The 144,179-nt window shown below is 44.1% G+C and overlaps 1 protein-coding gene across 2 annotated transcripts; it reads left to right on the forward strand.

Annotated features, from left to right (window-relative positions):
* The first annotated feature begins 45,183 nt into the window (after window positions 1-45,183).
* SMYD1 (SET and MYND domain containing 1) lies at window positions 45,184-106,549 on the forward strand. 2 transcript variants are annotated; one of them, XM_089692324.1, is made up of 10 exons: window positions 45,184-45,539; window positions 67,041-67,217; window positions 71,939-72,152; window positions 73,303-73,433; window positions 90,574-90,612; window positions 95,827-96,019; window positions 97,196-97,288; window positions 98,496-98,659; window positions 102,738-102,906; window positions 106,132-106,549. In XM_089692324.1, the coding sequence occupies exons 1-10, from the start codon at window positions 45,418-45,420 to the stop codon at window positions 106,288-106,290; spliced, it is 1,461 nt and encodes a 486-aa protein (XP_089548450.1). In that variant the 5' UTR covers window positions 45,184-45,417; the 3' UTR covers window positions 106,291-106,549. The 2 variants fall into 2 exon arrangements, with proteins under 2 accessions (XP_089548450.1, XP_089548451.1); XM_089692325.1 differs by lacking the exon at window positions 90,574-90,612 and having other exon boundaries at window positions 45,186-45,539.
* Window positions 106,550-144,179: the final 37,630 nt, after the last annotated feature.

Genomic DNA, 144,179 nt, shown 5'->3' on the forward strand with positions numbered 1-144,179 from the left:
ACGGTGCGATTTGAGCCATACAACATATACAGCTCAAATCGTACTGTACGGAATTCACATATGATTTGCACAGGAATGCTCCTCTGTGAATCACATGCGATATGCCGCACCACACAAGCGTGAACCCAGGCTGATGGTGTCAGTGAGAGCTATAGTGCACCATCGGTGTCAGTGGAAGGAATGGTGCCTAAACATTGGTATCAGAGCAATGAATAGTACCCCATCAGTGGGAGGAATAGTGTCCCATCATTGGTATCAGTGGGAGGAATAGCGTCCCATCATTGTTGGTCAGTGGGAGGAATAGTGACTCATCATTGGTATCAGTGGGAGGAATAGTGCCCCATCATTGGTGTCAGTGGGAGGAATAGTGCCCCATCATTGTTGTCAGTGGGAAGAATAGTGCCCTACTGTTGGTGTCAGTGGGAAGAATAATGCCCTACTGTTTGTGTCAGTGGAAGGAATGGTGCCTAATATCAGTGGGAGAAAGAGTGCAACCAGCCCACGAGTCACAGTTAAGAGACCACTTTATAGTGATGTTTGATTTATTGATTTATCATCATAGGACAGTTGTGGAGGAAAGGTGGATTCTGCTCCAGAAGATGGACTGTCCCTTCAAAAGGAGGAAGTATTGGCACATGTGTACACTGGATAGTGTATGATTCTATCCCCAGGACCAGGGGCGGACTGACCATTTGGAAATTTGGGCACTGCTCAAGGGCCCAGGGTAAGTAGGGGGCCCCATGAGATGTCCCTGCTACCTTTTTCATTGGATTTTTTGAGTTTGGGCTAGGACACAGGGGCCCCATGATCCCCTATTGCCCGGGAGCCCCATGAGTTGTCAGTCCGCCCCTGCCCAGGACTCCTTTGTAGTGAAAGGCAAATTTACACCTACTTCTTCCAGCATCATTTATATGCATTTAAAAGATATCACATTTTTTAGCAACAAATTCTCTTCAATACCTCTTCCCCTTTTCCCCATGCACTGGTGACGTAGCTTGTGCTTCCCTGCTGCCTCCTGGGAGGGCTATGTAATTCTCGGAGCTTAACAGCGAGATATTGTGAAATCTTTTGAGATCTCAAAATAAATGTTAAAGTGATACTAAACCCAGGACCCTGCATTCACTATGTCTGGTCTCCCACAGTACACACAACATGGAAGCGCACTTATTTTAGTAAATATAAACTGCTAAATACCTTTTCTCATCAGCAGTATATAACAGTCTTGTGACTTCAGCTGAGCACTGGTAAAAACTTGTAGTAGGAGTTTGCTTTCTGCTGTAGGAGGATGTGAAACCCCTGACCTCTGTCTGGGCTGACTGGCCCTGTGCTGATCATATGCACTCTCCCAAGAAAAAAAACCCTCTCTAGCAATACACACTAAACTGAGCATGTGCATGTGACTACTGATTCAGTCTGTATCAGGTGGTCATTTCAGCAAGAGGAGGGACAGAGAAGACAGGATCAAACAACCTTTTTATACAATGTAGAGGATTTACCCCTTAGGTTCCACAGTGAGTATAACCAGCATGCTTTACTGCATATACAGACTGAATTTACTGTTGTTGGTTTAGAAACACTTTAATGAATTATTTTCTTCATAGAAGATGATGTTTAGCAATGGCTTGACAATCACTAGCTGCATCAGATCTCAGCCACATTAGAGAGATCTAACGCAGATGTCAACACTGGGCCGGCCTAGAGCAAAAAGAAGCAGAAGCTGCCCACCGATGAGGTAAGAATTTAAAATGGTTGAGAGCCGGGTGGACAAATCTATAGACTTCATATGACTATGAAGCTATATTTCCAGTAGAAAATGTATTAACATTGCCATTTAATAAAGCAGTGCAGTAATCCATAGTAGCCAATCAAAAAGGATCTGTCATTGATCTGGCTAATGTTGGCCATACACATACAGTGAAGGAAATAAGTATTTGATCCCCTGCTGATTTTGAATGTTTGCCCACTCACAAAGAAATGATCAGTCTAAAAATCAAATGGTAGGTGTATTGTAACACTGAGAGACAGAATAGCAACAACAAATTCAAAAGAAATGCATGTCTAACAAATTAAAGGGAGTGCTGCTAATCTAATTTTGTTACCTGTATAAAAGACACCTGTCCACAGGAGCAATCAAACAATCAGATTGCAAACTCTTTACCATGGCAAAGACCAAACAGTTATCCAAGGATGTCAGGGACAAGATTGTAGACCTACACAAGGTTGGACTGGGCTACCAATCTATCGCCAAGCAGCTTGGTGAGAAGGTGACAACAGTTGGTACAATCATTCGCAAATGGAAGAAACACAAAACAACTGTCAGTCTCCCTAGGTCTGGTGCACCATACAAGATCTCAGCTCGTGGAGTGTCAATGATCATGAGAACAGTAAGGAATCAACCAGGCAGCTGGGACCACAGTCACCAAGGAAACAATTGGTAACACACTACGCCAACAAGGATTGAAATCCTGCAGTGCCCGCAAGGTCCCTCTGCTCAAGAAAGCACATGTCCAGGCCCATCTGAAGTTTGCCACTGAACATCTGAATGATGCAGAGGAGGACTGGTTGAAAGCGTTCTGGTCAGATGAGACCAAAATCGAGCTCTTTGGCATCAACTCAACTCGCTATGTTTGGAGGAGGGGGAATGCTGCCACTAGGACCCGAAGACCACCATCCCAACTGTCAAACATGGTGGTGAAAACATTCTGCTTTGGGGATGTTTTTCTGCTAAGGGGACAGGACAACTGCACTGCATCAAAAGGACAATGGACTGGGCAATGTACCGTCAAATCTTTGGTGAGAACCTTCTTCCCTCAGCCAGGGTATTGAAAATGGGTCATGGATGGGTGTTCCAGCATGACAATGGCCCAAAACACATGGCCAAGGCAACAAAGGAGTGGCTCAAGAAGAAGCACATTAAGATCCTGGAGTGGCCTCGATTTTTAGACTGATCATTTCTTTGTGAGTGGGCAAACATTCAAAATCAGCAGGTAATCAAATACTTATTTCCTTCACTGTATCAATTGAATTGTTTTCCAATTGTTATCTTCTGATCTATAGTTGATAACCCATTCCATCGATATCATACACAAGGGGAAGTGGATTTCAATTGATAGTGATGATGATACTATTGTAACTTACAATTGTAAGGTATTGATCGCATCTCTGTTTCCACCATGTAACCTTATACTCTGATTAATATAAGTATAGCCGTGGCCAAAAGTTTTGAGAATGACGCAAATATTATTTTTTTTACAAAGTCTGCTGCTTCAGTGTTTTTGGATCTTTTTGTCAGATGTTACTATGGTATACTGAAGTATAATTACAAGCATTTCATAAGTGTCAAAGGCTTTTATTGACAACTACATTAAGTTTATGCAAAGAGTCAATATTTGCAGTGTTGACCTTTGGTTTTCAAGACCTCTTCAATTCACCCTGGCATGCTGTCAATCAACTTCTGGGCCACATCCTGACTGATGGCGGCCCATTCATTCATAATCAATGCTTGGAGTTTGTCAGAATTTGTGGGGGGTTTTTTTTGTTCACCTGCCTCCTGAGGATTGACCACAAATTCTCAATGGGATTAAGGACTGGGGAGTTTCCTGGCAATGGACCCAAAATTTCGATGTTTTGTTCTCCAAGTCACTTAGTTATTACTTTTGCCTTATGGCAAGGTGCTCCATCATGCTGGAAAAGGCATTGTTCATCACCAAACTGTTCTTGGATGGTTGGGAGAAGTTGCTCTCTGAGGATGTTTTTGTACTATTCTTTATTCATGACTGTGTTCTTAGGCAAAATTGTGATTAAGCCCACTCCCTTGGCTGAGAAGCAACCCCACACATGAATGGTCTCAGGATGCTTTACTGTTGGCATGATACAGGACTGATGGTAGCGCTCACCTTTTCTTCTCCAGACAAGGTTTTTACCTGGATGCCCCAAACAATCAGAAAATGGATTCATCAGGGAAAATTACCTTATGTGTGGGAACACAGGTGTAGTCAGGGCTGGAGAGGTGGAATGGTCAGGCAGGCCGTCTGGTACTGTTAAGCACCGCCTGGCGGCGTCTCTAGTAGCCCACAGCACGGGGTTCCTCAGGGCGCGGGGTCTAAGTCCCAATCTGCTTATTCACCAGGGACCCTGATGGTGGGGATGGACTTGGAGCAGACTGAGACCAAGTCGCGACCCCTGAGTACGTCCGGCAATGGTAGAGAGCGTCGTCAGAGGTGTGCGGGGAAAGGAGCCTGACGTGAAGAGGCTGGCAGACCTGGTAACAGAGACAGATCCGTGTGGGATGGATGGATGGATCGTCTGGGTAGCATAAGGCGTAGTCAGGCAGGCCAGGTCAGCAACGTGCGGGCAGCGAGGTACCGGAGGAGCAGGCAGAGAATGGTCAGGGTCAAAAGCCGGGTTCAGTAACTCACGGGCAGCGTGGTACAGAGGATCAGGCAGAAGGATGGTCAGGCAAGCCAGGGGTTAAACAGGAGATGGTCAGCCAGGTCAGGAACAATGCGGAGGTCAGCAACAGAAGATTCACAGGATACCAGGTACAGGGGCTCATGGGAAACAAACACCAAGGCACTGATTGCAGGCCTGGTCATGCTTAAATAAACCTCCTGCAATCAGCCTCAGGTGATGGCTTGATTGCAGGTTTGAGACCCTGGCTGCTGAAAGCACCCTCTGGTAGGAGCTGGTACTGCAGCCCACAGAGCAAGTGAGCCACAGCACCACCAGTGGTGAGTCCATTCCTGACACAATCTCTGTAACTTTTGCAGAATACCAGTCTGTCCCTAATGTTTTTCCTGGAGAGAAGTGGCTTCTTTGCTGCCCTTCCTGACACCAGGCCATCCCCAAAAGTCTTCTCCTTAATGTGCGTGTAGATGCACTCACTCCTGCCTCCTGCCATTCCTGAACAAGCTCTGCGCTGGTGGTGCCCTGATCCCGCAGCTGATCATCTTCAGGAGAAAATCAGCTTTAGGAGATCGTGCTGGTGCTTGCTGGACTTTCTCGGGCACCCTGAAGCCTTCTTCACAACAATTGAGCCTATGTTATGAAGTTCTTGATGATCTGATAAATGTCTGATTTAGGTGCAATCTTAGTAGCAACAATATCCTTATCTGTCAATCCTTTTTTGGGCAAAGCAATGATGACTTGACATGTTTCTTTGCAGGTAACCATGGTTAACAGAGGAAGAACAATGATTTAAAGCACAAGCTTCCAGTCTGTTATTCTAACTTAATCAGCATGACAGAGTGATGTCCAGCCTTCTTCTTGTCAACACTGACACATGTGTTAACAAGAGAATCACTGACATGATGTCAGCTGTCCTTTTGTGGCTGGGCTGATATGCAGTGGAAATATTTTTGGGGGGATTAAGTTCATTTTCATGGCAAAGAGGGGCTTTGCAATTAATTTCAATTCATCTGATCACTTTTCATAACATTCTGGAGTATATGCAAATTGCCATCAGAAAAACTGAGGCAGCAGACTTTGTGAAAAACAATATCTGTATCATTCTCAAAACATTTGGCCACGGCTTTAGTAAGCTGATTGGCTGCTGTGGGTTACTGCTGTTTCCCCATCATCATTGTATTGTGTTGCTGAATAGCAGATCTGCATATTTTGGTTTGTAGACCAGTCCAGAAGAGCATGTGAGCCGTCTCCATGATTTAATTTCTCTGTCTGCTTAATCTCTGCATCACTAAACATTGTTGCTTCAGAATAAACTTTGGAAAGAATGCATCAGCTCCAATAGTTTTCACCAACTCACAGCAGATATCAAGTGTTTATATTCTGAACAGAAGCCATTTAGCGATCGCTGTAATTTACAACTGTCTTTCCTGGCCACTAGCTGCTGAGACTGCAATTACAACACACTCAATGAACCGGAGGGAATTGCCTATCAAAACCCAATTTTTAATACTGAGGAAAAAAACTGGAGAAAAGTTCAAAATGAATCTCAGAAAGAATTATTTTACTGAAAGAGTAGTTGATGCTTGGAATGTGTGATGATAGAGACATGGATTCTGTACATGACAGCCATCTTGTTAGCCCTCAGCCATTTTGTCTCTCCTTTCCTTCCCCCCCCTCTTTAAATGGAATTTGTAGTTGTAAGTTGAACAGACTTCAAAAGGACCTCTTATCTTAAATAAAATACAGATAGATGAAGCTCCAGAGCTGAAAACCGCCAATTAGTCTGGTGCAGGAGGTCTGCTTTGAAAACCACTTTCCTCTGCCTGATCGTAAAACAATAACTCAGTCAGCCATGACCTGTTAGGCCATTAGGGCTCTAGGATGCAGAGTGCGCAATAAAATGCCCATTCCACATGTAACCATTTCATATACAATTCATAAAGTTCAGCAGGAACTGGGCACATTAATATTAGGTATATATTTGGATAGATCATTTTAATGCGAGTCAAACAAGGCCATACATGACTAAATTAGCACCTAGGAGAGAGAAGAAAGCAGTCTTTTCCCTCCTGGGTGACAAGGGTATGCTGTGTTTGGTATCCCTGGGTTTGAAATATAATTCTGAATATTAATGTGCCAGTTGCTAGAATACAACCTGCACATACTGGACTTTATTAATATTAGTATGAAACTGCAGTTGGGGCTTGGTCATTAACTTGGGGGCTGCCTAGCACCCATCCCCAAACTGGACTGATTGGTCATTTTTTTCTCAGGTGACACCCCTTTAATATCACAGAAAAAGACTGACAGGCCTGGAGAAGAGAGCTCTCATTTACCATCAATCAAGAAACATCTTTACGGACTTGAGAGCCAAGCCACATTTTTGCTCGCACAATTGGACTCTGCTAAAACCAAGGATTATGCAAGTATTCTGCCTTCTTAGCTCCTTTCTTTTATTTCTCTGTTGTTTTATTATTCTCTTTATGCCTTTGTTACATCTTTTTCTGTAAATATTTTAATTGCACCATTTTGACCTTTTTAGTAATAAACCCTATTTTGAAAAGTGTTGAACTGTCTCTAAAGCTTTTAATGCAAACTACAGAATCCCTGTCTCTTGAAGAGTGCTACTGTATGTAATAATCCTCTGAATATCTCTGTTTGTGGTGACAGTGTGTGTTACAGACGCTTATGCTAAAATCACAGTGTTATTGCTAGGATTTGTGAGTTTCTTCCTTCTCTGTAAAAAGGTGGTTGTCAGGAATGGACTCATCACTGGTGGTGGGACTCATCTGCCGTGTGGGCTGCAGTACCAGAGCTGACCAGCAGGTGCTCTCAGCAGCCAGAAGCTCACACGTGCAATCAGCCAAACCTGGGGCTGATTGCAGAAAGGTGTATTTAAGGCATGACCAGGCCTGTGATCTGGGCCTTGGTGTATGTTTTCCCATGAGCCTCTGTACCTGGTATCTTGTGTTCCTGCTTCGTTGCTGACCCGGCTTGATCCTGACCTCTGCTGACCGTCTCCTGTTGAACCCCTGGCTTGCCTGACCATCCTTCTGCCTGATCCCCTGTACCGCGCTGCCCGTGAGTTACTGAACCCGGCTTGTGACCTTGACCATTCTCTGCCTGCTCCTTTGGTACCTTGCTGCCCGCACGTTGCTGACTTGACCACGCTAACTACTCTGCCATCCATCCATCCTGCACGGATCCAGCCGTACCTGCACATACCTCTGGCGGATCCCTCTACCACTAGCAGGTGTACTCAGGGGCCGCGACCTGGTTCCTGTCTGCTCCAAGTCCATCCCCACCATCAGGGGCCCTGGTGAATAAGCAGACTGGGACTTAGACTCCGCGCCCTGGGGAATCCTGTCCTGGGGACCACTAGAGGTACCACCAAACGGTCATTACAGAACCCTACGGCCGGCCTGACCGTTCCACCTCTCCAGCCCTGACTACGCCTGTGTTCCTGCACCTACTAAGATTAGTGGAAGGTTGGTTGTTCACTGTGCGTTTATATATATATATATATATATATATATATATATATATCTGGGTGGCTAATAATAAACTGTATTATACTATACCTGAAACCTGCGTTTCCCTGTGTCAGTCCACACCTTTCTGGTCATTCCTAGATTCCTGACAGTGGTGGTGGCAGTGTGAAGGGTTAATTGTGTAATTAACCTAACCCAGTAACAATCGCTCTCAGGCAGCTGGCACATAGGTTATGGTCCCGCGAGCTGGAAAATCTTTGTGCAGGGCGCAGCTGAGAGTGGCATTGTTACGCAAGTGACAGCGCGGCGCGAGATTGGCTGGTCCTTCGGTCACGAGTTGGTGAGAAAGGCAGGGGTCGGGCGCAGCGTTCTGTCACATATTGGCTGGCAGTGTATATGGGATAATTCTGCATTAGAGCATTCAGTGCAGCGTTAGGAATTAGTTCTGCACAGAAGGATTGTAACCTTTGTGGAAACAGTCCTTAGAGACAAACAGTGCATATTTTTGTTTTTTTATAAAAGAGATGTACAGCAACAGCTCCTTCCTATTTCTGCTTTTCTTCTTGCAATTATGCCTGGTTTAGCTGAATACAAGAGAATGAGCAAAAATTATTTATGTGCGAAGTGTGAAGCAAGAGGAATTGACGTCGGTGGCAAGAATCGTGAAAGTTTGATTCATGCCCTACAGGAGTATGATATCCGAGCAGATCAGAACCCAGGGGAACCTGAAACTGAAGGGGTTTCAGCCATCTCCGACCCAGTAATTCAGATACGGCCTCGCAAGATGGGCAGACAAACACTGCCACTGGTGTACCTTAGAATGTCACTTCCACGCCACAGAATGAGCAGGCCAGCACCAGAGTGCCTGTAGCCAGCAGAGACTCTCCTCAAATGCAGGAAGCCCTGAAGCGCATCAGGGAGACAGATCCTCTGGCGTACCTGCAATTTCTGGAACGCCATGCTGAGAGAGAGGAGCGCCAGAATCAGAGGGAGGCTGATCACTGGCACAAACCGGAGATGGCTAGGCTCAGAACCTTGGGCCCCTAGAGCACAGGGACTCCTCTCTGCCCATGGGCACAGCAGCCAAATTCCCGGTATGGAAAAGGACAGTGACATTGACGTGTATCTACTGTCGTTTGAAAAAAATTGCCATCAGTACCATCTGCTCCAAGCACAATGGGCTCGGTACCTGACACCAGGGATATGAGGCAAGGCCCTGGATGCCTTTGTCAAATTGCCAGCGGAGCAGGACAACGATTATGAAGCTCTAAAGCACGCTATTGTCCAGAAGTATCAATTAACCCCGGAAGTGTACCGGAAGCAATTTAGGCGCTTGCAGAAGGGACCTGGGGACTCTTGTACGGATGTGGTAAGTCGCTAAAGCACCACATTCTGGCAGTGGAACAGAGGACTAAAAGCTGACTTCAAGTCCCTGGAGGATCTCATGATCCAAGATCAACTGCTGCATCTCTGTCCGGCAGACGTCAGACAGTTTGTGTTGGAGAGAGGACCAGCATGTCCACACGCGGGTACCTGACCACCGCAAGGCTCCTCCGAATGGCTGGAAAGGAGGGAAATCACCCATAGCAACCCCTCCTACATCGGTGAGTCAAGTTTCCCCTCACCCAACACCTGCAGTCCCGGGTGTCCCAGCAATCTCCACTGACACCTGCAAATGTTACACCTGTGGGAAACCTGGACATCTCAGGATGCAGTGCCCTGAGCAGAAGAAGATGACATCACCTGGATAGCCGGCCAGCAACTCTTCTTCCGTGCTGTTTGTCCACAGGAAAACTCGGGTAACCACTGCAAACTTGCAGCCAGTCACTGCGGGCAACCGGACCGTAACTGGTTTCCGTGACATGGGGTGGATGTCACCTTGATCAGACCAGAGGTGATTGAAAGAAAGAACATCATACGAGGAAAGTTCTTTACCCTCACTGGAGTTGTGGGGACCCGTTCAAGCATATCCGCGCTAAAGTGTTCATCGACTGGGGTGCAGGAAGGTGGGGGTCTCAGATGAAATTCCCACACCCGTTCAATTGGGTGCTGATTTAGGTACTCTTGTTTCCTATTGTGCCCCTGCTAAGAACACTCAGGAGGCCCCCATGGAACTCTCTGGACATACCAAGGTACTGTGTGCAGATGTTGGGTTACTATCTGGGCAACCTGTGGATGGACAGAGGGAGGGAGTGAATAGAGTGGGGGTACAGAGTTCTCCATCTCCTAAAGAAGCAGAGGAGACCCCTTTGCATGTGCAGGTATGAAACGCATGTGTAGTTGATGTTAATGTAATTACTGAATATAATGATGATGTTTTTTCATTGTTGGGGGTCACCCACAGTGCTGTGAAGTGGGCAAAGGTACAGTCTCTGGGTGCTGAGCAAAGGGATGGTCTGGATAGGCCCTTTCCTTGCTCCAGCCCAGAGGATTCTACCTTAATAACCCCCCAGCAGTTGTCTTTGTATGATACTGGACAGCTGGGTGGTACTTGTAGTCCCACAGCCCAGACAGCACTTGGAAGTGGCCAAAGTGTTAAAGCCATCAGCGGGCTAGCTGTGAGCTTCTTTACTGAGAAAGATAAACAACAGCTTGACTGAGACAGTGAGAAGCTAAGAATGAATAGTCTACCAGCCGGAGCTTGGGGACTGAAAAAGTTAACCAGCTGCTTATTGTGTCTAGCTAGCCTAGGGGACATGTATTAAGAGTGTCACCTGATATGGCCTGTCAAGGTCTTTGGTGAAAACCTAAAGCCAGGGAGGAAGTCACACCGAATTATTTCTGGCTTAGATTCACCCCCCCAAAACCAACCAGAACAACGCATGTCATAGGCAGCACACCTGGATTGGAAGTACGAGGGGCCCTATTGGAGTTGATAGCTGGCCCTCAGAGAGGGAGCTTAGGCCTTCAGCTCCAATCACCCTTCCTTTCCATCCAGGTACAGCAGCTGCTGGCAATGCTTAAGGTAAATGGTGTCTGGGTTCAGGGAAACCCTGGGAGGGCCCACCATGTTGTTCATGGGTTGGATGGCAGGGTGTAACCTTCCCTCATGCCTTTGGCCCACCTTGTCTCACAGGAGGTGCAGGCAGAATGGGCCAAAGAGACAGAGGGAATATCGCAGTCAGGGATCCAGAAGTCCTGCAGGGTCTGGGCTTCACCAGTAGTCCTGGTCCCCAAAAGGTATCAGATGACCAGGCTCTGTGAGGACCTTGGAAAACTGAACGCCAGCCCTGTGGTTGTGGCCAACCCCATGCCTAGGAACCATGAGGTAATGGAGCAGCTGGCAGGTGCCTGCTGTCTAACCATCATGGACCTGAACAGAGGGTATGGGCCAACATCTCTAATGACCTACAGTATGGAGTAGAACTGTGTGCAGTTGCCTACTTTAGGGGCCTTGCAGTGTTCGGCCGTGTTTGGGGAGAGCAATTTGGACTCCTGTCACAAGCAAACTGCCAGTGCCTAGTCTGACAGTCAAACATGGTAACTGTAAGAGAGGCATGTCAGCAGTTCAGCACTGGGAACCATAGGTAGGAAGAGAAATCCAGAGGTCTGGAACTGGGGAGGCTGAGGCAATTATGGCCTGGCCTACTCCCCAAGCCAAAAAGCAGGTTACATCAATTTTGGGTACAGCTGGCTATGGTAGGACACCTGGGTGCAACTATCATGGCTCAGCTGAACCTGTGACTGACCTAACAGACAGGAAACTGATGAAAATGGTGTCCTTGATGCCAGCATGTAAAGAGGACTGTTCAACCTGGATGAAGGTAGGCACACCTGTGAGGCGAGCTCCAGAATTCACCTGTCCGGTTCCAGTGCACACAGGTGCCACTACCTTCTAGTCAGATGTAGTCCTGAGCCTGAGGAATGAGACTGGTGAGGGAAATCTCATTCTCTACCTAGACAAGAAGCTACATCTCAGTATGTTAGCATATGACACCCCTGAACAGAAGTGTCTTGTGATCAGGTGGGCACCACAGAAGCTGTCGCGATATCCGGGTAGTCACAGCAGACTGGCACTCACCCCTCACAACTCACTTTGTTGGCACAACAGTGTTGCTAAGGAGAACAGCACCTTTCTCAAAAGGAACCGGGTTCTCCAGCAGTGCAGTTGTAACAGATCACACCAAGGTGAACGTCTAGGCATAACGGATCTACTAAAATCATAGTGTTATTGCTAGGATTTGTGAGTTTTCTCCTTCTCTGTAAAAAGGTGGTGGTGGCAGTGTGAAGGGTTAATAAAAAAAACAACAAAAAAGGCGGACTCGATGGACCACTTGGTCTTTTTCTGTCATCATTTTGCTATGCTTCTCTGTTAAAAAGATTCTGCATAAGCCATGCTTTAAATCTGAAAACCTGGTCTATAAATGATGGATAGATATGAAAATAAGAACACCTTGATTTTAAAGGAAATCTTTACTGGAAAAAACATGTATGCTACCAGCATTTCCAGAAATAGGACCTTGCTTTATGCACTGCTGCACAGTCATGTTGGAACAAAAAGGGGCCATCCCCAAACTGTTCCCACGAAGTTGGGAGTAGTGATGGGCCGAACACCCCCGTTTGGTTTGCGGTCGAATATTCAAACCTAACGAACATTCAACTGCAAACTTCGAACCTGGACAATTCACTAAGCGGTGTCTTACCACATCCGAGCATGCGGTAACATACCATACAGCTACTAAAATACCGCATGAGTTATATTATTAAGTCATGCGGTATTTTAGCAGTGAAAACATTCTTTAATGTTTCAGCTATCAGTGGGTTCCCCGTCAACCGGGTGACCCCGTCCCCTTGTGATGTCAGCATGCGCTGTTATTGGCCAAAGCATTGCTTTGGTCAGTCACAATGCATTGTCAGGGTGCAATGCATTGTGGGGCACGGCGGGCGAATAGCCCGCCAAACACTCTTACTGTTTGTGTGTTCGCCAAAACACACAAACAGCCAACTCTAGTTGGGAGCATGAAATTGTCCAAAATGTCTTGGTATTCCTTAAGAGTTCCCTTCATTGGAACTAAGAGGCCAAGCCCAACCCCTGAAAAACAGCCCCACACCATAATCCTTCATCCACTAAACTTTACACTTGGTACAATGCAGTCAGGCACATACCGTTCTCCTGGCAACCGTCAAACCAAGACATGTCCATCAGATTGCCAGACAGAGAAGCATGATTGGTCACTCCAGAGAACATATCTCCACTGCTCTAGAGTCCAGTGGTGGTGTGCTTTACAGCACAGCATTTGATGCTGATGTAAGGCTTGGGTGCAGTTACTCAGCCATGGAAACCCATTCCATGAAGCTCTCTATGCACTGTTGTAGTGCTAATCTGAAGGCCACACGAAGTTTGGAGGTCCTTAGCTATTGGCTCTGAAGATGATTGGCGACCTCTGCACACTGTGCGCTTCAGCATTCGCTGACCCCGCTCTGTCATTTTACGTGGCTGAGTTGCTGTTGTTCCCAGTTGCTTCCACTTTGGTATGATACCAATAAAAGCTGACCGTGGAATATTTAGTAGCAAGGAAATGTCACGGATGGACTTATTGCACAGGTGGGAACCTATCACGGTACTATGCAATATAGTATATACACTCACTGGCCACTTTACTAGGTACACCTCGCTAGTACCAGGTTGGACCCCCTTTTGCTTTCAGAACTGTCTTAATTCTTTGTGGTGTAGATTCAACAAGGTGTCAGGGCTCCCAGGTATGACCAGAGGTGTGTGACTGAAGCAGGGAAACGCAGACCTCAGATATGTTATAAACAATATAATTTATTAACACTAACAGTACAAACATAAACGCAGTGCAATACTAAAACATAATACAGTGCAAACAAACCAAACCACCCACAGATAACAATACATACAAGCAAGCGTCGTCAGGCAGGCCGGGTCAATATCAATAAGGCAGGTAGGTACAGGGGGAGCAAGCGGAGATTGGTCAGGGTCACAAGCCAGGGATCAGAACAGGTAGCAAGCAGCGTGGTACAGAGGGTCAGACAGAGGGTTGGTCAGGAGCGAGCCGGGATCAGAGCAGGAGAAGTCAGCAGCAGGACAGAAACAGGATGCAGGACAGAAACAGGATGCAGGACAGAAACAGGATGCAGGGCCCAGGACAAACACAACACCAAGGCAGAGTCTGTGGGTCTGGCCATCCCTTAAATACCCCAGCATCATCAGTTACAGGTGTTAGCTGGCTGCAAAGTTGAGTCTCTGATTGCAGGGAACACCCGCTGGCCAGCCCTGGTACTGCAGATCAAAAGGCAGGTGAGTCCCACCATTGCTGGCCAGTCCATTCCTAACAGTACCCCCCCCCTCAAGGAGCGGCCTCAGGACGCTCCAAACAGTCCTAGCTGGGCAAAATGTTCCACCGCCCGGGTCTGGCAACTGGCGGGATATCAAGGACTGGCACTCCGGGCAGCGGCACACCGGGCTGGACTCCGGGCAGAGGCACATCGAGCAGAGGCACACCGGGCAGAGGCACACCGGGCAGGACTCCGGGCAGAGGCACACCGGGCAGGACTCCGGGCAGAGGCACACCGGGCAGGACTCCGGGCAGAGGCACACCGGGCAGGACTCCGGGCAGAGGCACACCGGGCAGGACTCCGGGCAGAGGCACACCGGGCAGAGGCACATCGGATTACCAGGCGAAGCAGCAGGCAGCGGGCCCCCGGGCGGGGCTACAGGCACCGGGCCCCCGGGCGGAGCGGCAGGCACCGGGCCCCCGGGCGGAGCGGCAGGCACCGGGCCCCCGGGCGGAGCGGCAGGCACCGGGCCCCCGGGCGGAGCGGCAGGCACCGGGCCCCCGGGCGGAGCGGCAGGCACCGGGCCCCCGGGCGGAGCGGCAGGCACCGGGCCCCCGGGCGGAGCGGCAGGCACCGGGCGGAGCGGCAGGCACCGGGCCCCCGGGCGGAGCGGCAGGCACCGGGCCCCCGGGCGGGGCGGCAGGCACCGGGCCCCCAGGCGGGGCGACAGGCACCGGGCCCCCAGGCGGGGCGACAGGCACCGGGCCCCCAGGCGGGGCGACAGGCACCGGGCCCCCAGGCGGGGCGACAGGCATCGGGCCCCCAGGAGGGGCGACAGGCATCGGGCCCCCAGGAGGGGCGACAGGCATCGGGCCCCCAGGCGGGGCGACAGGCATCGTGCCCCCAGGCGGGGCGACAGGCATCGTGCCCCCAGGCGGAGCGGCGGGCGCCGGACCCCCAGGCGGAGCGACAGGTCTCGGGCCCTCAGGCGGAGCGGCGAGCGCCGGACCCCCAGGAGGAGCGACAGGTCTCGGGCCCTCAGGCGGAGCGGCGGGCGCCGGACCCCCAGATGGAGCGACAGGTCTCGGGCCCTCAGGCGGAGCGGCGGGCGCCGGACCCCCAGATGGAGCGACAGGTCTCGGGCCCTCAGGCGGAGCGGCGGGCGCCGGACCCCCAGGTGGAGCGACAGGTCTCGGGCCCTCAGGCGGAGCGGCGGGCGCCGGACCCCCAGGAGGAGCGACAGGTCTCGGGCCCCCAGGCGGAGCGGCGGGCACCGAGACACCAGGCACGACAGTGGGCTCCGAGTCAACTGGTATGACCGCAGGCACTGGGTCAGACATTGGATGGTCTGGCTGGACAGCGGGCATCGGGTCACCAGGCATCAGGTCATTTGGCTCGACAGCGGGCACCGCGTCATCTGGCAAGGCAGTGGGCTCCGAGTCAACTGGTATGACCGCGGGCACTGGGTCAGACATTGGATCGTCTGACCGGACAGCGGGCATCGGGTCACCAGGCATCAGGTCATTTGGCTCGACCGCGGGCACCGCGTCATCTGGCAAGGCCGTGGGCTCCGAGTCAACTGGCATGACCGCGGGCACCGGGGCAGACATTGAATCGTCTGGCTGGACAGCGGGCATCGGGTCACCAGGCATCAGGTCATTTGGCTCGACCGCGGGCACCGCGTCATCTGGCAAGGCAGTGGGCTCCGAGTCAACTGGCATGACCGCGGGCACCGGGGCAGACATTGAATCGTCTGGCTGGACAGCAGGCACCGCGTCATCTGGCAAGGCAGTGGTCTCCGAGTCAACAGGCACGACAGTGGGCACCGGGTCATCAGGTACCGGATTGTCTGGCTCGACAGCGGGCATCGGGTCATCAGGTATGACAGCGGACACTAGGTCACCAGGCATCAGGTCATTTGGCTTGCCAGCGGGCACCGCGTCATCTGGCAAGGCAGTGGGCACCGAGTCACCAGGTACGACAGCGGGCTCTGAGTCAATTGGCACGACAGCGGGCACCGGATCAGGTACCGGATCATCTGGATCAACCGCGGGCATCGAGTCAACTGGCCTAATAGGATCGTCAGGCTGGATCAGTTCATCATGCTGGGTAGAGGCATTAGGCCGAGTAGAGGCATCAGGCCGAGTAGAGGCTTCAGGCTGAAGAGAGGCATCAGGCCGAGTACAGGCATCAGGCCGCGTAGAGGCTTCAGGCAGAGGAGAGGCTTCAGGCAGAGGAGAGGCTTCAGGCAGAGGAGAGGCTTCAGGCAGAGGAGAGGCTTCAGGCAGAGGAGAGGCTTCAGGCCGAGGAGAGGCTTCAGGCCGAGGAGAGGCTTCAGGCCGAGGAGAGGCTTCAGGCCGAGGAGAGGCTTCAGGCCGAGGAGAGGCTTCAGGCCAAGTAGAGGCTTCAGTCTGAACCACGGAAGGCAGGCTCACCGGTTTGGATACTGGCAGGATGGTATTGGTTGGAAAGAATTTTCGCTTTTTTCTGGTTTTAACTACTGGAGCACTGCAAGTAAACGCAGGTCTGCAAACGAATGGAGCAGCTGGAGACAGAGAAGAACTGGAGGATGGAACAGGAGAGGGAGCAGTTGCTACAGAGGGCTTTTTTACAGGATTAAAGGCAGGATAGGTGCAGCGAGTGGGAACAGGGTACTGACATGCGGTAGATAGCCAAGTATACTGGGCTGTAACTGGAGGAGCTGGTGGGAATACAGGAGTAGAGTTAGAAGCAGGACTGGGTCTTTGTAAGCTGACTGAGGCTGGGTGCAACAAATCTGTCCATGTCTGCAGTAGGGGTTGAACAAAGCTGAGCTTACACAAAGCCTGTCTGGTCAATGACTGCACTGCGTTTATACAATCTCGCAGTGTCTGTGGTGAACATGTGGAATAACGCTCCAGAAAGTAACCCACATCATCCTCTAATAACCACACCAGGGACTCTACCTGGTCTGCACTAAATGGTGGCAAAAATTCATCCCTGCATTCGGGGGAACCAGATGAAACCAACTCTGCACAAACCTCAATCAATGGCTGCACCTCAGAGAACACTGTGCCCTGATCTACTAGAACATGAGCGAGCCGTATACATTCTAGCAATTCATCCCGGGGATACTCCTTCAGAGTTTGATAAGCATACTCCCTGTCATCAAACACTAGCAGATATAAATACTCAACCTCATCAAGATCCATCCTTCCCATCAACAAGCCAAGATGGCTTCCCTGTGCAGCCACTTCTGGTCAGGATTGGCCTTGGTGTAATGTCAGGGCTCCCAGGTATGACCAGAGGTGTGTGACTGAAGCAGGGAAACGCAGACCTCAGATATGTTATAAACAATATAATTTATTAACACTAACAGTACAAACATAAACGCAGTGCAATACTAAAACATAATACAGTGCAAACAAACCAAACCACCCACAGATAACAGTATATACAAGCAAGCGTCGTCAGGCAGGCCGGGTCAATATCAATAAGGCAGGTAGGTACAGGGGGAGCAAGCGGAGATTGGTCAGGGTCACAAGCCAGGGATCAGAACAGGTAGCAAGCAGCGTGGTACAGAGGGTCAGACAGAGGGTTGGTCAGGAGCGAGCCGGGATCAGAGCAGGAGAAGTCAGCAGCGGTTCAGAAACAGGGTGCAGGACAGAAACAGGATGCAGGGCCCAGGACAAACACAACACCAAGGCAGAGTCTGTGGGTCTGGCCATCCCTTAAATACCCCAGCATCATCAGTTACAGGTGTTAGCTGGCTGCAAAGTTGAGTCTCTGATTGCAGGGAACACCCGCTGGCCAGCCCTGGTACTGCAGATCAAAAGGCAGGTGAGTCCCACAATTGCTGGCCAAGTCCATTCCTAACACAAGGTGTTGGAAACATTCCTCAGAGATTTTGGTCCATGTTGACATGATAGCATCATGATTTATTGGCTGCACATCCATGAACCGTTGATACAAGGCAGGACTGATCCATACTTTCATGTTGTTTATACCAAATTCTGACCCTACCATCTGAATGTTGCAGCTGAAATCAAGACTCATCAGGCCAGGTAACATTTTTTCAGTCTTCTATTGTCCAATTTTGGTGAGCCTGTGCAAATTGTAGCCTCCATTTCCTATTCTTAGCTGACAGGAGTGGCACCCGGTGTGGTCTTCTGCTGCTGTAACCCATCTGCATCAAGGTTCAACGTGTTGTACATTCAGGGATGGTATTCTGCATACCTTGGTTGTAATGAGTGGTTATTTGAGTTGCTGTTGCTTTTCTATCATCTCGAACCAGTCTGCCCTTTCCCATCTGACCTCTGACATCAACAAGGCATTTTTGTCCACACAACTGTCACTCACTTGATATTTTCTCTTTTTTCGACCATTCTCTGTAAACCCTAGAGATGGTTGTGCGTGAAAATCCCAGTAGATCAGCAGTTTTTGAAATACTCAGACCAGCCTGTCTTGCACCAACAACCATGCCACGTTCAAAGCCACTTAAATCCCTTTTCTTTCCCATTCTGATGCTCAGTTTGAACTTCAGCAAATCATCTTTAGTACGTCTAGATACCTAGATGCCTAAATGCACTGAGCTGCTGCCATGTGATTGGCTGATTAGCAAGTTGTGTTACCAAGCAATTGAACAGGTGTACCTAAGTGTGTGTGTATGTATATATATATATATATATATATATATATATATATATTGTGACAGTGTGGCGATCTGTCACGATGCTGAAAGGTTATTTCACCCAGGAGTCTCAACAAGGCAAGTTGAGGGGCTCCAGGGTAAGTGTTTGATACAGAGGAAAGCAGCTTTTCACTTTCCTCATTTGTTTGTAAGGTCCATTTTGGGACCTGGAGCCTGGAGATTTCAAAGCGATTTGGGAGGGATGAAATCTCCAATCCTGGGACCTGGTTTTGGGAATGGCCAGGACAATGATTGCACAGCTGTGTGCAGGCCTTTTCATAGAGGCCTAACCATGATTCTGTGCTCCACCCTGGCAGATAGGAGGTCTCTTCCTTGGAGTCAGGAGGGCCTCACCAAGGAGAGGTGGAAGCCAGAGTTGCTGTGTGTGTTCGTTCAAATAGCTCTACCATTTGAAGTGAGTTTTCACTATATATAAAACATTTTTTTTCTGATTATAGATTAATATTTCACCCAAGCATGTTTGAATCTTCTTACTGTTGACTGACTCACTACTCTTGGAAGTATATTTGTTAGAAATTCTGTATATAGTCCTGCAGAACAGACAGTGCACAGTTCACACGTGCTTTTCTGCTTCACTGCAACAAGGAAACAGGAAAAGTTATTCAGAGAAAAGGCAGAGAGTATACCATAGGTGCACCTACAAACTTATAAACACTGCCATTTACTAGTTAAAGAACATATCTTTACTAAATACTGATGTAGTTGTTGCACACAATACCTAAACACTGTAATCCAGCAAATTTTAAAGCATCAACTGCTCTTTTTGGTAAAATAATACTTGCTAGTACCAAAATGATTAATTGAGAGGTAGTACAAGAGGAAATAACATACAAAAGCAGTTTACCACATGAGGGAATCAGAGCTCCAAGCCCACACAGGGAATAATACTTTCTAAGATTAGTCTTGAACGTCTCTCCTGCTAGTTTGAGGTCATGTTCCATGTTCTTGATCTTAAAGTGTTACTAAACCCACAACCGTAAAATCAGTCTGTATATGTAGTAAAGCAACATTGGTATAGTCACTGTGGAACCTAAGGGGTTAATCTGCATTGTGTAAAAAGGATGGTTGATCCCAACTTCTCTAATCCTCCCCTTTTTCCAGTGCCCCCCTCTTATCTCCTGATAAGACATATCATCTGGAGATACTGCACATGCTCAATTTGGTGTGTATTGCTAGAAAGGTTTTTTTTTTTTTTTTTATTCTTGGGAGGGTGTAAGTGATCAGCACAGTCCAGACATAGGTCAGGGGTTCTGAATCCTCCTAGAGAACTCCTTCCTACAAGCTTTAACTAGTGCTCAGCTGGACGCTGATAGAAGTCACCAGACTGCTCTAACTGCTGATGAGAAGAAAAGGTATTTAGCAGTTTATCTTTATTAAAATTATTGCATTTCCATGTTCTGTGTACTGTGGGAGACTAGATATACTGAATGCAGGGTCCTGGGTTTAGTAACGCCTTAAATATATTGCCCTCCTGGACCTTTTTCACCAACTTGATGTATTTAAAAGTTTGCCATGTCTCCCCTTTCTCTTTTTTTTTTTGCTGTTCAAACTGTACATATTAAGTTCTTGAAGTCTCCTCCCCGATATGTTTTATCCTTTAGACCTTTCACCATTTTTTTTGGACTCGTTCTATCTTATCAATATCTTTTTGTAAGTGAGGTCTCCAGAACTGGACACAATATTCTAAATGAGGTCTAAATAAAGATCTATATAGGGGACTCAGGGCCTCCTTCCTCCTGCTGGTGACCCATCTAGTGATATAAAGATCTATATAGGGGAATCGGGACCTCCCTCCTGCTGCTGGTGACACCTCCTAAAGATCTATTTAGGGCAGGCATGTCCAAAGTCCGGCCCGCGGGCCAATTGCGGCCCGTGTTCCGGACTGAAACGGCCCCACAGGTGAGCTACCCAAATATATAACTTACGGCCCCCGGTAGTGATTCCCTGAAAGCTACTGGGGACTCCAGCCAACTCTTGACATCATCAGCTGGCGCAGGAAGGAGAGCCCAAATCTCGCAACGTCCGAGATCTCGTGAGATTTGCGCTTTCCTTCTCTGTGTGCCGGCTGATGATGTCAATTCCCGCTCGACAGATCCCTGGAATCCCCAGTGGCGTTCGCAGAATCACTAGTGGAGGGCCGTAAGTTATATATTGGGCAGCTCATATGTGGGGTCCGGAACGTGGGCCTAGGGATCCCAGGTGGTGCGCAGGGAATTATTACTGGGGCTACCATTTACCATTATTTACTATGTCTGCAGTCTCTGGTCATGTCCGCAGTCTCTGGTCATGTCCGCAGTCTCTGGCCATCTCCCGTACTGTGTCCGCAGTCTCTGGCCATCTCCCGTACTGTGTCCGCAGTCTCTGGCCATCTCCCGTACTGTGTCCGCAGACTCTGGCCATCTCCCGTACTGTGTCCGCAGTCCATTGGTTCAGAATTTTTTTTCCTGTTTTTCGCCTCTAAAACCTAGGTGCATCTTATGGTCAGGTGCGTCTTATGGAGCGAAAAATACGGTATCAATTTGGGCTATAATGGATTGGTGCTCAGGATCGCTTGACGTCATCAGACAGTGCAAGGAGAAACAAAGCCCAAATCTCGCGACCTCCGAGATCTCGTGAGATTTGGGCTTTCCTTCTCCCTGTGCTGGCAGAGTGATTTAACACCTGTTTAGATTTGTCATCCAAGTCACAAAATGAAAAGTATGCCGTTTTTCAATAAACTTTTGCATAAAATAGTTCATTTGCATTTAATGTTAATGGTTCATTAGAATGTCGGGCAAAATGGTCGGCCCTCGCACATGTTCACTTCATCAAATCTGGCACTCTTCCAAAAAAGTTTGGACACCCCTGATTTAGGGGAACGGGACCTCCCTCCTCCTGCTGGTGACCCCTCTAATGATATAAAGATCTATATAATGGAAATCAGGACCTCCCTCCTCCTGCTGGTGACACCTCTAGTGATATAAAGATCTATATAGGGGAATCGGGACCTCCTTCCTCCTGCTGGTGACACCTCTAGTGATGCATCCTAGAATTCCATTCACTTTTCCCACTGCCTGGCCACACTGTTTGCTCATTTTGCAATCATCTGAGGTAAGTACCCCCAAATCTTTTTCCTCTGTAGTGCTAGCCAACACTGTACCCCCAATGTTGTAAAAGAATATGCCTAAGGAAAAAGAATCCCTTGAAAGATTACATTAAGGCCTCAGGCAAACAGGACACTTTTTTTTTTTTTCTCCCCTCATTGCCTTTGCTCCAGTGGAGGAAAAAGCAGCATAAAAAGTGCTTAAACCTGCATTTTGCAAATGCATTTAGGTGCGTTTAGACACAGTAAGTGGTTTTGTGTTCATTCTTTCTATATTCTATTCTGGTCATTGGAATGAATGCTGAACACACGTTTAGATACATCTAGTGATTTTTCTGCCAAAACGCTCCTCTCTTGACTGCACAAGTGATGTTTCTTCAGCCTCTAAAAGCATGTAAGGGCCTATGTGTGCAAGGACCCATAAGCTAACATACAAGGGCATTTAGACGCAATAAAAAAAAGTCAAACGCCTTTAAAAAAAAATGTGTTTAATGCTACTGGCACTTTCTTCACAGCTTTGACCATACTTCCAGCGATGCCAAATCATGTTCCAGATGCCTCCAGGGACATCAACCCTATTGTATAACTGTCATCAGCAACAAGACATACACTACTATCATCATCCTTTTTGTTTATCAGTCTACATATAGATTAAATAAAACATGATCTTTTTACTGAGCCTTGTGGTACACCAATAGTGACAGCTCTCCGTTCCAAATAAACCCCATTAACAATCACATTCCGGTATCTATTCTTTAGCCAACTGCATATCCAAAGAACCACTCAAGGGTTACCTTGAACAACTTCTTCATTAGATCATTATGTGGAACTGTATGCTGAAACCAAGATATGCTATGTCCACAGCACCACCCTGGTCAAAAAAATTGGTAATATATTCCAGAAATTCAATGAGATTAGTCCGACATGATCGGGTCCAGCTAGTTGTGTGTTTTTAGGTGATCAATGATCCTTCTTTTCAGGAGCGATTCCATTGACTTGACTTCAACCGCCATTAAACTCACTATCCTGTAATTGCCACTTTGCCGCCAGCTTCTTCCTATCCTGACCTTGGATAGGTACAATATTAGCTGTCCACCAGTCATGGGGAATTTCTCCTGTTAGAGATTGATTAAAACGATCTGTAATGTTCAGACAACTAGACCTCAAAGTTCTCTTGGATGAATACCATCAGGGCCCATTGTTTTATCAAGCTTTATCTGAGCCAATTCCTCTACTACGTCTGTCTCTAGAAATCCTGAAAATGAACCGTCATTACTTCTAGTGACTGTAGAAGTCCAGCACTTGTGTCCCATCCAGGGGCAGACTGACCATTTGGAAACTCTGGCACTGCCCCAGGGCCTGGGGTCAGTAGGGTGCCCCATGAGATGCCCCTGGTACCTTCTTCATAGGCTTTTTTGAGTTTGGGCAAGGACACAGGAGCCCCATGATCCCTTATTGCCTGGGGGCCCCATGTATTGTTAGTCCGCTCCTGGTCCCATCCTAGCTGTTCTTTAACCAGGTGCCGCCTGGCCTATGGCCGGGCAAACACTTCGTCCTTCCCAGATCGCACTATGCGCGTGCCCGCAGGGCTGTGCTGTGGTGAGACCTGTCACAGGCTGTGTACCTCGTACAGGGCCGATGACAGATCTGTGTACCAGCCCTGTTGCCAGTACCATGTGACCAATCACAGCAGGTCACATGACCATTATATACAATGGATGACTTCCTTTTATGCCATCCATTGTATACAAGTGTCTAGCTGTGAATGGTCACAGCGATCACATGCACAGGCCGTGACCAATCGATGCTATCCACAAGAAAAACCTGAATTAATCGATTTCATTCAGTTAAATACTTGCTTATATCAAAGAAATTCTTTGCTATAATCAAATTGTGTTTAAAAAAAAAAAAAAAAGAAAATACTGATCACTTCCCCAAAGTAGTACAATGTTACTATGGTAACATTATACTACTTTGGTCATAGTGCAATATGAAAAAAAATCTTAAAAGAGAACAAATATTTAAAAAAAATTATTTAAATTATAATTTTTTTTGTACTGTCATCAGTGTCCCGGATCACCACCACACCAGTTATATGCTGACACTGTACTGCACTGGTGACAGTATGTAAAAAGAAAAAAATATAAGCAAGCATTTACGTGAATGACATCGATTCATTCAGGGTTTTTTTTTTTTTTTTTGTGCTTAGCTGTGATTTGGCCACAGCTAATCGCATGACACAGCTGGGCTGTGATTAGCCCAGCTTGTGCATGTGATTGCTGTGACCAATCACAGCTACACACACTAGTATACAATGGATGGCATGAATGAAGCCATCCACTGTATACAACTGTCATGTGACCTGCTGTGATTGGTCACAGCAGGTCACATGGTATCGACAACGGGGCCGGTACTCAGATCTGTCATCGACCGTGTCCGAGGTACACGCCCGGTGACAGATTGTGCGGCTCTGCAGGCGCGCAAACTGCGCATGCCTGGGAGGACGCCATATGGCGTCCACCCGGAACGCTAATGGACTTTGCACGCCGCCATTCGGCCATTGGCCAGGCGGCTAATGGTTAAAAGTGTTACTAAACCAAGGATCCTGCATTCACTATATCTTGCCTTCCTGGATCCTGCATTCACTATGTCTGGTCTCCCACAGTGCACAGAACATGGAAATGCAATTATTTTAGTAAATCTATACTGCTAAATACCTTTTCTCATCAGCAGTATATAGCAGTCTTGTGACTTCTATCAGTGTCCAGCCGAGCATTGGTTAAAGCTTTTAGGAGTTTTCATTCTGCTCTAGGAGGATGCAGAACCCCTGACCTCTGTCTGGACAGTGCTGATTGGCCCTGTGCTGATCATATGCACCCTCCCAAGAAAAAAAAAAAACCTCTCTAGCTATACACACCAAACTGAGCATGTGCAGAGTGACTCCACACGATATGCCTTATCAGGAGATAAGAGGGGGACACTGGAAGAAGGGGAGGATCAGAGAAGTCAGGATCAAACAGTATTTTTACACAATGCAGAGGATTAACCCTTAGGTTCCACAGTGAGTATAACAAGGTTGCTTAACTGCATGTACAGACTGATTTTACTGCTGTGGGTTTAGTAACACTTTTTAGTAAAAGTGGATATGCCCTCATACTGTACATTATATGTATTACATATAGGTGACAATTGTTGCCTAGATTTTTTTTTTTTTTTTTTTTTTTTATACCTCCCCTTGTGTTTACTTTCCTTTCAGGTTATTGGACCTCTGCATTGAATCACAGCTGAGTTCTTAGCTACAGACAAAGGTACAAATGAAAAATGAGTTTATGTATACATTGAGAATTACTCCATTTGTTCCATCTGGTAGCAGTCTCATTGACTTTGTTCCCTGATGTGGTGCAGGTGTGTATATTGCTCTCCATGGCGATAAAAAGGGTTTGAAAACCTAAGCTATACTTCAGTTTATATAAAATTACGTTATGATCTCTCTTCTAAGGTAAAACAGTGCAAGCTCCTTGAAATATGTACACCCTATTCTCATCACATCATGGTCACATGACCATCCCCAGCACCATGACAATAACACAAATGGGTTCCAGTCACACACTGAAGCACACACAAGGGTGGCTCCTCATGACCCTTCAAGGCAGTGGAGCCACTCTCAAGACAAAAATGGAGATTAGAGAAACCTCCAAGACAGAATGCAAACAAGTGGCAGGCTACAGATAGAAAGCAAACAGCAAAACATGGTAGATTCTTCAGTATAGTTTTATATATCACATTTCATGTTGAGGGTTTAACACTTTAAAAGAGAAGTAGGGGCAAAGCTTTTTTGGCAATGCTTCACTTTTGGTTCACAGGAATACTCTCCTGTGCTCAGGGGTGAACTGACAACTCATGGGGCCCCCGGGCAATAGGGGATCATGGGCCCTCGTGTCTTTGCCCACACTCAAAAAAGCCTATAAAAAAGGTACCAGGGGCATTTCATGGGGCCCCCTACTGACCCTGGCCCTCTGGCAGTGCCCAAGTGCTCAAATGGTTAGTCCGCCCCTGCCTGTGACCCAGAATCAGCCAATAGTGGGCTAAAGTCTGCTGTCAGTTGACATCACAGATCAGCTCCAGGCTCTGGCAGGATCTCAACCTTCTTGTTGGGATCCACCCGGATTGACAGCTGGCTCCGGCTCTCAGTGCACTGCCCACCCCCTCTCCAGCTTGGTGCTGAAGTGGCAGAATGGAGAGCAGTGTCTAACAGTCACTCTGAGAAGATCGAGAACTGAGTGATCAGCGTGGTCACTCAGCTCTCAGTCTTAGAGTTGGTGGGGGACAGCTGAAGCATCACTTCAATGCTGCAGCATAGAAGTGAGTATGTGTGTTTGTTTTTTTTTTTAGTAACCCCACACTTCTCCTTTAAATGCCCCTATATACAGTCATGGCCAAAAATGTTGGCACCCCTGCATTTCTGTCAGATAATGCACCACTTTGCCCAGAAAATTGTTGCAATTACAAATGTTTAAGCTTTCCCGTGTTTATTTCTTTTGTTTGTATTGGTATGACACAAAAGTGAAGAAAGAAAAGAGAAACAAAAAGCCAAATCTGACACGTTCCATGCAAAACTCCAAAAATGGAGTGGACAAAATTATTGGCACCTTCTCACAATTGTAAGAAAAAATCGCATTCCAAGTTTGATCCTGTAATTTGTAATTAAACTGGCCTGTATCAACAGGTGCTGACTAGAGATGAGCGAATTATTAAAAAATTCGATTCGGCCGATTCGCCGAATTTCAGGAAGAAATTTGATTCGATGCGAATAAATTCGCTACGAAGTTAACTTATAAAAAGGGTTTCTAGGCTTCAGAGAGCCTTTAAATTAGTGCAGAACACTGTACCTTTAATTTAAATGCCCTTGGAGATGAGAAGGATGAGAAGGATGAGAAGGATGAGAAGGATGAGAAGGATGAGAAGGATGAGAATTCCAAGCCGGCAAAAAGTGTATCTGCAGAGCTCCGCTATTTCTGACAGTTCTGTGACATTCCCTCCATACAGCGGTTGAAACATTGTATCTATTTGTTTCCATAAATGGAACCATTTATGGAAACAAATAGATACAATGTTTTAACCGCTGTATGGAGGGAATGTCACAGAACTGTCAGAAATAGGCTATTTCTGACAGTTCTGTGACATTCACTCCATACAGCGGTTTCAACAACATTCACTCCATACAGCGGTTGAAACATTGTATCTATTTGTTTCCATGAATGGAAACAAATAGATACAATGTTTCAACCGCTGTATGGAGTGAATGTCACAGAACTGTCAGAAATAGCGGAGCTCTGCAGATACACTTAGCGGAGCTCTGCAGATACACTTTTTGCCGGCTTGGAATTATTCTTATTTTCATCCTACTTCTTCTTCTTCTTCTTCATCCTCATCCTCAGAAGAAGAAGAAGAGTATGAGGATGAAGAGGAAGAAGAAGTAGGATGAAAATAAGAATAATTCCAAGCCGGCAAAAAGTGTATCTGCAGAGCTCCTCTATTCTGCAGATACACTTAGAGGAGCTCTGCAGATACACTTTTTGCCGGCTTGGAATTATTCTTATTTCCATCCTACTTCTTCTTCTTCTTCCTCATCCTCTTCTTCTTCTGAGGATGAGGATGAAGAAGTAGGATGAAAATAAGATTAATTCCAAGCCGGCAAAAAGTGTATCTGCAGAGCTCCTCTAAGTGTATCTGCAGAATAGAGGAGCTCTGCAGATACACTTTTTGCCGGCTTGGAATTATTCTTATTTTCATCCTACTTCTTCTTCTTCTTCTTCCTCATCCTCATCCTCATCCTCAGAAGAGGATGAGGATGAGGATGAAGAGGAAGAAGAAGTAGGATGAAAATAAGAATAATTCCAAGCCGGCAAAAAGTGTATCTGCAGAGTTCCTCTATTTCTGACAGTTCTCTGACAGCTCCTTCACATGTACAGCGGTTGAAACATCTGTTTCCGAATAAAAACATCTGTATCCTAAATGGAAACAAATAGATACAATGTTTCAACCGCTGTACATGTGAAGGAACTGTCAGAACTGTCAGAAATAGCGGAGCTCTCTGCAGGGACAGTTTTGCCGGCTGATCGGGAAAAATCCGATTCGCGCACCCGAAGTAGGCAAATATTCGGATTCGACGCGAATCGAATTTTTCCTGAAATTCGTATCGAATTCCACTTCGCCTGGTTCGATTCGCTCATCTCTAGTGCTGACAATATAGAAATCACATCAACAACCAGTTAAAATGGTGAAAAATTGACTCAACCTTTCTGTTGTGTCTCTGTGTGTCACATGGAGCATAGAGAAGAGAAACAAGAGAAAAATTGTGGAAAAGCATGGACAATCTCAAGGTTACAAGTCCATCTCCAGAGATCTTCAGGAATGTTGAATTTATATTCCCCGACGCCCGGGACATGTAGTTTTGGGCACCAGGCAGGTAGGTTTTTTTTTTTTTTTTTTTTCGTCCTTCAGCCTTGCTGTGGGTAAGCAGCAGGGATCACCTGTCAGATGGAAGCAGCTCTGCTGCCGACTGCTTCCAAACAATGCCAGCCAACCCCCCTCGTGAACCACCCACTGTCTCCCGGGCTCCGCTTGTCCATCTGCGGGCCCGAGACCGGTGCACCACTGTCAGCTAGAGGGGAGGGAGGAGACGGACACATCTGCTCCCCTCCCATTCTTGTCCTAACCTGAAGGTGACGTTATGATGTCACTTCCGGGTCCCCGTTCAAAGATTTCCCGGCCTCGATGTGCACTGCATTACATTCAGGGGAGGCATCCAGGGTGTTTTAGACCCTGGATGTCTCAATAAAGAGAACATGTCACCAAAAATCATCACATGGGGGACTTTGTCCCCTATATGATAAAAAAAAGTTGATGTTTTACCAAATAGAAAAAACTTTTAAAGTTACACCCAAGCACATAACATCCTTCCCACCCCCCCCAAAAAAATTGAGGTCCCCCCCACATATATGCATGTGCAAACATAAAGCACACGCCGGGGTGGCTATGCATGAAAATGTCCTTTTTACACGTTACATATCGCCGCGCACAGCAGAGTGTGTGTGTGTGTGTGTGTGTGTACACACACACGTGTGTGATTTTGTGCACCTGTGCCGCCCTGTAGTAGTATTTCTGCTATAGGGTGGTCAGGAAGCGGTTTGTGTTATGTGTTACTCTGACAATTGTGCGGTCATGCAACGCTGCACCAAAATTAAATTTTCATTTTTTTCCCCCATGAATTGGGCTTTCTTTTGGTGGTATTTGATCGCCTGTGCGGTTTTTATTTTTTTGCGCTATAAAAAAAAAGGCCGACAATTTTGAGAAAAAAAACTATTTTGGACTTTTTGCTATAAAACATGTCCAGTAAAAAAATTTATTCTGCGACATGTCTTTGCTAAAAAAAAAAATCCCAATATGTGTAAATCAATTGGTTTACGTGAACGTTATAGCGTTTACAAATGGCAGTATACATACTGGATTTTTTATTTTTTATACTAATAGTGGCGATCAGTGACTTATGGCGGGACTGCGGCGGACATTCTGACACTGGGGGGAACTGACTTGGGGTCACTGAGATCCTCAGTGACACCAATACAGTGATCAGTGCAAAACAAAAAACACTGACACTGTACTAATGGCACTGGGGAGGAAGGAGTTAACTGAGGGGAGTGTTTTACTAGGGGGCAGGGGTGTGTGCTTCACTGTTACACACTGTTCCCTGAGGCTGTGACCAGTGATCCCGGAACAGTGAGCACAGTGAGCAGAAAGCTGACAGGGAGGAAAGCTCCATTGAAAACAATGCAGCCTTCCTCTGTCTGTGATTGCCGGCAATCGCCGGGCTCCGGGGGGTAATCACCGGCCGGGACCCAGTGATTGACACCCGCGGCCGCGATCAGTGCTGCGGGTATGGCGGTCACGCAATTCGCGTGTGCCCCCCTACCCCAGAAAACAAGATCACGTTTATATACACGTGATCCTACACACAGGGGCCACCTTGTAGCAGTATATGTACTGCGGGCAGTCCCCTAGTGGTTAAACTTGTGCAAAAAAAAAATGCAAAAACGGCTCTGGCAGTGAAAGGGATAAAGGATAAGCCAGATACTCCCCTTTCCTGATGAGCACCCAATCGGAGCTCATTACACTGCAAAGTATCTCCCCTCCCTGCTAGTCCCCGGGTGCGGTGCTGGAGAGAGGCAGGGAGGGGAGGAGGAGATAAACCGTGCAATGTTAAACTATTACTGTTTAAGTCGTCATAAAGTCTCTTTATTTTAAAAGCCCCAACATTCCTAAAAGCACCTCCGATTTTAAATACGGTTTTGGTTCAAATGTATTTATGTTTTATTAGGACAAGTAGATTGTCATGAGGGACAAGTAGACTGGGGCACCGATTTTAGTCCCTTGACAAGGAGTTTTTTTCAAAAATTTCCACAACCTTGTTAATGTTCCTGTGTCCACTGTGTGCAACATTGTCAAGACGTTTACAGCCCATGGCACTGTAGTTAATCTCCCTGGATGTGAACGAAAGAGAAAAATTGATTAAAGTTTGCAACATAGGATTGTTCAAATGGTGGCTAAAGAACCTCGTTCAACATCCAGACATATTTAAGCTGACCTTCAGGCTAGGGATGTCTTTGATGTTCAAATTGAATGTAAGTTTGGCAAACACACCAACGGTAAGGGCTGTTTGCCCGCCGCGCCCCACAATGCACTGCACTCTGACAGTGCATTGTGATTGGCCAAAGCAATGCACCTGACTACAGGTCAGGTGCAATGCTTTTTCCAATCACAGCACAATTGCTAGCGGTGATGCCACTGCTAGCTCTGCCCAATTGTTCACATCTGACCAGCAAACGTCCGATAATGGTGAGTGTTTGGACAGGTCGGTGGGCATTGTTTTAAAATTTATTTTGGTGAGTCAGCATTGTCATGATGACGCCAGACGCCGTCATTGATGGATTACAACGATGGAACCATTTTTTTGGCTTTTTTTTTTTTAACCACTTGCCTACCGGGCACTTATACCCCCTTCTTTACCAGGCCAATTTTCAGCTTTCAGCGCTGTCGCTCTTTGACAATTGCATGGTCATGCAACATTGTACTCGTATATGAAATTTTTATAATTTTTTTCTCACAAATAGAGCTTTCTTTTGGTGGTATTTAATCACCGCTGGGCACTTTACTTTTTGCGCTATAAACAAAAAAAGTGCAAAAAATTTGAAGAAAAAAAAAGTTTCTTTGTTTCTATTATAAAATTTTTCAAACAGGTAATTTTTCTCCTTCACTGATGTGCGTTGATGAGGCAGCACTGAAAGGCGGCACTGATGGAGCCTGATAGGCAGCACTAATGAGGTGTCACGGATAGGTGGCACTGATAGGCAGCACCAATGAGGCGGCACGGATAGGCGGCACTGATAGGTGTCACTAATGAGGTGTCACTGATAGGTGGCACAGGTGGGTGGCACTGACTGGGTGCACTGCTGGGCACAGGTGGGCGGAACTGGTGTGTAGCACTGCTGGGCACCGATCATCAGTGCCCTGATGATCGGTGCTGATCCCTGCTCTGACAACTGCCGGTTCTCGGCAGTACTTTCCTCACGCTCTGACAGCGTGAGGAAAGTGCAGCCGAGAACCGGCAATTGCATTTCCCGGTGATCAGCGTGTCATTGGACACGGCTGATCACGTGGTAAAAGGCTGCTGTGATTGGCCTTTTACCACATCACATGATCAGCTGTGTCTGTAGGACACAGCGATCACGGAGATCGCTGGGTGGGCACGCAGGAGAGCTCGTTCTGGGAGGACGTCATATGACGTCCTCCCAGAACTGGCCGGCCGCAGTGTAGCCGTCATTCGGTTATCTGCGGTCGGCAGGTGGTTAATAAAGGACTTGTCAAAAACTGTTGTGTTTTTATTCACATTTTACACCTATTTGGTAAATGGGTAGGGGTGCTATGTACCCCATACTCATTCACAAGGGGGAGGCCGGGATCTGGGGGCTCTGTTTTTAAAGGGGGCTTCCAGATCCTGATAAGTAACCCCCCCCCCCCCCCCGCAAACTCCCACAGCCCAGGGTTGTGTGGAAGAGGCACTTGTTCCCATCAATATGGGGACAAGGTGCTTTGGGGGGAGCCCTACCCTAAAGCACCCCCCCTATGTTGAGGGCATGTGGCCTGGTATGGTTCCCCCCCATGTTTTGGGGGTGGGGTTCCCCTTAAAAGTCCTACCAGGCTTAAAGGGCGCAGTTTGGGTTTTAGGGGGCATCCCATGCACTTTTCACCATCATTTTTGGGATGAGGGGTTCCCCTTAAAAGTCCTATTAGGCCTAAAGGGCCTGGTATGGCTTTTAGGGGTAAGCCCACACATTTTTTGAGAATTTTTTTTTTTACTGTGGAGTCTCTCCTAACCTTCCTACCAGACCTAACGGGTCTGGTAAGGATTAGGGGGAGGGTGACCCCACACTGTCTTTATAAAAAAAAAAAAAAATGGCATTTTTTTTTTAACTTCACAAATTTTTGTTACTTTAAGCAATGAAAAATGACTGCCCCTTTTAAAAACAGTACTTTTTTTTGAATAATTTTTTTTCACTGATTCATGTCCCTCAGGACAGTACCCAAGTTCCCATACCCCTTTTTTATGGACACTTTTGAATTCAAAAGTTCGAGTCCCATAGACTTGCATTATGTTCGAAGTTTGTGCTCGTTGAATGTTTGTCTGCAAACCGACCAGGGGGGTGTTCGACCCATCATCCCTTCAGGAACAGGGTACACCTGTGTCAGCTCGCACTATATGTCCCCATCTGAATGAGAAGGGACACTACGGTAGGAGACCCAGGAGGACCTCACTGCTGACACAGAAACGTAAAAAATCTAGACTGAAGTTTGCCAAAACGTACCTGAGGAAGCCAAAATCCTTTTGGGAGAATGTGTTGTGGACAGACAAAACAAAATTACAGCTTTTTGGTAAAGCCCATCATTCTACTGTTTTAGGAAAAAAAATGAGGTGTTTAAAGGAAAGAATACAGTCCCTCCAGTCATACATAGTGGAGGTTCACTGATGTTTTGGGGTTGCTTTGCTCTTTCAGGCATTGGATGTCTTGACCGTGTGCATTGCATTATTAGTATTATTATTATTATTATTATTATACAGGATATATATAGCGCCAACAGTTTGCTCAGCACTTTACAATATAATGGGAGACAATACAGCAACAATACAGTTCAATACAAGAGGGTTAGGAGGGCCTGATCCTTGGAGCTTACAATCTATTAAAACTGAAGACTACCCAAGAGTTCTGGGGTGCAATGTAGGGCCCAGTGTCAGAAAGTTGGGTCTTCATCAGAGGTCATGGGTCTTACAGCAGGACAATGACCCAAATCACACGTCAAAAAGCCCCCAGAAATGGTTTCAGACAAAGCGCTGGAGAGTACTGAATTGGCCAGCAACGAGTCCAGATCTCCATCTTATAGAGCACCTGTGGAGAGATCTGTGAACAGCAGTTGGGAAAAGGAACCCTTCCAATCTGAGTGACCTGGAGCAGCTGGCAAAAGAGTTGTCCAAAATTCCAGTAGAGAGGTGGAAGAAACTCATTGATGGTTACAGGAAGCGATTGATTTCAGTTTTTTTTTTTTTTTCCAAGGTGTGTGCTACCAAATATTACATTGAGGATGCCAATAATTTTGTCCAGTTAATTTTTGGAGTGTCAAATTTGGCTTTTTGTTTCTTCACTTTTTTGTGTCATACAAATGCCATATCCTCTTATCTATCTATCAGGGACAGGAAGTGAGCTGGGAGAATTGGAAGACAGGTATGAGAGGGCTGTGCGAAATGCTGGAGGACTGGACCAGGCCGCAGAGTGTGATAGTGGAGAAAAAGGGAGGAATAGCTGACATTGCTAACAAGAACTAACCTGTCGGCTGGTGATCCGGAGTGCTGTGTCAGGATTGCAGGAGGGACCAAAGGACTTCTGGAGGCCCCCATTTACAGAGAGACCTGAGTGATGTTGTGAGATGGGGAAACAGCTCTCATTGTTTGAAAACCGTTTGTGTGCAGTAAATTGTTTGGCGTAATTTGATATTTTGACTGACATTCTGCGGTTTAGCCACAAGATGTCACTGTTTTTCTAACAGTCTCAGACTGCATAGATATTTGTATATTTATGAAGAGGTGGGGTTTTCACATGGAGTTGAGGAAAACAGGAAGAGGAGACAGGAGCCATGTTTTGGACGATGCTGAATGCAGGGGCCGTGTGAGTTGAAAATCCGATGACATCCAGGTGTGAAAGCGTCCATCACTAACCAGAGATTGCTGCCAGGAAGGCTGATGAGAGCAGAGAAACTACGCAACATTTGTTCTGTTCAGAGTCACCAGCGGATGCAAAGCAGACCTGGGTCGGTAAGATTGTGTACGCACCTCATTTCAGTGTTTGCGCCCAGAGACTGAGTCCAGGCCGATAGTTAGGGTCTCTGTGTCAGGCCGCAAGTGTTACTGATTATTGGAAGGACTTCACCACTTAAAGTGACATTTCACATTGAAGAGCTGATAAAATCCTACAAACTTAAGCCAGACTGGCGTTTTGCTCGGAATACTCAGGCACGTGCTACAGGACCAGTTATGGGAGGGGGAATACTGTAGATTTGTGTAAGATTGTAAGCTGTTGTGCTGCACCGCAGGCTAGCCCATACCATACACCCATACACTGATTCCTGCTCTTTTAGGGTAATAACGGGTAAGGTGTGGCAGCTTAGTTGTGCCCGCCAGTAGGTAAATTACTACAACTTCTACCTTCATCCATCAGGAGGCACCGTGCTGTGCAGCACAAGGGTCTCAGCCTTTGGGCTGAGTGTAAATTTATTGTATGTTCCCAGCATTTGTGGTTGTGTTTATTTGCCATATCTAAGTAAAAATCTGTTGTGGCAAAAGCTGCTGTTGAGGTTGCTTTCCTCGTTCGTGACTTCACTGTATTCTGGGGAGCCCACCCCGGTACACGGCTTACAATGCCACAGATCAGGTGAGAGTTCCATTCTCCATCCAAATAAGTTGACACTGACATTTTCTCAAATCAACCATTCTTTTTTTTAGTTACTGACATTGTCCACAATTCACATGTTGAGGCCCAGTTCACCCGGCCTATTAGCAAACACATCTTCAGCATAATCCAGTCATCAGAGGCCACTGCAGTGTCTGCCTTCTGTGGGCCAAGCCACACCACTGTTTCTATTGCAACTGGCTCACATTCATCAAGGACACTTGTCATTGCTGCCATTTGCTACTGAATTAAACCTTACCAATGAGTGCTTCTGCATCTCATCTTGTGTATTAAAGAGGTACTGCCGAAGTTAAATACTGCTTAAAGGGAGGCTACCTGTCCTTGCATTAATCCTTTGAGGGACTTCCAGCTATTGCAGCCAAGGAGATCTGAATTCTTGTAGTGCACCAACTGGGCCCCAATGAGCACGCAGAAGATCTTTCACTGCAGTTAAAGTGACATTAACATTCCTAATTAAAGCGCTCTTTCCTTACATCAGACTTGAACCTTGTCATCAGCTTCTGAGAGCCCAAAGGGAGTTAGCCTTATCCTGTAGTGGTCTTCTCTTGCTCACTGGGGACAGAAACGTCACAATACTGAGGTTCTTGGATAAATCCTGAAATTGCAGGATGTCCAGAACTGATTGAGATTTTTGTTGTGTGTATTGACTTTTGCTTAAAGCTATTAGAGTGATAACTGTTATTATTTGCACACCTATTACTTTGTGCTGCTTTACTATGCTGATATTCAACTCCAACATAAACTAATATGAGTTCACTCTAGCTTGTGTGTTCGTCTATTCTCTGGTAATAGTGGGTTTACCCTGCCCAGAAATGTACTGTGGTGTCAGCGGGGGTTGGGCTTTTAGAGTGGAGTCAAGAGAACGACAGGGAGCCTGAAAATAACTCAGTGACTCCTAAGGGGGCAGTGCTAAAAAACAAATGAAATAAACATGAGAATGCCTAAACATTAGTAATGGAAACAATTTCTAGGCGAAGTGGTACATTATCAGAAATGTGGGGTGCCAATATTTTTGGCCATGACTGTATATGCCTATCCAGTTTTGCACACTGTCCAGTCACTCTGTGTCCCCCGCACAATATTCTTGAAACATGCCGTCACCTCTTTGCCATTTTTGCTTTCTTAAAACGGAGTTCCACCTGAAAAAGAAAAAAAAAATACAAGTCAGCAGCTACAAAAACTGTAGCTGCTGATTTTTGAAATACAGCCACATACCTGTCCCACGGTCCAGCGGTGTCTTCACCACGGCTGGTTTCTCCTCTCCCTGGTGCCAGCATCTTCAGTGTGGGCACCCGGCTGTGACAGCTTGCGGCTTCACAGCTAGGTGCCCACTGCGCATGCGCGAGAAGCACTGCGCTTTGTGAATGGCCTCGTAGTCTTCTGGGACCTGTCACGTGTCCCAGAAGACTATGGGGAGGGAAGGGGGGAACGACAACTTCCTCTTTCGATTGCCTAGGCGATCGAAGTGGAAGCGGGTACCTGTCAAATTCGGGTACCCGCTCCCCAAAGGTGCCAATCATTGAGGAGCGGGGGACAAAGGCTTAAAGCGTAAGTGGAACTTCCCCTTTTGGGTGGAGCTCCGCTTTAATAGTGTGACTGTTCTAGTCTAACCTATATATAGAAAAAAAGATAATCTTTTTACTATCAGTGCACAGATCTAAGTAACCAATCCTTGGGGCTCATGTAGATAGGCAGTTTGGCCTTTACACCTAGTTTTTGGGCACAAGGGAGGCTGGATGCTACTCCAAATGGAACTTGGACATTATGGGGGCAATTTGCTGAAGCTGGATCACTCAGAATCTGGTGCAGCTGTGCGTGGTAGCCAATCAGCTTTTAACTTCAGCTTGTTCAATTAAGCTTTGGCAATAAGACCTGGAAACTGATTGGTTTCTATGTAGAGGTGCACCAGATTTTGCACACTCCAGTAAATAACCCCCTATGTGTTTAGGGACATATGGTCCTAAATGTGAGTACCGCAACCGCAGGGATAAATATCCAGCCACCTTGTATTTCAGCCTATCATTGATGTTGGCAGGCTGCTGGCAATGGGCTGTAGGCTGCACCTGCTCCTCCCTTGTGCCCCACAATGCTGGGTTTTTGTGCTTTAAGGCGAAGCGTGCTGTGTGCGTGATCCCAACACATGATGATTCTCAGTCCTGTCCGGCCTCTCACAGGAAAGGTGAGTTTCATTCCTTCAGTGTTGCTGTTGTAGAGTCCAGTGCAGATGTCAGGGGTATGTTCACTTCAGCACTACAAATTATATTCCCTCCCTGACATTTAACACTTTCACTGGCTGGCTAAAATGCATAGGGAAGTCTTCTGTGGAAAGCTGAAGTTTAATGAACAATTTATATACAAACTGCTAGTTCCCGATGGGTATTCCCTTACACCACCAGCTATATTAAGCATTCTTACATCACAGGGACCTTCTGGACCTTTCCAGATGCCCACTGCATGTCAGTAATATTTATTACGTTCAGCTGTCTTATCCAATCCACTTCCAGAGCTGCTGGTTAAAGAGCTGGTAATATAACTTGTATTATGTTTTAATTAAGGATTAGTTTATGCTTCTGCTATGGAACCTCCGGCAGGTGTAGAGCAATTTTAGAACTGCTTGTAACTACCGTTTTATGCTTTTTAATAGCACCATGAATTGCATTTTAAATACTACATATTTACGTAAATTTTTTTTTTTTTTTTTTTTTTAACAAGAATACTGCATTTTAATTTGATGTTTTCAATGCATTACAATGTGCAGAAATACATGGTAAGTGTGTGTTCATTATTATATGGAATTGTGTATGACTCATTTTCATTCATGTGATTTGCAGCTGTATATAATAATCATGTATGGCAGCAGACTCTTGCACACGGGACGTTTTTACAGCTGCTGCTTTTGGCTTTTGAAGTTTTTTTTCTACAGCTAGTAATATGAAAACAATCTATTCAAAATGTGCTGCTCAAATTAATATGTATCCAATAACATATCCACCATCAGTGATCCTATGCGCTCACCTCCATGTTAGACCTCAGATGGTCCCTGCACGCCTTCCCCACCCGAATCCACTGGTATAGGATATCTTCTGCTTCAATAGGATGGATCCTCCAACAAACAAAGCTCAAATAGAATAAAAAAAAGGCCATCATCATGTTTTACTATATTAAAAGTTTTTATTAAAATCCAATATTGCACTCAAATAGAACAGTGCACTTTACCATACACATGGATATGGCTTGTAGGTATACAATATGCTGTTCCCTTAAGAAAAATCAGGAAAAGAAAAACCTTCTAATCATGCATTCCAACCTGGGTGGATGGATCAACAGGGACTTCCTCTGGTCCGATTGGCCCACTGTAGAGCCCAGTCTCGAGCAGTAGCAGTGGCGTCTGACTTCATCCAAGTGTGATGCGTTTCTGAGCATGCACAGGGCCCTGTGTAGACCCATGTGCAATGTGCACAATGCTTGAGAAAGGAGCATGCAGGTCTACTCTAGCCTCTGCTCATGCTCAGAAATGCGTCGCACTTGGATGGCATTAGATGCTGACGCTGCTGCTTAAGACTGCGCTCCACAGTGGGCCAGACCAGAGGAAGTCCCAGTTGATCCATCCACCCACGACTGACTCCTACCATCTTTCTTACTATCCCACAGCGGCACACCACCTTGGTGATGAGGCGGACTGAGCATCCATACCAGTGGTCTCCAAACTGTGGTCCAGGGGCCAGATGTGGCCCTTTGCTTGCTTTTATATGGCCCTTAAGGCATTATTCTCCCCATTAGCAACAGTGGGGCCTAGTTCCCGCCACTGACACCAACAATGGACACTATTCCTTCCACGAACACCAATAATGGGGCACTATTCCTCCGACTGACACCAATGATAGGGCACTATTCCTTCAACTGACAACAATAATGGGGCACTATTCCTCCCTCGGACACCAATGATGGGGCACTATTACTCCCACCAATGATGGGGCACTATTCCTCCCACTGACACCAATGATGGGGCACTATTCCTCCCACTGACACCAATGATGGGGCACTATTCCTCCCGCTGACACCAATGATGGGGCACTATTCCTCCCGCTGACACCAATGATGGGGCACTATTCCTCCCGCTGACACCAATGATGGGGCACTATTCCTCCCGCTGACACCAATGATGGGGCACTATTCCTCCCGCTGACACCAATGATGGGGCACTCCTCCCACTGACACCAACAATGTGAAACTATTCCGCCCATTGATACCAGTGACGGGGCACTATATTTCCTGTTAATAGCAATGAGGCATTGTTTACTCCCACTGATGCCAGGACATTTTCTTCTCCCACAGTTTGGCCCCCCTTAAGTCTGAAGGACAGTAAACTGGCCCTTCGTTTACAAAGTTTGGAGACCCCTGATCCACACTATTGATGAGCCTGTTTTTTAATCACTAACATGTAAGTTGCCTACCTACCTTTTTAACTATTAAAGGTGTACTACAGTCTACACTTAGAGGCACTGTGTTTCTCTCTTGGATCATTCTAAGCACCCCTGCTAGTAGTAAACTTGATCACTCCAAAAAAAAATAAAAATCTTTTCCCCTTCAAGGCAATGTCACAATGCAGTAGTATGCCTTACATAGTAGCTTATTATTATTATTATTATTATTATAACACAGGATTTATTTAGTGCCAACAGTTTGCTCAGCACTTTACAATATAACGGGGGACAATACAGTAACAATACAGTTCAATACAAGAGGGATTTGAGGGCCCTGCTCCTTTGGAGCTTACAATCTCTAGGAGGGAGGGGCTAGTGGTACAAAAGATAGTAACTGTGGGGGATGGACTGGTTGGAAGAGTAGAAGATTCCATTATTAGCTGAGGACAGGATAGGCTTCCCTGAAGAAAGAGAGGTTTTCAGAGATCACCTAAAAGTGAGCAGAGTAGGCGATTAGTCTAATAAATTGGGGTAGAGAGTTCCAGAGGATGGGGGAAGCTCTGGAGACGTCCTGGAGACAAGCATGGGAGGAGGAGACAAGGGAGCTAGAGAGTAGGTCTTACGAGGAGTGGAGAATACGGTTTGGGTGATATTTAGAGACAAGATTGGTGATGTAATTTGGGGCAGAGTTATAAATGGTTTTATACCTTATTGTTAATGTTTTGAATTTTATCCGTTGGGCAATTGGAAGCCAGTGGGGGGATTGGCAGGGAGGGATGGCTGATACAGAACGGTTAGTAAGGTGGATGAGTCTGGCAGCAGCATTCATGATAGAGGGGTAGCCTGCGATGAGGTAGGCCAATGAGGAGGGAGTTACAATATTCAAGGCGAGATATAACCAGGGAGTGAATGAGTTGCTTAGTGGTTTCCGAGGTTAGGAACAGGCGTATCTTGGAGATGTTGGGGAGGTGAAGTCTACAAGATTTGGACAGCGATTGGATTTGGGGCTGGAAGGACAGATGGGAGTCTAGGATTACACCTAGTACCCTGGCATGAGGGGAGGGACTGATGATTGTGTTATTGATCTTGATGGAGAAGGTAACACTGAAGGAGCGCTGCGATAGGAGGAAAACCAGGAGAGAGCAGAGTGTCTGAGGCCAAAAGAGAGTTTTTTTGAGGAGGAGGGGATGGTCAACCATATCAAAAGCCGCAGAGAGGTCAAGTAGTAAGAGTACGGAGTAGTGGCCATTGGTTTTAGCAGTTAGTAGATCATTATTGAGTTTTAGTAGGGCAGTTTCAGTGGAGTGTTGTGAGCGAAAGCCAGACTGTAAAGGGTCAAGAAGGTTGTTGTCGGTGAGGTGGGAGCTCAGGCGATTGTAGACTAAGCGTTCTAGGAGTTTAGAGGTAAATGGCAGCAGGGAGATGGGTCTTAAGTTGTTCAGGTTGGTGGGGTCCAGGGAGGGCTTTTTAAGTATGGGAGTGATGTGTGCATGCTTTAGAGGGGAGGGGAAGGCACCAGTCGAGAGGGAAAGATTGAAGATGTGAGGGAGCATAGGATGGAAGAAAAGGGTGACCGTAGTAGTTGTGAGGGGACAGGATCCAGGGGGCAGGTAGTGAGACAGGCTTCTGAGAAAACCTTAGTGACCTCTTTGGTAGTAGCAAGGTCAAAAGAGGAAAGTGTTGAGGGAGGTTTAGTATAAGGTATGCTAAGTGGGATGGATGTCTGCTCAGTGGCGATGCCCCTACGAATTGCGTCAATCTTGTTTTTTCAATGATTTGCAATCTTGTGAGCAGTGAGTGAGGTACTGGGTGGAGAAAGAGTGTTAAAAGTAGAGAAGAGATGACGAAGACTGGACGACAAGGTATTAATAAGAGTGACAGTTTATCATATTTGGTGGGAATGTCCAAAGATTCAAATATTCTGGAAAAAAAATTAATATATTTAATAGAGAACATCATTGAAATGAACATCGGGTTAGACCCTGGGATGTGCCTGTTACATAGTTCAGAAATATCAATTAGTAAATGTAAGAAATTAGGTTTAGGGTACTATTTGAACGCAGCAAAAAGCCTGATCCCCAAATATTGGAAGAAAAAAGAAATACCGAAAGAGGAGGAATGGATAGAGAGAGTAAACTGGACTAGGGAGATGGAGAGGATATATTATATACAGGAAGACAAGCTGGAGATATATCTCGCGAGATGGGGAAAAATGGGAAAATTTTGTAACAAGTAGGAGAAAGTGAAAAGTAGAACGTCGTAGAGAATAATCGTATAGGATATGCTTGCTTTGGATACAAGACAAGGAAATGCAGAGCGGGGGGGGGGAGGGGTCAAGGTTTTAAGAGGGGGGGTTATTGAAACTATAAGAAATAATCGTATATTTATGATGATAGAGATGAAAACGTCTTTTTGTTATCTTTTTTTCTATTATTTCTGTGCAAATTATCAAATATTTAAATATAAAAAAAAAAAAAAATAAGAGACAAAGTAGGCTTGTTTGGCAGCATGAAGGGAGGAATTGTATGTTAAGAAAGAAGATTTATATCGGGTGAATGTTTGCTGGGATTTGGTTTTATGCCAAAATCGCTCCAGTGCACGACTATGTCGTTTAAGATTTCTGGTGTGGTCAGTCTGCCAAGGTTGTAACAGTTGTGGCCTGATGCTTCGTGTTAGAGGAGCAAGTGAGTCTAATGCGGATGAAAGTGAACTGTTATAGACAGCAGTGGCCAGGACAGGGGAGAGATTCTGTCATAGAGTTGGTCAGTTGCAGAGTGGAAAGGAGCAGGGTTCAAGTTGTGAAGGTTTCTGCGGGTAATTGTTTTGCCGCTTGGAGGTATAGGTGTTTGAAGATGAGGACACTGTGAAGGTGATGAGATTGTGATCAGAGAGAGGAAAGGGGTTGTTTGTGAGGTTGTAGGGAGTGCAAAGATGGGAGAAAACAAGGTCTAATGTATTCCCATCAGAGTGAGTGGAGGACTGTATACATTGTGCTAATGCAAAAGATGAGGTTAGGTTGAAGAGTTGGGATGTAGCCAGGTTGTTGACATTAATAGGAATGTTAAAATCTCCAAGAATGATAGTGGGTAGTTCAGAGGAGAGAAAGTAGGGCAGCCAGGCAGAGAAATCATCAAGAAAGCGGGACACGGGTCCAGGAGGCCGATAGATCACTGCAATCCTCAGAGAAATGGGAGAAAACAGCCGGATGCAGTGAGTCTCGAAAGTAGAAAAGGATAGAGAGGGATGGATAGGGAGGACTTGAAAGGTGCTGAGTGGGGATAGAAGCAAACCAACCCCACCACCTTTCCGACCACTGGGTCTGGCTGAGTGGGTCCAGATGAGGTCTCCATGGGAAAGTGCTGCAGGGGAAGCAGAATCTGCTGCTTGAAGCCAGGTTTCTGTAATTGCTAGTAGGTTAAGGGAGCGGGTGACAAAAAGGTCATGGACAGAGGTGAGCTTATTACAGACAGAGCGGGCATTCCAGAGCGCACATGAAAAAGGGAGCGTGGTTTTTGGGAGCACAGGGACCGATATTAAATTGAGCGGGATTGCGGCTGTTCACGGAAGAAAGAAGGTGCCTGGTGTGGGGGTGAAATACTGGAGGACCAGGGTTTCGGAAGATATCCCCAGAAGTTAGGAGAAGGGTGAGGAAAGTAAGATGGGAGCAGGATGTACACGAGCGCACATGCCTTCCAGTCCTGGTGTTTGGGTCAGCAGGAGAGTGAAGTATCAGCAGGAGGTGATGAGAGCAGTAGTAGGGAGATGGTAGCAGTGAAGATGAGATGTGAAACTTACCTTAAAATGAAGCACTCTAGCGGTGTGCTGCCACCGCTGACAGGGCTTCCATCTTCACTTGGTCTTTCTGTCAGGTTTGTGGGCTCCAGCAGCTTGAATGGCCGAGCCGTGTAAACGTCACTCCCACGCATTACTTTTTTATAGCACACAGCTCTGAAGGAATGGCACGGGCATGCCATTCTTTCAGAGCGCATAAGCCGGTGCTGCTGCACAGGTAAATATTTCCTAAATGTTGCACATTTAGGGGATATTTACAGTATCTACAAGTATGCCTTATTATATGCTTTCCTATACAGTAGGTACAAGTATGCCTTATTATATGCTTTCCTATACAGTAGGTACAAGTAAAAGAACAGACTTTACTACCACTTTACATGGTAAACTGGTACATCTGGCAGCATAGCCACAGTGTTCGACAAGTAAGTTTGTGCAAATTTTACATCTGTTTCAGAAACATTCGGTGGAGAATGTCTCAGTTCAATGTCATGGTGAATCCAGCTAATACTATGTAATGAGATACAGCAAACTGTTTTTTTTTCTTATAGGTCAATGGTTTTCTATGAAAAAATAAAAGCAGATCATTTTAAGCACCCCTGCCAGCGTTAAATTGTTTGTCTTATCACTGTAAACTAATACACTTGAAGGAGAGCTTGTTCTTTTGAAAAACAGACTTACTGTCAGGATCACTAGATCAGTGTTTCTCAACCTTTTTTAAGTCAAGGCACCCTTTAAAATTATGGACAGTCCCGAGGCACCCTCTAAAATTATGGACAGTCCCAAGGCACCCCATTCTAAAATGGGGTGCCTCAAGACTGTCCATAATTTTAAAAGGACACCTCATTCTAAAATGTGAAAACTATTCTAATAGTTTTATATAATGCAGCAACATCCACACGCGAAGAACACCCAACATTAGAGGGGATTTATTCTTCCAAAGCAAATACACCTTTACACACTGGTACTGACTAGTATTCCAATGTTTCTCTTCTCCCTCAGTTTTTCTCTATCACTGAGCTAATGTGACTCCAGCACTGATGGAGAGGGGCAGGGGAGGGTCAAACTAGGATGCTGTGCAGGCAGCTGACATCCTCCTTAACTGGTGATGTAATTGGTTGTAGCAGTATGTAGGCGGCTAGAAGATTGTAATGGTGCACAATGAACTGATGATATCATTGGTTGTCAGGACGCCGGCAGCTAGAAGATTGTAATGGTGCACAATGAACTGATGATATCAACTGATGATGTCATTGGTTGTCAGGATGCTGGCGGCTAGAAGGTCGTAACGGTGCACAATGAAATCCTGTGGCTTCGTGTAACTAAAAGGCAGGCTTGTTCCTCCCGCTGGCTTTTATACAAATTTTGGGCAATTTTTAGAAATCTTGCCAAGGCTCCCCTGAAGAAACCTCAAGGTACCCCAGGATGCCTGGTCACCCTGGTTGAGAGAGGTTGCACTAGATGAATATAGAAGAAAGAGAGAGCCTAAAGAAAATGAATGCAGCCATCATATATAGTTACATAGTTAGTATGGCTGAAAAAAGACGTCCATCCAATATATGAATTGGTAAGCTGCAATGGAATAAATGTTTGCTTTTGGGTTTCATCTTTAATTCTACAATATATATCCAGAGGACATATAGAAAGCTTGGAAATTTATATCTCTGCATGTGGAAAATAGAAAAATTGGTTCACTCGTGAGGCTCAAAATAGGAGCAAAAAGTTAAGTTTAAAGTTAAAAATGGCTTTGATGTTACAAAATGAAGGCATTACAAAGTCCATCCAACTGTAGAGGGTCTATAAAGAGGCAGAGCAGCGTCTACCCTACACTTTCTCAGCTGTTGTGACTTGATGCCGGAGAGCAACTGCTTCCTAAAAATAGGGACAAGTTGTTTCGCAGAGCCTTAGGTTAAGTGGAAGATTGTACTAGATCATTGTGGGTGTGCATTGTGCAGCTTGGCAGAACATACATAACTCTAGACACTGCAGCAGCTCGGTAGCAGACCCAGCAGCCTGTTAGAGTGTTTGCATTAGCAGTCACCTCCAAGTGGTGGGACAGGCAAGAGGAGGGAGGGGATACTGAGGTTCCTTTTTATAGGACTGCTCTTCTGGAATGTGAAGGTGCTGAAATAGAGGCATTACTAAGAACTAAATTTGTGATTATCAGCCAGGCTCTCTTCAGTGTTTGTCTGATTTTTAGCTACGACGGTTGCAAAGCATGGAGAACGTGGAAGTTTTCAATTCCGAAGCTAAGGGTCGAGGACTAAAAGCCACCCAAGATTTTTGGGCTGGGGATGTGATCTTTGCAGAAACGGCCTACGCTGCAGTTGTGTTTGACAAGTAAGTTTATGCAATTTTTACATGTGTTTCAGAAACATTCATTGGGGAATGTCTCTGTTCAATGTCACAGTGCCACCAGCTATTCTAAGTGCAGGGTTTTCACTGATGGATATAGAAAATAGGGTCCCGAGACATTCCATAAATGCTTGCACTATTTCTACTCAACTTCAATTCTTTCTTTGTTACCTGCTCTATATAGGAAAGAAAGATTAAGGGACTTTCGAGGTACCAAAGAAAAGTCACTAAGTACATGCAATGTAATTAGTATTTGAACAGTTATAAGATTGTACACAATCAAGCGTAATACATCAAGACTCACACATAGTAAAACATCTTAAGGATGACACCACCATGCTCATGTTCGCTATGTTGCCTGTCTATTATTTTAAAAGATAACACCTGAAGAGGTTGGAAAGATTTATAGAAACCTGCTAAATCAATTGTTCATGTTTTTCCAGTAATGTTGCTATTTTACTGTAGACCAGCCACTCTCAACCAGGGTTCGATGGAACCCTTGGGTTCCTCCAGAGGTTGCTAGAAGTTCCTCGAGCTGTGGCTGATTGACCTCCCGGCTGATGGTGCCTGATACTTCCAATCCCACTTGGCAGAGCCACCAGAATGACACCAATGTTTTTAGCTGTCTGTAAGGATGGTATTCTGACCACCACTGTACTGGGAGCATTCTTCCACTGGCTACCAATGTAAGGAGGCATTAGTTCCGCTGACTCCTGATTAATTCCAGTAGGGGTTCCCTGAGACCTGAAATGTATTTCAAGGGGTCCTTTCCAGTAAAAGGGTTGAGAAAAGCTGTTGCAGACAATGTATATTTAGAACAGTGGTCTCCAAACTTTGGCTCTGGGGCCAGATGTGGCCCTTTGCTTGCCTTTATACAGCTCTTGAGGCAATATTCCTGCCACTGACACCAACAATGGGGAATTCCTTCCACTGGCACAACTATTTCACCCCCCCAATACCAAGGATTGGGCATTGTTTACACCCAGTGGGCCCTCCTAAAGTCTAAAGGACAGTAAACGTAATTTCTTTGGAAGATTTGGAGACCCCTGATTTAGAAGTTGGTGTTCTCATTGTTCACAATAAAACACAGGCAACATGGAGCTATGAGCATGGTGTTGTAGTCCTTATAGCGGAACTTCACCCAAAAGGTTGTTTGCATACTCCCTTCCCTCCTCTTTAACAATTCAAGCAGGTTTTGTTTTTTTTTTTGTGTGTGTGGGGGGGGGGGGGGGGGGACACCTGGTTTTGACAGGTACCCACTCCCATTTCTGGTTGGATCGCCACTGAGATCTGAGCAGAAGTGTGTACCCCCTCTCCCCGCACCTTTCTGGGACACATTGCAGGTCCCAGAAGACTGCAGGACCATTCACAAAACACAGCGAGGCTAGCACATGCACAGTGGGAGACCAGTTGTGAAGCTGCAAGGCTTTCCAGCCAGTTTCCCTTAGTTATGATGATAGTCCAATTTTAATACTTTTTATTATATTGTAGATACACTGTCTTTTCTGTGACATCTTGAAAGTCACTTAAACTTTCTCTCCTTCATATTGCTTATACTTGGGATGTTGGTACCATTTATAAACATAGGTTGAAAAATCCTAGGTCTATATATGCTCTTTATTGCAATTTCTTACCTGACCGGTGAAAATGATCTTTCTCTTTCATTGGCCAGTATTTGCTTTTCCAAACAGTGCATGCAATCAAAAATTCCTAGGATGCTGGGAAAAGATACTTGTAAGCAGGGGCGGACTGACCATTTGGAAACTCAGGCACTGCCTGAGGGCCCGGGGTCAGTAGGGGGCCCCATGAGATGCCCCTGGTACACTTTTTTTTTTTTTTTTTTTTTCTTCTCATAGGCTTTTTTGAGTTTGGGCAAGGACACAGGGGCCCCATGATCCCCCATTGCCCCCATAAGCTGTCAGTCCGCCCCTGCTTGTAAGCAGTGCTACAGATTTGCATTGCCCCAGAACATTCATGCACTATCTGGCATGGATTTTACCATTTATTTTAACATAATTCTAATGCTACTACAGTGTTTGCATGGGGGTACAATAATGATGTTCAAGGTTTTGCCGAAAATGTTTTTTTTTTTTTTTTTTGATTTTATAGTTTTGGATATTGTGGTGAGGGCTTTCAACCCCTGCCAAGTTTATATTGCCGCCAGTGTCCTTGTTGGGGAGATTCACCTCCTCCATTTGTCCTGGCTACCAATGTCAGCCGCAAAGAAAGTAATGAGAAATCCAGGCTTTACAGCTGTCACCAGAATAGAATGGAGGGAAAGCCTTTGAATGGGGACACCTGTTTTGGTGACAACTGTCTAAGAGGATTTCTCTTCATTTAAAAAAAGATGATATGACTTTCTGCTGTGTCAATGGGACAGAAAGTAAAGGGAAATCTTCTCATCAGGACTGAAAATAAAAAAGCAGACTGGGTTTGAAAAAGCCACTTCCCTCCCTGACTTCATCTTTTATTTTTACCCCGCTCTTACCTGTTTTGCAGCATTGTCCACAAATCACATATTAAAGCAGAGCGCCACCTCAAAAGGGAAGTTCCACTTTAAGTACTGGTCCTCCGCTCCCTGTGAGGAATTGGCACCTTTGGGGAGCAAGTACCCAATTTTGACGTGCTCCCACTTCCATTACGATCGCCTAGGCAATCAGAAGCAGAAGTTGCCCCCCCCCCCCCCACCGCCACCCGTAGACTTCTGGGACATGTGACAGGTCCCAGAAGACTACGGGACCATTCATAAGGCGCAGTGGGAACCCGGCTGTGAAGCTGCAAGCTGTCACAACCGGGTGCCCACACTTAGGATGCCAGTGCCGGGGAGCGAGGATGGCCGATGAAAGCGGCTGCGGTGAGGACACTGCTGGATCATGGGACAGTTGTCTGTTTTTTAAAAGTCAGCAGCTGCTGACTTTTATTTTTTGTAAGTTTGGCTGGAGCGCACTTTAAGTTGCTCAGGAGATCCAGCATTCTGCTTTTATCCACTGCTCAGGTGTCTCAGCCTGAGTCCTTCATCGCCTTCTTGGTCCTCCTCAGTCATCATGAGCTGGCTGCCACTTTCAGGTTCAGGCAGGCGGCCCACCATTACGCGAGCCAGCTCCACCCACCTGCCGCTGTGAGTTCCTACTTCTGCAGCCTCCTGGAATATGTGACAGGTTAATCCCAGAAGGATCTGGGGGCTTTTTTTTTTTTTTTTTTTTTCTCATAAAGTTTTATTTTTTTACATGGAACATGCCTGTGAATTGTTTGTCATTTTTCTCTAAGTACCACAACAGAGAATTGTACACTGGGTGTGTATGTAAAGTAATAGATATAACCGTATACAGTGTTTTTTTTTTTTTTTACAAATTACACTGTTTTTTTGTATCATTCCTTCCCAAAAGTCATGCGGGGGACATTTACTAAAACCGATGCACACAAAATCTGGTGCAGCTGTGCATAGTGACCAATCAGCTTCTAGGTTTTATTATCAAACAAGCTGAAGTTAGAAGCTGATTGGTTACCATGCACAGCTGCACCAGATTCTGTGTGCACCAATTTTAGTAAATCTCCCCCTCATAGGGTTTGAAGAGTGTAAAAGTGCAATAACCCATAGTTTGTATTTAGAAAGGAGTAACCAAAAGTAAACCTTTCTTTTAAAACCATTTTGGATAGAGTTTTTTTTTATTATTATAATACCAGATTTGCATAGCGGCAACAGTTTATGCAGCGCTTTACAACATGAGGGCAGACAGTACAATTACAATACATATACAGTAGGAAATAGAGGGCCCTGCTCAGTAGAGCTTACCATCGAAGGGGGTCAATAGGTACAAAAGGTCATAACTGTGGGGGATGAGCTGATGGAGAAAGTGGAAATACAGATGTTAGGTGGGGGCAGGGTAGACCTCTCTGAAGAGATGAGTTTTTAGGGATGAGTCTACAGGTGGACAAAAATAGGTGATAGTCGGACAGATTGGGGTAGGGAGTTCCAGAGGATCAGGCAGTCTCAGGAGAAATCCTGAAGGTGAGCACGGGAGGAGATGAGAAGAGAGTTAGAGAGCAGGAGGTCTTGGGAGGAACAAAGAAAATAATTAGGCTGGTATTTTGCGACAGTTAATGATGTAGCTGGGGGGCAGATTTATGGATGGTATTGGATGTTGTTGTTAGGATTCTGAATTTCTTTTGTTGGGTGAGTGGAAGCCAGTGGAAGGATGGCAGAGTTGGGTAGCAGACAGTGAGCAACTGGGAAGGTAGAAGGTTATAACCCTCGTCAATTTTTTTTTTTTTACTTCCTGTCCCATAGCCAAAACAGGAAGTGAGAGGAAATCCTTCCAAGTAATGGAATCCAGGTTTGTCAACAGAACTAGTGTCCCCCTTGGAAGGTTTTCCCTCTATTCCAGTTCTGAAATTAACCCAAAATTTGTGATTTTCTTTTACTTTCACTTTTAATGATAACGATCAACAGGACAAATAGAGAGGGTGAATGCCCCTAACGAGAGCACAGGCAGCAATAAAACCTGACAGGTGTTCTAATCCCTCTCCACTCCTTTTAGTTACAGTTTAAATTTAATTTGTTTCTCCAAGTAAAACAAAATTAACAGCATAAATTGTTCAAAAACATGGAATGAATACTTCTAGCAAGGCCACTGATTTCCTAAGTTTATATACCTTTTGAATTTATCTATTGATCCTGCCAGTTCACTAATGAGAAATTAATTTCCAATGTTTGTTGGCCACTACTGGAATTACTCCAGCAATGCTTTTCTCAGTGATCTTCGGACAACTGTCCCTGTGGCTATACTCCTCCTCCCACCTATGATGTAAGTGCGCTGATAGTCCACACCCCTTTGTCACAGGGTCTCGGGACCACATCTAAATGAAATAAAATGTGGTATTTATGTTTCTTTTTTTCTTTTAAATACCAATGGAGTATTACAGGGCAACATGTTTGGGGACTTTAATTTGATGTAAATATAAGTGAGTGACATTTAGATTTTTTTTTTTTTTTTATCCATTACATTTTATTTTTTTTCATTTTTTTTTTTTTTTTTTTTTCCCAAATCATCTGCAGCATTTTTAGCCACTTTCTGCTACATGCACTCACTCCATTGTCAGCATTCCTGATAGCAACAATAATGGACCATTACTGGACATGGCCGTTTTAGGTCTCCACCAGGGGCCCATATGACAGGGTGACAATGCAGGAACACAACTGGGAGACAGAAAGTACCTCCCTCACCAGCCACTGACATCTTCCACTGCTTATCCCTCCGGGTACCTTCTTCACCGTAGGCCACGATGATATCATTTCCACGCATGTGCAAAGCAGGGAGAAGAAACAGATTTTTAGTAAAAAGCAGGACACATTACACAAATTAACACTTGTTAGGCACACACTTAACCCCTTGATTACCCAAGATTTTAACAGCTTCCCAGCCAGTAACATTAGTGCAGTGACAGTGTATAGTATTATCACTGATCGCTGTATTAGTGTCACTGGTGATGTCAATGTCAGTTAGTTCCCGCCCAGATTCAGTTAGTATCAGACTGCCTGCCGCATTGCCCGCCACATCACAGTCCCAGTTTAAGTCGCTGATCACCACCAATAGTAGGATAAAAAAGAAAACAAAAAACTCCAGTGTGTGTGTGTATATGTATGTGTGTGTGTGTGTGTGTGTGTGTGTGTGTGTGTGTATATATATATATATATATATATATATATATATATATATATATATATATATATATATATATATATATATATATATACACACACACACACACACACACACACACACGTGTGTGTGTGTGTGTGTGTATATGTGTATATATATATATATATATATATATATATATATATGTATATGTGTGTATATATATATATACACGTATGTATATATATGTGTGTGTGTGTGTGTATATATATATATATATATATATATATATATATATATATATACAGTGGGGATCAAAAGTTTGGGCACCCCAGCTAAAAATTTGTATTAATGTGCATAAAGAAGCCAAGGAAAGATGGAAAAATATCCAAATGGCATCAAATTACAGATTAGACATTCTTATAATATGTCAACAAAAGTTAGATTTTATTTCCATCATTTACACTTTCAAAATAACAGAAAACAAAAAAATGGCGTCTGCAAAAGTTTGGGCACCCTGCAGAGTTTATAGTATGCACTGCCCCCTTTGCAAAGCTGAGACCTGCCAGTGTCATGGATTGTTCTCAATCATCGTCTGAGAAGACCAGGTGATGTCAATCTCAAAGGTTTTAAATGCCCAGACTCATCTGACCTTGCCCCAACAATCAGCACCATGGGTTCTTCTAAGCAGTTGTCTAGAAAACTGAAACTGAAAATAGTTGACGCTCACAAAGCTGGAGAAGGCTATAAGAAGATAGCAAAGCGTTTTCAAATGTCAATATCCTCTGTTCGGAATGGAATTAAGAAATGGCAGTCATTAGGAACAGTGGAAGTTAAAGCAAGATCTGGAAGACCAAGAAAAATATCAGACAGAACAGCTCGCAGGATTGTGAGAAAAACAATTCAAAACCCACGTTTGACTGCACAATCCCTCCAGAAAGATCTGGCAGACACTGGAGTTGTGGTACACTATTCCACTATAAAGAGATACTTGTACAAATATGGTCTTCATGGAAGAGTCATCAGAAGAAAACCTCTTCTACGTCCTCACCACAAAAATCATCGTTTGAACTTTGCAAATGAACATATAGACAAGCCTGATGCATTTTGGAAACAAGTTCTGTGGACCGATGAGGTTAAAATTTAACATTTTGGCCGGATTGAGCAAAGGTACGTTTGGAGAAGAAGAGGCACAGAATTTAATGAAAAGAACCTCGGTCCAACTGTTAAGTATGGGGTTGGATCAATCATGCTTTGGGGTTGTGTTGCAGCCAGTGGCACAGGAAACATCTCACGAGTAGAAGGAAAAATGGATTCAATAAAATTTCAGCAAATTTTGGATGGTAACTTGATGCCATCTGTGAAAAAGCTGAAGTTAAAGAGAGGATGGCTTCTACAAATGGATAATGATCCTAAACACACCTCGAAATCCACGGGGGATTACATCAAGAGGCGTAAACTGAAGGTTTTGCCATGGCCTTCACAATCTCCTGACCTCAACATAATTGAAAATCTATGGATAGACCTTAAAAGAGCAGTGCGTGACAGACAGCCCAGAAATCTCAAAGAACTGGAAGACTTTTGTAAGGAAGAATGGGCAAAGATACCTCAAACAAGAATTGAAAGACTCTTGGCTGGCTACAAAAAGCGTTTACAAGCTGTGATACCTGTCAAAGGGGGCAGTACAAGATATTAACTCTGCAGGGTGCCCAAACTTTTGCAGACGCCATTTTTTTGTTTTCTGTTATTTTGAAAGTGTAAATGATGGAAATAAAATCTAACTTTTGTTGACATATTATAAGAATGTCTAATCTGTAATTTGATGCCTTTTGGAGATTTTTCCATCTTTCCTTGGCTTCTTTATGCACATTAATACAAATTTTTAGCTGGGGTGCCCAAACTTTCGATCCCCACTGTATATATATATATATACATACCATAGTTTGTAGATGCTTTTAACTTTCACGCAAACCAATCAATATACCTTTATTAACATGGAGCAGTATAAATTTTTGGCCTAAATTTATGAAGAAAGTAGGTTTTTTTTTTTTGTTTTTTGTTTTTTTATTGGATATGTATTATAACAAAGTAAAAAAATATTGTTTCTTTCAAAGTATTCAATGTTTTTACTTTTATATAATATAAAATAAAAATCGCAGTGGTGATCAAATGCCAACAAAAGGAAACTATTTGTATGCATAACACTGTACCCAAACAATTTCTGTCAACACAGTGTGTGTGTGTGTGTATATATATATATAATATATATTTTATATTATTAGTGCTCAGCATAAATGAGTACACCCCTTTTGAAAAGTAAGATTTTCATCAATATCTCAATTAGTTGCAAGAAAGTATGTGAACCCCCTTGGGATTACGTGGAGTTTTGCATGAATTGGACATAAAATGTGCTCTGAACGTCATCTAAGGCACAACAATAGAAGAACACAGTCTGCTGAACATAATACTACACAAACATTAGATGTTGCCATTTTTTAATTGCACATAACATGTAAACATTCACAGTGCAGGGAGGAAAAAGTATGTGAACCTTTGGACTTAACTGGTTGACCCTCCTTTGGCAGCAATAACCTCAACCAAACGTTTCCTGTAGTTGCAGATCAGACCTGTACAACGATTTGGAGTAATTTTGGACCACTCCTCTTCACAAAACTGTTTCAGTGTAGCAATATTCTTGGGATGTCTGGTGTGAATCGCTCTCTTAAGGTCATGCTACAGCATTTCAATCGGGTTGAGGTCAGGACTCTGACTGGGCCACTCCAGAAGGCGTATTCTGTGCTGTTGCAGCCATTGTTTTGTTGAATTACTTGTATGCTTTGGGTCATTGTCCTGTTGCATCACCCATCCTCTGCGGAGCTTCAGTTGGCGGACAGATGGTCGTACGTTTTCCTGCAAAATGTCTTGATAAACTCTGGAATTTATTTTCCCATCAATGACAACAATCCGTCCAGGCCCTGAGGCAGCAAAGCAGCCCCAAACCATGATGCTCCCTCCGCCATGTTTTACAGTGGGGATGAGGTTTTGATGTTGGTGTGCTGTGCCTTTTTTTTTCTCCACACATAGTGTTGTGTGTTCTTCCCAAACAACTCCAATCTTGGTTTCATCTGTCCACAGTATATTTTGCCAGTAGTGCTGTGGAACATCCAGATGCTCTTTTGCAAACTTCAAACGTGCTGCAATAGTCTTTTTGGATGACAATGGCTTCCTCCGTGGTGTCCTCCCATGTATTCCATTCTTGTTTAATGTTTTCCTTATTGTAGATGTGTCAACAAAAATATTAGCGTGTGCCAGAGATTTCTGTAGGTCTTTAGCTGACACTCTGGGATTCTTCTTTACCTCATGCAGCATTCTGCGCTGTGCTCTTGCAGTCATTTTTACAGGACGACCATGCCTAGGGAGAGTAGCAACAGTGCTAAACTTTCTCCATTTGTAGACAGTCTGTCTTACCGTGGACACATGAACATCAAGGCTTTTGGAGATACTTTTGTAACCCTTTCCAGCTTTATGCAAGTCAACAATTCTTGATCGTAGGTCTTCTGAGAGCTCTTTTCTGCGAGGCATGGTTCACATCAGACAGTGCTTCTTGAAACCAGTAAACCCAAAACAGGTGTGTTTTTAAAGGGCAGGACAGCTGTCGGCAACACATCCAATATCACACTGGAGTCAAGGTTGGCTCACTCCTGGCTCCAATTAGCTCTGGGAGAAGTCATTAAGCTTGGGCCTCACATACTTTTTCCTCCCTGCACTGTGAATGTTTACATGTTATGTGCAATTAAACCATGGCAACATCTAATGTTTGTGTAGTATTATGTTCAGCAGACTGTGTTCTTCTATTGTGACTTAGATGACGTTCAGAGCACATTTTATGCCCAATTCATGCAAAACTCCACGTAATCTAAAGGGGTTCACATACTTTTTCTTGCAACTGTAATATTAACTCATTACATGAGTCAGGTTAATATAGTTTACGGTAGATTCCAAAATCTTTGGTTTTACTCAAAAATGCTAAAATTAATCCACCCCACAACAAAAACTACTCCATCTACAGCACCAAGTCTTCAAGGCATGCAATTAACAAGTTGGTGACATATTGCAACATCGATCTTTTTTCCATTCTTCTAGAACAACCTTTTTTAGAGCCTGGATGCTGGGTGGAGAGTGATGCTCAACTTGTCTCTTCAGAATTCTCCAAAGGTTTTCAATTGGGTTCAAATCAGGAGACAAACTTGGCAACTGAATCACTTTCACCTTTGTTTTCCTTCAAAAATGCAACAGTGGCCTTAGATGTATGTTCTGGATCATTGTTATGTTGGAAAAGTGCGCTATAACAGAATACGGAGTGATGGTAGCAACTTCTTTTCAATATAGAGCAGTACATCTGTGAATTCATGATACCATCAATGAAAAATGCAGCTCCCCGAAAACCAGCAGCACTCATGCAGAGCCACAGAAGGACACTGCCGCCACCATGTTTCACTGTAGGCAGCAGGCATTTTTATTTGTACTTCTCACCTTTGCAACGTCATTCAGTTTTGAAGCCATCAGTTCCAAAAACATTTATCTTGGTCTCATCACTCCAGAGTACAGAGTTCCAGTTGTCGTCTTTTTCAGCATGGGCCCTAGCAAATTCTAGGTAGGATTTTTTTTGTGGATGGGCTTTAGGAGAGGCTTCCTTCGTGGACAACACCCATGCATGCCATTCCTCTGCAGTGTACACCATATTGTGTCACGGGAAACGGTCACCCCAGTTTGGCTTTCTACTTCTTTAGCGAACTGCAGTGAACTTGCATTGTGATTTTCTTCAACTCTTCTCATCAGAAGACCCTCCTGTTAAGGTGTTAACTTCCAGGAATGGGCTGGATGTCTCTGTGAGATGGTTGCAGTTCCATCTGTGTTACATTTTTGTATCACTTTTGCTACAGTATTCTGACAAGTAAAGCTTTTCTGATCTTCTTGTAGCCTTCATCTTTCTTGTGTAAAGCAATTATCTTCTTTCTTTCTCGAGCCTTGACATTTCTCTTCCACGTGGTGCCATTGCAGACAGCATGAAATGGGAAGGGGTTTTCTACACCCTTTTATAATCAACTGTCCGCTGGACACCTGTTTAATGAATAATTAGACTCGCCTGTAGATGAATTCTTGTTAATTTGCATTTTGTTGTCTAAAATTTAGCTTTGCTCCTAAGACTTTCATTGGGGTGTATTCATTTTTGCATCATGGTCTTGAATGAGTTTGTTTGGAAATACTTTTTTTGTGTGTGCAAATTAACAAATCTTGTTTGCAATCAATGGCACGCATTTGTGGGAGTATTTTGTAGTACCGTGTCCCTTAGAAAATGTTGATTCTGAAAGTAAAGTAAAGGTTTTCTGACAAATGTATTGGGTGTACTCATTTATGCTGAGCACTGTATGTATAATTTATATCATTATACAAGTTTTATATAGTGTCAACAATTTGCGCAGAGCTTTACAATATAAGGGGGACAGTACCTTTCAAGAGGCTTAGGAGGACCTGAGAGCTTACAATCTATCTGAAATCACTGATGATGGTGTAACAGGGTGCTAAAAACAAACCCCAGGGCTTTCCTTACAGAGCAGGAAATAGATGTAACATTTAGTGAATGCAGTGAACTGTCACTGAAGTGATGCAAACCATACACCAGGCTAGAAAGAAAAAAGCATGTACTGCGGAATAGCTGGAGCCAGGCTGACACACAAATAAAATGGGTTTCTGTTTTAAGCTGGCCTTAGTAACCAGGGCTTGTTCATATCCATCTGGCCACTGATAGGCATTTGTGCTGCCTGGCAGTATCCTAAACACAAATATTCACTTTGTGCATGTTGCAGATACCTCTAAGACACTATACAACCTCCTATGGATTTTCCATGTTTTCCTTGTACTATATAGTTTTGGCAAATCTGGGAGATTGTACAATTAGATTGTATAGTGTATGGCCAGTTTAGGGTTCTCTAATCTGCCTGATTCCTATTCCCTCAAATAAATTCCAGTCAGTGATGTAAGTGGGGAGCTAATTGAAATTACGGAACTTGGAGAATCTCATCTATTGGGAACCTTTTACCCACAGATTAATCCAATTCCCTTTTTTTTTTATTTTCTTTTTTTTTTTATAATTTTACTCTTTATTGATTTTCAAAATGCTTACAACAAACAGAATTACATAGAATTGCAATTTTTTTTTTTTTTATATTATTTACTCTTTATTGATTATCAAAATGCTTACAACAAACAGAACATACATTTCTACAGTTTTTCATTTTGTTCCAAAATGTTTGTTTCTTAAACCGTATCTAAACTGAAGAACAAAAAATTCAATTTATTGCAGCTTATCAGTCTTTGGATGTGGTGACGGTGTTAGTTTTCACAGTTTTATGCTTTTTTGCCTTTTTTTTTTTTTTTCACCTGAAAATAAAACATGTCCTGTCTCTGGGTGGCTACACCCACTCCTCCACTGTATCTATGGAAGGAACAATGGTTGTCACTCAGGCTGAACTTTAAACATCTCTTCCTCTTTTCATCTCCATTAGGTGGGGGTTGGGGGATTAGTATTTTACTGAAGGAAGAGTATTTGGCTTTTAGTTCAGCACACAGGACGTGACAAGGGCCCTGCACTTCCAGCAGGATCAACAAGTATTTTAAGTACTGGCTGAATATGCTTATAGCCTGAAAAATCCCCAACATCTAGGGACTGGTAAGATATAATATATTACATTTTTGTTCTTGAGTTTAGATATTCTTCAATTAAAGTGGTGGATGAACTGGATGCATCTGGCAGTCCATATATAATGCACCCACATGCGCACTGATGTATGTACCAGATGCACACCTTATGAATTCAGTGTACACATCAGTGCGCATGAGGATGCTTTTACTCAACCTTGGAACACAACCATGAAGGGTTGCCAATGCTAATTAATTCAAGACCAAATCTAGGGGTGCTGGGGTGGGCTATGCCCTCCAAATTTTTGTTGTGCCCCCTCCAAAGCCAACCCTAGCCTACCACTATACTGCCTGAACCTGCCACTGTGCTGCCCTAATCTGACACTATACCACCATAATCTGAAACTTTGCCACCCTAGTTTTACACTATACTGCCCAAGCCTGACACTATACCATCCTTGGCTGACACTATACTGATCTCAGTTATGAGTCTTGTGGAGAGGAAGAGCTCTGCTACCTATGTCCAGGTTGTATGCAGTGCAGGGATGGACAGAAGGAGCTGTACCTCTGTCATCTGCCCTGCCAACAGTGACCCCTGTCCTCTTACCTTCTTACTTCCCATTCTCTGCCCCCCCTGACATTTTTTACTGCCCCCCCAACTTCAGAACGGCTAGATCCAGCCCTGCTGTGAATGTTACTATACAGGTTCTGCATTCTGTATGGCCCCTGTACAGCTATGTGTATGAAGCCTAAAACTGACACCTCCCAAGAGTGAACTAAAAAAAAGAATCCTTTAGATCCCTACCTACTGAATTATGCACCCTGGGCACATATCCTCAACTAAGAGCGTTGGCTTATTTTTTTTCATCATTCAGAGAGAGAGCAAACCAAGAAGAAGGCTCAGAGAATTATGGGAGTGGAAGGGGATTCCCACCCTGCCATTCATATCCACTTTTATTTAATACTTCCTATTGGTTGAAAGACTAGTGCAGTGGTCGGGTTAGAAAATATCTTGCTGAACTCATTTGCTAATGAGGACATCAGCACAGATTGTCCTCTGCATAGGTAGCATAAATTAAAAGGTCGCACATAATTTCCATTTCATTGCTAAAAGTGATACCCACTTGGAGCACCAAGCTGGCTCACCAGCTAGAATCCTGATGGTCTTTCTGCCCTGGCCGCAATATTATTTTCAAGGGGTACCTGCATAACCCGCAAGACCCGCAGTCTTTCGTTACGTGGGCTTTTTATTGACCAGAACAATGAAAGCTACTTGACTAGTTAGAGAGAACACCATAGCGATCTAGCAATATTACAACCCAAGGTAATACAAAATTTAAAATGAAGCTTTGTGTTGGATACATTGTAGAATGTAACAGCCACAGACTCTTTGGGTTATATTTATAAAAAGATTGCAGAACTATTTGTGCTGCAAAACTGCATACACATTCATTTTGTGCAAATGGGGGAAAACATAAATGTTATATAGCACCCACCTAGTATGGGATGCTAGGTAACTTTAGTTCCTGTTTACTCTGTTGTCATTGGAACAGCTATTGACTTCTTTGGCTGTAAGTTTGATTGTTCCTCCCTGCATTTTGGAGGCTTCCAGAACATAGAGGGCTTGGAAAGTCAAAGACAGCCTGAATATTTATTGTTCTTCAGCCAGTCCCTGGTAAGGTTTGCCCAGTAGGTGGCTGGAGGAGAACATTATTAGTCTGGGGTCTGGAGCAACTGGGGGTCTAATCCTGCTGGATAAGTTTACAGCCTCAGGGTCTGCTGCCCCTTTGAGACAGTCCTGCTGAAGTCTGCTGATGGGCATGGAGGTTTATTTCTAATTACATAGTTAGTCTGGCTGAAAAAAGATAAAAGTCCATCCAGTTCAACCATAGGAAAACAAAGTTATAATCCTATAACCACAAAGGTATTTTTTATATAGCAAGTGCAGCGCTCGTAGCCAATAAATTAAACTAATAGGAGGAGCCACACCACGCCGTGACGTCATGCCGCCGGAGCTCCGGCGGCCATTATAACATACCAGCTGGTCAGTCCTCCTACAGACAACTGTCTGCAACGTTTTTTACACTTTTAATGTGATTTACCTCTTTTACTCAATAAAATTTAACCTACTACACTATGGGAGTATCCTTGTTGTCCCCTGGGGGAGTACTCTAACCCACAGGTTCAACGTTGAGACGGATCACCACCTGCCACCCAGCTCATTGGGAGTGATGGCACCCACCAGGACCACACAAGCATTTCTAAGTGAGAAGGACAACTCATCTGGGTTCCAACAGAAGGAAGACCCCCTACTACCTAAGATCAGGATTTATACATACAAGGCACATTTAATATGCGCGTCCGGTGAGTGCGCATTTCATTTCCACCTCCACCCGGACAACGAAGTCATCTTTGATTATTTTATTTTTCTCATCCTGAATTATTTATATTTATGGGACTGCTCCTTATATTTATTCAATTTGGTTTATGATGCTGGATTTTTATCTATTTAATTTATTGGCTACGAGCGCTGCACTTGCTATATACATTGTCTCTTTTATAGGGTATTGGTACCTAATTCCGTGCATAGCAGCTTGTTTACTCATACTAAGGCGCTTTTCACTTTTTACTCTTCACAAAGGTATTTTTACTTGTGAGCCACTGACTAAAAAATATATATACTGGTTCGCTGACATCCAACACAACCTCTATTTGTGTGCAAAATTACTCAATAAACTGAATGTCGCGCTCCTATTCCAAGTGCAATATTGTATACAGCGTTTAAAAAATAAATAATACTAAATCATAAACCCCAAATCAAACACAGAAATTTTTTTTCCAAATACTAATGTGATCAAAATAAGTTTGTTGTTCGGGAGTGGCTTGACAAGAGGAATACGACATTTGAAGCCCATGTCCAGAATCCGTCTGTGTGTGGTGGCTCTTGATGCACTGACTCCAGCCTCAGTCCACTCCTTGTGAAAGTCCCCAACACTTTTGAAGGGCCTTTTCCTTACAATCCTCTCCAGGCTGCGGTCATCCCTGCTGCTTTTGCACCTTTTTCTTCTACACTTTTCTCTTCCACATAACTTTCTATTAATACAGCACTTTGGGAACATCCAACTTCTTTTGCAATTACCTTTTGAGGCTTTCCCTCCTTTTATGGAGGGTGTCAATGATGGTTTTCTGCCCAACTGTCAGGTCAGCAGTCTTTCCCATGATTGTGATTCCTACTGAACCAGACTGAGAGACCATTTAAAGGCTCAGGAACCCTTTGCAGGTGTTACGGCTTAATTAGCTGATTAGAGTGGGACACTTTGAGCCGAGAATATTGCACCTTTTTCACAATATTCTAATTTTCTGAGATTGTGGATTTGGGGTTTTCATGAGCTGCAAGCCCTAATCATCACAATTATGACAAATCACGGCTTGAACTATCTTGCTCTGCATGTAATGAGTCTATCTCATATATTTCACCTTTTAAGCTGCATTACTGAAATAAATGAACTTTTGCATGTTATTCTAATTTTTCGTGTTTCATCTGTATGCTCAGTATGAAAAGAAAGTAACAAATAGTGCCTTATCCCTTGTATAAAAGTGCTTTATTAAGTGTCAAAATGCACTCACATTCAGGGGCAGGCTGACCATTTGGTAACTCGGGCACTGCCCGAGGGCCTTGGGTCAGTAGGGGGGCCCATGAGATGCCCCTGGTACTTTTTTTTTTTTTTTTTTTTTTTTTTTTTTTTTTTTAGGCTTTCTTGAGTTTGGGCAAGGACACAGGGGCCCCATAACCCCTATTGCCCGGGGGCCCCATGAGTTGTCAGTCCGCCCCTGCTCACATTTAATCTATTTAAAACTGCTTTTGTTAAAAACTGAGAAGCCAAACACAGCATGCTGTGTGCATACTGGCCATCCTTGAATGGCATGTGACTTCACACACCATTCAAGGAGGGGGAGTATGCACACAGCATGCTGTGTTTGGCTTGTCAACAGTTTTTTTTTTTTTTTTTTATAACAAAAGCAGTTTAAATAGATTAAATGTGAGTGCATTTTGACACTTAATAAAGCACTTTTATACAAAGGATAAGGCACTATTTGTTTCTTTTCATACTGAGGATATATCAGAGGAGGAGTAGCTGAATGAGAAAGAGATCCCAGGAGGGATATGAGATGGGGAGTTGGATGGGATATGTCCACCTTATCTCATACAATACAATCAGTGAGCAAAAGTGCACCAAACCTGGTATAGGCTACTAAAGAGAGGATTTATCTAAAGGAGGAGTAGCTACATGAGAGAGAGATCCCAGGAGGGATATGAGACCTGGAGCTGGCTGAGACATACCCACCATTCCTCATACGATGCATTAAATGTTCCTATTAGTGAACAAAAGCGCAATAAGACTGTTGCAGGCTACCAAGGAGGTGAGCGTACATCTGAATAACATTAAGAAAGTCACATAGATATCTCTTTTTCATTTCACTTGAACCACAGGGAGTTGTCACTATCACTAATCAGACTTTTTATATGTTATGTATTTGAATATTTTGATCACATTAGTATTTCCAAAAATTTTTCTGTTTGACTTGGGGTTTATGATTTAGTATTTATTTTTTAACACTGTATACAATATTGCACTTGAAATAGGAGCGTGACATTCAGTTTGAGTAATGCTACACCCACAATTGATCCAGAGGAAGGCACAAAAAACCCAGCAAAGCACGATCCAATTTGCTCCTGCTGGGAAACAAATTCTTTCCTGATCCCCCGAGAGGCAATCGGATATTCCCTGGATCAACTTTACCTATAAATGTTAGTATCCGGTTATATTCTGTGTATCTAGGAAAGAATCCAGGACTTTTTTGAAGCAATCCACTGAGCTGGCCAGAACCAACTCTTGAGGGCGTCTATTCCACATTTTCACAGCTCTTACTGTGAAGAAACCTTTCCGTGTTTGGAGATTAAATTTCTTTTCCTTCAGACGTAAAGAGTGCCCCCTTGTCCTCTGTGATGACCTCAGGGTGAATAGCTCTACACCGAGATCACTATATGAACCACTGATGTATTTATACATGTTGATCATATCCCCCCTTATGTATTATACATGGTGATCATGTCCCCCCCTTATGTATTATACATGGAGATCATGTCCCCCCCTTATGTATTATACATGGAGATCATATCCCCCCCCTTATGTATTATACATGGTGATCATATCCCCCTTATGTATTATACATGGAGATCATATCCCCCCTTATGTATTATACATGGAGATCATATCCCCCCCTTATGTATTATACATGGAGATCATATCCCCCCTTATGTATTATACATGGAGATCATATCCCCCCTTATGTATTATACATGGTGATCATATCCCCCCTTATGTATTATACATGGTGATCATATCCCCCCTTATGTATTATACATGGTGATCATATCCCCCTTATGTATTATACATGGAGATCATATCCCCCCTTATGTATTATACATGGTGATCATATCCCCCCTTATGTATTATACATGGTGATCATATCCCCCCTTATGTATTATACATGGTGATCATATCCCCCCCTTATGTATTATACATGGAGATCATATCCCCCCTTATGTATTATACATGGTGATCATATCCCCCCTTATGTATTATACATGGAGATCATATCCCCCCTTATGTATTATACATGGAGATCATATCCCCCCTTATGTATTATACATGGTGATCATATCCCCCTTATGTATTATACATGGAGATCATATCCCCCCCCCTTATGTATTATACATGGAGATCATATCCCCCCCTTATGTATTATACATGGAGATCATATCCCCCCCCTTATGTATTATACATGGAGATCATATCCCCCCCTTATGTATTATACATGGAGATCATATCCCCCCCTTATGTATTATACATGGTGATCATATCCCCCCTTATGTATTGTACATGGAGATCATATCCCCCCCCCCTTATGTATTGTACATGGAGATCATATCCCCCCCCCCCCTTATGTATTGTACATGGAGATCATATCCCCCCCCCTTATGTATTGTACATGGAGATCATATCTCCCCCCTTATGTATTGTACATGGAGATCATATCCCCCCCCCCCTTATGTATTGTACATGGAGATCATATCCCCCCCCTTATGTATTGTACATGGAGATCATATCCCCCCCCCTTATGTATTGTACATGGAGATCATATCCCCCCCTTATGTATTCTACATGGTGATCATATCCCCCCTTAATCTCCTCTTCTCAAGAGAGAATAAATTCAGTTCCTCTAATCTTTCCTCATAGCTGATCTCCTCCATGCCTCTTATCAGTTTGGTTGCCCTTCTCTGTACTTTCTCCAGTTCCCCAATGTTCTTTTGGTGAATTGGTGCCCAAAACTGAGCTGCATATTCCAGATGAGGTGTTACTAATGATTTGTACCGGGGTAATATGATATCTCTCTCTCTGGAGTCTATATCTCTTTTAATACAAGAGAGGATTTTGCTCTTTTTAAAAACTGCAGCTTGGCATTGCATGCCATTAGTAAGCTTGTGATCTACCAGAACTCCCAGATCCTTCTCCACCATTGATTCCCCCAGTTGTACCCCCCCCCCCCCTAGTATGTATGATGCATGCATATTCTTAGCCCCCAAGTGCAGAACCTTACATTTATCAACATTAAGCCTCATTTGCCACATAGTTGCCCAATTACACAGAGCATTGAGGTCAGCTTGTAAATTGGAGACATCCTGTAAGGACGTTATTCCACTGCACAGCTTGGTGTCATCTGCAAAGACTAAAATAGGATTTTTAATCTCAGACCCTATATTGTTTATAAATATATTCAAAAGTAAGGGTCCCATTTTTATGTGCAATTGATGGCCCCTGAGTGGGCGTGGTTTTTTTGTTGCTCCTGTCTTAAACTGTGTAAATTAATAAAGACATTGAAATACAGAATATTTTCGTAAAATCATCCACAGTATATAGGGCACACGGTTGCTGGTTATGTCCTGGTTGGTCTGTGTGTTTCGCGGGTGGTCTGCTTCTTCGGGGCTGCGTTTTGGGACAGGCATGTATTGCATGGTGCATTCCATCCACATGCACGCGCTGGAGATGGTGCGTCTGGGGTGGGCCAGCGTGGGGTCCAGTAGGGGAAGAGGGCAATATGGAGGGACATTGTCTTTTCCCCTGCTGGATTCCCTGGTGCCTGCCCATTGTCCGGGATGTCGTGGTCGGTTCACTCTTGTGTTGTCTTTGGTATGTTTGCTGTGTAGTGTGTGCCTGTCCTGGAGAGCAGTCCTGGGGGGGCATGCTGTCTGTGGGACACGTGGGCTGGCTGGGACATGATTGGCAATTGTTTGTTTTAAGATGTTGATGGTTTTCCGAAAATCTTTTGTAATAAACTTTTTTTTTAAAAAAAAAAAGGGTCCCAACACTGAACTTTGGGGTACACCACTGACAACCCTAGACCATTCAGAGTATGAATCATTAACCACTACTCTCTGAATATGATCTATTAGCCAGTTTTCCATCCATTTTACATACAGATTTTTCCAAGCTTGTAGACTTTACCTTACACATTAGCCATGTGTGGGGAACTGTGTCAAACGCTTTTGCAAAACCCACGTATACCACATCCACCGCCACCCCTCTGTCCAAGTATACCACGTCCACCGCCACCCCTCTGTCCAAGTATACCACGTCCACCGCCACCCCTCTGTCCAAGGTTTTGCTCACCTCCTCATAAAAAGAAATCAGATTTGTTTGACAACTTCCTTCTTTTCACTAATCCATGCTGTCTGTTGCTTAAAATATTATTTTCCAGCAAGAACTCATCTATGTGGTCTGTTATTAAACTCTCCAGTATCTTCCCAGCTATAGAAGTTAAACTAACAGGTCTATGATTACATAAGATAAGATTTTGACCCCTTTTTAAACATTGGCACTACATTGGCCTTCTGCTAATCCAGTGGTACTATGCCAGTCATTAAAGAGTCCCTAAAAATGGGAAACAATGGCTTTGAAATGACAGAACTCAATTCTTTAAGGACCCGTGTGTGTGTGCCATCCGGTCCAGGTGCTTTATTCACCTTTTATATTGTCTAAATATGTTTGGATCATATCAATTGTGACCCAATGTGGATCATCTGGAGCTGTGTCAATACCATGCCCATTATGGACAAGAGCTCCCCCATGCTCCTTTTGTATACACAGAGCTGAAGAAGGTATTAAATAAATTTGCCTTCTCTTTGTCCCCAGTCACCCACTCTAGATTATTTTGTAAAGGGCCTACATGCTCGGACCGAACCTTTTTACTATTAATATATAATTATTTTTGGACCTAAGGATTTGGTCTGGAGGACCCACTGAAGAGTGCCTGGTGGGAGCTGGGATGTGTGCAGCTGCCATGGGAAATTCTGAGTATTGATCCAAGCTGAAGAATCTAGTGACTGTGTGCTCTTTTACTTTTGGGGGTCAGTGGCAGCTCTTTCTCTGAGACTCTTCCTACAGGGTCTCAGTTCTGGCTTTCCCCTTGGTTACTGGTTTAAAGACTGCTCAAAGAAGTTGAACCTAGTTAAGTGTGTCCCCTGTTGCCAGTTAGAATTTCTGGAGTATCCGATACCGCCCCAACCCCTCTCCTGCTTCTAGTTCTACAAGGAATACATCATAAAAATACCTCACTGCTGTTTTGATGGAGCCTCTGCACTGTTTTGAGTAAGAGCCAGTTCATCCAGTAGTCCCTACAAGGGCAGCTCTACAGTCATTAGGCTATTTTTTCTGCAGGTCAAAAAGAGGGGAAAAAGTGCACCGGAACCAGGGGCGGACTGACCATTGGGGAACTAAGGCACTGCCCGAGGGCCCAGGGTCAGTAGGGGGCCCCATGAGATGTCCCTGGTACCTTTTTCATAGGATTTTGGGTTTGATTTGAGTGTGGGCAAGGACATGGGCCCCATGATCCCCTGTTGCCCGGGGGGCCCGTGAGTTGTCAGTCCGCCCCTGACTGGAACACATCAAAAATACAATATAAATGCACCTGCTGAAATGCATCTTGAACACATCAGGACTGCATTTCTATGGTGTAAAGCAGACCTTACAGAGTGTGATCACTGATAACAGTCTCCTAATAACATGTATTTATAAATCTCTTCCAGCCTCACAAACTGTGTGTGTCATACATGCTTCAAGAGGCAGGAGAAGCTCCAGCGTTGTGGACAATGTAAATTTGCTCATTATTGTGACCGCACTTGTCAGAAGGAGTCCTGGGTTAACCACAAACATGAATGTGCTGCCGTCAAGAAAGTTGGAAAAGCACCAAATGAAAATATTCGGTAAGTTTTTCTGTATATAATTTTTTTTTTATTTTTTTTTTTTTTAGGAAAATCAAGACAGATATGAATTTCTATCAAACTGAGTTTTGTTTAGAGATAAGCAAAAGAGAGAGGATGATGCAAAGCACCTTGAATAAACTGCATTCCATCTGTGCATTTTTTTAATTGATAATCATTTCTGCTTATTATACATTACAAGAAACTTTATCTCCCAAAATAAAACAACAATAATACAGGGACTTTACCTATTACATTTTTTTTACATTCTTCCTTTTTAAAAGCAGCAAATCTTACCTCCTTTTCACCGGTAAGGCATCCAAAAGCTCCCTTGTTGGTACTGAGATCTTCTTCTGGGTTTGGCATCTTCGGCTATCTTGACTAGCCAGCCCAGGATCCTGTTTAGGAGAAGAGAATCTAGTAGGCATTCTCTTCTGCAAGAAAAACCTACCTGCCACCACCTTTTCACACTGTAGTTATAATTCTGCTTTAAGGACCGATCATCAGCCAGTTGCTATCTAGCACATTTTGCCCAAGATGTGGCCCTTTGGTGCTTATTGTGTGGCCCTTGGCAGCCTGTAGTTTGAAGTATTGATTTGTAAAGGGGTGATAGCAGTGACCTCTACTTGCCTTATGTAACATGCTTACTGTAGCATATCCACAATCTCTGACCATTGTTTTTTGGGTATGTCTGCAGTCTCTGACGGTCTTGCCTTACGTGTACTGAGAATTATGTATGGCCCTTTTGATGATCTAAGGAGTCGCAGTCCAAGTCCACTATTCTTTGTAAAGTGGCAATCACTGATCTTGCATATCAGCTAGTATGAATGTTGCAAAAATATCCTCTGCTTTAGGTTCAAGATTTATTACAGGTACTTGTATAGCGCCATCAATTTCCATATATATTGTACATTCACGTCAGTCTGTAACCCCGAAGGAGCTTACAATCTAAGGTCCCTAACTCACATTCATAAATGCACATACTGGGGCCAATTTAGACAGGATCCACTTAACCTACTAGCATGTCTTTGGAGTGTGGGAGGAAACCCACGCAGGCACAGGGAGAACATATAAACTCCAGGCAAGTGGTGCCATGGCTGGGATTCAAACCAACAACCCTAGTGCTGCCAGGCGATAGTGCTAACCATTCAGCCACTGTGCTGTGGCATCAGGTGTCTGTCCAAAATATATTGCCCTATATTAAATTGTTTAACAAAAAGTGTGTAGGAAATGGATATGTCCCTAATTACACAGACCAGGAAGAATAAATGTACAAAAAAGTTTTAAACCCAAACCAAATACAATATATGTATAGGTGTGAAGAAAGGTGTAGTGCAGAATAACAGTTTTGGTAATAAATTAGTAGATTTTTATAGTGGTCTCAAAGGTACAATTGAAGAGGAAAGAGGTCAATGTAAGGGGGCTTACGATTGGCTAGGTTTCTTGGATAGGCCATATTGTGTCATACTCCTGGCCATTGGCCCACTCTCAACATCACCGGCCATAGGCCTTAATATTTAAGATTAAAGGGGTGTCAACACATAATATGCATTTTCTGCACCTACTGTAAAATCACAAATCTCCTTGACATCTGACATCATGTTTGACATACTAGCAGAGTTCTTTGGCATGAAACGCCACACACAGGAATAGACATTCTGTAGTTGTTGATTTTATGCAGAATGCAAGTACATCATTTGTATGCCCCTTTCCTTTTGCACCTCTACCCCTTGGAAGCACAGTGGATTTTGAAACTACTTCCACAGCATTTTAGCTTCCATCCCTAAGTAAAATCAAGGTACTCATTAGTATACCAGTCTCTTCCCAATATCCCTTCCATAGATCTGCCCAGCTGGGCATGCTCCCAGATGGCACACTCATTTATAGGCTTCATCTCTACTCACATCACAGGACTCTTGCCTGGCCTCCAAGGCCTTAGGATCCCTGTTCCAAGACCGGTAGAAGAGGGTCAATGGAGACAGGATGACTACAGCTGTTCCTACTGAGTTCTGTACCACCTCACCTAGGACTTTGATCCTGCAAAGGGCCCTTTAGATCGGCATTATAGAAGACTATGCTCCTCCCACAACTGACATTGGGCATATATGGGCACTAACCACAACCATGACATCACTAGAGGAGGGACCTTTCTGAAAGGGGACCTAACACTCAATTACAACCTCCCTTACTATATTATGAGAACAGAGCCATCCCATATAATAGGTATAGGTACAGGGTGTATATGTGAGAGAGGATTCACAAAGCGCTTTAGGTTCTAAAGAGAGAACATGGCTGAAGCTATTTCCTTTCAGGCACTCTGTCTCAGATTGAAACCCCAAAGGACCTGGTCTGAACAGAGCAGGCAGACAGAGGGCGAGAGGAGACACTGTTCTGACTTATTTACTCTAGTGTGTAAATTTCGACTTGCGCTCTATAAACAGGCCTTTTTTTAACAGAGCAGCTAAGAAAGTTCAAAACGGGAAAAGATTGCTGGCTGGAAATGAAAATGCAGATTAGCCAAATGCAATATTATATATTTACTCGACGGAAAAAAGAAGAAAATATTTTTACATGTTTTGTTTCAATTTGAAATCTAAAAAGTTTAAAAAAATGACATCAGATATCTCTAAAACAGTACAAAAGGGGTGCCCACCACAATTTAAAGCTAAATAAAACCTAGCTGATCTGTTTCAACAACCCAGGTTAAAAACAGAGGTTTTAGTTAAATTCATTTGCAACTATATGGGAAAGCCACATTGAAGTGCCAAGGCACCTCAGATAAATGTGGTATTTAATTCGGAGCTATCTGACCTTCTCAATCATTAGAACATCAATAGCAATGCACAAACAGAGCAGGCTTACCTGGAAGCAGCCCTTTCCTAATTAAAGGAACAGCAACACACCAGAAGATGGGCTTTCAGGCACCAGAAATGACCATTCGAGCACTCGGGCACTGCCCGGGGTCAGTAGGGGGCCCCATGAAATGCCCCCTGTAACCTTTTTATAGGCTTTTTTGTTTGTGTTTTGAGTGTGGGCAAGGACACAGGGGCGCCATGATGCTCTATTACCCGGGGGCCCCATGAGTTGTCAGTCAGCCCCTGGTCTCTAGTGTGTGCCTGCACCAAAGCAAGATGGAAACTGTTCAATAGACAAAAATACAAATACATTTCCCTTTTAAAGTGGTTGTAAACCCTTTCATATACCGAATGAAGTGACTGATTTCAGGTGATGCACAGAGATTTAAACAAATCCTCTTACATACATTGTACCTGTCTACCTGCAGTTTTCTCTTCTCTACATTTTTTTCAAAGTCCAAGATATATACGAGGTGGTATAAAAAAGTTTTGAGACTAGTTTTGTAACACACCAACAGATGGCAGCACGAGCCTGCACACAGTCACAGGGAGAACCAACCTTCGAAAGTCAATGTGCCAAAAGACATCATCCTGTGTACATCGTGAGCCTTGCAACCTTGCGACCGTGTGTTCCCACGTCTGCCATTTCATCATGAACTGCAAGTTAGAGCAAAAATCCAATGTAAAAGTCTGCTCGAAACTGGGTAAATATGCCACCAAGACGTTTGCATGGTTTGGCAATTTTACGGCGATGCTGCAATGTGTAGTTTTGAGATTTTTTGAGTGGTGCACTTCAAGAGTGGAAGAACATCACTGGAAGACGACGAGAGATCAGGAAGACCTTCTTGAACGAGATCAACCCCCAAAAATGCCCTCTTCTCAAAGGTCGCCATTTTGTCAACATTGCGGAGATCTAGCTATTTGCCCAGTTTCACGCAGAATTTCACGTTTGATCTCTGTTCTAACTTGCTGTCCATGTTTAAATAGCAGACGTGGTAACGCACATGGTCAGAATTGTACCAGTTGCACAGCTCCCGATGTACACAGGGCAATATCTTTTGGCACACAGAGACCAATGAAGGTCAGTGCTCCCTGTGACTGTGCATGCAGCCTTGTGCTGTCGCCTGTTGGCTTGTTACAAAGCTAGTTCAAAAATTTTTTGATACCACCTTGTAAGCTTGTCTGAACTGTCAGAAAAAGGGGGCAGAGAGCTGAAGTTACACTCTGCAGAGCTCTGTGAGGAGCGCTAGTTACATAGTCTGGCTGAAAAAAGACAAAAGTCCTTCCAGTTCAACCAACATGGCCCCAGCATCCTCCAGCATGGCCCCAGTGTCCTCTAACATGGTCCTAGTGTCAAGTGTGAAGCCAATGTATTCCAGCATGGCCCCAGTGTCCTCCAGCATGGCCCCAGTGTCCTCCAACATGGCCCCAGTGTCTTCCAGTATGATGCCGGCGTATTCCAGTATGGCCCCAGTGTCCCCTGACATGACAGGAACAGTGTGCAGGGCAGTGGTTACTATGGTGGTTGAAGGGAAGGGACCCCCTCCACACAGGAACAGAGCTGAGGCTGTCAATCAGCTGGAGGTCCCTTCCCTGTCATCTTTTTTCTTTTGGTGTCAGGAAAACTTGTCAGAAGTGATTCATGCAGATAACAGAGGAATTAAGCAGCAGACAGAAATGACACTGATTGCTCTTGATTGATACAAATACACACTATAGAGGGATATGTTTTGTTCAGATTTCATGTCTGAGGTTTACAACCACTTCAACAAAGGACACCACTAAAGAATAAAGGACATTTCAATAAAACCTTGAATGTCATATTCCCTCATGCGGTAGATTGAAATGTGTGTCTTTATTACATACCAGGCTTGCAGCTAGAATTTTATGGCGGATAGAGCGAGAAGGAGGAAGCCTCACCGAAGGATGCTTAGTCTCTGTTGATGACCTCCAAAGCCACCTTGAGAACTTTGACCAAGAGGAGAAGAGTGGACTTATGGAAGATGTTCAAAGCTTTCTTGAATATTGGCCAAGTCAGAGTAAACAGTTTGGAATGCACTACGTCTCCCACATCTTTGGATTGGTAAGTCCAAACTATGGAAAACTAAATCTGCCTAGTTTGGTTCCTTATGGAATCAGGCAAATATACTTAAGGAAATAAAGTTAAGTCTACTTCAAGTAATCATTAAGGCATTGGGGAGGCAAGGAAAGGATAGTAAAGTCACCCACTTATTTAAAAGCTGGTTGCACAGTCCTTGAACCACAGCAACATGCATTATGGAACAAAATTCAGCAGAGTTTACAATGAAAATAAACTGAAGGGAAAAAATAAGGAAACCACCAAAATAAGTGCACAAAATTAAAGCTGAAAACCTGAAAATAAGATATCCATTCCAATATCAGAAATTTAAATTGCCTGTGTTGCGATAAAAACTATAACCGTGTAAAATATTATCAATTATGAAATTACATGGGAGGCTCCGGCTGACGCATTTTGTAAAATGAACAAAAAAAATTAAATCCTGATGATTTCGGCTAATGTGACCCAAAACTAGGACCATCTCCTTTTTTTTTTTTTTTTTAACAGATCTAGTGTTTGGTTGCTTTACTGCCTGTAGACTGTCTCTCTAGTGCCCAGCTGATCTATTAAAGAGAAATCAGCTCACATTTTTAGGTAGCAGCTCTCCAGACAGATGTAAGAATGTTGTATTTAAAGGGGATAAGCGCCTACCTACGGAATGCCTGTAATTTTTATTGTGGTATTAACCTACATACGTGGCTAACCAGTGTGAATTTTTAGCCCTTAAGCCCTGGAAATGCAGGTCAATATGTCTCATCAGTTCAGGAATACCCTTTTGTTGAGTCCATTGTTGTCCTGCTTGTAATCTCTGTGAGTAGCTTGCTAAATCTGGTTGGAAAGTATTTTTGGTGACATTAGCAGCACTGACTGACTACCTGGTGATTGCAATTGCCCTACAGCATACATGTTGAGGTCACTATAAGCCTTTAAAGTGGAGAAGACTACCTCAACTCATCCATATTCAGAGATAATCACAGGTCATGGGGATTGTCTTCATTACTGATGGTGGACCAAGTGGTCTCTTTTGCCCAGTTTGGATTAAGACTTGCTAACGATATGTGACAATCACCATGTCTGTATTGCATAACTATTTGCTCATTTCGATTTGTTCCATTTTCTTCCCTCTCCTGTGTGTCGTTGGTCAAATTGAAAGATAAGCTGCAATGGATTTACTTTAAGTGACCAAAGGGGTCTTCAAGCTGTCGGTGTTGGAATTTTCCCAAATCTCTGTCTAGTCAACCATGATTGCTGGCCTAACTGCACGGTTATATTCAACAACGGCAAGTAAGTCAACTATTTTCTAGAGCAATGTTATATCAGACAGACCTTGAATTATTATTGTGAAAGATTTACTGGCCTTGTAGGTAACCTGTTATGTGTTCTTCTAGGGTATCAACATTAAACACGTTAGAGTTCTATATACTGTAGGTATCAGTAGTAATGAAAATGTGCCTGCCAATAGAATGAGTAGACATATTGCAAATGCTGAATCTGACTCAGTATTATGGTACACCTAATTTAGAAATGTCTAAATTATAATGAATCTCTAATTATCCTATTGGAAATGATGTGATAGTCTCAAAAGTTAAAATGGTGGCCTTAGAATTGTTAAAAGCCCATTTAGGTGGATTGGGCATCTCAGATGTCTGTGGAAGGTTCCAGCTAGTTCTGTTTCAGTAACTCCAGCTGGGAGGAAGCATCATGGCAGACCCAGAATATAGTGGTGGACCAAGGCTTAAAGACCAGTGGTGGACCATATCTAGGCCTATTATTGGTAGAGTCTTCAACAACATTTATCTGAAGATAGCCATTAAGTAAGTAACTACTTTGAGGTACTGCAGGATGATTTTTATTTTTTAAATGATTACAAATATTCTGATACAAGGAATATTGTAGATCATTATTTTTCAAACAAAGGCTACGCTCACATATATGGGGGTGCGGAACTTTATGTAAATCGCATGCTTTCTCACGCGGGCAGCAAAAAAGTGCTTCTTTTAGCAGACGTGCGGTTGTGCATTAATTCTTAATAGCACCTCCATGCATTGGAAACTTTTGAACATTTTCACATGCTGGGAACTGCATAGGACCATGTGTCTTCTAAGCAACTGCAATTTTAGAAAAGGTTGTTGGGACCTTTTTCCTGTGTTTCCCACAGGTACAGCAGTCCATTCAAACGAATGGGCTGCTGTTTCCTTTGGAAAAAAAAATGCATACATTTGAACCTAATGGTATGCAGGTGCAAGCATGGTCACTGGGCTAAAAAGACATACAAAAAGAAAACTAATATAGCCATCACATCTAATGAGTGGCAAGCTGCAATATACAGTATAATATTTTTGGTTTTGCAGGTTTAGTGCCCGCCATGCCATGCAAGTTGCAAATGCAGGTTAAGTCGCACCCTATTGTCCGCAATTAAAGCAGTCATATCGGTGCGATTCCGACTTGGTTGGAGCCGCACCGATTTCTAAAGTAGTGCATGCACTACTTCAGGTGTGACTTGCATAGACATCTGTGTCTTGTAAGCCACAGATGTCTTGCAAGTCACACCAAGTCGGAATGATATCTGACTTTGAAATTGTGCAACTTCCAGTGAAGACGCACGATTTCAAAGTCATATTGGTGTGACCAGGACCTTAATGCCCCTTTAACCACTTGCCCTCCTGAGGATTTACCCCCTTTCCTGACAGGCCATTTTGTATGTTATGGCACTGCATTACTTTATCTGACAATTGCGTAGTCATGCAATGCTGCACCCAAATTAAATAGAAGTCCTTTTTTCCCCCACAAATAGAGCTTTTTTGGTGGTATTTGATTGCCTCTGCGGTTTTTATTTTTTTCACTATAAAAAAAAAAAGACCAATTTTGAGAAAAAAAAACAATATTTTTGACTTTTTGCTATTTAACGTCCAGTAAAAAAAAAAAATTTAAAATCGAATTTTGTCATAAAATTAGGCTAAAATGTATCCTGCTCCATGTCTTTGCTAAAAAAAAAAAAAAAAAATCCCAATACGTGTAAATTAATTGGTTTATGTGAACGTCATAGCGTTTCCAATGGCGGTATAGATACTGGGATTTTTAAATTCTTTTTTACTAGTAATAGTGGTGATGAGCGACTTCTAGCGGGACTGCGGCGGACATTCTGATACTGGGGGGGAACTGACTTGGTGTCACTGACATCCCCAGTGACACCAATACATCAGTGCTAATAAAAACCACTAACACTGTACTAATGACACTGGGCAGGAAGGAGTTAACATGTGGGGTGGACAAGGGGTTAACTGTGTGCTGTTTTACTATGTGGGCTGTGTGTGTGCTTCACTGTAAGCACACTGCTTTGTATGGCTCTGCTATGCAAACAGCTGACAGGGGGACAGGGGCGGACTGACCATACGGGCACTTTTTTTTTAAAAGGCTTTTTTGGGTGTGCTTTGAGTGTAGTCAAGGACACAGGGGCCCCATGATCCCCTATTGCCCGGGGGCCCCATGAGTTGTAAGTCCAGTTGTCAGGGGTTAACATGTGGAGCGATCTAAGGGTTAACTGTGTGCCGTTTTACTACATGGGCTGTGTCTGTGTGCTTCACTGTATGCACACTACTTTGCACTGCCGTGCAAAACAGTGTGCATGAGCTGACAGCGAGGAGAACTGTTTTATTTACAAACAGTTCTTCTCCCCCCCCCCCCCCCCCCGGGGGTCAGAGATGCTCGGCAATCACCAGGCGCTGGAGAGTAATCAATGGCTGGGATTCGGTGATTGGCGGCCGCGAATGGGGGCGCGGGTATGGTGCGCGTACCAGAAAGAAAAAGTATGTGAACCCCTTGGGATTACGTGGAGTTTTGCATGAATTGGGCATAAAATGTGCTCCGAACGTCATCTATGTCACAACAATAGAAGAACACAGTCTGCTGAACATAATACTACACAAACATTAGATGTTGCCATGGTTTAATTGTACATAACATGTAAACATTCACAGTGCAGGGAGGAAAAAGTATGTGAACCTTTGGACTTAATAACTGGTTGACCCTCCTTTGGCAGCAATAACCTCAACCAAATGTTTCCTGTAGTTGCAGATCAGACCTGCACAACGAGTAATTTTGGACCACTCCTCTTCACAAAACCTGTTTCAGTGTAGCAATATTCTTGGGATGTCTGGTGTGAATCGCTCTCTTAAGGTCATGCCACAGCATTTCAATCGGGTTGAGGTCAGGACTCTGACTGGGCCACTCCAGAAGGCGTATTCTGTGCTGTTGCAGCCATTGTTTTGTTGAATTACTTGTATGCTTTGGGTCATTGTCCTGTTGCATTACCCATCCTCTGCGGAGCTTCAGTTGGCGGACAGATGGTCGTATGTTTTCCTGCAAAATGTCTTGATAAACTCTGGAATTCACTTTCCCATCAATGACAACAATCCATCCAGGCCCTGAGGCAGCAAAGCATCCCCAAACCATGATGCTCCCTCCGCCATGTTTTACAGTGGCGATGAGGTTTTGATGTTGGTGTGCTGTGCCTTTTTTTCTCCACACATAGTGTTGTGTGTTCTTCCCAAACATCTCAAGCTTGGTTTCATCTGTCCACAGTATATTTTGCCAGTAGTGCTGTGGAACATCCAGGTGCTCTTTTGCAAACTACAAACGTGCTGCAATATTCTTTTTGGACAGCAATGGCTTCCTCCGTGGTGTCCTCCCATGTACTCCATTCTTGTTTAATGTTTTCCTTATTGTAGATGTGTCAACAAAAATGTTAGCATGTGCCAGAGATTTCTGTAGGTCTTTAGCTGACACTCTGGGATTCTTCTTTACCTCATGCAGCATTCTGCGCTGTGCTCTTGCAGTCATTTTTACAGGATGACCTCACCTAGGGAGAGTAGCAACAGTGCTAAACTTTCTCCATTTGTAGACAATCTGTCTTACCGTGGACACATGAACGTCAAGGCTTTTGGAGATACTTTTGTAACCCTTTCCAGCTTCATGCAAGTCAACAATTTTTGATCGTAGGTCTTCTGAGAGCTCTTTTCTGCGAGGCATGGTTCACATCAGACAGTACTTCTTGAAACCAGTAAACCTAAAACAGGTGTGTGTTTTTTAAGGGCAGGACAGCTGTCAGCAACACATCCAATATCATCACACTGATTGGAGTCAAGGTTGGCTCACTCCTGGCTCCAATTATCTCTGGGAGAAGTCATTAAGCTAGGATCTCACATACGTTTTTCCTCCCTGCACTGTGAATGTTTACATGTTATGTGCAATTAAACCATGGCAACATCTAATGTTTGTGTAGTATTTTGTTCAGCAGACTGTTCTTCTATTGTTGTGACTTAGATGATGTTCAGAGCACATTTTATATATATATAAACTTTGTGCACCCCTGCCGCCTTGTAGCAGTATATCTGCTATAGGGCGGCGGGAATGTGGTTAAGTAAGGATTGTTTAGTTTATTTATTTCAGGTACTTTATATAGCGCTGTCAATTTACGCAGCACTATATATATATATATATATATATATATATATATATATATATATATATATATTCACATCAGTCCCTAACCCTCAAGGGGTGTACAATCTAAGATCCCTAACTTACATTCATACATACACATACTAGGTATAATTTATACAGGATCCAATTAACCTAGGTACACATGATGAGAATATTGGACAAATGGTTGTCTGCTTTTTTTTACATGCTAGTCTCATGTTGAAAATGAATAGGTTACTAAAGTTAGGAAAATTCTCGTAAGACAGAATACAACTTCCACGATTATGTGATGTATTCTTTCATTTCCAAGCATGCGCGGTTTTGGTCACTTGATTTTTTTTCTGGACGAACACTGTACGGATTAATCCAAAATTGTTCATTATGTCATCGTATAAGAAAACATTTTGCACTTGTCCCTTTTGGATAATTTTGCATGAACTGTCATGATTGGCTCTCGAAAGCTGTGTAATAACAATCAGATGATCTCTCCAAAAGCAGCATTTTGTCATCCGATTTTCTCATCGTGTATATGGAACATAAGGTTTTTCTTACATCAAGGTCTAGAAAGGTTATTAAATATGTAATAGCAGATGTAATATCAGAGCTCTGCGTCTTGCATATGAACACTCAGCCAAGTGACCTTAGGTGTCCTTGTTCAGTAGAGGGAGCGTAATGTCACGTTATGCACACACTAAATCTACTAAATATAGGTTTCTGCCATACACATCTGATAAGGTGTGCTGCTATTTGGCTACATTTATTTTGTATGATCAATCTGAGTTTATTAAAGGTTTGTAAACTATTAAGAAAAAAACAATAACATTGGAGGGACAAAAAAACTAAACAAACACACAAAAAGAACAAAACAATGCAGAATAAGGGCAGGGGAAGGGGAATAAAATAGGAGGGCAAGAAGCAATCAAAGACTGGAATATGCTGGTGCTAAGTATCATCAATGACAAAATCTAAGGACACATTGCAGGTAGCCTGGTTGCAATGGAGTCAGGCCCCCAAAGGGCACAAACAAAGACACAATGAGCAATAAAAAAAAAAAAAACCCTGTGAGAGGAAGCACCAGAAAGAGAAATAGATAGCAGCCCAGGGGAAGGAGAGATGGAACCCCCATCAGGAGTCTACACCCCCCTACATTTATTTTTTTATAAATGTTGTAAATGTGTAGCTCAGCCCTTTACCCATAGTTCACACCAATGCATTTTTAGTTCATTTTTGCAGTAACGCACTACAGTCCATTTAACATGGCTTCCTATGGGACAGAGAACAAGGGGGCACTCTTTGTCTGGAGGAAAATAAATTTAATCTCCAAACATAGAAAGGTATCTTCATGGTAAGAGCTGTGAAAATGTGGAATAGACTCCCTCAAGAGTTGGTTCTGGCCAGCTCAGTGGATTGCTTCAAAAAAGGCCTGGATTGTTTCTTGGATACACAGAATATAACTGGATACTAACATTTATAGGTAAAGTTGATCCAGGGAATATCCAATTGCCTCTCGGGGGATCAGGAAGGAATTTTTTTTCCTCTGTAGGAGTAAATTGGATCTTGCCTTGCTGGGGTTTTTTTTTTTTTTGCCTTCCTCTGGATCAACTGTGTGGGTGTAGGATTATAACTTTTTTTTTTTTTTTTTTTTTTTCTATGGTCAAACTGGATGGACTTTTGTCTTTTTTTCAGACAGACTAACTATGTTCATATCTATGCTTTTTTGAGCTGCTGTGTTTTTAGAAAGGGTCAGGGATATGTTTTAAAACACAAAAAAGCAGCGTTTTTGCTACAACAGTTCAATGGAGAATCTGCTGAAACACGTAGTGCGTTTTTTTCTTTGCTGTGTTTTTTGCATTTTTTTCTGCCCAGCATCAAAACATTTTCTGCTTTAACAAAAAAAAAGCTGAAAAAAAAAAATGCAAAATGCAGCAAAAACGCACTACATGTAAAAACACGAAGCACAATGCAAAAAGCATTAAAAACTAACCTAAAGCATAGGTTGGAACCAAGCCTAAAACATAAGACACTTAAACCTGACTGGAATGTATTTATTTACAAAGTGCAGGTTCTTTCCTTCATATTTTTGATATCTCTGTATCTAACTAAGAAGTCAGCTGATGTCCTTGCCTATGCTTAGAAAGGGGTGTGAAACTGGCAGCCCTCCAGCTGTTGCCATCATACTTCTGCCTTTGGGAGTCATGCTTGTAACTGTCAATCTTGCAATGCCTAATGGGACTTGTAGTTTGGCAACACCTGGAGGGCGGCCAGTTTGACACCCGTGTGCTAGAGAGGTGTCATCACATGAACCTTTGCTGTATGCATTTACCCCATTTGTTGGCGCATGTTTGACATGTTTTAAATGCACACCAAATGCAGGAAATTGATGCCCATCAACATGCGTTCATACCAGGGGCAGGCTGACCATTTGGAAATTCGGGCACGGCCCGGGGTCAGTAGGGGGCCCCATGGGATGCCCCTGGTAGCTTTTTTCATAGGCTTTTTTTGAGTTTGGGCAAGGACACAGGGGTCCCATGATCCCCTATTGCCCGGGGGCCCCATGAGTTGTCAGTCCGCCCCTGGTTCATACTCTGGTCACAGACATAAGAGGATGTTCCCATGTACAATCTGAACATCCTACAGGACCAAAATCTAAAGCACACTGCAGGGTGCTTGCCAAACGTGTCAGCTTACCTCTGTCAGCTGATCATTTCTCATGTGTCCAACATATAAATAGAATCAGCACAAGGGACTTCAAATGCATCAAGCTATCTTCTTTTTTTAATCTAATGCAGTATTATTTATTCTAGACATAAAGTGTGACAGCATCACTCCCAAAAAATCCTACATTTTGGACTTAAACTGCTCACACTATGAACGTGAAACGATCTATATATTATTAACAAGATGTTCAACAAGCCATCCCTTTTTAGGCCTCTTTCACAACAACAGCAGCTGTTGGTGTGCACTGGATGCCTCAATTCCATCACATTGCACTGTTACTTTTTTGAATGGAACTTTACTGAAATGTCACAAGTACCATTTCATTGACCCCTTCCCATCCAGATACAGCTTTCCTTTAACTGTGTTGAGACTGTATTGTGAAAATTGAAAATACATGTGTTCACAATGCTTATAGATACAGAGGTGAATGAGAACTTGTTTATAAGTGCTCTTGCTGCTTGTTTGAAATATGTATGATCTGGACATAGATTCGCTTTGCGCAGAAATCAAAGTACTCCTATTTGAGAGAGGTTCAGTTTAGACTCAAAATGTAGCATTTTAATATTCCGTGATGTTGTCATACTGCTGGATTTTGAAAACTATTTACATGTTATTAACAAGGGGCACAACACAAACCATTTAGGTCTCTTTCACAGCAGCAGCTGCATCGATCGCATGACTGCTGGTGTGCACTGGTAGGAAACTGTGTCGATGCCCCAATCCCATCGCACTGCACTGTTATTTTTTTGGGTGGAACTTTATTGAAATGTTACAAGTGCCATTTCATTGACCCCTTCCCACCCAGCCCCAGCTTTCCTTTAACTGTGTTGAGACTGTATTGTGAACATTGAAAATACATTTGTTCACAATGCTTATAGATACTGAGGTGAATGAGAACTTGTTTCTAAGTGCTCTTGCTGCTTGTTTGAAATATGTATGATCTGGACATAGATTCACTTTGAGCAGAAATTGAAGTACTCCTATTTGAGAGAGGGTCAGTTTAGACTCAAAATGTAGCTTTTTAATATTCAGTAATGTTGTCATACTGCTGGATTTTGAAAACTATTTCATATTATTAAGGGGTACAACAAGTTATCCCTGACCTCTCAGAGACTTTTAGGCCTCTTTCACAACAGCAGCTGCACCTATCGCATGACTGCTGGTGTGCACTGGTAGGAAACGGTGCCGATGCCCCAATCCCATCACATTGCACTGTTATTTTTTTGGGTCGAACTTTATTGAAATGTTACAAGGGACATATCACTGACCCCTTCCCACCCAGGTCCGGCTTTACTTTAACTGTGTTGAGACTGTATTGTGAACATTTGAAAATACATTTGTTCACAATGCTTATAGATACGGAGGTGAATAAGAACTTGTTTATAAGTGCTTTTGCTGCTTGTTTATATATGTATGATCTGGGCATAGATTCGCTTTGAGCAGAAATTGAAGTACTCCTGTTTGAGAGAGGGTCAGTTTAGACTCGAAATGTAGCTTTTTAATATTCAGTAATGTTGTCATACTGCTGGATTTTGAAAACTATTTCATATTATTAAGGGGTACAACAAGTTATCCCTGACCTCTCAGAGGCTTTTAGGCCTCTTTCACAACAGCAGCTGCACCTATCGCATGACTGCTCGGCTGCACTGGTAGGAAACGGTGCCGATGCCCCAATCCCATCACATTGCACTGTTTCCTACCAGTGCACACCAGCAGTCATGCGAGAGGTGCAGCTGCTGTTGTGAAAGAGGCCTAAAAGCCTCTGAGAGGTCAGGGATGGCTTGTTGTACCCCTTGTTAATAATATGTAAATAGTTTTCAAAATCCAGCAGTATGACATTACTGATTATTAAAATGCTACATTTTGAGTTTAAACTGACCCCCTCTCAAACAGGAGCACTTCAATTTCTGCTCAAAGCGCATCTATGCCCAAATCATACATATATGAACAAGCAGCAAAAGCACTTATAAACAAGTTCTCATTCACCTCTGTATCTATAAGCATTGTGAACAAATGTATTTTCAATGTTCACAATACAGTCTCAACACAGTTAAAATGGGGCTGGGTGGGAAGGGGTCAGTGATATGTCCCTTGTAACATTTCAATAAAGTTTGACCCAAAAAAATAACAGTACAATGTGATGGGATTGGGGCATCGGCACCGTTATTTTTTTGGGTCGAACTTTATTGAAATGTTACAAGGGACATATCACTGACCCCTTCCCACCCAGCCCCAGCTTTACTTTAACTGTGTTGAGACTGTATTGTGAACATTGAAAATACATTTGTTCACAATGCTTATAGATACGGAGGTGAATGAGAACTTGTTTATAAGTGCTTTTGCTGCTTGTTCATATGTGCATGATCTGGGCATAGATTCGCTTTGAGCAGAAATTGAAGTACTCCTGTTTGAGAGAGAGTCAGTTTAGACTCCATATGTAACATTTTCATATTCAGTAATGTTGTCATACTGCTGGATTTTGAAAACTAGTTACATATTATTAACAAGGGCTATGGCAACCTATCCCTGACCTCTCAGAGGCTTTTAGGCCTCTTTCACAACAGCAGCTGCACCGATCGCATGATTGCTGGTCTGCACTGGTAGGAAACTGTGCCGATGTACCAATTCCATCGCATTACCTTTTCTTTGTTGGAACTTTATTGAAATGTCACAAGGGACATATCACTGACCCCTTCCCATCCAGCCCCAACTTTCCTTTAACAATATCTGTATGCTCGGGGGAAGGTATGGGGGCGGGGCAGGAAGGACTGTCAGTGGTCAAATAGTTCTGTTGGCTTCTGATCATTGCTAGAGACCAGAAGCTGCCTGCGAATGTTTGGATACTGTACTGTGAGTGTGCATTCAGCACAAACCTCCAACATATGTGCGAGGTGTGGGTGTTAAAGCCCACCATTTTTTCCTGTTGCACATATGCTTTACATGGGTGACCAGTGGCTACGTTCTATTCACACAGTGGATGTGCAATGTGGTAGGTTGCATTTTTTTTCAGTGCAGCAGAAATTTTTTTTTTAGTGCACTCCACTGCAATGCAACAGTATGAACTGCCCTCATGTTTTGCCTTGTCTTGTATTGGAACTGTGCAGGGCAAGGCTTAGCCCAGCACAGTCCCAGGGCACCTAGTGTAAATGAGCCTTTCATGTGAATTTACGCAGTCGCAAACTACTTAAAACCATCTGCTGTGTGTTTATATTAGAGGCCTGACTAGCCAAGATTCAACTTTCATAGAAAAATCCACTGTCTGTGTTGTGAATATTGAAAATAAATTTCTTCACATTGCTTATAGATACGGAGGCGAATGAGAGTTTGTTTATAAATGCTTTTGTTGCTTGTTTGAAATATACATGATCTGATCATAGATTCAATTTGAGCAGAAATTTAAGTACGCCTGTTTGCGAGAGGGTCCGTTTAGACTCAAATTTTAGCATTTTAATATTTAGTGATGTCATACTGCTGGATTAAGATTAGGATAAAGATTGTGTGATGCCTATTCTACTTATGTGGTAATGATTCTATACCCCGGGTCGCATAGTGAATGAATTGCGGCATAGAGCATCTAGTTAGAGGTATGTGGTCATCCCCCCTTTCTAGTAGAAATCTATCCAATGGCTTGTTCCCCGACAGCATCTGAAACCACAGAAATCAGCGGTACGCAACCTTTTGAAGAGCGAGGGCCACTTAAGTGATTTGTTAACCGGTTAGGGTCTGGAATCTGCTTGCTCAGTGAGCGATCTGTCCGCTGACCTCCTGTACAGATTGGAGTGTGCGGATGACAGCTCCCCATATGCAGAGAGAACATGTAGACAGCCCTGTCTTCTCTATGGGCCCTCTGTTCAGATCTACCCAGACAGAATAGAACGGATCCCCTTCCATATTCTTTTAGCAAATGGGATTGGAGGTAGGCTGGTGTAAGTGGTCACAAGTCCGTTGACATCTGCTGCTCCATAGAGGTGAATAGAGGGTCTGATGAGGTCTGCCTGAAAAACGTACAGGTAGACTCTATCGGACTGATCATGTAACAGGGGCCTAAGGCTGCTTTCACACTGATGTGCTGCGATTTACTCGCACTGCGGGTGCAGCGCAGTGCACCTGAGGCTTTCTTGCGGGTGAGCTGCACCTTGCAATGGACTTCTGTTAAATCTTGCAGATATGGTGCACTTTTTAAAAGCGCGAAAAAACTCCTGCCTGACAGCTTCTGCTGTTGAGAAATTAACCTTCTGAACAATGTTTATAAACACTTCTCAGGGGATAGAGAGATGGAAAGTAACATTATTGCTACTTGTTTATTTACTCTGTATCATTCATTTGCACATCAAACAGGTAAGCTATGATGATCATTAAATCAACCTGACAAGTAAAATAAGTGTTTTTTTATTGTAAATAAAACATTTTTCCTATTAACTCTTAGTTGACCCTAATCAGCCCTAATTAACGCCTTCTGCTTCTCATAGCTATTATGTTCCTGATTTTTTTTTTTTTTTTTTTTTTTTATTTCTGCTTCTCTAACCATTAATAATTTCATTTGTTTTTTTCTTGTTTTTTTTTTTTTATTTACTGTTGCTTTAAAAAAAAAAAAAAAGTGCAACATTGGGAAAACCACGCCCCCTTTTTTAATTAGTAAAAAATATTGTAGTATAGCATCGTAATTTTTAGGGATGCACCGAAATTTCAGTGGCAGAAACGTTTTGGCCGAAAACACCCCTCTTGGGCATTGACCGAAATGAAAAAAAGCACCGATACAGGTGCCGAAAAACTCAGCCCCTCACTGACGCTGCCACCCCTCGGTAGTTCTTAGCCTTACCTGATAAACCATCGATCCCGGTGCTGGGCATAGAGATGAGAGAAGGAGAGATGGCTGCCACTCATCTCTATGTCCTTGGAGGACCGGAGCAATGTCACTTCCTGTTCCAGACATTTTTTTTTTTTTTTCTGAAAGCACTAGATCAATTGTCTTATTGACCCCATATCTCGCCATAAAGAGGACCTGTCACTAATTATTTCTTTCACAAGGGATGCATGCATTTCTTGTGATAAGAATAAAAGTGATTACATTTTTTTTTAAAGGGACAGTGCAAAAACAAAACATTAAATAATAAAAAAAAGTAAAGTGCCCCCCCCCCTGTACTTGCACGTAGTGGTGAATGCATACGTAGGCCACGCCCACATTTATAAACGGTGCTCAAACCACACACATGAGGTATCACCACAAACGTCAGAGCAAGAGCAATAATTCTTGCACTAGACCTCCTCTAAAACATTCTACAGGTTAGCAGTGTAAAGTTACAAAGCATCACCCATGGAGATTTTTAAGTACTGCAGTTTCACGCCATTCCATGAGCGTGCGCAATTTTAAAGCATGACATGTTGGGTATCTATTTACTCGCCATAACATCTTCTTTCATGTTTTACAAAAGTGGGGTATATGTTTGTTTTGTTTTTTTTTTTTTTTTTTTTTTAAATCAGTGTATTTTTTCCAAAAAATATATATTCATTTTTTAAAACTGCGCATTTCTTTTTTCAGTTTTTGGCCAAGTGCATTTTGAATTTTTGTTTTCGTCACCAGAATTTTCATTTCGGTGCAGCACTAATTAGTGATATTTTAAAACAGGACAAATTACAGAATAAAATGTGTGCCTTTTACCTTCAGTAATACTGACATTGACCAAAGTAGAAAAACTTCTTTCTTCCTTTTTTTTTTTTTTTTTTTTTTTTTTTTTTTTTTTTTTTTAGTTTTGTTACTTAAAATAAAACACATTTTTTGGAAGGCACTATGACCAAAAGAAAGTCTTCATTGTTTTAAAAAAAGATCTATGCATTTATTTGTTATCCTAAATAGTGACAAAATAATTGCTAAATAAACAAGTCAATAGCTGGAATGTAAAACAAATGTTCTGGTTCATAGGGGTTGTAGATGTGAGAACTGAAATGTTAATATTACACCCTATTGATGCTAGGAAAGTAGGATTTGAGGTAATGTCAGTGAGGTTAATCTCAGTCATGTTGTGTAATAACATAGAACCTCAAATTGGGCCGGTTCTTTTGGCAGTCGTTTACTCGGAGTTGTGATATATTAATATCGGTCTTTAATAGCAAGTTAGTTTAGCATGCTGTGATGAAGCCATTTACAAGCAGGGTCCTATGTGTTCTTAATGTCTGACATTTAAATGTCATTTCATTCATTGCGGTAGTGCCGTCCAGTCTTACCCTTAGTTCCAGGAACAGCTGATTTGGATTACTAGCTGAGAGAAGCTGGCAGCAACATGTACAGTTCCCACATATCTGTAATGGCAGATGCCATGTGATACAGGTGTACGTGTAGACTGCTTTTAAAATGCTCTCTGAATGCCTGTGATGAATTTGGAGCTGTCATAAGACACAACTCCCAGCCCAATTACACCTATACAATGCTCTGTGTTACCAGACAGTGCATGTGGTACTATGTTGCGGCTCTGCAACTTTTCAATGGCACTCTAATGCACTAAGGCAACTTACCTGTGGTTTAGTGCACCAAAACACACGGTACTGCAATACCATGTGTTGTGGTGATAGGGTTGCCACCTCACCCCTTTAACCACTTGCCCTCCATAGGATCCCCCCCCCCCCCACCCCGACCAGGTCATTTTTTGCTATACGACACTGCTTTACTTTAACTGACAATTGCGCGGTCATGCAACGCTGCACCCAAATTAAATGTATGTCCTTTTTTCCCCCACAAATAGAGCTTTCTTTTGGTGGTATTTGATCATCTGTGAGTTTTTTTAACTTTTTTGTGCTATGAAAAAAAAATAAATACAATTTTGAGAAAAAACCAATATTGTTGACTTTTTTGATATTCATGTTCAGTAAAAAATTGAAAAAATCAAATTTTGTCATAAATTTAAGCCAAAATGTATTCTGCTCCATGTCTTTGCTAAAAAAAAAAAAATCCCAATACATGTAAATGAATTGGTTTACGTGACAGTATCTGTACTGACGGTATATGTACTGGAATTTTTTTTTTTTTATACTAGTGATGGCAGCGATCAGCAACTTATAACGGAACTGCAACGGGCATTCTGACATTGGGGGGAACTAACTGTCACTAACATCCCCACTGACACCAATACAGTGAAAAGTGCTTAAAGCACTGACTTCATACTAATAACACTGAGCAGGAAAGGGTTAACGTGGGGCGATCAAAGGGTTAACTGTGTGCTGTTTTGCTGTGTGTGTGCTTTTACACTGTAAGCACACTGCTTTGTATGGCTCTGCTATGCAGAGCCAAACAAAGCAATGTGCAGGAGTTGACCAGGGAGAGATCTGTATTGTTTACATACAGGTCTCTCCCCCATCGGTGATACATGGCGATTGGCGGGTGCTGGTGGGGTTCCGGACCCGGTGATCAACAGGTGAGGGCACCAATGGCGGCACGGGTAGGGTGCGCGCGCCCCCTACTCGGAAATGCAAAATCATATACATACACACATATATATGATTTTGCGCAACCCTTCCGCCCTGTAGCAGTATTTCTTCTATAGGGCGGCGGGAAAGTGGTTAAAACTGAACACATATCAAAGTGGAGCTCCACCCAAAAGGAAAATTCTGCTTTAAGATGTCGTCCCCCCGCTCAGAAAAAAAGCTCACAACTTTTCATTGAACAATGTGCCATGTGGACCTCTATTCCTGCGGTCCTCTTATTTTAGTACAATGCTGATCAGTGGGAAGCATCTAGGAACTGTATAGAATGGCTAATGGTCTTGTGATGGAATTGATGACCAATTACTGTCTAAACCTGGTCAACGTTATAGCAGGAAGATTTAATTTTGATCCCTAAAGGGTATCAAACTATGCAAAGGGGTTGATTTACTAAAACTGGAGAGTGCAAAATTTGATGCAGCTCTGCATAGAAACCAATCAACTTCCAGGTTTTTTTTTTGTCGAAGCTTAACTGAACAAGCTGAAGCTGATTGGCTCCCATGCACAACTGCACCAGATTTTGCAATCTTCAGTTTTAGTAAATAAACCCCAAATTATAAAAGCTGAAGTCCAGATAGGTACATTATTTAAGGCCCACCTTAATGCAACTATATATTCCTTAATAGATCATTAAGGAGGTCTGATTATCAGTGTCTTCAACCAAGATTCAAACAATTGTTTCCCAAGATCAACACATTTTTCACAAGATCCAGCTGGAAAAATGTCTGAATCTTTGGTGAAAACATTGATAAATAGACCCCAAATTTATTTTTTTTCAAATCCAACTAGTGTAGGTAACTGAATTTGACTGGCTATCAGCTTCTTGTAATCCCCTATAAAATTGAATGGATGAAAGAAGGGGGTCTAAACTGGGAACCAATCAGACATGCTGCATGAAAATGTACTGACTGTTGATAGGAGGAGAGAGCTAAAGGAGCAGAAATGACCTTATCAATCTTCTGCTGCTCCTTTTACTCTCCAATCAGCAAGCTGGAGAAGGAAGGACACCATAGTATTTCTTCTACAGTCTATAACCATGACAGCCAAAGTGGTGTCATCCACCTGGCTATGTTGAGGGTTGATGCTGTGTAAATCTGACAGCTTGATGGCAGGTAAAACAGTTGTCTATATGTGTATGCTATCTGTGTATTTACCTGTTTGCCTAAGGTTCAGTTTTAGCTAATGCATGTGTAAACTAAGCTTTAAACATAAATATTGGACCTCAGAACAGAGGACGTGGTTGCACAATGGCTACATGCCAGATCAATTGTGGTCATCATATGACAGTGTTTTTCTTATGACTAGTGAATGATGGGCTGGAGAAAAAGCTTCATGTACAGGGTCCATGTAAGTCCCATTACTGACCTTGTTACAGGCAGCCTTGGGCTAGCCATACATGGCTCAAATCTTGTCTAATTCTACCTAAATTCCAGCTGAGAACGGCCCTGTTGGTTGAACGACTGCATCCAGTCATGCTCAGGTACTGTTCAGGAGGAGTAGCAGCTATCAGAATGCAGCAGGGGATATTCCTTCATCCACACTGTTTAGCATGGATGGAGGAATCAAGTAATTTCTCTTTTTCAGCCCACAATCTACAGGTGTATGGCTAGTATTCTATTTTATAATTGGCTATAAAGTTCTGAATTCATATGGAATATAACATGGAACCTTACCTTTTTACAATGCAGACTCTTATAAAGGTGCATGTTTCCTTTTGGTCATAATGTATAGTACTTTGAATAAAATAAAAAATATAAGTGTAACATACCTGGTTGGGGAGCCTGACGTGGAGAGACGGTGTCTTCTTACCACTCCCGCTCGGGACCCCTGATAGGGTAGACAGACGATATCGAGCTAGGAGGGGCATGAGTGCCTGACTGTTTTCGATGACAGCTGGCAGGTGATGACCCGAAAGACCAGGATGCAGGTTAGTTATGGATGCAGGTGAGCAGGTGCAGCAGCAGGAAGGTATAGCGGAGGTATGGACAACCGTGGGAGCTGGCAGCCAGAGATGGTCACAGGCAGGAGAGGTAGAAGCATCAGACAAGCCGGGTCAGGATCAATCGGGTGGATCAAGTACAGAGTAACAGGCAAGCGGATAGTCAATGGATGAGCCAGGTCTGTGCAGGCGGAGTTCAATTGTAGTCCGTTCAAATCAGGTAGATAACAGGAGTCAAGATACAAGCAAAGAACGTAGTAGACCAGAAGGCACCATTGTAAGTGCAGCAGGGGTTTAAATAGCCATCTGTACACGCTGGCATGCGCAACCGCATGCACACTGGCACAGCTGACGGGTACCTGGCGTTGGCGCATAATGTGCAGCGACACGAAGCTTCTTTACCCTGACAATAAGAGAAACATTTGTAATGTTTAAACTGAAGTCCTATTGTTATGTTAGTGGTGTGAAAAAAAATGTATGTTCTATCATGTTTATGTTACTATAATGAAAAATGATTAAATTGAACAAACATATTACGGGCTATGTATCATGCATGAAGAAGTAGGACAATTGATTATATTATTATGTATTATACAAATTTTTGGTCTTTTGATTGCTAGAAAGCAGAAAGTATCCAAACCAAAATCATTTCAACAACTGAAAATATTTTGCACCAAAGCATATAAAGAAGAAGCTGAATTGATACATAGCCTCTGATAATAATCATGAATGCCTTAGTGATCCCATGATCCCACCCTTTTGATTGAAGCTCTTGTACCAATATGCATTGTAGACTCTTGTTTTGTTTTTCAGTCATGAGGCTGTAAAATCAATGTTTCATACACAGATGAGGTGGGTCGGTGTCCAAGTATCATTGTCCACCCTTCACTCCCCATCACATGGATCCAGTAACCCACCCCATGTCCCAGTCCCCAGATCCCTATCACCTCCTCCATAATTGTTTGGGACCACCATTAATACTGTTCTTTCTGAAGCCTGACCATCCCGTTCTAATCTCACCTTTTCCATGCATTGCACCTTCCATCTCAATGACTCCTTGGTGCACAGTGATATCATATCAGCTGAAAGCATGAACTGTTGTCAATACAAATTTTGAAATATAAATGAGCTTTAGTCACCTGGTGATCTGCTCCTGACCCAATTAATTAGCAATTCTAACACCAATAAACTTACTAAAATGAATAACTTGATTTACCAAGCCTAACTTAGACTAGAATCATGTCTTCGGTCTCTTTGCATCTGTTATATCTATTCTGTGGTGGAAATAACATAACTGGTGGAGGAAGCTGTTTTGTGGCTCAATAGGCATGATCCGTACTTACGAAGTTTGCATAAGTGAAATGATATATGTTCACACCATAGACTAAGATCTAAGTGTCATGGGTAAGAATAGTTTTGAAGACCATTTTTTATTGGGAGAATGGAAAAAAAATTGCATTGAACACTAAAAACTGTTCTTTTGTCAGGAACAAAATTAATTAACTAGAATTATGTATAGGACAAAATGGCCACCTTAACAGGATATGATACTCAGATTGACTTGATTTAATTGCATGAAAAGCCCAACCTTTTTTTAATAGAGTAGGCACTGGTTAAAGTGTATGTTATTTCTAACTATGGACTTATCTTATTGCTACCTACATATAGCTATGCAAGGTATCTAATAAGTTCAAAAAATACCTGTCCATGTCAGATTAAGAGCTATTCTGTGCACGCTTTATGTATTATTGTAAAGAGTCTAATTAGCCCTCCTAGTTTTTGTCCTTGACTATGGAGTATTGAGTGTCAGAGAAAAGTAGGAGTGTTTTGAGTATTTTATCAACAAACAACTGGGCAGGGCTGACACCAAAAGAAAAATGTTGTGTGTTGTCAACCTAGGACAGGAGTTAGGAGCTTCATTTTTGTCCTATACCTCTAAATGTCCTTGTGCATAACCTGTGTGTATGTGTACCCCATGTATACTGCTATAAAGTGTTGTTTGAGTCCAAGATGGCAGCCCCCAGCGGCAGTCAGAGCTTTTGAAAGTCTACATAAGCATGGATTTTTCTGGTAAATAAACATGCACAAAATGCAATAAATGTGCACGTAATCTTATGGGAAGATTGTTGTTGAAGCAGTGATCTGGCAACAGGGTCTCTAAGAAAATGGGGAGAGCAGACTTTCTTTTTGTGGAGTTTATTAGTCTTATTTAATAAAGCCAACTCTGCTTATTTCACTTAGGGACTCCAGCTTTACAATATCCACATCCTAGTGCTGCTCACTTCCAGTATTCTGTATCTCCATCAGAATCCTCTCACCATTGGTATCTGTAAGATATAAGGAATCAAAGCATATTTCTCAAAACTCCAACCTTTACTTTTTGTTCAGAAATCATTCAGATAACTTGGTGGTCACTGAGAAGGGGCACAGCAATAATTTTCAAGATTTTCATTTAAAAAATACAAAAAATGGCAGAGATACTAATACAATGTGTAAAGAGAGTTTATTATATTAACACTCTAAGTAAGAAAATTACTTCTGTAACACCTGTAATCCATCTAAACATCTAGATTAACACCTTCACAGAATTGACTCGCTAATCTTTTCCTTGCAGATATTAATTGCCATGTTGGAACGGCAAAAGCCATGTTTGTCATATGTATCCTATAGTTTTAGCTACCCTGTCCGAATTTTGGGGGAATTTGTGTTTTTTTTCATTGCGATGTGAAAGTTATCAAAAGGAATGTAAATGGTGCAAAACTATACGAATGCACAAAGGATTGATTTATTTTTGCATACTATCTTTTGAATGACATGGAGAGTTCGGACAATGGACTGGGATGGTAAAGAGACTGTCCCATTGATGCATGCTTGCAGGATTCACAACTAATACTCAAAGGGTCATTCAACCCAAAACTGATATCTCAGCTCTAGTATAAGCTGGACAATTAAATGTATTATGTGAGTGCTCTCTTTAAATCCCAGGTCTGCACACCTGCTGCAGCAATTATGAAGGTTTCCTACTATCACTGTATGAGTATTAAAATTCTTTATTGTTGATAATGCTACAGGAGGAGTGAAACACTTGAAGGTGGGCAGGAGTACCAAAAACAAAAGGTAGGCAGGAACAGAGGTAGGAACTACAGCAGGGAGACTGTTCACTAAAGTCACCAAGAGATCTAGCATAGAAAACATCCAGATGACTCAACCTCCTGGACACCAATATGATATTGTATCTTTTAGGTGGACTGACCCATAAAAGATCTGTAAACTCAATCCTTTTATTTCAATTATGAGTAGATGGTGTTCGGCTGTATGACCCATCACTGTCCTAAACATATATCAGAAACTTCAGCTTTATTGGCAATGCTCCCTTCATCATTGAGTTTTACTCTTCATGTTGCATTCTGCATATTGTAAACTATTTCATTGATCCTTCTGTGAAAGTGAAACACCCTTGCAATAACTGTGGTAGGTGTCTAGTCCTGGAAACAGAGATATCAATGTCCATGTACCTGAGAGAAATTGGAAGTGGGTGGTAATTTAAGCAGCTGGCACCTACTAACAGCTGATATATCAGTTTGGGTTTGACTGGCCCTTTAAAATGGATCTGTTCCTTTTTGAAGTATGTTATTTCATCAATCAGTTTCAGAAAGTTATAAAACCTTTTAATAGAATTTATTTGCCGAAACTATTAAAGGGGTACCAATCAGACTTGTGTGTGCATTGTAGGACATCTCAACTATGTGAGACCTTTATTTTGTTTTATTTAAACGGTGTACTAAACAAAACTGATCTTCCTTATTGTAGGTACAAGCATGTAAAAAATACATTTTTTCCATTTTTTTTTTTATTCAATTATTTTTTAGTATTGTAATTGTAACCCACAATTAGAATATCACCAGAGTCACAAAGCCACCTTTTAGGCTGCAAGTGCTATCTGCTAAAGACTTGATCAATGAAGAGATGATCAATGAAGCCTCCAGCCAGCATATGATCACTATACTATAACTGAAATCCAGAAACGCTCAGATTGGATCCCAATAATCAATGGGGACCAGAGCTCTCATTGCCAGCTAAGATTGAGCGCTACCCATTGTGCAAAGTGTCAGTTGGTGGCTCTTAAAGGGTGGATATTTATTAATGTATACCTCAGCAAGGGGCATCATACTGGACAATGTTATTATACAGATTGCAGGCAGGAAAGGGTTAAAACTGATCTGTAGTCACTTCAGTAATGTTCTATTTTTATTTCTGATGTGCAGTAAGGTTGTGAATATTCTCTGTTATCTGTAAATTCCAAGGTATTGTAGATGAGATTACTTGAAGTCTTCCCTATTGACAGTGCAAGGACAGCAGGGGAATGTCTGCAACCACTGAGTGCAGAAGCCCTCTGACTTAGAACAGTACAACCACTGCCATGGCCCCATCTCTTTTCCAAAGCAACATTACATTTACAGTGCATGCACTGAGTGGGAAAACTTATTTTCTGAATTCCTTCCCTGGAGTGCCCTTATTACCACTCAGACATCATCCAGACAGCTTGGCATATTTTAGCAGAAAATGGAGTTAGTAAAAGATAAGGGATTGATTTGGGAATGACATTTTTTGGGAAAAAAAAACACTATTCAAGATGCATTCTATGGTATTTTAGATGTGTAGTGCTACCCTCTTAGGGTCCCCCTAAGCCTTGCACAGCCAGGCAACATACATTTTCCACACTTTCATCCACAGTCAGTAAACAATCCATGGGCTTGGGTTTTTCGTTTTATTAGGAGTTAACAACTTTGATAGCGTAAATGGGTTATGGGATGCCCAATTTCATTGAAGAAACAGCAAAATGAGGATGCTTCTTGCTCTAGCACACTTAGAAAAAAATGACAAACACTTGCTTGTGTTCCAGCTGGAACCATCACAGTACATAGTAGAATAATCCCCATCTAGGAGCTTGGTATCCCCTGAGTGGATTTTTAGCAACGTGACAACTTGTAGGGGCTCTTGGTCCCCTTAGTCCACAAATACCAGCCCAACTGGCTGCAGTATCTGATCCCAGGACAAGGAATTGTGTAAGCTATGAACTGTCCCCCGAAGACTTGCCAGAACTTGCATCCAGCAGACTTCTCCCTTCTAGGCCCTGGGGATGTATAGGCTACTCATACTGTCCTTGGCCTGCAGCTGTGGCTAGAACTGCTGTCAGGCCTTGCAGCTGGGCTGGTCCTCTCCAAGATTTGCAGGCTCTCCTTCCCCGGTGGACAATAGGGCAGAACCCCCCACCGGGTCTCCCTCCTAGGCTACACAGCAACACCTCTCAGCAATCCATCTTCCACCCGACTCCTCTGCTGACCAGGCTCTCTCATATTTAAAGGCTGAACTAGCTACCTTGCCAGGTCCCCTGTCTAGGGATTGCCCAGATTCCCCTAAGTAGGCAGAGCAGCCCCTCCTCATCCCCGCCCACTGGCTTCTAGAAACTTCTCCAAGTTTCTAGAGTGGGGGGGGGGGGGTTATCAGAGAACTGACTTGGAAAGCCCTCCAGCCTTAAGCTGAAGTATCCACGCTGAATCACACCCAGGCTGACTCACACCTAGGCTTCTAGCAAGCCTCCAACTATACAAAATAAAACATATGCTACACTAGAGGGTGTTACAGATATATATATATATATATATATATATATATATATATATATATATATAGTTCAGCTTTAATTTATTTATTGTAGGAAGTGAGAAAAGTAAAGTGGTATGTTCTTAAACTGTATCTGTAGTCCAACTCTCATTATAGGAGTCTACAGAAGGTACCTCTTAAAATATTTGGCAAAATAATTATAAAAAAAGTGTTTACTTGCATAAACAGTAATATTGATGAGTAAGATTTTTCAAATGGTACAGATCCTCAAGTAACTCAAAAGACATTGGTAATGGGATTGACAACCTTTAGCACTCTGGCAGTCACAATCTTGCATGGTGCCCCTAGCTGGAATGCCAAGGTTTGATTAGCCCACTCTTGAACTCATCCCAGAGACTCCTACAGGCATTTTGTCTGATCTCCCATGCTTGGTAATTACAGAATTGAGCTTCGCGCTCTTGGAAAGATCAACAAGGGAGAAGAACTCAGCGTGTCTTACGTAGATTTCCTTAACCTCAGTGAAGATAGAAAACAACAGCTGAAGAAACAGTACTATTTTGACTGCACATGTGAGCACTGCACCAAGAAAATTAAAGATGACCTGTTGCTAGATGTCAAAGATGGTGAACCTAAGGTAGGAGTGTCGATAAAGTTTGATCTATTCTTGTTTCTGGGTTAGGTGAAAACTAATTAAAAATGCATACTTTGTAGATCAGTAGGCTATATTGAAGCAGGAGCCATAGGCCAGTGACTATCTTGTTCTCTTCAAAGCTGGCAGCCTGCACCGTAGTATGCCTGCGGGTAAATTTTTCTTTATACGCTATTGGAAAAACCAACTCACTGCAGACACTGAAAGACTTCCTCATTGAGGCTACGGAGAAAAAGGCCATCCATGCTCAGTACTGTATGGCCCACTGGTTGTAGGTGCCGTTTATCTCATAGGTGCTGGCTCCTACCTCATGTTGGAAATGAGAAGGACGGACAATGCATCGGCCTCCCCAATGTGAGTAGCGATGTTGACCTCAGCTGCCGCTCCAGCCATGCCCACTGATGTGTTTTTCTTCACCCACCAGGGTTTGGTGGGAGGAGTAAAATGCACCAGAGGGGGAGGCTGTAACGGCAGCGGAGTCCAACACCGCTACTCACATTGGGGAGGTTGATGTGGCATCTGTCCTTCTCATTTCCACTGTTCTGAATATATGCAAGGACACCAGCTCCCATCATTTGTTCACTGGCAGGTTCTTACAAGTTCCCCAGCTCTGACTGGTGCTACACGTTCTCGCAGCTCATGTTGCCTATTCATTTGAGGCCCATAAATTGAGTCATAAATAGCATGAGGGGGGAACAATTAAGCTTAATATTAATAAAACGAATCTTTAACTTTAGGAGTTGACCCCTGTATATTGCGCCTGTGGTTGCGTAGACCTCTTGCAACCCTCATGTCAGACAGTAAATAAATCAGTGAGGATGGCTGGTTTAAAGATGAACTCCAGTGAGATATCAAAGACAAAAAATCGTTCGTCTCCAGGAGATAATCGGATGTACTATGGCATTTTCTTGTTACAACATACAATGTTGGTATTATTATGCAGTTCTCTCATACACAACTGAAACAATGCTTGGAATGAACTGAACATAAATGAACAGCTTTGTCCAAGAAAGAGCAAAGCTGAAGTCCCAAGGACCATAATCTCTCTGATTACTGTCAGGTTGGTAAATGTGGAATCCTGATGCTATAGGCCGATGGACATTGCCTGTTGACTTACCTGACATATACAGCTAATAAACATTTTTTTCTTTTTTTTTTCAGCCTTCAGAAAGTGTCATTAAGGAGGTTATACAATTCTCAAAGGATGCGATGGAAAAGATCGATAAAGCACGTTCTGAAGGGGCATACCATGAGGTAGGTATATGGTCATTTTTATTTTTTTTTTTTGAACCACAGAAAAATCACTTGTTAAAGAATAACTAAATCCAAGAACAAAAATGTTGCTGCTGCAAGTCCTTAGTGTGGTGGCTGCACTTGCTTTCTTATTTTTACAAGCTAGTTCATTGTACTATTTTTAGTAAGATGTTTATTGAATCTTAAGGGGTAAGTATCATCTGACCTACATAGCATATATGTAAAAACACTGTATATTAACCTCTTCACGCTGGTGCCTCCTGGCCCTTTAATGGTTTCAGATGCCGGGAGGCAGGGCGGGGTTTTAGGGTCATGTGACCGGCGTGATTCGTTGTCACGGCGGTCACATGATCGGAAAAAAAAGGTTCTGATCTCAAGGGGAGATCGGGACCTTTCCGTGAGACACCAACATATGTGCTGGGAGTACACAGGATGCGCGCTCTCAGCACATATGTGATTTCAAATGGTACGCAAATATGCAGCCTCTCTGCGACAAGGCCCAGGCGTCGAGAGGCCGCATATTTGCGTAATATCAGCATCAAGCGGTTAATTTGAAGTAAAAATTGTTGATTATCAAGTTGTTTATTGTTCTGTTTCCTCATTATAGTATTATAGTTGCAGTGGTTGTGCTTCCCTGAAGAAGCCCCAATGGGCAGCTTATTCACCAATATGCCACCGCAAAAATGAGGACAAGACCATATTCAATTTCCACAATCGTTTTTATTGTATAATTTTAATGTGAGAAAATAAACAAATTTTACATTTTAACAGTATTTGACAGTATATTTGTTTTGCATCGTTAAAGTCCCAGAATCAATTTCCTTGAAAATATTCAGGAAACCTGGCTTACTAATGTGATTGGCCACAGCTATCACATGGTACGGGTCTGCGGGTCACAGATGATTATGATTATACAGGATTTATAGAGCGCCAACAGTTTGCACAGCGCTTTACAAAATTAAGGTAGACATTAAAGTTGTAATACAATTCATGCTCCCCAGGGTGTGCATGAGGTATGCAAATGATGGGACCTCACATAAACATCCCCCTGGAATAAGAGTGCTCCCACCTGGCCATTTTTTTACAATAGGCTGGATGGGAGGAGGTTCAGGTTGCCTTTTAAGCATTTTTAAATGCAGATTGCCCTTGACTCATTGTTAAAAACTGATTACACTGAGACCATGCTTGTCTCCAATTTGTTGACCAGGTGATTAAACTTTGCCGGGAATGCCTGAAGAAGCAGGAACCAGTTCTAGCAGACACAAACATTCACATTCTGAGAATTCTGAGCATAGCTTCCGAAGTGTTCTCTTACCTGCAGATGTTTGAGGATGCTGCTGAGTATGCTAAGAAGATGATAGATGGATACTTGTAAGTAACACAGGTGAAGTCCTATGAAAATCTTTACTTTTTTATTTTTGTAAAATATCAACATTCACCGTTCTGCTGCGCACCTCTCAAGATTCAACAATAAAGCCACTCAACACTTTTTAATCGCATAACAGGGTCACTTTAAAGTGGAGTTCCACCTGAAAAAAAAATAAGTCAGTAGCTACAAAAACAGTATCTGCTGACTTTCAAAATACAGCCACATACCTGTCCCTCGGTCCAGCGGTGTCCTCGCCACGGTTGGTTTCACCGGCCATCTTCCCTCCCCAGCATCTTCAGTGTGGGCACCCGGCTCTGACAGCCTGCAGCTTCACAGCCAGGGTGCCCACTGTGCATGAGCAAGAAGCGCTGCGCTTTGTGAATGGCCCCCGTAGTCTTGTGGGACCTGTCACGACTATGGGGAGGGAGGTGGGGAGGACAACTTCTGCTTCCGATCGCCTAGACGAACACAGCGGATGTGGGAGTGGGTACCAGCTCCCCAAAGGTGCCAATCCTTAATGGGGAGCGAGGAACAAAGCATTAAAGTGGAACTTCCCCTTTTGGGTGGAGGTCCGCTTTAACTATTGATAAACAGTGCAATCACATTTATAATGACTCTCTACTGTGATAGCTAAGGCCTCATGTACACATGAATTCACCTAGTCAGTAAACTCATTAGAAAAATGCTAATTGCAGAAAAAATGTGCGTAAACACGTTACTGCGTTTAGCGCTTGGATGTTTATTCATTTGCTTGGCCAGAGTATTTTCCATTGACATGGATGAACACCCAAGCGCTAAACGCTGCTAGCGTTTAGCCACATTTACACACGTTTTTGCCATATTTAGCTTTTTTTTTTGGCCAAAATGTTCCTCTTTTGAATGCGATTATTCTGCGTTCAGAAGAGGAAGTTTTAACTGCCCCTAAACTCTGCTTCTCCTAAACTCTGGTAAAAGCCTAAAGGCTTTTATTGAGCTGAGTTCAGGGGCTTTGGCAAAAAAAAAAAAAAAAAACAGCAAAAGCTCCTAAACTCATGTTCAGGAGCAGCAGTGTACATGAGGCCTAAATCTACTAGAATCTTTCAGCCTATTCACACCAGCCTGGTTTGCTGTGGTGCAGTTACTTATTATTTTATTATTATTATACAGGATTTATATATTATTATTATTATTCAGGATTTATATATTATTATTATACAGGATTTATATATTATTTTATAATACAGGATTTATTTATTATTATTATTATTATTCTTATTATACAGGATTTATATATTATTGTTTTATAATACAGGATTTATTTATTATTATACAGGATTTATATATTATTATTATTATTATAATACAGGATTTATATATTATTATTATTATTATACAGGATTTATATAGCGCCAACAGTTTGCTCAGCACTTTACAATATAACGGGAGACAATACAGCAACAATACAGTTCAATACAAGAGGGTTAGGAGGGCCTGATCCTGGGAGCTTACAATCTAGGAGATAATGCTCATGAGTTAACAAGCCTTCTGTCACCTATTAACACGTGCTGTGTTAGGGCGGCCTGTTTACTGAAATAGTCTGCCTAATGCACCACAACTGACCAGAACCTGTACAAACATGCTCCAACGCATGGTGCGGTATGCTGCAATGCAGTTGTGCTAGGAAGGTGCATAGGGGTGAGATTCAGAATGTGTGAATGGGACCTTGCTCATAAAGTGGTTGTAAATCCTACATATAGGGTTCACCTGGCCTCAGATGAAACAAATCCTTCCACATAAGTTGTACCTGTTTATCTATAGCCATCTTTCCCTACATCCATTCACAGTGCAGAATTTAAACAGCACTTCTCAGCTCTGAAAAGCAGGGGGTGGGCAGCTGAGTTACATCAGTGAGGAGAGCGCTAAGAGCTGATTGGAGGGAAGGAACCTTCCCCCCCCCCCCCCCTTCACACAGAACAAAGGAACAGACTTGAGGCTGTCAATCACAGGCTGTGCCCTCCGCCCTCCCCTGTCACTGTTTTTCTCTTGGCGTCAGGAAAACTTGTCAGAAGTGACTGATACTGATAGCCGAGGACAGAAAGGACACTTAGTGCTCTGGTTTGAGCCTGGGTTCACATATATGCAGTGCGGTATATCGCATGTGATTCGCACAGGAACAGCATTGCATTCCTGTGCGAATCACATGCGATTTGTGTGCAGTGCGATTGGAGCCATACATTTTGTATGGCTCTAATCGCACCGTGCCTAAAACGTGCATGACTTTTTTTTTGGTCTGCACTAGAATCGGATTGCATGGGTATTCACACCTATGCGATCCGATTCTGCACATCACATTGCGTTTTGTGGAACACTTTTTGGGTGTTAACTTAACATACACACCCGCAGCGGTTCTCATGAACGGGGTGCGATTCTGATGCGGTGCGGAATTAGCACAGAAACGCTGCAAATTCCACATCTGTGTGAACCAGGACTGAGACCAGTACACACTATGCTTTGTTCATATTTCATGTCTGCAGTTTAACATTTTAACTTTCTTTAACCACTAGCCTACAGGGCACTTATACTCCCTTCCCGACCAGGCCAATTTTCAGCTTTCAGCACTGTCGTACTTTGAATGACAATTGCGCGGTCATGCAACATTGTACCCAAACTAAATTTTTATAATTGTTTAAGACAGTCTTCTTTTGATGGTGTTTAACCAACACTGGGTTTTTTTTTATTTTTTTGCTAAATCAAAAAAATAATGAAATTTTGAAATCAAAGTTTTTTTCTTAGTTTCTGTTATAAAATTTTGTAAATAAGTAATTTTTCTTTCACTGATGTGTGCTAATGATGTTGCAGTGATGTGCACTGATAGGCTGTACTGATGGGCACTGGTAGGTGGCATTGATGGGCATTGACAAGCATCACTGATGGGCAATTAAAGGCAATACTTATATATGGCACTGATTGGAACTGTTAGGCGGCACATACTGGCACTGATAGGCAGGACTGACTGGCACTGAAAGGGAGCTATGATGTGCACTGATGGGCACCGGTATGTAGAATTGATGGGGACTGACAGGTGGCAATTATGAGCACTGACAGGTGGCACTGATGGGGCTACACTGATCATCAGTATAGATGTCCCCTCTGAGGAATGCCACGTACCGGCTCTCTTCACGCACAGCTGACAGCCAGCATGAGGAGGCAACTGCTGATAACTGACATTTCCTATTTATGTGCTATCAGCTGTTATTGGACACAGCTGATCACATGATAGAGCCAACATCATCGGCTCTTTACTGTGATTGGTGATCCGCTATGTCCCAGGGACACAACACACCACCTATTGGTGCGTCGTGCACCCCCGGGGGCGCACGTGCGCAGCTAGAGTGGGAGGACGTCATATGCCACCCTACCATCATCTCCTTACATGGCGGGAGGGAGACAGTTAAATAACCTATAAAAACTGGAGGGGCTATAAAGTAATAGAGTGTGCCATTCAGTCACAACAGTCCAGCTACTATGTTCTAACTGATGATCATTGTCCCTGAAATAAGCTGCTATGTCTTTCCATATGACCTATTACCAACTTATGTCTACTGCTTCAGGATGGCTTCTTTAGAACGCTGCAACCGGTGGAGGTGTAAATCCCATACTGGCACCAGGCTTGTGGTTATCAATTACTGGCCTAGTACTAGTATGTGATAATGTTTCCTGCACAAAGCTGTAGATGCCTTCTTGTCCCAGTCCACTTGTTCTGAACTCTGGTAGGGTCATGTCCTGATACATGGAGATACAGTCGGGAGTGGGGCCTGTACTCAGCTGTTCCAAGTCGTGTCAGAATTTGCTGGTTATAGCAGCCCAGGATTTGGAGTTTCCGGGCTGAAGAAGAATGCATATAGTCAGCACAGATACCATTTGGCGCCTCCATTGTGATTCTGGAGTCTGTAAGCACTGTATGGGTACCAATAGGTTTATTATAGGCTAACATTTACGTAGGAAAAATGTGACAAGTCTGTACATTCCATATAACATATCAAGCTAAAATAAAATTTACTTTTTCCCCGATGACACTGATCCATTTTTTTTTTTCAACAGAAAAGTCTACCACCCAAACAATGCCCAGCTTGGGATGTCAGTGATGAGGGCGGGAGTCACACACTGGCACGCTGGGCTCATTGAAGTTGGGCACGGAATGATCTGCAAGGCCTACGCCATTCTGCTGATTACTCATGGTCCCACACACCCCATCACCAAAGATCTGGAGGTCTGTACACAAGTCATCTCTAATTATGTCATGAAAGCCCACTTTCTAAACATTTAAAGTATAAGTTCACCTTCAGCAATATTTTGCCAGAATCTCCCTTTTCAATTCCATATCCTGTGATTAGTACATACCAGTGCTCCTCCTGTTTTCAATGGTGAACATTCTTCACCATTTACCATTGGGGGGGCTCTTCACAAATACTGCTGGTTCCTTGTTCCCAGTCTTTTGCAGGATGGACCAGGCATTTGAATTGAGCCGCTCCGAGCCCATCAAACTGTGCAAGTACGCGGTGTGCGCTCTCCTTCTCTATCTAAACTCAGTTTGGATGGCCTGGAGTGGCCACTAATGAACTCTGCGCATGCACTCAGTTTGAGTGGCCAGTAGGGAGCGCACAATTCAACCATCAAGCTGAAGGTGAACTTACATTTGAAGGGCCAGTTCACACTACATGTATTTCAGTTGTATCCAAAAAGCACAGAAAGTAGGTTATATGGTTGTTCATGTCAAAGTTCACATCAGTGCTTTCAGTTCCAGTGTGTTCCGGTTGCAGAAAAAAAAGTAGAACATCCTGCATTTCTTCTGCACAGAGCTGTACTGGAACGCACCGGAACACACCAAAAACGCACTGGAATGCACATTTCCCTACTTAAATTGAAGAAAAAGAGGTGAAAAAATTAACTGGAATGCATAAACGCACTGGAACGCATCAAAAATGCATAAAAAACGCACTGGAACACACCAAAAACGTGCATGCAAAAACACATCCGGAACGCATCTGGACTGCGTTTCTATAGTGTGAACCAGCCCTAAGGGCCAGTTCACACTACAATAACACACAGCGGATGCATTCCGGATACGTTTTTGCTTACAGTTTACACCACACGCAGTTCCGGTGCCGTTTTGATGCAGTTTGCTATGGTCCAGTATGGTTCTGTGCAGAAAAAATGCAGCTATTCTGTCTCTCAGTGTTTACAATACACCTACCATTCGATTTTTAGACTGATCATTTCTTTGTGGGTGGGCAAACATTCAAAATCAGCAGGGGATCAAATGCATATTTTCTTCACTGTACCTAGATAACTACAGCATTACTGAAGTGATGCCGATCTATGTCATAAATCACTGGTCCTGAGTTCTCCATCTTGTGAAGGCAGGGAGAGGACACCCTCTCCCCCAGCTCTTTGCAGTGTATTACATGGAGGCTCATGTTGGTCTCGTCTTCAGCACAGAGAATGGGAGTGGTGACACCATTTTTCTGATGGTTTCGGATTTATTCTGTTCAGAAGAGCAGGAGGGGATTTCTAGAGAGGGGGAAGCTCAAATGCTTAGTAAGGGTAAAATCTATTCAATTGCAGGATTAGATTGATTTGTGTTCTCTAGGTTTACAACCAGTTTAAGGCCTGGTAGGAGGGAGACTGTGGCCTGGCAGCAGGCACAGCCAATTGGTTAAGAACCACTGCTGTAGATAATTCTGCATCTCCCCATCAGCTACCTACATACAGATACTGAGATAATTACTATTTTTGTGCTGTTTTTGGTTAAAAGTACATTTGGTGGGTAAATGTGGAGGTAAAACTAGTAAGAAAAAATAAATGAGAAATCCATACAATCAATGTAATAACATACAGAAAATACAATGAATAGTTAGGCTCATGATAGCGAGAAGTGATTCTTACCAGCGATGCTCCCATTAGGGGATGCAAAATGATGCAAGTTCCAGTTCAACATGTACTCTGATAGCTGGCACCTTCTCTCCCAGTCTCTAAGATGGAGTCTGAATTCCCAAGAAGCATCTCTTCCCGTTCTCTCAGAATTATGGGTATTTTTATTAATTATTAAAGTGTTACTAAACCCACAACAGTAAAATCAGTCTGTATATGCAGTAAAGTATGCTTGTTATACTCACTGTGGAACCTAAGGGGTTAATCCTCTGCATTGTTTAAAAAGGCTGTTTGATCCTGTCTTCTCCACCCCTCCTTTTGTTGAAATGACCACCTGATACAGACTGAACCCGTGGTCACATGCTCAGTTTGGTGTGTATTGCTAGAGATTTTTTTTTCTTTCCTTGGGAGGGTGCATGTGATCAGCATAGGGCCAATCGGCACTGTCCAGACAGAGGGTCGGGGGTTCTGTATCCTCCTAGAGCAGAAAGAAAACTCCTCCTACAAGCTTTAACCAATGCTCTGCTGAAGTCACAAGACTGCTCTAACTGCTGATGAGAAGCGGTATTTAGCAGTTTATATTTGCTAAAATAATTGCATTTCCATGTTGTGTGTACTGTGGGAGGCCAGATATAGTAAATGCAGGGTCTGGGGAGAACAGATATAATGAATGCGGGGTCCGGGGAGACCAGATATAGTGAATGCAGAGCCCGGGGAGACCAGATATAGTGAATGCAGAGCCCGGGGAGACCAGGTATAGTGAATGCGGGGTCCGGGGAGACCAGGTATAGTGAATGCGGGGTCTGGGGAGACCAGGTATAGGGAATGCAGGGTCCGGGGAGACCAGGTATAGTGAATGCGGGGTCCGGGGAGACCAGGTATAGTGAATGCAGGGTCCGGGGACACCAGCTATAGTGAATGCGGGGTCCGGGGAGACCGGGTATAGTGAATGCGGGGCCGGGGAGACTGGGTATAGTGAATGCGGGGCCGGGGAGACTGGGTATAGTGAATGCGGGGCCGGGGAGACTGGGTATAGTGAATGCGGGGCCGGGGAGACTGGGTATAGTGAATGCAGGGTCTGGGGAGACCGGCTATAGTGAATGCAATGTCCGGGGACGCCGGCTATAGTGAATGCAATGTCCGGGGACGCCGGCTATAGTGAATGCAATGTCCGGGGACGCTGGCTATAGTGAATGCGGGGTCCGGGGACGCCGGCTATAGTGAATGCGGGGTCCGGGGATGCCGGCTATAGTGAATGCGGGGTCCGGGGACGCCGGCTATAGTGAATGCGGGGTCCGGGGACGCCGGCTATAGTGAATGTGGGGTCCGGGGAGGCTGGTATACGGTATACGTAGAGGTGAAGATTTTTACATCCTATAAATAACTTTGAAATTATGAATGCATTTAAAGAGATGGAATCAAAGCAAACATTTTTTAACAGTAATTTGTTAAATGATCTGCTTTTCTGAGTGTAAAACTGTTCCAGTGCCCTGTATATTGTAAATCATTAGGCACCAGCAACCATTATATGATATATATTAATCTATGTATTGTTTCCTGGCAGGTGATGAGGGGGCAGACAGAAATGGAGCTCAGGATGTTTCAGCAGAATGAATTTGTATATTACAAGATGAGAGAAGCAGCTTTGTCCAACAAACCCATGTGTGTCATGAAAGAGCCCAGCAATGACAACCAGACCACCATCTACCATAAAAAGCCCTAAAGAGAACTGAAGGATGGGCTGCTAGTCATGTGACCTTCCTGAACAACAGACAAAGCAGCAGGAGGACCTGACCAATGTGCACCATCTACAGGGATGTCCTCTACTGACGTCACAGATAACTAGATCTGCTTCATTATGTAAACTTGCTGAGCAGTTCTGTTTTAGTCTTCCCTGCCCCTACGCTTTATTTAATTCTATGGGAATGTATGTAAATTGCAAATACATATTTTACGACAGATAATAAAGATTGTTTAGGAAACATCAGTGTGCACAAAGTCTGGTTTGTAGCCCACTGAAATCATTTTGAAAGGTGGATATGAAGCAGGGGGATAAAAATGGGTTTCATGTTTGGAGCCAAAGTATAAAAGGTTATTGCTGAACCACAGCCCTCTAGGAAAATGCAACTGGACTATCATTTCTCTGGAAATGTCATCTCTCTTCATAATTCCTTACCTTTCCAAATTGGCTGCTTCCTTCCCATCTGCCCATCGAGCAATCAAGAAGGCTCCAGTCTGGGGGAGGGATTCAGGAAAACTGTGGATGAGAGAAGGGGTGTGTCCGTGACTGCACTTTTGTAACTCGCAGTGCTTGTTGCAGAGAGTGGTCACAGACGTTCTCCTACTGTCCTGCATGTCCAAAGCCTTGGATTTCTAGGTAATGATCAGAAATGTAGATTTAGCACCCTCCTAGTTAGGTGCTAGGTTAGGTAAACTTAGTTCTTTGGTCCCTCTGTAATCAGTGAAGCTGCTTATTATTACTCTGGTCCACTTTAAGTTTCACAGGCTCTAGGTTTGGCTACTTCTCCTTGCTTTTTGGATGGTTCTTGAAAGTAGTGGGATCGGAGAGACAAATCTGCAACATAAATGTTTGTGGTCCCAGCCAATCCCTGGGGAGGGTGCCCAGATGGTGGCTGGGAGCAAGCATAAATACTCTGAAGTCTGGAGCGGACCTAGTTCTTGTCCAGGAGGAGGAGATCCTGCTGCCCTTCTGGGCAGTCCAGTTGTGCTTTTATACTGCTTATCGAGGTCCCAGCTGTGCTAGCTGGGGGGCTTATTCTACTGAACTTGGCTGGAGTTGCTTGAGGGATTTATTTCGGGGATCTAGTCTGCAGAATTCATGGGAGAAATGTATGACATATATTGGAAGAAAGCATCCAGCTATCCAAGGACATTAGTGAGTACAAACTGGTGTGTGAGATCCCAGTGACTGCGTGCTTCTGCTATCCGTATTGAATCAGAGTCGGCTTGTGCATTAAAGAGGACATTGTGTATGGTGTCCCTGTGTAGCTCAGCCCATCATTTGCTGCTGCAAGGACTGTGCTCAGAATCTTAAAGCGGAAGATAGGTGTCGTCAAGTTACTACTGAATTGTGGATTATCCCATGGTTACCATGCACCTAACACTACATTATTTGCAGGTGTGAAAGTGATGATGTTTTGTGTTGAAAGCAGAAGTGATATAACCTTCTTTTGCTTCCGCTGTGTGATGAGACACCTAGCTCACAGGTGGGAAGCCTCACTTTCATTATTCACTGCGTTTGCTGCTAGTAACACAGTCATGTCAGAGTTTACTGAGCTTCAAAGAGAGCAAATTTGTGCCTGTGACTGAAGTTGAAAATGTATTTGCCATGTCGTAAGGTACAGTATCAAAGATTATGACCACATATACAGTTTCCGGGAAAATGTCGTCTGATAAGCGTGGCTGACATGATCAACTGACCCGAAAGAGACAAAAAGACATTGCGCAGGATTGTGACCCAGAATAAGAAAACAACTTCTGCAAAGGTGACTGTAGAGCTCAATCTCAGTCTTCACAGGACTGAGATTGAGCTCTGCAGTCACATTTGCAGCAGTTTTTTCATTTTGATAAAAATTCTTCTTACCATGCAAGGATGATAAACTATCTTTGCAAAAATATATATCCGCTAAAAAAAATGTGAATTTGTTGTCAGTCGTGTGGTGTACCAACATAGAAGGAAACAATGTTAGCTGCCCCTTAAATGCAAAATCACTTGTGACCAAAATGTTATAGTAAGGTATGGCGCTTCACATGTATGTTATACAGACAATATTCCAACTAATATACTGTACTATAAACATATTCATAAAGTGATATGGATCAACAAATCCAAAAGCAAAAGTCCCATACCAAATTGTGGATCAAAAACAGTGCAGAATCTTCTAGTGCCCAATAAGTTGCTTCATGCAGATCCTCTGTGCTCCACCACCGTGTGGCTTGTGCATGGGTTCCTGCCCTCTGTCTCCCTGACATCGCAGTGACGTCACCCGGGACGCCGGAACATCGTGACCATGTGGTCCCTGCTTGACAGGCATTCCTCTCCTCTACAGCTCCCCTCTGAGAAGATGGGCCATCCATCAGGATACCTGGTGTCTTAAAGCCACAGGCTTGTGTATTTTACCTTGTTATGCACCATCCTTTATTAAAGGTACATCTTATGACTATACATTCCACAGCGCCTGGCTCTTGTCAGTATTTCCTGGTATGCAGTGTCAATACCTACTATCAGACTACGCAGATACTGAGGTTTACACCCATTGTATAGAACAAGAGAAGTACTACTGTGCATTGTTCCTACATACAGAATAAGAAAAGATTTAGGGATTTAAACTCAAAATGGAGAACATGAGAATAGGACAAGATACTGAGATTTACATCCAACATACTGAAAAGAAGTGCTAATTTGTATAATGCATAGAGAATAAGGACAGATATCCGAGAGGTGTTACTGTGCCTCATTCCTTTATGCCGGGGCAGGCAACCTTAAAGAGGTAGAGATAGCTGAACAGTATGGGAGAAGTCAAAGATCATAGGGCCCAGTGTAAAATAACAAAAATGTTATACTTACCTGCCCTCTGCAGTGGTTTTGCACAGAGCAGCCTAGATCCTAATCTTCTCGGGTCCCCCACAGGCTCTTCTGGCTCCTCCTGTCGGTTGCCCTCATAGCAAGCAGCTTGCTATGGGGGCACCTGCTGCTCCATGTGTCCATTCAGACACAGAGCTTTGGCTTGGCCCCGCCACCCCCCTCATTTGCTGACTGGCATAGAATGCATGACGGTAAAAAAACCGTGAGCCTTTACAATCACTTTAAGGCATCAGCATACCAAGACATTTTGGACAATTTCATGCTCCCAACTTTGTGGGAACAGCTTGGGGATGGCCCCTTCCTGTTCCAACATGACTGTGCACCAGTGCACAAAGCAAGGTCCATAAAGACATGGATGAGTGAGTTTGGGGTGGAGGAACTTGCCTGGCCTGCACAGAGTCCTGACCTCAACCCAATAGAACACCTTTGAGATGAATGAGAGTGGAGACTGCTAGCCAGGCCTTCTCGTCCAACATCAGTGCCTGACCTCACAAATACGCTTCTGGAAGAATGGTCAAACATTCCCAGAGATACACTCCTACACCCAGAAGAGTTGAAACTGTTATAGCTGCAAAGGGTTGTTTTTCAGAGGTTGAGCTTGGCTGGTTGAGCTTCCAATGAAGGGAACTCAAGGCGTCAGCATACCAGAACATTTTGGACAATTTCATGCTCCCAACTTTTTGGGGATGGCCCTTTGCTTTTCCAACATGCCTGCACACCAGTAGCAAGGTCCATAAAGGCATGGACGAGCAAGTTTGGGTTGGAGGAACTTGACTGGTCTGCATAGTCACCTTTGGGATGAATTAATGTGGAGACTGCGAGTCAGGCATTCTCATCCAACATCAGTGCCTGACCTCACAAATGCACTTCTGGAAGAATGGTCAAACATTCCCATAGACACATTCCTAAACCTTGTGGACAGCCTTCCCAGAAGAGTTGAAGCTGTTATAGCTGCAAAGGATGGGCCAACTCAATATTGAACCCTACAGACTAAGACTGGGATGCCATTAACCGCTTCCTGTCCGCCCTATAGCAGAAATACTGCTACAGAGTGGCACGGGTGCTCAAAATCACGTATACATACGTGATTTTGTAGTTGCGGGAAGTGGGCACACGTGCCCTACCTGGTGCTGCCACACAAATCGGAAGCTACGAGCATTTCATCACTTCAGTTTCACAGGATATAAACAGCACCATTTGTAAATTGGGAAAGCATCTGATCACACCGATCTTGGTGAGATTAGATAATGTAAGGGCAGAGGAGAGATCTAGAGTCTGATAGACCCCAGATTTCTCAAAAATGAATGTATGACAATGTCCATCGCAGTTATAGGGGATATTTGCATTCCCTCTGTTGGAGTGTGTAGTGGGATTGTGGTGTGTCTATGGATGACCCAGAGTCATGATGTTGGATGAATAACAAAGGGCTTTATATCACTGAAAAGATGCCTTTTGTGGCTCACAGCTGCCACTTCTTCAGTTTAGGGTGATATATAAAAGTATGAAGGTACATAGAGCATAGCTCATGAAAAATGTAAGATGATTATAATAAAATTTCATGCATTATCCTTAAGGGTGAGTTCACCTTTACCAAAAAACGACCTATGCAGATAATGGATGTCTGTAGATAACAAGAAACTGTGCAGCTCTGACTGCAGGTGAATAATGTTCTTGCTATAGGTGTAAGCCATTTACCTACCTCCTGAAGCCTGACTGGAAAATGGCGTACACCTATACAAAGGATGATATTCAACTTTAATCAAAGCTGCACCATTTGTTTCAAGCTACAGATGCCTCTTATCTGCACAGGCAGTTTTTTTTTGTAAAGGTGAAGGATGCCTTTAAAGGATGCACTGCTAATGCTGTATAGAAAGCCATTCAAAAATCATGTAATATAAAAAACAAAACCAGATTCATAGGGCTCATTCAGGTGGGAGCTGAGACCCGTCCTCTGTGCTGAGCCACTTTTTGCTGTGTGTGCATCAACCTTGGAGCTGTACCAGGCAGGCTGTATAGAAGTGACTACAGATACAGCAGCTGCATGGACATATGTCAAAATCTGACATGTGGGCAGGAGCATGTGCACAAATCTGGATGCAGACACGTTCATATCCGAGCACCAGCTCCTGCCCAAAAGTCAAATTGTGACATATGACTCAGTCTGTACAGCCCCTGTGTCTGCATGCTATACAGGCCGACTGCACTCAGCTCCGAGGTGAACGCACACACAGCAAAAAGCAGCTTAGCACTGAGGATGGGTCTCAGCACCCCTCTGAATGAGCCCTTAGACATTTGAATGCCCATCTCCATGCCATAAAAGTAGAACTAAAGGTTTAAAATTCTTTTTTTTCATTTTGGATAGAGTAAGGGAGGGTTATAAAACCTGTCAGGTTTTTTTCCTCCAACTGTGTCCCATTGGGAAAAACTCCCTTTACATCCTCTTCGATAGCCAAAATAGGATGTGGGAGGAAATCCCTCCAAAGTGAGCGAATCCCTCATCACAAAATTTAGTGTCCCCATTGGAAGATTTCTCCTCCATTCCTGTTCTGGGGACAACCATAAAAATGACATTTTCTTTTACTCTGGGCGATAATGGTAAACAGGAGGTACAGAGAGCAATAAATACCTGACTGGTGTTCTAGTCCCTCTCTACTCCAAAGCTTAAAAAAAAAGTTTGGCCTTCAGTTCTCTTTTAATTCTAATAGATTGTCCAGCAGTTCTGCCATCAGGATGGAGCAATAGGACATTCAAACTGTGAAGCTTTACACCACTTCTAGTTGTCCACTAGGTGGAACATGGCCCAGCACAGATTCTCCCCCCCCCTTTAAATACAATCATCCAGTACAGGGCCGGTGCAAAGAAAGATCTTTGTGTACTCAGGTGAAGGTGCATTTTATCGCCCTTCCATCCTGGCACTGTAAGGCGGCTGCCTAAGCAGCCTTGAGCCTCCTGGATATGTCCCCAACTGTCGCAAACTGTCCCTACTTCTAATAAAAATCTGTTGTCAGGCGGTGGTGCAAGGTCTCTCTGCTGCTCCCCATGGCCGGATCCTTTCTTACATAGTTACATAGTTAGTCTGGCTGAAAAAAGACAAAAGTCCACCCAGTTCAACCATGAAAAAAAGTTATAATCCTATACCCACAGTTGATCCAGAGGAAGAAAAACCCAGCAAAGCATGATTCAATTTGCTCCTGCAGGGGGAAAAAATTCCTTCCTGATCCCCAGATCAACCAGATATTCCCTGGATCAACTTTACCAATAAATGAACCCTATATCTATAAAGCTCCTGTTAACCCCCCCCCACCCCAAAAAAAAATCTTCCCTATTCCTTTTGACTTTGAGATTTACTAAAATTGATGCACTCAGAAACTAGTGCATGGTAGCCAATCAGCTTCTAACACCCCAATTCCTGAACCTTCACACCTCACACCACACCAATTCTTGCATCTTCACACCTCAGGTCACCCCAATTCCTGTATATTCACACCTCACATCATCCCAATTCCTATATCTTCAGACCTCAGATAACCAGAATTCCTGTATCTTCACACCTCATATAACCCCAATTCCCATACCTTCACACCTCAGATCACCCTGATTCCTGTACCTTCACACCGCAGATCACCCCAGTTCCTGAACCTTGACAGCTCAGATCACTCCAATTCCTGCATCTTTAGACCTCCAATCACCCAAATTTCTGCACCTTCACACCTCAGATTACCCCAATTCCTGCACCATCAAACCTCAGATCACCCCAATTCCCGCATCGTTGCACTTCAGATCAGCCCCAATTCCTGCAGCTTTACACCTCAGATCACCCCAATTGCTGTACCTTCACATCTCAGATCACTCCAATTCCTGCATCTTCAGTCCTCAAATCAGCCCCAATTCCTGCAGCTTCACACCTCAGATCACCACAATTCCTGCATCTTCAGACCTCAGATAACCCCAATTCCTGTACCTGCAGACCTCAGATCAGCCCCAATTCCTGCAGCTTCACACCTCAGATCACCTCAATTCCTGCTGCTTCACACCTCAGATCACCCCAATTCCTGTACCTTCACACCTCAGATCACCCTAATTCCTGCACTGTCACACCTCAGATCACCCCAATTCCTGTATCTTTACATTTCAGATCACCCCAATTCTTCCACCTTCACACCTCAGAATACCCCAACTCCAGTACCTTCACATCTCAGATCACCTCAATTTCTGTACCTTCACACCTCAAATCACCCAAATTCCTTTACTGTCACACTTCAGATCACCCCCAATTGCTGCATCACCCCCTGCACACCTGCTCCATTGCTGTACCTCCTGCAAATCTGTTCCCCACTGTACCCCCTGCACACCAGTTCCCCACTGTACCTCCTACATATCTGTTCCCCACTGTGCCCCCCTGTTCCCCAATTGTACCCCCCCTGCATCCCCATTCCCCACTGTGCCCCCTGTTCCCCAATTGTACCCCCCCTGCACCCTCATTCCCCACTGTGCCATCTTGAATGCCTGTTCCCCCCTTGAACACCTGTTCACCACTGAAGAACAGGAGGAGGTAGAATAGGAGGAGGAGGAATAAGAAGAGGAGAAAGAAGAGGAGGAGGAGGAAGTAGAGAAGACAAAAGAAGAGGAAGAGGAGAAGGAAGAAGTAGAATAAAAGGAAGAAGAGGAGGAAGAAGAAGAGGGGGAGCAGGAAGAAGAAAAGGAGGAGGAGAAGGAGGAGGAGGAAGAAGAAAAAGAGGAAGAGAAGGAGGAAGAAGAAGAGAAGGAAGAAGAGGATGAGGAAGAAGAAGAGGAGAAAGAAGCAGAGGAGGAGGAAGAAAAAGATGAGGAGGAAGAAGAGGGGGAGAAAGAAAAGCAGGAGGAATATAAGTAGATAAGGTGGAAGAAGAATAGAAGAAAGAACAAGAAAAGAAGGAGGAAGAAGATATGGAAGAAAAGAAGGAAGAGGAAGAAGAGAAGGAAGAAAAAGGAGAGGCAGAAGAAGAGAAGAAGGAAGAAGAAGAGAAGGAGGAAAAATAGAAGGCAGAAGAGGAGGAGGAAGAGGAAGAAGAGGAGCAGGAGGAAAAAGAGGAGGGGGAAGAAAAGGAGGAGAAGGAAGAAGAGGAGGAAGAAGAAGTAGAGAAGGCAGAAGAATAGAAGGAAGACCAAAAATATGAGGAGGAAGACAAGATAAAAGAAAAGAAGGAAGAGAAGAAGAGAAGGAAGAAAGGGGGAGGTAGAAGAAGAGGAGAAGGACGAAGAAGAGGAGGAAGAATAGAAGACAGAAGAGGAGGAGAAAGAGGAGGATGAGGAAGAAGAGGAGGATGAGGAAGAAGAGGAGGAGGAGGAGGAAGAAGAGGAGGAGGAATAAGAAGAAGAGGAGAAGGAAGCAGAAGAGTAGGAAAAAGAAAAGGAGGAGGAATAAGAAGTGGAGAAGGCAGAAGAATAAAAGGAAAAACAAGAAGACGAGGAGGAAGAAGAGATGGAAGAAGAGAAGGAAGAAAAGGGGAGGCAGAAGAAGAAGAAGAAGAGGAGAAGACAGAAGAAGAGGAGGGAGAAGAGAAGGAAGAACAGGAGAAGGAAGAAGAATAGAAGGCAGAAGAGGAGGAGGAGGAGGAAGAAGAGGAGGAGAAAGAAGAAGATGAGGAGATTAAGAAGATGAGGAGTAAAGAGGAGGAGAAGATATAGCAGCAAGCCAGGACTCACACTCAGGGCTACCTCGGCACCTGGTTCCCTGTGTTTGTTCAGCTCTCTCTCTGCCCTCCTCATCACTGCTAAGGCTGCACCGCAGGCTGGGGATGAAGTGCTGTGATCCTGCAGGGAGCCCCGCACAGCCAGTGATCACACAGTGAGAGCCGGACTGCAGAGAGTGGTGGAAATACTGCGGGGGAGGGAGAGGGAGGGCATTGGAGGAATGTGAGCAGAACTGGAGATGGGGGGATAGAGGGGCGAGTGGTGTGGCGGGCTCTGGCTACACAGGTGCATTCATTGGTATCCTGGCAGAGGACGGTGTATGGTAGAAGAATTTATAATCACATGTCTGTGATCACAGCGGTCCAGCGGTCTTGTAAATGGACAGCACGCTCAATGCATGCTCCATAGACAGGAACAGTCCACTGCTGGACCATGGGGGAGTGCAGTTTTCCAGAGGATCGGTGGGTCAGGTGAGTATGAGCTTTGTCCTGTTCTTGGGACAAACCAAAATTTGGGATTTTCTTTTACTTTTATCCTAGGGCAGTGATGGCGAACCTTTTAAAGGCCAAGTGCCCAAACTGCAACCCAAAATCAACTTATTTATCATAGAGTACCAACACTGCAATTAAACCTGAATACTGAGGTTTTAGATTAGAAAAAAACAACCCATACATTAACAACTTTTGTCTTAAAAGAAAAACACAATAACAGAGCTTCCACCACTGGCCACCAGCACAGGGGGGCAAAGTTCCACTGACCACCAGCACAAGGGGGCAAAGTTCCACTGACCTTTAGCACAAGCTAAAATCTTGTGTTAAAAAACAAATGTGTTAAAATCACAGCCAGTCCAATATACAATATATTGCCAAAAGTATTAGGATGCCTGCCTTTATACGCACATGAGCGTTAATGGCATTTCATCTTAGTCTGTAGGATTTAATATTGAGTTGGCCCACCCTTTGCAGCTATAACAGGGGAAGGCCGTCCACAAGGTTTAGAAGTGTGTCTATGGGAATGTTTGACCATTCTTCTAGAAGCGCATATGTGAGGTGAGGCACTGATGTCAGACGAGAAGGCCTGGTTCGCAGTCTCCACACTAATTCATCCCAAAGGTGACTGTGCAGACCAGTCAAATTTCTCCAACCCAAACTCGCTCATCCATGCCTTTATGGATCTTGCTACTGGTGTTCAGTCATGTTGGAACAGGAAGGGGCCATCCCCAAAAAAGTTGGGAGCATGAAATTGTCCAAAATGTCTTGGTATGCTGACTCCTTGAGAGTTCCCTTCACTGGAAGCCCAACCAGCCAAGCTCAACCCCTGAAAAACAACCCTACACCATGATCCCCATCCACCAAACTTTACACTTGGCACAATGCAGTAAAGCAAGTATCGATTTCCTGGCAATCGCCAAACCCAGACATGTCCATCAGATTGCCAGACAGAGAAGCGTGATTTGTCACTCCAGAGAGCACGTCTCCACTGCTCTAGAGCCCAGTAGTGGCATGCTTTACACCAGCCCTCGAAATTTCCACTCGCCAGCTCACATTGACAAGTGACAAGCAGCGATCTCCTGCATGGCTTTCAATGAAGCAGCTGGAAGTCGCTTCTCCTCCTCTCCCTCCCACGGCTTTCAGCTACTTCATTAAAGAAGGCGAAGGAGAGAGAGGCTGGATCTGCTCTGCCTCCCCTGTGCCCGCCCACACTCCAGTCTGTGCAGTTTCAGAGGATGTGTGGGCAGGAAATTGGACACAGAACAGCCAACAGCTCTGATGCTTCTGAATGAGCATGTGAGTCCTACCGACCTAACTTCCTTCCGCCCACCCCTTCCTTCAAACCCTCCCTTCTTTCCTTCCTTCCACCCACCCCTCCTTCCACCCACTCCCCCTTCCTTCCTTCCACCCCTCCCTTCCTTTCACCCATCTCTTCCTTCCACCAACCCCTTCCTTCGTTCTACCCCTTCCTTCCACCCACCCTTCCTTCCTTCACCAACCCACCCTTCCTTCCAACCCTCCCTCCCTGCCTTCCACCCACCCCTTCCTTCCTTCCTCCCCTCCCTTCCTTCCACCCACCCTCCCTTCCTTCTACCCACCCCTTCTTCCTTCCACCCACCCCTCCCTTTCTTCCTTCCACCCACCCCTCCCTTCCTTCCTTCCTGCCACTCCTCCCTTCCTTCCACCCACACTTCTTTCCTTCCACCCACCATTTAATTCCTTCCACCCACCCTTCCCTTACCTTCGATCCTTCCTTCCACCCCTCCCTTCCTTCCTTCCACCAACCCCTTCCTTCCAGACATCCTTCCTTCCTTCCACCCGTTCCTTACCTCCACCCCTCCCTTCCTTCCACCCACCCCTTCCTACCCTTCACCAACCCTTCCTTCCTTCCTTCCATCCATTCCTTCCACCCCTCCCTTCCTTCCACCCTTCATTCCTTCCACCAACCCCTCCCTTCCTTTCAATCCTTCCTTCTACCCCTCCTTTCCTTCCACCCACCCCTTCCTTCCTTCCTTCCACCCCTCCCTTCGTTCCTTCCAGCCACCCTTCCGTTCGTTCGTTCCTTCCTTCCTTCCTTCCTTCCACCCCTCCCTTGCACCCCTCCCTCCCTCCCTTGCACCCCTCCCTCCCTTCCTTCCACCCCTCCCTCCATTTCTCACTTCCTTCCATTTCCTTTCTTCCTTCCTTCCCTCTCCTTCCCTCATTCTGCATAAAACATTTAACAGTGCCATTTCATGAGATAATTTACGAGGGCATATTTAGGGGCGGAATTAGGGATGGGGCAGGTTAGGGGTTAGGTGGGGCAACTGGTGGTGAGTAACTCTTAAATCCTGGCTAGTAGCTCAGGATTTAAATTTTGAGCCCTGCTTTACGCCATTGAATCCGTTGCTTTGCATTGCACTTGCTGATGTAAGGCTTGAATGCAGCTGCTCGGCCATGGAAACCCATTCCAAGAAGCTCTCTACACACTGTTGTTGTGCTAATCTGAAGGCCACATGAAGTTTGGAGGTCTTTAGCTATTCATTCTGCAGACAGTTGGCGACTTCTGCGCTTCAGCATGTGCTGACCCCACTCTGTCATTTTACGTGGCCTACCACTTGGTGGCTGAGTTGCTGTTCCCAGTTGGTATGACAGCACTAGCAGTTGACCGTGGAATAGTTAGTAGCAAGGAAGTTTCACGGATGGACTTATTACACAGGCGGCAACCTATCACGGTACCACACTTGATTTTACTGAGCTCCTGAGAGCGACCCATTCTTTCACAAATGTTTGTAGAAGCAACCTGCATACCTAGGTGCTTGATTTTATACACCTGTGGCCATGGAAGTGATTGGAACACCTGAATCCAATGATTTGGAGGGCTGGCCCAATACTTTTGGCAATATAGTGTGTATATATCTTTGGCAGCGCGACCGGCCATGCGAAAGCTCGGACAAGTCGCGGCTAATGAGTTGTGGCTTGTGACGTCATCGCCTGGCACCGCAAACTCCTTTCTGAGCATGCACTTAGCCCCTATATGCGATGTTATCCGATGCTCTGCTGCTGGGGAGACTTGGCTCATGTGCCGACAGAGAGGGCTCTGCATGCCCACTGAGGCATGCATGGCATAGGTTTGCCACCACTGTCCTAGGGTGTCACCAGAACTAGTGTCACCATTGGGAAATTTCCCTGGAATTTCCCTGCTTTGAAAGAATTTTATCTCACTTCCTTTTTTTGGCTAATGGGACACAGATAGAAAAACAAAACTGACAGGGGTCATAACCCTTCTCCTTATGCTATACATAAGAGAAATTAATAATTCCAAATGTAAAAGTCATTAGGTATGGTCAACTCTACCCTAGGTGAAGGTGTTTCTACCTCGGGCAGAGTTTACTATATTGGATGGCTTTCACATTCGCATTGGGAATCTTTATTTTCCACCCCCTCGCACCAGGAGGCCTAGTAGGAGAGATAACAAATATTTTGGAACAGTGCTAAATCTGTAAATAAACTCTACCTGCGGTAGAGCTGACGATATCTGATGGCGTCTGCATTGGGAATCATTAATTTCCATCCGACCAGCCCAGGTAACTGGGCCCTTGCTGCTCCTTCACCAATTCTCAGCCTCAACCTACAGCCATTGCTACTTCTTCTAAAGTGCCCACATTACCCCAAAAGGTGCCCTTTTATGCTACACTATATTGCTCCCTTATCCTCTGTGATGACCTCAGGGTGAATAGCTCTACAACAAGTTCACTATATGAACCACTGATGTATTTATACATGGAGATCATTTCCCCCTTATGTATTATACATGGAGATCATTTCCCCCCTTATGTATTATACATGGAGATCATATCCCCCCTTATGTATTATACATGGTGATCATATCCCCCCTTATGTATTATACATGGAGATCATATCCCCCCTTATGTATTATACATGGAGATCATATCCCCCCTTATGTATTATACATGGAGATCATATCCCCCCTTATGTATTATACATGGAGATCATATCCCCCCTTAATCTCCTCTTCTCAGGAGAGAATAAATTCAGTTCCTCTAATCTTTCCTCATAGCTGAGCTCCTCCATGCCTCTTTTCAGTTTGGTTTCCCTTCTCTGTACTTTCTCCAGTTCCCCAATGTTATTTTTACGAATTGGTGCCCAAAACTGAACTGCATATTCCAGATGAGGTCTTACTAATGATTTGTACCGGGGTAATATGATATCTCTCTCTGGAGTCTATACCTCTTTTAATACAAGAGAGGATTTTGCTCGCTTTAGAAACCGCAGCTTGGCATTGAATGCCATTATTAAGTGTCTCCACCATTGATTCCCCCAGTTGTACCCTCCTAGTATGCATGATGCTAGACCAGTGGTGGGCAACCTTTTTTTTCAACTGAGCCAAATCTCGCCAAAACCACGATTGAAATTTATTTTGAGAGCCACATTTCTAAAACTGAAAATACATAGGATGGTACACTGTTTTTAGTTTCAATAAGTTTTTATAGTAATTCATCCCCCATATAGTAATTCATCCCCCATAGTAATTCATCCCCCATATAGTAATTAATCCCCCATATAGTAATTCATCCCCCATAGTAATTCATCCCCCATATAGTAATTCATCCCCCATAGTAATTCATCCCCCATAGTAATTCATCCCCCATATAGTAATTCATCCCCCATAGTAATTCATCCCCCATATAGTAATTCATCCCCCATATAGTAATTCATCCCCCATAGTAATTCATCCCCCATATAGTAATAAATCCCCCATATAGTAATTCATCCCCCATATAGTAATTCATCCCCCATAGTAATTCATCCCCCATATTAATTCATCCCCCATATTAATTCATCCCTCATATAGTAGTAGTAAGTAAGTAGCAAGTAGTAAGCCAAGTCCCCCCTGTGTCAATTCACTTACCTTTGCTCCGCGCCGTTCCGGTCTTCAGGGCAGACTGTGAGAGGAGCCTAGCTCCTCTCACGTTCGTCACGCTGCCCCGCCTACACACATCCTGACAGCCAATCACTGGCTATCAGGATGTGAGTGGCAGCGAGACTGGCCAATCATTGCATTTGAGCGCGCTGCCCTGGCTGTTTTTTTTTTGGATCACGCTGCAGAGTCCCTGCCGCCCGAGAGGAGGGAGGGGAGCGGGCGCCTGGCACACAAGAGCCGCATTAAAGCGTGTAAAGAGCCGTATGTGGCTCGCGAGCCGCGGCTTGCCGACCACTGTGCTAGACCAGTGGTGGGCAACCTTTTTTTTCAACTGAGCCAAATCTCGCCAAAACCATGATTGAAATTTATTTTGAGAGCCACATTTTTAAAACTGAAAATACATCTCCCATATAGTAATTCATCCCCCATAGTAATTCATCCCCCATATAGTAATTCATCCCCCATAGTGTAATTCATCCCCCATAGTAATTCATCCCCCATAGTAATTCATCCCCCATATAGTAATTCATCCCCCCATATAGTATTTCATCCCTCATATAGTAATTCATCCCTCATATAGTATTTCATCCCTCATATAGTATTTCATCCCTCATATAGTATTTCATCCCCCATATAGTATTTCATCCCCCCATATAGTATTTCATCCCCTCATATAGTATTTCATCCCTCATATAGTAATTCATCCCTCATATAGTATTTCATCCCCCCATATAGTATTTCATCCCTCATAAAGTAATTCATCCCCCATATAGTCTGATGGGGGGCACAGTCTCTGATGGGGGTGCTGCTTCTGACGGAGTGCGGTTTCGAAAGAGTGCGAAGCAGTTAAACACAGCAGTCTAATTATGCCTTCTCTACTTTCACAGGTAAATGCACCTCTCCTGCCTCTGCTCCTAACTCAAACGCATTGACTCCTGCTGTTTTCCCCCTGGGTAAATGCACCTCTCCTGCCTCTGCTCCTAACTCAAACGCATTGACTCCTGCTGTTTTCCCCCTGGGTAAATGCACCTCTCCTGCCTCTGCTCCTAACTCAAACGCATTGACTCCTGCTGTTTTCCCCCTGGGTAAATGCACCTCTCCTGCCTCTGCTCCTAACTCAAACGCATTGACTCCTGCTGTTTTCCCCCTGGGTAAATGCACCTCTCCTGCCTCTGCTCCTAACTCAAACGCATTGACTCCTGCTGTTTTCCCCCTGGGTAAATGCACCTCTCCTGCCTCTGCTCCTAACTCAAACGCATTGACTCCTGCTGTTTTCCCCCTGGGTAAATGCACCTCTCCTGCCTCTGCTCCTAACTCAAACGCATTGACTCCTGCTGTTTTCCCCCTGGGTAAATGCACCTCTCCTGCCTCTGCTCCTAACTCAAACGCATTGACTCCTGCTGTTTTCCCCCTGGGTAAATGCACCTCTCCTGCCTCTGCTCCTAACTCAAAATCGCTTTCACTCCTGTTATATTCAGAACAAATGGTGTATTTTATATTTGTGTGTATGTTGAGCAGTCCTCACCTTCAGTTGCTCCCAGTTTACGACTGTAGCCTGGTTCCTATGAGACATCCCCCAACATTCATGTGAGCCTTATCAGCTTCTAATTGGGGTGGAGTTGAATGCTCATTTGAGCATCTCCCTATAAATTCAGATCAGCTCATGGGGGAGATCTCTGATGGGGGGCACAGTCTCTGATGGGGGTGCTGCTTCTGACGGAGTGCGGTTTCGAAAGAGTGCGAAGCAGTTAAACACAGCAGTCTAATTATGCCTTCTCTACTTTCACAGGTAAATGCACCTCTCCTGCCTCTGCTCCTAACTCAAACGCATTGACTCCTGCTGTTTTCCCCCTGGGTAAATGCACCTCTCCTGCCTCTGCTCCTAACTCAAACGCATTGACTCCTGCTGTTTTCCCCCTGGGTAAATGCACCTCTCCTGCCTCTGCTCCTAACTCAAACGCATTGACTCCTGCTGTTTTCCCCCTGGGTAAATGCACCTCTCCTGCCTCTGCTCCTAACTCAAACGCATTGACTCCTGCTGTTTTCCCCCTGGGTAAATGCACCTCTCCTGCCTCTGCTCCTAACTCAAACGCATTGACTCCTGCTGTTTTCCCCCTGGGTAAATGCACCTCTCCTGCCTCTGCTCCTAACTCAAACGCATTGACTCCTGCTGTTTTCCCCCTGGGTAAATGCACCTCTCCTGCCTCTGCTCCTAACTCAAACGCATTGACTCCTGCTGTTTTCCCCCTGGGTAAATGCACCTCTCCTGCCTCTGCTCCTAACTCAAACGCATTGACTCCTGCTGTTTTCCCCCTGGGTAAATGCACCTCTCCTGCCTCTGCTCCTAACTCAAAATCGCTTTCACTCCTGTTATATTCAGAACAAATGGTGTATTTTATATTTGTGTGTATGTTGAGCAGTCCTCACCTTCAGTTGCTCCCAGTTTACGACTGTAGCCTGGTTCCTATGAGACATCCCCCAACATTCATGTGAGCCTTATCAGCTTCTAATTGGGGTGGAGTTGAATGCTCATTTGAGCATCTCCCTATAAATTCAGATCAGCTCATGGGGGAGATCTCTGATGGGGGGCACAGTCTCTGATGGGGGTGCTGCTTCTGACGGAGTGCGGTTTCGAAAGAGTGCGAAGCAGTTAAACACAGCAGTCTAATTATGCCTTCTCTACTTTCACAGGTAAATGCACCTCTCCTGCCTCTGCTCCTAACTCAAACGCATTGACTCCTGCTGTTTTCCCCCTGGGTAAATGCACCTCTCCTGCCTCTGCTCCTAACTCAAAATCGCTTTCACTCCTGTTATATTCAGAACAAATGGTGTATTTTATATTTGTGTGTATGTTGAGCAGTCCTCACCTTCAGTTGCTCCCAGTTTACGACTGTAGCCTGGTTCCTATGAGACATCCCCCAACATTCATGTGAGCCTTATCAGCTTCTAATTGGGGTGGAGTTGAATGCTCATTTGAGCATCTCCCTATAAATTCAGATCAGCTCATGGGGGAGATCTCTGATGGGGGGCACAGTCTCTGATGGGGGTGCTGCTTCTGACGGAGTGCGGTTTCGAAAGAGTGCGAAGCAGTTAAACACAGCAGTCTAATTATGCCTTCTCTACTTTCACAGGTAAATGCACCTCTCCTGCCTCTGCTCCTAACTCAAACGCATTGACTCCTGCTGTTTTCCCCCTGGGTAAATGCACCTCTCCTGCCTCTGCTCCTAACTCAAAATCGCTTTCACTCCTGTTATATTCAGAACAAATGGTGTATTTTATATTTGTGTGTATGTTGAGCAGTCCTCACCTTCAGTTGCTCCCAGTTTACGACTGTAGCCTGGTTCCTATGAGACATCCCCCAACATTCATGTGAGCCTTATCAGCTTCTAATTGGGGTGGAGTTGAATGCTCATTTGAGCATCTCCCTATAAATTCAGATCAGCTCATGGGGGAGATCTCTGATGGGGGGCACAGTCTCTGATGGGGGTGCTGCTTCTGACGGAGTGCGGTTTCGAAAGAGTGCGAAGCAGTTAAACACAGCAGTCTAATTATGCCTTCTCTACTTTCACAGGTAAATGCACCTCTCCTGCCTCTGCTCCTAACTCAAACGCATTGACTCCTGCTGTTTTCCCCCTGGGTAAATGCACCTCTCCTGCCTCTGCTCCTAACTCAAAATCGCTTTCACTCCTGTTATATTCAGAACAAATGGTGTATTTTATATTTGTGTGTATGTTGAGCAGTCCTCACCTTCAGTTGCTCCCAGTTTACGACTGTAGCCTGGTTCCTATGAGACATCCCCCAACATTCATGTGAGCCTTATCAGCTTCTAATTGGGGTGGAGTTGAATGCTCATTTGAGCATCTCCCTATAAATTCAGATCAGCTCATGGGGGAGATCTCTGATGGGGGGCACAGTCTCTGATGGGGGTGCTGCTTCTGACGGAGTGCGGTTTCGAAAGAGTGCGAAGCAGTTAAACACAGCAGTCTAATTATGCCTTCTCTACTTTCACAGGTAAATGCACCTCTCCTGCCTCTGCTCCTAACTCAAACGCATTGACTCCTGCTGTTTTCCCCCTGGGTAAATGCACCTCTCCTGCCTCTGCTCCTAACTCAAAATCGCTTTCACTCCTGTTATATTCAGAACAAATGGTGTATTTTATATTTGTGTGTATGTTGAGCAGTCCTCACCTTCAGTTGCTCCCAGTTTACGACTGTAGCCTGGTTCCTATGAGACATCCCCCAACATTCATGTGAGCCTTATCAGCTTCTAATTGGGGTGGAGTTGAATGCTCATTTGAGCATCTCCCTATAAATTCAGATCAGCTCATGGGGGAGATCTCTGATGGGGGGCACAGTCTCTGATGGGGGTGCTGCTTCTGACGGAGTGCGGTTTCGAAAGAGTGCGAAGCAGTTAAACACAGCAGTCTAATTATGCCTTCTCTACTTTCACAGGTAAATGCACCTCTCCTGCCTCTGCTCCTAACTCAAACGCATTGACTCCTGCTGTTTTCCCCCTGGGTAAATGCACCTCTCCTGCCTCTGCTCCTAACTCAAAATCGCTTTCACTCCTGTTATATTCAGAACAAATGGTGTATTTTATATTTGTGTGTATGTTGAGCAGTCCTCACCTTCAGTTGCTCCCAGTTTACGACTGTAGCCTGGTTCCTATGAGACATCCCCCAACATTCATGTGAGCCTTATCAGCTTCTAATTGGGGTGGAGTTGAATGCTCATTTGAGCATCTCCCTATAAATTCAGATCAGCTCATGGGGGAGATCTCTGATGGGGGGCACAGTCTCTGATGGGGGTGCTGCTTCTGACGGAGTGCGGTTTCGAAAGAGTGCGAAGCAGTTAAACACAGCAGTCTAATTATGCCTTCTCTACTTTCACAGGTAAATGCACCTCTCCTGCCTCTGCTCCTAACTCAAACGCATTGACTCCTGCTGTTTTCCCCCTGGGTAAATGCACCTCTCCTGCCTCTGCTCCTAACTCAAAATCGCTTTCACTCCTGTTATATTCAGAACAAATGGTGTATTTTATATTTGTGTGTATGTTGAGCAGTCCTCACCTTCAGTTGCTCCCAGTTTACGACTGTAGCCTGGTTCCTATGAGACATCCCCCAACATTCATGTGAGCCTTATCAGCTTCTAATTGGGGTGGAGTTGAATGCTCATTTGAGCATCTCCCTATAAATTCAGATCAGCTCATGGGGGAGATCTCTGATGGGGGGCACAGTCTCTGATGGGGGTGCTGCTTCTGACGGAGTGCGGTTTCGAAAGAGTGCGAAGCAGTTAAACACAGCAGTCTAATTATGCCTTCTCTACTTTCACAGGTAAATGCACCTCTCCTGCCTCTGCTCCTAACTCAAACGCATTGACTCCTGCTGTTTTCCCCCTGGGTAAATGCACCTCTCCTGCCTCTGCTCCTAACTCAAAATCGCTTTCACTCCTGTTATATTCAGAACAAATGGTGTATTTTATATTTGTGTGTATGTTGAGCAGTCCTCACCTTCAGTTGCTCCCAGTTTACGACTGTAGCCTGGTTCCTATGAGACATCCCCCAACATTCATGTGAGCCTTATCAGCTTCTAATTGGGGTGGAGTTGAATGCTCATTTGAGCATCTCCCTATAAATTCAGATCAGCTCATGGGGGAGATCTCTGATGGGGGGCACAGTCTCTGATGGGGGTGCTGCTTCTGACGGAGTGCGGTTTCGAAAGAGTGCGAAGCAGTTAAACACAGCAGTCTAATTATGCCTTCTCTACTTTCACAGGTAAATGCACCTCTCCTGCCTCTGCTCCTAACTCAAACGCATTGACTCCTGCTGTTTTCCCCCTGGGTAAATGCACCTCTCCTGCCTCTGCTCCTAACTCAAAATCGCTTTCACTCCTGTTATATTCAGAACAAATGGTGTATTTTATATTTGTGTGTATGTTGAGCAGTCCTCACCTTCAGTTGCTCCCAGTTTACGACTGTAGCCTGGTTCCTATGAGACATCCCCCAACATTCATGTGAGCCTTATCAGCTTCTAATTGGGGTGGAGTTGAATGCTCATTTGAGCATCTCCCTATAAATTCAGATCAGCTCATGGGGGAGATCTCTGATGGGGGGCACAGTCTCTGATGGGGGTGCTGCTTCTGACGGAGTGCGGTTTCGAAAGAGTGCGAAGCAGTTAAACACAGCAGTCTAATTATGCCTTCTCTACTTTCACAGGTAAATGCACCTCTCCTGCCTCTGCTCCTAACTCAAACGCATTGACTCCTGCTGTTTTCCCCCTGGGTAAATGCACCTCTCCTGCCTCTGCTCCTAACTCAAAATCGCTTTCACTCCTGTTATATTCAGAACAAATGGTGTATTTTATATTTGTGTGTATGTTGAGCAGTCCTCACCTTCAGTTGCTCCCAGTTTACGACTGTAGCCTGGTTCCTATGAGACATCCCCCAACATTCATGTGAGCCTTATCAGCTTCTAATTGGGGTGGAGTTGAATGCTCATTTGAGCATCTCCCTATAAATTCAGATCAGCTCATGGGGGAGATCTCTGATGGGGGGCACAGTCTCTGATGGGGGTGCTGCTTCTGACGGAGTGCGGTTTCGAAAGAGTGCGAAGCAGTTAAACACAGCAGTCTAATTATGCCTTCTCTACTTTCACAGGTAAATGCACCTCTCCTGCCTCTGCTCCTAACTCAAACGCATTGACTCCTGCTGTTTTCCCCCTGGGTAAATGCACCTCTCCTGCCTCTGCTCCTAACTCAAAATCGCTTTCACTCCTGTTATATTCAGAACAAATGGTGTATTTTATATTTGTGTGTATGTTGAGCAGTCCTCACCTTCAGTTGCTCCCAGTTTACGACTGTAGCCTGGTTCCTATGAGACATCCCCCAACATTCATGTGAGCCTTATCAGCTTCTAATTGGGGTGGAGTTGAATGCTCATTTGAGCATCTCCCTATAAATTCAGATCAGCTCATGGGGGAGATCTCTGATGGGGGGCACAGTCTCTGATGGGGGTGCTGCTTCTGACGGAGTGCGGTTTCGAAAGAGTGCGAAGCAGTTAAACACAGCAGTCTAATTATGCCTTCTCTACTTTCACAGGTAAATGCACCTCTCCTGCCTCTGCTCCTAACTCAAACGCATTGACTCCTGCTGTTTTCCCCCTGGGTAAATGCACCTCTCCTGCCTCTGCTCCTAACTCAAAATCGCTTTCACTCCTGTTATATTCAGAACAAATGGTGTATTTTATATTTGTGTGTATGTTGAGCAGTCCTCACCTTCAGTTGCTCCCAGTTTACGACTGTAGCCTGGTTCCTATGAGACATCCCCCAACATTCATGTGAGCCTTATCAGCTTCTAATTGGGGTGGAGTTGAATGCTCATTTGAGCATCTCCCTATAAATTCAGATCAGCTCATGGGGGAGATCTCTGATGGGGGGCACAGTCTCTGATGGGGGTGCTGCTTCTGACGGAGTGCGGTTTCGAAAGAGTGCGAAGCAGTTAAACACAGCAGTCTAATTATGCCTTCTCTACTTTCACAGGTAAATGCACCTCTCCTGCCTCTGCTCCTAACTCAAACGCATTGACTCCTGCTGTTTTCCCCCTGGGTAAATGCACCTCTCCTGCCTCTGCTCCTAACTCAAAATCGCTTTCACTCCTGTTATATTCAGAACAAATGGTGTATTTTATATTTGTGTGTATGTTGAGCAGTCCTCACCTTCAGTTGCTCCCAGTTTACGACTGTAGCCTGGTTCCTATGAGACATCCCCCAACATTCATGTGAGCCTTATCAGCTTCTAATTGGGGTGGAGTTGAATGCTCATTTGAGCATCTCCCTATAAATTCAGATCAGCTCATGGGGGAGATCTCTGATGGGGGGCACAGTCTCTGATGGGGGTGCTGCTTCTGACGGAGTGCGGTTTCGAAAGAGTGCGAAGCAGTTAAACACAGCAGTCTAATTATGCCTTCTCTACTTTCACAGGTAAATGCACCTCTCCTGCCTCTGCTCCTAACTCAAACGCATTGACTCCTGCTGTTTTCCCCCTGGGTAAATGCACCTCTCCTGCCTCTGCTCCTAACTCAAAATCGCTTTCACTCCTGTTATATTCAGAACAAATGGTGTATTTTATATTTGTGTGTATGTTGAGCAGTCCTCACCTTCAGTTGCTCCCAGTTTACGACTGTAGCCTGGTTCCTATGAGACATCCCCCAACATTCATGTGAGCCTTATCAGCTTCTAATTGGGGTGGAGTTGAATGCTCATTTGAGCATCTCCCTATAAATTCAGATCAGCTCATGGGGGAGATCTCTGATGGGGGGCACAGTCTCTGATGGGGGTGCTGCTTCTGACGGAGTGCGGTTTCGAAAGAGTGCGAAGCAGTTAAACACAGCAGTCTAATTATGCCTTCTCTACTTTCACAGGTAAATGCACCTCTCCTGCCTCTGCTCCTAACTCAAACGCATTGACTCCTGCTGTTTTCCCCCTGGGTAAATGCACCTCTCCTGCCTCTGCTCCTAACTCAAAATCGCTTTCACTCCTGTTATATTCAGAACAAATGGTGTATTTTATATTTGTGTGTATGTTGAGCAGTCCTCACCTTCAGTTGCTCCCAGTTTACGACTGTAGCCTGGTTCCTATGAGACATCCCCCAACATTCATGTGAGCCTTATCAGCTTCTTTTTTTTTTTTTTTTTTTAATTTAAATATTTATTAGTTTTTCATATTATTACAAAAAATTCCAAAAGAAGAGGTAACAATACATATAAATATCCCATACATTTCTACCTTACCCCTTCTAATAAATCTTTTCTTTCCCTCCCCTCCCTGCCCTTTCCCGCCCCCCTTCCCCCTCCCTCCACTTAGCACGTTCTATACTCTCTCGAGGCACAATAGTATCTTAATTTATAGTTTTCTATACTTCTCTTTCATTCCTGAGTTTTCCCATTTTTCCCATCTTGTATAGTATATTCCCATCCTATCTTCCTGCATATAGTAAGATCTTTCCATTCTACTTATCTGATTTACTCTGTTGATCCAATCCTCCTCCTTCGGCACCTCTGTTTTTTGCCAGAACTTGGGTATCAACCCCTTTGCAGCGTTTAGATAGTACCATATGCCTGATTCTTTATATTTATTTACTGAGATCCCAGCATTATGTAGAAGACACATCGTTGGGTCCAGCCCTATGTCATTTCCAGTTATTATTTCTATTGAGTTCACTATTGTCTTCCAGAAAGCCTGAATTTTCGGACATTGCCACCATATGTGAAACACCGTGCCCTCCTCCCCGCAACCTCTCCAACACATTTTAGAATTCTCCCTCCTCATCTTGTGCTCAATACTCGGTGTAATATGCCATCGTGTCAAACATTTATAATTAATCTCCACGTCTCTCATACAAACATTCTCGTGTATCAATCTATACATCTTGTTCTGTTGGTCCTCATCCAACACCACCTCCATATCTCTTTCCCATTTCGTTATAAAAATTAACTTTGTGTCTGTGTCTAATTCTGTGAGTATTCTATAAACTTTAGCAATACCGTGTTTCCCATCTCTACGTGTTTCTAACAACCTTTCAAACCTATTCCAATCCTTTTTTAATCTCAGGGGTTTTGGTAGTTTTCCAATAAAACATTTTAACTGATGATATTTCCACTCGTCTATTCCAATAAAACTTTCTCCCTTCTTCTCTTTTAATTCTTTAAATGGTCTCAATTCCCCCTCATCCAATACATCTCTCAGTTGGATATCTTCCCTTTTAAACCATCTACCTGATATCTCATCCTTTCCTGGGGGGAAATAATCGGAATTTACGAGAGGCATTAATATAGAATTGAATTCCCATTTCCTATTTTTGTGTAAATTATCCCATTCCCTTAAGACATTTAAGGTGTAAATACTTGTGCTTTCTTTAATTCTTCTAAAATGTGCTGGGACCCATATCATCTTACTCAGACTAATCCCACTCAATTCGTTTTCAATTTGTACCCAACTCTTCCCCTTGTGGTTGAATGTCCAATCATAAATTCTTGCTAAAATTACTGCTTTATAGTATCTCTTGACATCAGGTAATCCCATTCCCCCTTTCTCTTTAGTTCTACTCAATATTTCGTATGCTATTCTTGGTTTTTTATTCCTCCAAATATATCTTATTAACATTTTTTTCATTATCTTAAAAAAGGCCTCTGGGAGTTTAATTGGGACCATTTGGAATCTATACAGTATTTTAGGTATGATTACCATTTTAACTAGGTTTATACGTCCTATCCATGATGGGTTTCCTCCTTCTAATATTTTTAGTTCTTCCTTGGTCTCATTTAATAAAGAAATATAATTTAATCTATACAGCTGTTTATATGAGATAGCCAGTTTTATTCCTAGGTATTTTAAATCTTTTTCTCTCCATGTAAAGGGGAACTCTTTTTGTAGCTTTTCCTTTTCACTCTTTGGTACATTAATGTTCAAGATCTCTGTTTTTGTTGGATTAATTTTTAAATTTGATAAATCGCCATATTCCTTCAAGATCTTTATTATATTAGGTAATGTTATTCGAGGGTTGTCTACATAAAACAATAGGTCGTCCGCGAAGGCCGCAACTTTATGTTCTATATTTCCTATCTGGATTCCCTTTACCGCTCCACTATTTCTTATCGTAGACAGGAGGGGTTCCAATGACAGAACAAACAGCAAGGGGGACAGTGGGCAGCCCTGTCTTGTTCCATTGGACATTCCAATGGATTCCGACCTCTCCCCATTTACCGTGATAATTGCGGTGGGCTCTCTATATAGTTTACCTATCCACTCCCGCATTCTCTCTCCAATCCCCAACACTTCTAAGTTGTCCATCATGAAGGCCCAGTCCACTCTATCGAACGCCTTCTCGGCATCAATCGACAGTAGTACCACCGGGGCCTTCCCTTTTCTACTTTTCTGAATGAGCATCAGAGTTCTCAACCCATTGTCTCTACCCTCTCTCCCTGGGACAAAGCCCACCTGATCTCCGTGAATCCATTCAGGCATTAGATCTTTCAGCCTATTTGCTAGGACCTTTGCGTACAACTTAGTATCGATGTTCAATAGTGAAATTGGTCTATAACTAGAACACTGGGAAGGGTCTTTTCCCTCCTTTTGAATGAGTACAACATGGGCCTGAAGAGATTCTCCTCTACCCTCCATCCCTCCTCCCAGTTCATTCATATACTTCTTCAGCTTAGGTAACAATATTTCACTGTATTTTTTATAGTACTTAACTGTATACCCATCCGGGCCTGGACTTTTTCCACCCCCTGTACTTTTTAATGCTACTTTTATTTCATCCTGGGAAATTTCCGCATCCAGGGCATTCAATTGTATTTCACTTAACTTTGGTAATCCTGCATTTTTTAAATATATCATCCTTTTTTCATTAATATCCTTTACATTTTCCTTTAAAGGGCCATGGGGGCTAATATTATACAGTTTTCTATAGTATTCCGTGAATACTTTAATAATCCCTTTGGTTGAATAAACCAATTCTCCTTTAGAATTTTTTATCCTTTCTATATAGTTTCTATTTTTCTTTTTATTCAGAGCTCTCATTAAATATTTTCCTGGTCTGTCGCCCCATCTATATCTTTCATTTAGTACTTTGTTATATACTCTTCTCCTCTCTTCGTCCATCAATCTCTCTAATTCATCTTTTTTATCCATTAACTTCTGTCTTATTTCTCTTGTTATTTTCTTCTTTTGTATCTGCTCTAGATCCAGGATTTCTTTTAGGAGCCCACTAACCCTCTCTCTTCTTTCTCTTTTCTTCCTTGCTCCCATCGCAATCAGGATACCTCTTATATATGCCTTGTGACTTTCCCAAACTGTGGCTGTTGATACTTCCTCTGTCTCATTCTCCTTAAAATATAGCTTGATCTCTTCCCCAATCTTCTGAGCTATGTCCTCATCCAAAAGAAGGGCCTCATTTAACCTCCATCCTAAACCTCCCGTCCACCGTCTTCCCCATCCTATTTTCATTGTGACAGGGGCATGATCCGAGAACGTACTCATCTCTATTTCTATTTTAACCAATAGCTCTATGAGTTGATGATTTATCAAAATATAATCCAACCTCGAATATATCTCATGTGCCTTAGAGAAGAAGGTGTAGTCTCTGTCTCTCATATGCATTATTCTCCAAGTGTCCACCAGCTGGTACTCGTGGATCGCCTTCTTCAAAGCTCTCAGAGACCCACCCCCCTCTCTCCGCACAGGGGAGGTTGCATCCTTTTGGGGATCCATGCAGAGATTTAAGTCTCCTGCTACTATCAAATGCCCTTTTTTAAAGTCCATCAGTTTTTTCAACAGCCCCTTCAAGTAGATCTCCGGCTTTTTGTTGGGGCAATATATATTGGCTAAAGTACACTCGATTCCCTGTAATTTACCTTTCAAAAATAGGAATCTCCCCTCCGGATCAGTTCTTCTATCCTCCAGCTCGAATCTCATGTTCTTTGCCAACCCTATTGCCACCCCTTTTGCTCTTTTAATTGGGGAGTCAGCATAATACCATGTTGGATAATATTTTGATTTTAATTTCACATTTGACTCTATCTCAAAATGTGTTTCCTGTAAAAATACAACTGACGATGCCCTGTGGTGTAGCTCTTTAAACAACTTAAATCTTTTCCCAGGACAGTTCAACCCATTCACATTATATGTTATAACCTGTATTTCTTCCATCCTTCTTAAATCTGTCTATCTTTCTTCTAATAAACCTCTTTCTATTAGGCCCTTCTATCGTGCAACATTTTAACCCCACCTCCCCTCCCCCCTCATCCTCCCACCCGACCCCCATCTCCCACTCCCCCTCCCTCCCCCCCTCTCTTTTTTTTCCCCTACCCGTTTTTAGGCTTATAAACTGCCTACAAATCATTTGTGGATCTATTTCCACCTTTGATTTAAGACTTAGGGCGTAAGCTCCGCCCATGGACGGCTCTCCTCTCCTCCGACCCCCCCAGATCTCTTCTCTCTAACGTCCAGGCTCAAGAAGAATCTTAACTTCCCTCCCTTCACCAGAATGTTCTGAGGGACCTCAACATCCGGAGGGGAGAGATCAGGGGCGAGAGACGGAAGCAGGAGAGAGAGAAAAAAAAAAAAAAAAAAAAAAAAAAAAACACATAATTTCTACTTAATTCTCCCTCCCTTCCCTCCCCAACCCCAAAATCTCCCTCCCCCTCCCCCCGACCCGCTGCCAGTCCTCTTTCCTCGTAACATCTGTATCTCCTTTATCTTCTTCTTCTTCTTCCCACCCCGCCATCTCAATTCTTTGCAAATCCAGTCTCTCGCAAAAGACCCTTAGTTCCTCCGGAAATCTCAAGTAGGCTGTGACCCCGTTTTTCCAGCCAATCAGAGATGCTGAGATACCCCATCTATACTGCACATTCTGTTTCCTCATTTGCTCCAACAGGGGTCTCAGGGATCTCCTTCTCCATAGGGTCTCTGCTGTTAAGTCTGCATAAATTTGGATAGTCAAATCTCTATACTTAATTAATGATCTTCCTTTGGTCTTCTTCCAAATCTCATCTTTGACCCCAAATTTTTGGAACTGTACAATTATGTCTCTCGGTCTTTCCTTCTCATTAGCCTGTTTGAGCTTTCCTATTCTAAACACTCCGTCTAACTTGATCCCGTCTGTTTCAGGTCTATCTCTTATGGAGTTAAAGATTTTTTTCACTAGTTCATATAGTGTTTCGCCTTTTGCAGTCTCTGGAATTCCTCGTACCCTAAGGTTACACCTTCTTTCTTTATTTTCTTGGGCTTCCATCCTATAGATCAATTTTTTCTGAATGTTTTCCTGTTGGTTTATTTTTTTCCTTAAGTTATCGAAGTTTTGAGCTTGAATTTTAACTTTCTCCTCTGTTTCTTCTATTCTTGAAAGCAGGTGCCCTAGGTCATTGCGAATAGCTGTCATTTCATGTTTTATCATTTTTTCCAGGTTCTGAAACATTTCTATCATCTCCTTCTTGTTTGGTACTTGTAGTTCCCCATCTGATTTTCTTTTTCCCGAACCGTCCTCTATTTGTTGGCTGCAGCTGCTATTCATGCCCAATGATAACCTCGGACTATTACCTGAACTAATGTCCATTTCCCCTTTTGTGCTTGTGCCCTGGGCCCTTTCTGGCGTAATATTTCCATATGATGTAAATTTCTTTATTGTTCCTGTTTGAGACCCTTTGGGCCCTGCTGCCTTGGGACCCTTATTCTTCATATCCTCTGTGAAATTTCTGTTATTAAAATTTTTTTTTTTTTTTTTTTTTTTTTTTTCCTTCTATATCTTCAAGATGGGATTGTACCTCTCCTTTATAATTTCTGTACCAGACAAACTTGCAATTTTTTATGTTTTATTTTCCTAGGACACCTGAGCCTCCTCTCTTCTTCTCTTCTTACCCCTGGAAATCCTCCCCTCCCCTTTCACCTCCTGGTCTCCTATGTCACTCTGGGATCCACAACACAGCAACACAATAAGTCTCCAGTAGTTCTCACTCACCCTTCCCTTCTCAAGACGGTAGCTCCATGCTTGTACGGGGGGCCATCGCTACTGCTCAATCCTGGGAGGGGGGATTTCTCAGGGTTTCCGATGATGTGTTATTTTTCTTTCCCTCTTCTTTTCCTTTCCTTTTTCCTCTCTTCTTCTTTTCCTCCTTAGGGTTCGTCCCAAGGAGGCAGGATGGGAATCCTGGTATTCCTGGCTCCACCAGGTCCAGGTGCGGACATCCAGATAGGTAGGGGGGTATAGGCAGCAGTGAGCGTCTCCCTATCACATCGGGGAGACAGCCGGCTTCCAATTTCCCACGCCTCTCCTTCCCCCTGTCCGCCTTAGGCCGGCCGGCGTCCCTGCTTCCCAGGGATGCACCGCGGCTGGTCACGTGCCCCGGTCGCGCCTCCTCGTCTCCCGGCAACCAGGCTCAGCGTCCCAGTCTCTCTCCACTACTCTCCGGCTTCAACCGCGCACCGCTGCCCATTGAAGAAAGCCCCCCAGACCGAGGTATTTCTTTGCCAACTAGGGCTCCATACCGCTGGGGGGAATTAAGACCGAATAGAGGGGGGGTCGGTCAGAGAGGGCTCGTGCGAGAGCTCCTAGGTCGAGCTCTCCGCCGCCGCCATCGTCAGGCTCCACCCACCAACTCAGCCTTATCAGCTTCTAATTGGGGTGGAGTTGAATGCTCATTTGAGCATCTCCCTATAAATTCAGATCAGCTCATGGGGGAGATCTCTGATGGGGGGCACAGTCTCTGATGGGGGTGCTGCTTCTGACGGAGTGCGGTTTCGAAAGAGTGCGAAGCAGTTAAACACAGCAGTCTAATTATGCCTTCTCTACTTTCACAGGTAAATGCACCTCTCCTGCCTCTGCTCCTAACTCAAACGCATTGACTCCTGCTGTTTTCCCCCTGGGTAAATGCACCTCTCCTGCCTCTGCTCCTAACTCAAAATCGCTTTCACTCCTGTTATATTCAGAACAAATGGTGTATTTTATATTTGTGTGTATGTTGAGCAGTCCTCACCTTCAGTTGCTCCCAGTTTACGACTGTAGCCTGGTTCCTATGAGACATCCCCCAACATTCATGTGAGCCTTATCAGCTTCTAATTGGGGTGGAGTTGAATGCTCATTTGAGCATCTCCCTATAAATTCAGATCAGCTCATGGGGGAGATCTCTGATGGGGGGCACAGTCTCTGATGGGGGTGCTGCTTCTGACGGAGTGCGGTTTCGAAAGAGTGCGAAGCAGTTAAACACAGCAGTCTAATTATGCCTTCTCTACTTTCACAGGTAAATGCACCTCTCCTGCCTCTGCTCCTAACTCAAACGCATTGACTCCTGCTGTTTTCCCCCTGGGTAAATGCACCTCTCCTGCCTCTGCTCCTAACTCAAAATCGCTTTCACTCCTGTTATATTCAGAACAAATGGTGTATTTTATATTTGTGTGTATGTTGAGCAGTCCTCACCTTCAGTTGCTCCCAGTTTACGACTGTAGCCTGGTTCCTATGAGACATCCCCCAACATTCATGTGAGCCTTATCAGCTTCTAATTGGGGTGTAGTTGAATGCTCATTTGAGCATCTCCCTATAAATTCAGATCAGCTCATGGGGGAGATCTCTGATGGGGGGCACAGTCTCTGATGGGGGTGCTGCTTCTGACGGAGTGCGGTTTCGAAAGAGTGCGAAGCAGTTAAACACAGCAGTCTAATTATGCCTTCTCTACTTTCACAGGTAAATGCACCTCTCCTGCCTCTGCTCCTAACTCAAACGCATTGACTCCTGCTGTTTTCCCCCTGGGTAAATGCACCTCTCCTGCCTCTGCTCCTAACTCAAAATCGCTTTCACTCCTGTTATATTCAGAACAAATGGTGTATTTTATATTTGTGTGTATGTTGAGCAGTCCTCACCTTCAGTTGCTCCCAGTTTACGACTGTAGCCTGGTTCCTATGAGACATCCCCCAACATTCATGTGAGCCTTATCAGCTTCTAATTGGGGTGGAGTTGAATGCTCATTTGAGCATCTCCCTATAAATTCAGATCAGCTCATGGGGGAGATCTCTGATGGGGGGCACAGTCTCTGATGGGGGTGCTGCTTCTGACGGAGTGCGGTTTCGAAAGAGTGCGAAGCAGTTAAACACAGCAGTCTAATTATGCCTTCTCTACTTTCACAGGTAAATGCACCTCTCCTGCCTCTGCTCCTAACTCAAACGCATTGACTCCTGCTGTTTTCCCCCTGGGTAAATGCACCTCTCCTGCCTCTGCTCCTAACTCAAAATCGCTTTCACTCCTGTTATATTCAGAACAAATGGTGTATTTTATATTTGTGTGTATGTTGAGCAGTCCTCACCTTCAGTTGCTCCCAGTTTACGACTGTAGCCTGGTTCCTATGAGACATCCCCCAACATTCATGTGAGCCTTATCAGCTTCTAATTGGGGTGGAGTTGAATGCTCATTTGAGCATCTCCCTATAAATTCAGATCAGCTCATGGGGGAGATCTCTGATGGGGGGCACAGTCTCTGATGGGGGTGCTGCTTCTGACGGAGTGCGGTTTCGAAAGAGTGCGAAGCAGTTAAACACAGCAGTCTAATTATGCCTTCTCTACTTTCACAGGTAAATGCACCTCTCCTGCCTCTGCTCCTAACTCAAACGCATTGACTCCTGCTGTTTTCCCCCTGGGTAAATGCACCTCTCCTGCCTCTGCTCCTAACTCAAAATCGCTTTCACTCCTGTTATATTCAGAACAAATGGTGTATTTTATATTTGTGTGTATGTTGAGCAGTCCTCACCTTCAGTTGCTCCCAGTTTACGACTGTAGCCTGGTTCCTATGAGACATCCCCCAACATTCATGTGAGCCTTATCAGCTTCTAATTGGGGTGGAGTTGAATGCTCATTTGAGCATCTCCCTATAAATTCAGATCAGCTCATGGGGGAGATCTCTGATGGGGGGCACAGTCTCTGATGGGGGTGCTGCTTCTGACGGAGTGCGGTTTCGAAAGAGTGCGAAGCAGTTAAACACAGCAGTCTAATTATGCCTTCTCTACTTTCACAGGTAAATGCACCTCTCCTGCCTCTGCTCCTAACTCAAACGCATTGACTCCTGCTGTTTTCCCCCTGGGTAAATGCACCTCTCCTGCCTCTGCTCCTAACTCAAAATCGCTTTCACTCCTGTTATATTCAGAACAAATGGTGTATTTTATATTTGTGTGTATGTTGAGCAGTCCTCACCTTCAGTTGCTCCCAGTTTACGACTGTAGCCTGGTTCCTATGAGACATCCCCCAACATTCATGTGAGCCTTATCAGCTTCTAATTGGGGTGGAGTTGAATGCTCATTTGAGCATCTCCCTATAAATTCAGATCAGCTCATGGGGGAGATCTCTGATGGGGGGCACAGTCTCTGATGGGGGTGCTGCTTCTGACGGAGTGCGGTTTCGAAAGAGTGCGAAGCAGTTAAACACAGCAGTCTAATTATGCCTTCTCTACTTTCACAGGTAAATGCACCTCTCCTGCCTCTGCTCCTAACTCAAACGCATTGACTCCTGCTGTTTTCCCCCTGGGTAAATGCACCTCTCCTGCCTCTGCTCCTAACTCAAAATCGCTTTCACTCCTGTTATATTCAGAACAAATGGTGTATTTTATATTTGTGTGTATGTTGAGCAGTCCTCACCTTCAGTTGCTCCCAGTTTACGACTGTAGCCTGGTTCCTATGAGACATCCCCCAACATTCATGTGAGCCTTATCAGCTTCTAATTGGGGTGGAGTTGAATGCTCATTTGAGCATCTCCCTATAAATTCAGATCAGCTCATGGGGGAGATCTCTGATGGGGGGCACAGTCTCTGATGGGGGTGCTGCTTCTGACGGAGTGCGGTTTCGAAAGAGTGCGAAGCAGTTAAACACAGCAGTCTAATTATGCCTTCTCTACTTTCACAGGTAAATGCACCTCTCCTGCCTCTGCTCCTAACTCAAACGCATTGACTCCTGCTGTTTTCCCCCTGGGTAAATGCACCTCTCCTGCCTCTGCTCCTAACTCAAAATCGCTTTCACTCCTGTTATATTCAGAACAAATGGTGTATTTTATATTTGTGTGTATGTTGAGCAGTCCTCACCTTCAGTTGCTCCCAGTTTACGACTGTAGCCTGGTTCCTATGAGACATCCCCCAACATTCATGTGAGCCTTATCAGCTTCTAATTGGGGTGGAGTTGAATGCTCATTTGAGCATCTCCCTATAAATTCAGATCAGCTCATGGGGGAGATCTCTGATGGGGGGCACAGTCTCTGATGGGGGTGCTGCTTCTGACGGAGTGCGGTTTCGAAAGAGTGCGAAGCAGTTAAACACAGCAGTCTAATTATGCCTTCTCTACTTTCACAGGTAAATGCACCTCTCCTGCCTCTGCTCCTAACTCAAACGCATTGACTCCTGCTGTTTTCCCCCTGGGTAAATGCACCTCTCCTGCCTCTGCTCCTAACTCAAAATCGCTTTCACTCCTGTTATATTCAGAACAAATGGTGTATTTTATATTTGTGTGTATGTTGAGCAGTCCTCACCTTCAGTTGCTCCCAGTTTACGACTGTAGCCTGGTTCCTATGAGACATCCCCCAACATTCATGTGAGCCTTATCAGCTTCTAATTGGGGTGGAGTTGAATGCTCATTTGAGCATCTCCCTATAAATTCAGATCAGCTCATGGGGGAGATCTCTGATGGGGGGCACAGTCTCTGATGGGGGTGCTGCTTCTGACGGAGTGCGGTTTCGAAAGAGTGCGAAGCAGTTAAACACAGCAGTCTAATTATGCCTTCTCTACTTTCACAGGTAAATGCACCTCTCCTGCCTCTGCTCCTAACTCAAACGCATTGACTCCTGCTGTTTTCCCCCTGGGTAAATGCACCTCTCCTGCCTCTGCTCCTAACTCAAAATCGCTTTCACTCCTGTTATATTCAGAACAAATGGTGTATTTTATATTTGTGTGTATGTTGAGCAGTCCTCACCTTCAGTTGCTCCCAGTTTACGACTGTAGCCTGGTTCCTATGAGACATCCCCCAACATTCATGTGAGCCTTATCAGCTTCTAATTGGGGTGGAGTTGAATGCTCATTTGAGCATCTCCCTATAAATTCAGATCAGCTCATGGGGGAGATCTCTGATGGGGGGCACAGTCTCTGATGGGGGTGCTGCTTCTGACGGAGTGCGGTTTCGAAAGAGTGCGAAGCAGTTAAACACAGCAGTCTAATTATGCCTTCTCTACTTTCACAGGTAAATGCACCTCTCCTGCCTCTGCTCCTAACTCAAACGCATTGACTCCTGCTGTTTTCCCCCTGGGTAAATGCACCTCTCCTGCCTCTGCTCCTAACTCAAACGCATTGACTCCTGCTGTTTTCCCCCTGGGTAAATGCACCTCTCCTGCCTCTGCTCCTAACTCAAACGCATTGACTCCTGCTGTTTTCCCCCTGGGTAAATGCACCTCTCCTGCCTCTGCTCCTAACTCAAACGCATTGACTCCTGCTGTTTTCCCCCTGGGTAAATGCACCTCTCCTGCCTCTGCTCCTAACTCAAACGCATTGACTCCTGCTGTTTTCCCCCTGGGTAAATGCACCTCTCCTGCCTCTGCTCCTAACTCAAACGCATTGACTCCTGCTGTTTTCCCCCTGGGTAAATGCACCTCTCCTGCCTCTGCTCCTAACTCAAACGCATTGACTCCTGCTGTTTTCCCCCTGGGTAAATGCACCTCTCCTGCCTCTGCTCCTAACTCAAACGCATTGACTCCTGCTGTTTTCCCCCTGGGTAAATGCACCTCTCCTGCCTCTGCTCCTAACTCAAAATCGCTTTCACTCCTGTTATATTCAGAACAAATGGTGTATTTTATATTTGTGTGTATGTTGAGCAGTCCTCACCTTCAGTTGCTCCCAGTTTACGACTGTAGCCTGGTTCCTATGAGACATCCCCCAACATTCATGTGAGCCTTATCAGCTTCTAATTGGGGTGGAGTTGAATGCTCATTTGAGCATCTCCCTATAAATTCAGATCAGCTCATGGGGGAGATCTCTAATGGGGGGCACAGTCTCTGATGGGGGTGCTGCTTCTGACGGAGTGCGGTTTCGAAAGAGTGGGAAGCAGTTAAACACAGCAGTCTAATTATGCCTTCTCTACTTTCACAGGTAAATGCACCTCTCCTGCCTCTGCTCCTAACTCAAACGCATTGACTCCTGCTGTTTTCCCCCTGGGTAAATGCACCTCTCCTGCCTCTGCTCCTAACTCAAAATCGCTTTCACTCCTGTTATATTCAGAACAAATGGTGTATTTTATATTTGTGTGTATGTTGAGCAGTCCTCACCTTCAGTTGCTCCCAGTTTACGACTGTAGCCTGGTTCCTATGAGACATCCCCCAACATTCATGTGAGCCTTATCAGCTTCTAATTGGGGTGGAGTTGAATGCTCATTTGAGCATCTCCCTATAAATTCAGATCAGCTCATGGGGGAGATCTCTGATGGGGGGCACAGTCTCTGATGGGGGTGCTGCTTCTGACGGAGTGCGGTTTCGAAAGAGTGCGAAGCAGTTAAACACAGCAGTCTAATTATGCCTTCTCTACTTTCACAGGTAAATGCACCTCTCCTGCCTCTGCTCCTAACTCAAACGCATTGACTCCTGCTGTTTTCCCCCTGGGTAAATGCACCTCTCCTGCCTCTGCTCCTAACTCAAAATCGCTTTCACTCCTGTTATATTCAGAACAAATGGTGTATTTTATATTTGTGTGTATGTTGAGCAGTCCTCACCTTCAGTTGCTCCCAGTTTACGACTGTAGCCTGGTTCCTATGAGACATCCCCCAACATTCATGTGAGCCTTATCAGCTTCTAATTGGGGTGGAGTTGAATGCTCATTTGAGCATCTCCCTATAAATTCAGATCAGCTCATGGGGGAGATCTCTGATGGGGGGCACAGTCTCTGATGGGGGTGCTGCTTCTGACGGAGTGCGGTTTCGAAAGAGTGCGAAGCAGTTAAACACAGCAGTCTAATTATGCCTTCTCTACTTTCACAGGTAAATGCACCTCTCCTGCCTCTGCTCCTAACTCAAACGCATTGACTCCTGCTGTTTTCCCCCTGGGTAAATGCACCTCTCCTGCCTCTGCTCCTAACTCAAAATCGCTTTCACTCCTGTTATATTCAGAACAAATGGTGTATTTTATATTTGTGTGTATGTTGAGCAGTCCTCACCTTCAGTTGCTCCCAGTTTACGACTGTAGCCTGGTTCCTATGAGACATCCCCCAACATTCATGTGAGCCTTATCAGCTTCTAATTGGGGTGGAGTTGAATGCTCATTTGAGCATCTCCCTATAAATTCAGATCAGCTCATGGGGGAGATCTCTGATGGGGGGCACAGTCTCTGATGGGGGTGCTGCTTCTGACGGAGTGCGGTTTCGAAAGAGTGCGAAGCAGTTAAACACAGCAGTCTAATTATGCCTTCTCTACTTTCACAGGTAAATGCACCTCTCCTGCCTCTGCTCCTAACTCAAACGCATTGACTCCTGCTGTTTTCCCCCTGGGTAAATGCACCTCTCCTGCCTCTGCTCCTAACTCAAAATCGCTTTCACTCCTGTTATATTCAGAACAAATGGTGTATTTTATATTTGTGTGTATGTTGAGCAGTCCTCACCTTCAGTTGCTCCCAGTTTACGACTGTAGCCTGGTTCCTATGAGACATCCCCCAACATTCATGTGAGCCTTATCAGCTTCTAATTGGGGTGGAGTTGAATGCTCATTTGAGCATCTCCCTATAAATTCAGATCAGCTCATGGGGGAGATCTCTGATGGGGGGCACAGTCTCTGATGGGGGTGCTGCTTCTGACGGAGTGCGGTTTCGAAAGAGTGCGAAGCAGTTAAACACAGCAGTCTAATTATGCCTTCTCTACTTTCACAGGTAAATGCACCTCTCCTGCCTCTGCTCCTAACTCAAACGCATTGACTCCTGCTGTTTTCCCCCTGGGTAAATGCACCTCTCCTGCCTCTGCTCCTAACTCAAAATCGCTTTCACTCCTGTTATATTCAGAACAAATGGTGTATTTTATATTTGTGTGTATGTTGAGCAGTCCTCACCTTCAGTTGCTCCCAGTTTACGACTGTAGCCTGGTTCCTATGAGACATCCCCCAACATTCATGTGAGCCTTATCAGCTTCTAATTGGGGTGGAGTTGAATGCTCATTTGAGCATCTCCCTATAAATTCAGATCAGCTCATGGGGGAGATCTCTGATGGGGGGCACAGTCTCTGATGGGGGTGCTGCTTCTGACGGAGTGCGGTTTCGAAAGAGTGCGAAGCAGTTAAACACAGCAGTCTAATTATGCCTTCTCTACTTTCACAGGTAAATGCACCTCTCCTGCCTCTGCTCCTAACTCAAACGCATTGACTCCTGCTGTTTTCCCCCTGGGTAAATGCACCTCTCCTGCCTCTGCTCCTAACTCAAAATCGCTTTCACTCCTGTTATATTCAGAACAAATGGTGTATTTTATATTTGTGTGTATGTTGAGCAGTCCTCACCTTCAGTTGCTCCCAGTTTACGACTGTAGCCTGGTTCCTATGAGACATCCCCCAACATTCATGTGAGCCTTATCAGCTTCTAATTGGGGTGGAGTTGAATGCTCATTTGAGCATCTCCCTATAAATTCAGATCAGCTCATGGGGGAGATCTCTGATGGGGGGCACAGTCTCTGATGGGGGTGCTGCTTCTGACGGAGTGCGGTTTCGAAAGAGTGCGAAGCAGTTAAACACAGCAGTCTAATTATGCCTTCTCTACTTTCACAGGTAAATGCACCTCTCCTGCCTCTGCTCCTAACTCAAACGCATTGACTCCTGCTGTTTTCCCCCTGGGTAAATGCACCTCTCCTGCCTCTGCTCCTAACTCAAAATCGCTTTCACTCCTGTTATATTCAGAACAAATGGTGTATTTTATATTTGTGTGTATGTTGAGCAGTCCTCACCTTCAGTTGCTCCCAGTTTACGACTGTAGCCTGGTTCCTATGAGACATCCCCCAACATTCATGTGAGCCTTATCAGCTTCTAATTGGGGTGGAGTTGAATGCTCATTTGAGCATCTCCCTATAAATTCAGATCAGCTCATGGGGGAGATCTCTGATGGGGGGCACAGTCTCTGATGGGGGTGCTGCTTCTGACGGAGTGCGGTTTCGAAAGAGTGCGAAGCAGTTAAACACAGCAGTCTAATTATGCCTTCTCTACTTTCACAGGTAAATGCACCTCTCCTGCCTCTGCTCCTAACTCAAACGCATTGACTCCTGCTGTTTTCCCCCTGGGTAAATGCACCTCTCCTGCCTCTGCTCCTAACTCAAAATCGCTTTCACTCCTGTTATATTCAGAACAAATGGTGTATTTTATATTTGTGTGTATGTTGAGCAGTCCTCACCTTCAGTTGCTCCCA

Source organism: Staurois parvus, unplaced genomic scaffold (genome assembly GCF_062004578.1).
Source record: "Staurois parvus isolate SC_StPar_1 unplaced genomic scaffold, SC_StPar_1.0 ptg000581l, whole genome shotgun sequence".
NCBI lineage: Eukaryota > Metazoa > Chordata > Amphibia > Anura > Ranidae > Staurois > Staurois parvus.

Coding starts and splice junctions, on each gene's coding strand:
- SMYD1 (XM_089692324.1), top strand. CDS start 45,418: ATGGAGAACGTGGAAGTTTTCAATTCCGAAGCTAAGGGTCGAGGACTA. Junction 45,540..67,040: donor GCTGCAGTTGTGTTTGACAA/GTAAGTTTATGC, acceptor AATCTCTTCCAG/CCTCACAAACTGTGTGTGTC. Junction 67,218..71,938: donor GCACCAAATGAAAATATTCG/GTAAGTTTTTCT, acceptor ATTACATACCAG/GCTTGCAGCTAGAATTTTAT.